At 29.1% G+C, this 144,179-nt stretch overlaps 1 protein-coding gene across 1 annotated transcript; it reads right to left on the bottom strand.

Moving 5' to 3' along the window:
- Window positions 1-30,948: 30,948 nt before the first annotated feature.
- LOC116768383 (protein O-mannosyl-transferase TMTC2) lies at window positions 30,949-92,924 on the bottom strand. The gene is made up of 11 exons (XM_032659089.2): window positions 92,599-92,924; window positions 88,350-88,472; window positions 75,213-76,023; window positions 51,798-52,764; window positions 44,550-44,664; window positions 37,013-37,098; window positions 36,507-36,769; window positions 36,036-36,176; window positions 35,852-35,936; window positions 35,454-35,632; window positions 30,949-33,569 (listed from the first exon to the last, which is right to left on the bottom strand). Exons 2-11 carry the CDS (start codon window positions 88,436-88,438, stop codon window positions 33,402-33,404), a joined length of 2,904 nt encoding a protein of 967 aa, XP_032514980.1. The 5' UTR covers window positions 88,439-88,472; window positions 92,599-92,924; the 3' UTR covers window positions 30,949-33,401.
- Window positions 92,925-144,179: the final 51,255 nt, after the last annotated feature.

Here is a 144,179-nt window from a genome sequence, read left to right as displayed (position 1 = left end):
TATTACGACTTTATTCTTTATTTTATTAATATTCCTAAATAACAATTCATATAAAATTGTGATTTATTCATATTCATATAAAATATGGCAGTCTTAAGTAGTGTTAAACCAAAAAAAATATTTTTTTAATATATTATACTTGCGAGTATTTGGACTATCGTACTGATGTTAAGACTGTAAATAATCTCCCATCTCAAAGTTCGTACGTATTATCTCATAAGAATTATGTTAAGTAACCTCGTAAAGTTGTCAATTCAACCCACAGTAAAGTTAACAAGAAGGATCTTGAAACAAATAGGGGTACGATAAGACACTCTGTTTAATTCAAGCACTTCCATTGTCACAGAACAAAGGCTACGGTGTACTGAAAATGTGTTTTGTTTGAAATGGCTAACAAAGTATTATAGTTTGAAAAGGAAAGATTTCAAAGTTATAATATTAGTAATACCACGAATAGCTTCTGTTATTTCAAGTAATAGAAACGGAATTAGTATTGCTTTGCTATTGATACTGAGATAATAAATTATTACTTTAATTTTCTCTACCATTGTTTTCTTTGAAATCGAGACTAATTTTGTGAAATTCATTTTTAACTAGCATCTGCAACTAGCTATATCTATTCGATATACATCATTAGTTGTTTTAAAATAGCTATTTTTAAACATTTTCAGAAATTCTTCGTCATCTGTAGTGAAGAAGATTGGTACTATTTTATTTAACTTTATAGACATTTTTCTAAATGAAGTTTTAAGGTTGAAATGTTTACATATCTGCAGAAAATAAAATTATACGTTATTATACTATGAAGCGGTTATTTTGTAAAAATTTTTTCTTTCTTAACCTTGACAAACTTTAACCTGTCGCAAGCAAAAAGAAAGGTAGAACAAGCGAGAGCTTTTATATGATAAGACGTTGTTTAAAGTCAAGCATTACTTTTGTTGCAGAACAATACAACTGCGCCTTGAAAATATGATTTATGTATCCGAATAACAATTTCTAGAGACAGCAAAATTATATTTTCTTTAATAACTCAGGAAAATTGTTAAAATATTCATAAAATTAATTGTAACATATTATGTTCATATACTTATAGAGAAGTATATACATATTTAATAGTATACCAGTAAAAGATTAATAATATAGCAATCGTTTAATTTTTTAAAACAATTAATACGTTACACAAAACCCGTGGAGAAACCTTTTTTACATTATACGAAATAGTATTTTGTCTTTACAAAACAATTTTAATTAAAATCCTTCCTGAGGCCTTCCTTTGCTTGAAATATTATTTGCACATAGTTCAAACTCTTTTTTAAGTACCCTTAAGCTCAAACGTAACATTTACATTACACTAGTAGAGTTGAGATTATTTAATTTCCAGATAATATTTGATCCTGATAAACCAAGTGGGTCTCTGTAAATTAGACCAACACTCAAAATATCAAATTCCGTTGAACTTCACGTTTATAAATTAAAGATAAACTACAAACAACTTTATAGAAGGCTGTCCCTATCTAAAGAATGTGAAGCGTTTTTGAGTTCAAGCAGCACTTCTGGCTCGTTTAACGTGAGAAAAGAGCGAGTTCAGTATTATATTTCATAGTCTCCTTTGATAGGATATCCTGAATGTTTTGTTTAAACTTATCGTTAAGATTATACAATTGAGTTGACTTACGAATTTCAGTAACAGCAACAAATCGTTAACGGCATCAAATCAGTAACGGAATATCTGTTTATATAAAATTTCGTATTATTTATTAAATATAAAATATCAGCTCTCGGAAATTTATACAAAAAACAGTATATTATTATTAAAAATGACATGAGGTTTTTTTTATATTTTTCTTTAATTCGTTTGTTTGATTTAATGACGCACTTTATAAAGAAGCAGTTATTTAAATTTAACATTATAGTTCCTATAACTTTGTGAACAAACCGGATTTTATGGCACGGGGCTAATTACCTAATTTTCGCAGCACTGATTAGGCATTTATCCATCGGATCGGCTTGATTGCAGATACTTAAAGCATATTCATGAGCCATTTGGAATTTCAGTTGTAGGATGGAGATAATTAACATTGAAATGCACTTACCCAGAGTTTCGATTCCTCTTTGTGAAATTTATTATATAGATTATTACAAGATGCACATAATCTTATAGTGAAAATATAATACACAAGGCGACGACTTCAAAAATACTTATTTGGTATATTAAAGTAAGTTTATTCAAGACAGAAGTCATCGTTTTCACTTTTTTTCTTTTTAATTCTTTCATATTCTTTCTAAACTTACCTCCATAAATAAGTTAGTTGCATGCAATTTTGAATTATTTTTTTTATATATTTTTATTGATTTATTTCTTTTAACTAAAGTTGTTGGGTAAACGACGTATGTCAATAAAGGTCCCTAACATTGCCTCGCAATCTATAATCTAGATAAAAAAAACCTGTTAAAACAATCGTAGGGTCTTTGTGCACAGCAAGAAATGTTTCGATAATAATTTATAATAAGCATTACAAAATCCTTTCGGAAAATTCATCTCAAAACTACTTAACCGATTTTAATGAATTTTGCAGTATTCCTGAAGTTCAATAAAACCTAGTACCAGGAAAAGGAATTACTTAAATTGGACTCGTAGTTCCGTAAATATGTGAGCACAAACATGAAAACATACAAACGTACTAACACTTAAAATTTCACATTTTGTTTTCAGAAATAGACAGCATTTACAAAAACTGGGCAGTTCTGGAAATATTACATACATACTGATTGAATTGATAGCCTCCTCTTTTTGAAATCGGTTAAAAAGGTTTTTAACTCGTGGGCGTGTGGTCGCGTTCATATAGTGTTTTTATTTGAATCTGGCTCTTCAACGAACAATATTAATTCAGAAATAAAGACAATCCAACCAATCCAATGCAATATGTGTATGTTATTTTAATATTTGAGTTCATTTTCTCATAAATTTTAATAAAATATATACAGTGGTTTTGATTGAAATTTCAATAATTGAAAATTACAACTATAAAAATTTGACTCCATTCCGACTAACTTTTCCTAATAACCTTATGAAAAAAAAATTGTTCATATTATGTATATTACAATAATAATTATTTTATTTAAACCTGTGTATATATTACGTGTATACAAGCAAGCAAATATATACATACGAGTATGTACGCTCCCACGCGCGAGCGCACAGGCTACATGCTCACAAACCCACATACACATTTGTAGGATACACTTATTTAATTATTTTCAATATAACTAAATAAATACAAATACGCTTGGAATTTTGTTTATAATTCTGGCTAAAACTGAACTTTCGACACACGAGCGTGCCGTTAGAAAGTTATCTAGCGTGACAGTGAAATATGACGGCAATTTTGAAATGACGGGCGTGCAAATTTGTTCATTCTGTTTGTCGATCACATCTAAAATAGATTCTGGATAATTAAGACATTTGGATGAACGAGATAGGCTAACATTATGTATTGTTTGATTATAGTAAATATGTACAATCATATTGAGATTTTAAAAAAGAAATGGTGTATTAGGAAACTGATCAGTCTTAGCTAATTCTGTCCTTACGTTACCAAAGGCATATTTATATTTAAATGAATTTAGGATTAAAGCACAAAATTTAAGAACAAAGTTTCATTATATTGTTTATAAGAAAACTTTTTTAATAATAATACAGCAGTGGCAGAGATAAATGTGTTATACAGTCGTAAGTAACGAGAAAAGACACAAACAAAAATTTAACTCACTATAAATCTGATGGTAGAAGCTTTAATATAGTTAAAATCGTTGTGTACGGTTGTTTCAAATTGTATTTACTGACTTGATACATAACAAAATAGTGAACTAGCATACATTTTGTTTAAATAATAAAGTCATAAGTCAGAATATAATTTTCTGTTAAGAATCAAGAGTATTCTGATTGTTTTATCACAAATGTTCTACCGATTTTGATGAGGATTCAATTAAGGAAATTTTATGGTGGGATCTCGATGTGTGAAATAATTTTGACCCATCCAAAAACTTTACAATTGACTCTTAAGTTATAGTAATTAAGTGGTCCCTGTTTTAATGTTTGTGATCTGGATAATATTAACTCATTCATCATCCTGATATTAATAATGCAAATTGTTGTAGGATCTTCGGTAGCTTCAATATCACTTACAGTGTAATTAAATTATTTGTAATTTTATTAATATTGACTATAATTTCACAGCATCAATTACGTAACAAAATTAATTTCATCCATTAGATGGGGAGAATATTTAGGGTTGAGATATTTAATTTCAGCTTTTGTTTATGCCCACCTATATTTCATGTCAGTATATTAGTCATCAGTAACGTAATATATCCTTCTATGTAAAGTATTATATTTGGCCTATGTGTATGAAGTATAATTTTTATATGTTTAAAATTTATTTTACATTTTTATATAATCTATATTTTTTTTAAAGTATTTCTTTTTTTTCTATAATTACTAGCTAAATGTTTACTGCTAAGATATCTATTTTTTAACGAAAGAAAAAAATTGTCATGGCTTCATAAATATTACTTTTTGTTTGTTTGAAGTTAAAAAGCGATAGTTCCCGATAACCTTAACCACTGCACTTTACAAAAATATTTATCATTTTATATGTGGACTTTGCCTTCACATAAACACGTAAGCCTTCTTTTTCAGATAAATGTTAACTTCATTTGAGAGATATTTTTATTTTTCCAAGACTTTTATTGCTCTACATAATATTTACTAAGATGTTTTTATTTAACAAACAATATTCTAAAACATTTTTTAATCTGTGTGAATTTGATAAATAAGCTACGTAATAGCGTGTTGTTAAGATAAAAGCTGACTTGAATATTAAAAACAACATCATACATTATTTTTAAAATATTCAAAAAAACATCTTTCAAATTGTTCTATTTCCCTGGACTTATTCAAAACTGTTCAAAACTAGATTAATATAAAAAGTTATTCATTTTGACAAACAACATTAAAAAAAGAAAACTGAAAAGTTAGATTTCCGCCTATAATTATTTCTATCCATAAGAGTATAGCGTTAGAAAGTCATCTGGTGTGACAGTGAAATATGACGGCAATTTTCAACCGACCGTCAAGCAAATTTGCAGTCAATCCTTCTGTTTGTCGATCAAATCCAAAATGGATTCGGGTAAATTGAAACTGTGTTTTGTTCATGTGGCGCTTGATGTCATTCCTCTTGGTCTCTCTATTTATAATGCAATAGAAATTTTATTATATTTTAAAAAACTCAGACGCTAAGTTGTCATTACAGTTTATATAGCACGGGTGAAACACTTTATTATTCATAATTTTAAAAGAGAGCTGTTATGCTTACTCCTGTAGACTGATAATAAGCAAAGATGGCAGAAGGCCTTCAAAACTGGCCTTGAAAACTGGCCTTCAAATTAAAAGACAGATTTGAGATAAGATGAGCCACTATGACACAGTTGTATACATACACATAGATATGGACGTCAAATTTATACACCCCTCATTTTGCGACGGGGGTTAAAAACAATCAGATTTTCCGTCAACTAACCATACGAGTAACTTCACAAAAGCTAGAACTAGTTGCTTCTATTCTATGTGACGATGATGTGATTTCTTTGCCAAACATTGACTTTTATATATCGCATGCTAGCAGGTATAGTATTTAAAATTTACATATTATTATTACAACCCTTTTATAATAGTATTTTAATTAAAGTGCCTTCCATTTTATTATTGTCCTAAGAATTATTTTTCTTACGTAACTAACATATTTTTGAGAAATATTGTTCTGAAAATATAAATATATGTAGTAAATTAAAAATAATCAGATGTTAAAAGTAAAGGTTTACTCGTGAGTTCTAAGATATACTTATAAAGTTTCCAACAAAGAACAAATTGAAAAAAAAAACATTATAAAATCAATCAATCAGTTATTTATTAAAAATTCAACAATGAAGGGTTACGAACATATTAATATTACATATATATTACATATATTTTTTTAAAGCAAACAAGCCATTGAATTCCATATCGTCATATAATAAACACCAAGACTTAAATTAAGCAAAAAAAATTATTAGATTTATTTCATGAGTTACTTTGGACATGTTTTTTTGTAACTTATAACTGTTGCTCTAAATATTTTTATGGGTATTTTCATCTATTTAAATTTTAATTTGATTATATTAGCGTTTAATAGGGCCTCTTAAATCTATACCTGGGTCGCAAGTCCCAGGCTTTGTTAAAGCTCCTTCCTCACCAGCGCGATGCGATGTGAGAGCAGCGCAGTTTCGTCTCACAATCCAAGTTTAATTGTGATAATATAAATTTGAATTAAACATGAATCTAAATTTATTAGTTATCATCAAATTTCTTCAAATATAATTTTATATTTTTTAGAAACAACATAAACTTCTCTAAATATAATTTTGACTTCACCGTGACAAATCATCCTATTACGGAACAACAACAAAAAAGTCGTTATTTAAATATGTCACCCAATTGCGAATACAAAGTTGCTATATAGCAGAAAGTGTATAAGCAAAATATGTAAACAATGTATAAGGAGTATAGACTTGAGTAATGGCTCTCGTTTATTGCTTATAAACTTTTTGTCTTACAAATTTAAATTCTACTCCTACATATTTGCAACAAAAATTATGAATCGGTATTAGTTTCAATTTGTTTATCGCTTATTAGTTAATATAAAACTTACAGAATTGAATATCCGATGTAAATAATTTACAAAAGTTTGGAACCCCTAAATATTTGAGACTAATCAATTAAATGATGTTATTTTAGTATTACAATACTGAAACTTTTTATTGTAAATGGAAAAAATAAAATCGATATACGGGTGCTAAAGTAGCATGTCTCAGCATATCCAAATGAAAGCGTAGCAACATTCAATCGAGCGACAAAAATGTTACTTGTGATAAGACAACTGACTCAGTTTTTCAATGATTGTTTTTTTTTACCATAGACGTCTATATATTTAATCTCATTACTATTGTTTGAAACTAAACGCAATTATAAATTATTCGAGTCATTCAAATCGGTGACAAATTACGTTGGATTACGTGAAACTGGCATGACTCCAAGGGGTTAATTGGTCTAATGCAATCAGTTTCGTAGTTTTGTACGTAACAGAAATTATTATTAATTGGACGGAACATATTTCATTATCTGTTTGATTTGCCAGACATAATTTGTCAGGAAAATTTGCATCTCTACTAGGCACAACATATGAGACATGTACGACAATTTTTATTGGAATTCATTGAATAACTTACAGCATTGGCGCAGTGACACATGGCTAGCGAGACGTGTCTGGATTACAACATACCCAGTAGCACTGGCTGTTGAACAGTCAATACTCATTCAAGTACTTTGCAATCATTTACTTAACAATTCCTTTTAGAAAAACAGTAATATTGTTTAATCAGCAGAATTGACATTAAATAAAAGTTAAATTTAGAACAGATAACAGTTAAATTCTATCATTTTCTATTGTTTTTGTATCTGATTTCAATTTGTTGAATAAATTTAGTGAATGAATTTATTTTTTGACCGGTGACTGTGCGGAGTTGGAATATAAATTAGGTAAACAAGTATGGGATTGTGAACTATACGAATGGAATCAAATTTAATTGATCTATTATATCTAAAATAAACCTGTATCTAGCACCTGTTGTAAGATTGCTCAGACCAAGATTAGGGTGATTTTTTTCGCATTCACATCTCTGGTTTTATAAATCATGTCTATTAATATATCATGTATTTTTATTCATTAATAAACCCTTAAATAAACTGTGGTTAAACCGGATTTATTGCAAAATTATTATAAGAAAAAAATGTGTTGTTTGCCTTCATGACGCAATAAACATGGAGTGTTTTTGCAAAAATTATATTCTATTTTTTTATGTTATTAATGTCATATATGAAAAGTCTTACAAAGAAGTATATTGCACATTTTTTGTGATATATTATAAGTAATCAGTAAGCAGATTATATACTTAAATATAATAAAATTTTCGTTGTAAGTATATTAAAGTTAATGTGTGAAAATGTGATTTTCTGGTGTGATATTGCAGTGAAGAACGACGAGAAGAGACATTATTAATGGTTCCAGACATCATGTTGCATTTATACATGAAGAAATAATGTTTTAATGTGTGGTGTACTTATTTCCGTTTATAAACAACACAGAAAATATTTCTAAATATGTACGCTATACTTTTAAAAGGTAAAGTTTAAAACATTACATTTAAACCTTATTATTATAGAACAATAAATTTCAGCATTTTATTCTCAAGCTACACTTAAACAAACAATCCCATCTGTTTATTGCGATAAAAGACATAATGATTTCAATTTATGAGTTATAATTTATATTAAAAAATACACACAAACGCAATAAGTTTTCAATGATTTAAACTATGACCTTTATGTGTATTCGTAATATATTATCATGGTAAATACAAATCATTTGTTATTATTTCCAATCACAAAACTGTTCAAAAAGCTTTTTCTTTTTTTCTTGCAAAAATATGTACTGAACCGTAGGGACATTTGTTTGTTACGTGAATATAAAATTTTTTGCGTTGTGTTTTTGAATGTGAAGTGGTCAGTGTATTGGATGTGTGTGTAAATTTACTTGAAGGTGAAAGTTCATTCATTTACATTTTAATTTCAACAATGAAAAATAATATAGAAACAGGCACTAAGTTAAGATAGAAAGTCAAAATTAGATTAAAAACATTGGAATAAACACTCTTCATCTCTTTACTGTGACTTATTGTATTTTGTAAATAACAGTAATTAACACAGATTATTACTCAATAAAAAAATATGTATGTTTTATCTAGTATTTGATCTAAATTAGTAAAAACAGACAGGGTAAAGTAACTTGAAGATTAATTAATTGTATATTGCTATTCTTAGTAACTTTGTAGTTAACCGTTTCGTTCTTACGATAACAACTCCCTTGATGAGAAATAAATATTTCTATTCAATATTGGAAGCAAACGAATTTATCGAGTTTCACAAATATATTTCTTAAATAAACTTTATTCTTAATTTGAAATAAGTTTTTGTTCCAGGATTATAATTGGAAATTATAGTAGGCACATATACTATATGTTTTATAAATGTGTCTTGTTGTTTAATGTGATATATTTTCAATTTTTACTGTAATACTAGAAAAACAGAAAGAAAAATACCTGAAGTAAATATTTGTTTTGATGCTTCATTGCAAAAAAATCGACTACGTTTTAACTAACATATTATTTATTCTATACTCACTAAATAAAAAATATATAAAAAAAGAAAATATAAAATTAAATAAAAGTCACAAGAAAATATGGCCCAAAAACAGATTCAGTTTTTTATCATACCAAAATTTGTGATAGCAAATCAATATACACGTTTTCATTCTGTGTCCACCTGGCAGTGTCTACCTGAGAACTTTTAGTAGGTAAACCGGAGCGTGTCTAAGCACCTACTCATTTGCTAAACCACCTTGTTTAGAGTGTCGGATGTGCAAGTTGCATCCACTTGGTTCAAAGATGTAATTATGCTGATTTTCGCTAGAGCACTCGCATCTAAGACGTGATATTAGAGTACCTACATTCATGTCTCATTAAACACAGATTGTAGGAGCATTCATTTGGAAAAATATTGTTCAGTAAAGATTTTGTTGTAAAGAAAAATAAAAATGTAATTTTAGTTTTACTTTTACCCTAGAATGATATAGATTCATACAGATTGTTGATTTAGAAATAGTTAATTCCATACGTCTTATTTTGTTAATATTATGTACATAGGTTAAACATCTGATGATATGATACAAGGTGTAGCATTTAAACTGTGTATGACATATTTTATTCATTTAAAAAGTAGAGAACAATTGTGAATAAAAGTGATTTATACGTGTGTCACTATCTGCCCAATGCATATGGACATACCCATGAATGTCGAAAGGGATAGAAATTGCGTATTTTTTTCTATGGAGACAATTTATCGTATAACTAGTTTAATCCTATATTTATTGATTCTTTGACATTGAAATAACTTAATTCATAATTATTTATACTCAAGTATATGTATCATATAAATAATAAACTGTTAATACTTCTAAACGGTTTACTTTCTTAAGAGGGTATCATCATAAATGATTTTGCCAGTGGAACAAATAAATGCAAAATACGATATACTAAAAACCGCTTCTATACAGCCAACCGGGGTTATACAGCATTATGGCCTCTTCCAATAAAGGAAAATTTTGAATGCAATTTTGTACCACCACCCTCTTCTTGAAAATTGGGGCCCTTCACTTATGCAACTTTACTCTTTCAACTCTATCCCGGTCGCATTCTACTATGTGGTAGTAGCCCTCTGGTTGAAACATAACTATATTATCTTTATCAACAAAAAGTTGTTTAAACAACACAAAAACTTATGTCATGATTAATAAATACACGAAACAAGTAATAAAAAGTGAAGTCTTTGTAGATCACTGTATATATTTCCAGGACCGCCCGTTCTTTTGAAGGGACCTATAAGCTGCTGAACGTACTTTATTAGAAATAAAGTCATTATGTATTTTTTAGTTAATGTCTACTTAAATTTGAAAAAACTTATAAAAAAAGATAGTGTTGTGCATGGTGGAATAATGCCAATCAATTATTTTTATGTCTACAATAGTAAATAGTATGAAATTTTTATAAGGCCACGAAAACAACAATAACATTATTATTTTGAGTTTACACAAAGGTTTGATGACAACAATGAAAAAAAAAAGAAAGGAAAGGTTAAATTCTAAATATATACAGAAAAAATAATTTCGACGCCAAGTTGAAAAATAATATACAAAATAATACTACAATCGAATACGTTTTTCATTGAATATTTTGATGATATTATTGTTAAGTAGTAAAGCTATTTCCGTTTAATTAAATAATAATAAGCACATTAGTCAAATTAACGAACAACATTCGCTTATCGCTTGAGTAATTTTGCACAAACTGAGGTGTGGGCTATAATTTGAATAGTTTCAATGGTTTATGTCTAATAGTCCGCACATCTATTCAATATATAAGGCGGGCAGGTCCCTAGGGGTGAACATTTTGACCGTAATCAGACTAATGGAGAATCTACACAAGCTTTTCATCCGACACCTTACATACTTGGGTCTTATTTACGCGTTACCCCTTTGGACCGCAAAACGCAATTATTTTTCGCGTAATAATTCAAATGGATGCATGTACCTTAAATAGGTTAGACCATTTCTTGTTAAGAATTTTAATTGCTTTAGGATCTGTTTGTTATATGAATATAATATTATTAACATATCAATGATTGAAATTATGTTAAAAACTATTTTTAGTATTGGATTTCAACTTGTGTTGAAAGTTAATTATTCCCAATAAAAATGAATCCATCACTCATACTATTGTCTGCAAAGCCCCATGCGTATTATTAATTTCGATTGCTATGTGATACCAATATCTATATGTACACAGGTATGGTACGATACAAACGAGCTGGTTGACGAGATAAGAGCGTTCCCGTAAGTGCTGCCATTGTTGTTACGAACAATAACCCAGTTGCCAGCATTATCTCTAGGTACTACTCGTACCAGGTTAATGGAAGGCTCCCGAAAATCATCCCTAATTGTTTTAATTTTCCCTGAGCACTTCCAAACCATCCCTTTAATCTTTTTGCCGTATTTTTTTAATTCATTATTGTACTGCGAATTAGCATTATACGTTTAATCAACGTTGTTCTTATTATATTTTATTCCTAGTATTAAGATATAAAGAAACAAAACAGTCGTCTAAGATTCCATTATAGACAATAAACCTCAAAGCCAGTTAATGAGCCTTTTAAAGGTTTCTTCCTTAAACGCGTTCTAATTAGCCCTTTTAAAGTATCTAAGTGAAAGGTCGCTTCCGATAAGGTATCATGTTTTTCGTTTACTTCAAAAGAAACAGGAAGGACCTCTTGAATAGCTATATATATAGCTTTAAAATGTAAAGGTATTGTTGAGGTAATCAAATTTATATAGTTATATACATTATATCTAATTTAATAACAAATCGATTATTTAAGCAGATATTTAGTAGGTAGCATTATTATTGAAATATCAGGTACAAAACATGAAATAGAATAACTGAAACTCACAAATTCACTAATTCTCAAAAAACCTTAATTTTCCTCCTGTCTCCCATTAAGTGAAAAAAATGTTATTTTTGAAATTTAATGTTTTTGATATTTATTTAATATTATGAATTAATAATTTATCAAAATTTGCTTTTTCTTGGTAATTTAAAATATGTTCCGATCATATAACTGTTTGCCGAAAAAATATATATAAATATAAATATGTATGTTAATATTTTTACAACGTCATCCAAATTATTACAAGTTGATACAAATAGTCAACGACAAAAATACTACTGATGAAGTGTTTGATGTCAAATATAAAGTTATTTTATTGAATCTTTACCAATAGCATAATAAATGTTTTTTGTATACCCACGTAAAACACTGCAAGCGTCTTTGCTTTAATAACTTTCGAATTGCACAAATTGTCAGCCTCGTTTAGTTTTGGCCACTGTCCAAAAATAATTAATGTCGCTAGATGTAGACATCCCATTTTAAACACAGTGTATTATTACTTAAATTTTATAACGGTACTAGATAGACTTCCACGCTTCTTTCTTATGTACTCGAAGTGGGGTCATGTTTGTGGACTTGAAGTGGGGTCAGTTCTGGGTTAGATCCCTGTACCTATATTTGGAAAAATATTAGAACGGGTTTCCACTGCCGAAAAAAAATTCGAAGCAGCTCTTGATTTATTGCATATATTGCAAATGTCCACATTTTATAGGGGACAGTAATTGAAAATATGAAAATGTTGGTAAATTGTGTAGTAAAAAAATATTAGAAGACAAATTATTCAAACTTTTCAATGTTTGCATTTGGCAAAGGAATGCAAGAAAACTTAACACACAATACTCAATATTCATTTCGAGCAATTTAATATTATAGCACTTACTATAAATTGTACCCACGGAGGTCGGTTAGCTACATCTACATACTCAAATTTAACGAGTCCTTGCAGACATTCACTTAATCCAATTTGCAGGCCATTATGAAAATGAAAAAGCAGCAGGTATATACGAAGCGGGCGATGTAATCCATCATATTAATTAATTTGGTTCGGGCTAGTTGCTAACGCGATGACAATGTACATACATTATATACATATATGGTGCGACACAATCATAATAACAGGATAATTATAGTCGTGCTATTAGAATTACAAGAGCTTACCATGTTGCTATTTTATATATTGACGTAACAAATTATCATTTAATACTGCGACTTACGGATGTTCCTATATTATAGAAACAGTGTTAACTTTTATACGACCATAGTGAGAATTTTCAAAAACCATGAAATCCATGAACCATGAAATTGAAAATGAAAGAAAATTATTACCATAAAACATCTCTTTGTGTACGGATGGATTATCAATAGCGTACCAACCTTTATGAAACATTTAGTTTTTGACAGGTGCTGTCGTCACTATTAACAGAACAGGCAATCCTCTTTGACTGCATATCCCCACAAAGATATTTATAGGAATAGGTCAAGTGTGAACACGTGTCAAAATACATTTATAAGAATAGTTGAATGAGTTTTGGTGTTTTAAGTATTTAATAAGCTACGCATGTAATATAAGATATACATGATATGAAATAACTGTTTTATATTTTTCTACTCCCTTTAATAAACTTCAGAATTACGCGTTTAATAATACTCGTAACATTATATTACAAAAACGTGCAATAAAATATCGCTATCTTTAAGAAGACAAATTATTGTTAAAGAAGAAAGTTACTAATTAAAACTTGTACTGTAACTTGGCGAAAAACAACTTTCCAGCTTGTTTATTGTTCATCGAACGGCACAATGTGATAAGACGATTTTACTCATTACGTTAAAAGCAGTGGATGTCATAAAGAAAACACTGAGCGAATGGGTGTATTCACATTTGTTCATTTAACTTGGTCTCAGTCTTGAGATGCCTCTTTGTTGATGTGTCTTTACTGTTCATGTTTCTTTACTAAAGTTTCAAGGTCTACAATACATTGCTTAACTAGGATTTTTTGGCTTCCGTTTTATGAGGCTTTTAGTATTTGAATTTATAGAAGTTTGGCTTTGCACCTTTTAATGGATGCTCTAGGAGACTAGCTTTTTCTTGTTAAAAAAAATACAATTATTTTGTCATAACAGTGAGTCCGCAGAAGTCACTTGTAATATTATTATTTCTTGTTTAGCAATTTAAAAAGATCCTTTATTACAAAAAAAAACACAGATTTACATTTAGTGCAATCAGAACTACTTACCATTGATGATTTATCCGAGAGATAAAATTTATTTCATTTAATATACATATTATGAACGTGGTTGATAATCAAATCTATAAATAATAATACCTTAATCATAAATACATCCATCATACATGACCGATTTTTTCACTATATCTGGTAGTTAATAACTGTGTTCAAGCATTTATAATAATGTGTCTACTTTATTTTATAGCTACAAATAAATTTTGCACACGAAGCTTATAAACTTATTCAAATTCAGAACGTATCGATATTTGGTTATATATCCCATTTTTTATATAATAATCATTTACTTAATGTTATAAATGTTGCTAGTAATAGTTTGGTAGCATGTTAAATTATAATTATTGTTACAATATCCAATATCAACATTGCCTGAATCCGTTAAGTGTACTTATAACTCTTGATATTAATTGGAGCATATAATAATATATTTGAAACACTATACTTATACAATAAATTTTTATACATTATATTTATAATTTTAATGTACATTATTAATTTCTTATCCATGGTTTCTACTTTTTTTTATATTAAATTCTACATATTTGTGTCTGATATTATTGTGATTCACTGCTTATTTTGTAACTAATAAAAAAAAATCAATTTCTAAATATTTATGTCAATTTAAATATGTGTATAATAAAGTATTTAATTATATTTATAAAATCTACGTACTTTATAAAGCAAAAATGATTTTCTATTTGACCTCATAGCTTCCACTTGCATATGAAAAAGTATAATATGCAAAACTATCCCAAATCTGATGTGAGCTTCATCCATCATTTGAGGCGACAGGGACGAAGGCTTGTCGACCCTAATCGAACCACAAATATATGTATATAATATACACAAGCATACTAAAAGAAACATTAAATTTAATCTATCAAATTTTAACGTTAATGAAGTGAAATAAATCGAAGTCTGCCGTTATAATAATTTACGGATTGTATTGCAAGGAAAGCAATTGATTGTAATAATAAATAAGCTCTTATTAAGTAAATCGAATTTGAGGCGTGATGATTATTTTTAATGTCTCAGGTCCTTTATTAATTGAATCTTGTGATGTGTTATTAAAGTCATTCTAATTTTGTAATCTTTCATATGCTAAATAATGGAAAATTTCAAAAAACCTTAACAAGTTTCATTCAGGCTAAAAGAAATAAAATGTAAAAATATTTGCTTAAAATAAAGTTCAAGTATAAAACAACTTTTACTAGGTTATATTACAAACACAATAGAATTAATATGAACGCTCTATTCAAAGTTGTAGTTGACAGGGAATGACTATGGTCAGCTAAAATGTAAAAAGATTTTGAGACGTTTTTTTATGTTATAAATGAATTTATAAAATATTAAAGTTATAAATGATCGGTAGGAGAAAAATACAGCAGCAAAAAACTTTCGCAATATAAAACTTCCATAGCCCCATTCAGAAAAGTATGAATTGCAGGATACATAGTGGTGTCAGTATTTTATATCAGGTTATGAAAGACCTTTTAATATCACGAGACATATCGCAACAGATTGTCAGATAGGAATCAATGTTAAAGTCTTTATTAAGAATCTTATACATATATATTATTCAATTAGTACTCTTTGTATACATTATTTTTATAACATCTTTTGATTGAATTGTTTACAAAATTATTTTGAGTGTAATAATGACTAAAATTATAGCGAGATTCTCGTTCCTTAATGCTCTCCACATTAAAGAAATATTATAAAATATACGATGGTTTTACGTGAGGGAAAATGCATGAAAGATTTTGCAACATCAAACATTTCTTGAAATTTGCGAAGCAGAATGATATTTGGCTAATGCTGCACGTACGGCATCGTTGAAATGTCATGTTATATTAAGAATTCACAAAATCCAATAAGTTAGGTCATTGATTTGCTTGCATTTTCAATTTTTGCCTTGAAATGATAGTAACATTTATGTATTTTCAATTTCCAATTAGGCAAAACTTCATTATAATGCGTATAACTATACTATGATTTCCTCTCGAATGTGAATGCTTTATCAAATTATTAGATCTTTATTTGTTTTAACATTGTTTAACATTTAACATTGTTTTATTTTAATTTTAGATACCATAAACAATTTTTTTTAGTTTCATAAAAATAGATATTATTCAAATTTACACGGCGAGAACTCCACGAATATGAAAATAAATCGTTAGTATCTAAATTTCTCGAAAAACTTATGCGGACTTTCGTATAATTGTCTTCAAATAATTTAGTAGTATTGCTTTTAATCTTCGATTTGAGGAATGTAACAAAAAATATATTATTTAAAATTTTTATAAAAATCCAGAATATTATGTTTATTTAAGGATTCAAGAAGAGATAGAAACATTATTATAAGAGCAGAGACAAAAATTCGTGTTTTCTATTATACAACATATTTATACACAAAGAAAATTAGACGTATACTATCCAAATAACTCAGAGGTATATCATATTAAGGCTCAATAATTTTTTTCGAACGATTGACTAAATTTTCATTCATTTCATTTCATTCACATAAATTAAAAAAAAAGATTTCTATGTTTTTTTTTGCCTGCAGATATCTCGTCCATTTCAAACAGAATTAATGGTAATAGAGAATCTGTTATTAGAGAAATATTTTTCATAGCTTTTCTTTAGGTCTCTTAAACCCTTTGGCATTTCTTTTTTGCAAGTATTAATAATTCTCCTTTTCCACCCTATTTAAACGATGGAAAGCTTTTCATAATACATACTTTCCTTGTCATGAAAAGATTGTGAAACGAGTTTTAATTTTACACAGTATTTCACCGTCAATTCAACCAGTGCCTAAGCATATTAACTAACGTGCTCAATGATCCAATTGCATAAAGGCTGTGTATTCAACGTTGTATGTCAAAGTGAATATTCTATTGAGATAACATATTGCTTCATTACCAATACGTAGATGATATTATTGACACTTTCACTTAGTTCATGTCTTATTTAATTCTACTTAAATATTATATTTATTCCTCATTGATTAAGGTTCTAAAAATAGTCTTTCGTGTGTAAAAGTTATCAAGTCCATACAATGAATCGCAGCCGATTCAAAAACAGATTTCGTTAATTAGATGGCAGGGTGAAGATAGATAGCTTACCACCAAATCGTCAGCTTGTTGCGTGACTAGCCAACGATTTATGACTTAATAGCGAAGCCCGCGTTAAGCAGGCCTTAGATAAGGTACCTCTAAGTGATTGTCGGCGCTCACAACAAACGTAATTACTCCAAACTGTTATCTTCAAATGATGCACGCGATTTCTTATTTCAATCTAACTATAATTTTTAATTATAAACTCTAAATTTAATTTTCAGTAATATTATTCATCGTATCCATTTCTCTTTCACAAGTTATTTATGCTCGCTTTACAAGTGATTGATCAAATTTAGATTGGATGTGGATTAAGTGACACACGGAATACATATAAAAATACCTACGTAAAAAAATACACGATCGCAACAGACGTTGAATTACTTGTAACCGCAAATTACGTAGTCGATTACCTGCTGACAAAATTAATTGAACCTACTAAAGTTGTTCAATTTAAACTCTTAATGACATCATAATTGACGCCCATTGTTAAAAATGCAAAAGCAATATACATACGTTTCAAAACTAATATATCTTTAATGTCAAATTAAACGAACAAATTATCTCAAAAGTAAATTTTAAACATAGTTTTGCTTATAATTTTTAACTTTTGCACTTAAAAACTTTTAAGTATTTTGTTATTTGTTATTTTTTTTTAGTTAATACAATATTATTTTTGGTAATCAAATAATGTATTATTGCCTATCTACTAAATAGCAATCAGAAGATCATAAAATTACAACTTTTTTTTTCTTGTTAGATATTTATGGGTCAATATTTGATTCGGCTTTTATAAAAATATAGCAATATGTATTTCAAAAGTTTCATTTTATTTTCTAAGATTAATAGTTTATAAATAGTTATATATGACTCTAGAACATTATATTTTATTAAGTAGGTGTTATAAAAAAAGCAACACCATTTTCTTATAAAAATTAATAAACTTTCTGATAGCTAACGGCTGTTTAACACACTCAAAAATACAGTAACAATTACTTCCACCTTCAATGGTAGGATTCACCGACGACGTTTTGACTTTTACGGGTCCAATATTTCATCCCTCTGACATTCTGAATCTAGAACTTGCTAAGTTCTGCATAATGTATTAGACGCTTTTGATTTATTGTGCCATAATATTTATTTATTCATATTGATATTCTAAATTTAAAAAAATATGTATCTAAAATTATGGTCATGAATTTAAATAAAGAATTGGAAAAAAATACATGTCTATTTTATATCCATACAAATAATTATTTAAATAATTTGACAATTTCAATCATTTTGATCTTATGGTATCTCACAATAGAACTAATATTCAATTATATCCAACTTTAGTAGAAGCTTTTATACTTTAATATATTTATTTTAAATAAAAAAATGTTTTATTTAAAATAAATTATTACTAAGCACTTCATCAATTTTTCTGTCTTGGACAGTCTGAAAGAAATTTTCGTTGGGTAAAAAGAATTTCTAAATATTTACGTATGTATGGTGTTTAATAAAATATATAAATAACGTATATGTTGTAAACTAGTACAGACTGGAGATCACTTCGCGATATATTTTTATTATTTCTGTGATTATTTTATACGACTAAACCAATATCGGTCTACAGAAAATCGTTACTTTATTATGAAGTGGAAAACCTTTATTTTTTGACTTCAGTGTTTATGTCGGGAAGATAAGAAAAATAGAATTCGATATTATAATTTAAAGATAAAATATTAATAAAAAAGTGTTTTCCTAACGAAAGCTTCGTTAAGTGTCAAATAAATTTAAGTATTTATCTATAATTAATTAATGCTAATATAGATTCCAGGAAACGTCGTGTGATCTGAAATTCATTAACTTCATTGTGACAAAGTTCAAGTAACATCTTTAAAGCTAAATATCTTTCTTTTTCTTTTTAATTTTCACGGTTATGTGTAAGGATATAATGTTTAAAAAATTTCATTAATTTATATTAACCTAATACCTTTTCTTTGAATAAAGTTATAGAAATAATAAAAAAAATAAATAAATAAAAGAGCTTTGCATAGCTGAAAGGACTGAACTTTTTACCGTGCATTTTGAATTGAAATAAATACTGTAAGAGCATTTCATTCCAAACAAACATTTCCCAAGAGTCCATTTTTTCAACACTAGACAAAAGTACCAATTTATTCCGATAAAGAAGTATAACTATTGTTTAAGATGAAAAATTTAATTGCTAATTTAGTCTAAATATTACCCACGTATTTTAATCAATTCATGTGACAATATATAAAATATAAAATTATTATTTTTAAGATCCTATATTATTTTGAACAAAGCCTTGTAGCCCGAGCCACTGGAATACAAAATCACGAGTCCAATTAGTGAGTTACATGGACTTCGGGCTACATTTTCCTTCTTATTTCTCTACTTTCACTCTGCGATGAACAATTGTGTGCAAATTAGCAGTGACAATCCGCGGCGGGGGACCGCATCAGCATCAGATACATACGGCGCTAACCATGATCAGTACATTACTTAAGATATTATACTGCTATATAACTGCGATATATATATAATTTACTCTGTATCTTTACTAATCATTGACCAATCAGTAAAAGCGATTAGTATCGTACAGTTTATTTTTTTTCCTGTGTCATAGTAACAAGTTAAATAAAATTGTGAACACTAAATCTATTATTGAATCCAATAACAACTAAATTATACTTGACTAGTTCTAACTAAATAATAATTTAATAATTAAATTAGTTATAAACCGCTTAACGGGAAAAATATAAAATTTGAACAATTGTTTCCTGTTTCATTATAGGATTAAAGTATAATATTTTTTTCTAGCTTGTATATCCGTGTGTATGACAGAATATTAATCGACCTGGCAAATAGGAGAGACCTTCATAATGAACTTCTATTCTGCTACTGCCACTCGTTCAATTAAACTTTTCTTTAATAAGTAGAAATTTTACTAAATTATTACATCGTTACTGTAGATAGATCTAATATAAGCTGATAATACATTCACCGCCCTTTGTTGATAACGAAGTCAGACATTTATTTGCCACCATATAGATGGATATTTTGTTTGCATGTAGGAATTAGACAGTTTCTGTAAATTGCTGGCTTTCTTAATTTGAGTATTTTTTTTTAATCTTATTTTTCTATCTTATTCTGTTTAAATAATTTGTTCTATTTATTTAGTCAAATCGCTTTTTATCATTTTGAATGACTTCGATACTCGAATATTGTGTGTAGTAAGAAAGAAATGCACTATAATATATATAGTATACACTTACATAACAAATCTATAAATTTGTAAGTTTGTTTTTATATACTAAAGTAAAAAAATTATAAATAAATTATAATTTCAATTTTTTTTGGAAGAAATTGTTGCTTTTCTTTATTGCATGAAGTCTAATTTAAATGCACAAATATAAAAGAATCATCGTAAGGTTTAAGGTTAGAATTTATAAAATCATTAAAGTATTTGTGAGTTATTTTTCTAAATTTTTATTGAAAACACAAAGAATTTTCCTATTTTTATAGTAATAATAACGATTTTGTGGAAAAATTATTAAGTTGTACTTTGTGCTTCAGTTTAATTTTGACGAAATCATTATTTTTTATTTTGATATTTCATGATAAAGTTTATGATTTAAATTTAATTAAAACGAAGCCTTCGTTTGTAAGAATTGTTATTCACATCTTTCTCATATTTTTTACTCATAATAAAATAATATTTCTCTTTGAGATCATTTGTTTTACTGGAACCTTTAAAAACCACAATATTATGTTCTGAAAAAAAAAAGACATGTAGCTATCGTCATAAAAATATATAAAATTATAACATCTAACTAAAATGCTATTGATAATTGATAATTATTTAATAGTTTACACGATGAACAACTTGCTAACTTGTTTGAAATTTCCCGACTTGGTCTATATCGACAGTAATAATCACATATTAGCAGAAAAGCTAATATTTGTCTATTCGGAAAGCTTCTCTCTAACTCCGTCTGCTGAAAATGTTTATAATGTTTTCCTAACAACTTTTGTATAAGCCGACTACTAAATGAGATAACTTTGGGACGCTTATATATGAAACAGTTATAATCAAAGCGTTAGGGACAAAATAATTGACATTTATTAAAAACCATATACATTTGTATCAATTAATTAAATTATTTATTAGTTTATTTAAAGAAACAAGGAAGGATAAGATTCATAAGTTACTGTCATACATACAAATTTTTATTTATAAATTAAATATTTACATTTTGAAAGCAAAGGAATATATTACAGAGCAATGATTTAGGTAATAAAGGTTTGCATAAGTTAAGGAGTAAATGAAAATTTCAATCGGAATGCCTAAATTAACATACCAATACATGGAAGTCTTGAGAAAATATCAGTTATAGTGACTAGGGTCAATGACGTTGTTTAATGTTATATTTAAGATGTAATAACAATTGTTGCAAGATTTGTAACTAAAATTACATAGTTCGATGAGAGTAATAAACCACTATCAAGATATCCGCTTTGAAGTCCATAACGTAGTGTTAAATGACCCAATTTGTAAAGAAATTCATTGTTTTTAGATAAAACAAAAGAGAGCAAACTTTGTTTCCTTAAAAAAACAGATATAAAAGATATATTCTCGTTTCTCTCCCCTCACTTCATATATCGCCTATAAGTATTACAAAGAGTAGTGAAGAGCTATCTCCACTTAAAAACAAAATTATCTTCCTGTATTAAGTAACATGATGAATTTCTAACTCAAACTATTTTAAAATAGACGGTCTCTCAAGAGACAAAAATGCGCCTAGAAAATTTCTCGATGTAGAAAAATAGAGGAGTTATTATTTTCTTATGTATAAAGCGAAAAATAAAGATACAAAGGTTCACGCTAGACGCTAGATAGAATTAGAGTCTTCACTTTACTTAGCAGTTGAAGTTAATTGGCCCTTATATAGAAAAAATACTTTATAAGACATAAAATTTGAATAAAATACCATTATATCGGAAAACGTTGAACTATAGGGTAGTTTGTCAACAGGTTAGTTTATAATTTCAGGTTGGTAGTTTTACAAGTATCCAAAAATATTCTAAAAACACAAACATTCAAATTTCTATGAAACTTCATAATCTCATAGTCTTTACATCCGAAGATGTGGTAACAGCTTTCTTCATCTTAATGGTGTCTTAAGCTAAGGCCTGCCTCTTGGTCTCCCTAGGTGAAGTCTACTTTCGGGGGGAAGGGGACGAGGATGCATTACATCTGATTTTCAAGTGTTGTTTTAATACTACACACAATCTCAAATAATATTTGAGAGCCTATAGGGCTAACTTTTAATGAACAATTCGTAAAAAAGACTATTCGTATACTTCACAGTCAGTTTTAACTGTATTCTGATTCCTATGTGTCTCGTGTTAATTAAATATTTATTTTCACTTACTTTACTTCACCAAAAGATTATGATTTTTTCTGTACATGCCTTTAATTAATTTTATTTCATCTATTCCATTCATAATAAAGTGGGAGAGCAAAGAAAATAAATTCAAATTATTATTTATTATTTATAAACATTATTTTGAAAAGCTGTAATGAGTAAATTCACGCTATACTATTTTAAAATGAGGAGGATCTAATACAATGCCGACAATTTTGTCTTCACTTTTTTTTATTAAGGTACATATGTTGAATTAGGTATATTAGGTCAAAAAAAGAAAAACAGGTTTTGAAATCGGGAAAATCCATTGTTCTGAGATAAGTTTTCAACAATCTGTGTAATAACTCGAACAAAGGGCTAACGAAATCTTTTACACATTTTTCTTCCCTTTTTGTGATTTGAAGAATTCGCCAATCATCGGGAATATGAGTGGAATTCAAACGACGTCTTTGAGAAAGGAAACTCGACAAATGAGTTGCGCAATAAACCTTGTTTATGTTTTGGGGTAAAAATAATAAAACATAAAATTTCTCTAAAAGGTAATTCAATTGTGCGCGCTAATTCCACGTACCAGTAAAAAATATATTTATATTAGTTTTTTAATAATACGTCCACAAATTTTTAAATAGCATATTACATTTATAGTCAATATTTAAATTTAAGGAACAAAATTTTTATTTAAAAAGTCTGTTGTTTTCTTTACTATAAATATTTTTAAAATTCCCGTTCAGAGATTTTCAAACAAGTAAAACGTTAGATGTATCAGAAAGATAAGGGTTCCTCGGATGAATTTCTGAAATTTAAAGTGTTTCGAGGTGTTAGTGGGTGATATACAGTTATATAAAACTTGAACAACAAAAGGATCCATTTTTTAATGGCTAAAAGAGTATAGTAAATGAATATAATCAGTTTTTTCAATGCTTTTAAAACCAGTTGCGGTAACATAAATGAGAAAAGTTCCCAGATGCGTCGCTCGAAAAGGATTTGATTGGAGTAAAATAAAATAAACATACAGAAAACTATTTTTTGATCGTGACTCCGTCTGCGTGAACATCAAATTTGGTTCAGAGTGAAATTTTCGTATAAAGTGTGTTGAAACTATACATATGGTTACCTACGTTAGCCTTTTCATTTTAACTAACCTAGATAACGACTGCAGAACCATCTGTCGGGCTGGTTTGTAAATCTAACCCATCTGGGGCGCCACCCAAATATATCAAAAAAAATCCCTCATATCAGTCCAGTCGTTTTGGAGGAGTTCAGTGACATTCACACATACCATAGAATTATATGTATAACGTTGATTGTTTAGAAAAAATATGGACATAGTACTGCTAGCACAGTCATAATATGTTGTAAATACATAAAAAAATTAATTAAATAGAATTTACCTTAAATAAATCATCAACTGTGTTGTTACTTCCCTACTCTCTCTTTTTTATCTGGTGCTTTTGTTATGCTTTGTTAATGTACATCTACGACTAGGTATGTAAGTATATGCAATATTTTTACTGATAATAATTTAATTTTCTGAAAATAAGATTGCTATATCTAAGATACGATTATAATATTAACCAACACTAACGACACTCTAAATGATACACTTATGAAGGTCTTTACCAATTCAAAAAAATATTACTTTCGTCGGTACGGGATTTCTTTGTGATTGAAATAGCTTCTTTACATAGATTAATTTTCACTTTGATACCTTCTAAAAATACAAAAAACTTTTACTTTCTTACAAGCCGGATTTGTAATAAAATAATATAAGAAGAAAATAATTACCTTAGCCGTAAAAACTGCAACGCTAACAATTTCAAATATACTTTCTACCTTTTGACTTTTAACCTTTTGACCTTTTAACTGCTTGTATTGGTACATTAATTTTAAGAATGTTTCCTTTTATATAATACGGAGTAATATAGGTTGAAAAATATATTCAACATGCATATACTCTTTGATATTTATTTGTAATATTAACAATACAAATGGCATTATCTAATTGAAATAAATGTTTTATTAAATACCTTGACTTTTCCTACAATTGGAAAATCGAATGCGCGTGGGTTGAATCCTTAAGGGATGCCACACCAGACAACTTTTTGTGTCAGCATTTAATGAGCTCTGGGCCTTAGTGCTTTGGAGCCAGAAACATAAATTAAGGTTATTACATAATGTTATTATACGCTTCACTGTACCCCTATGCTATTTCATGGATATTATAAGTTAATTAGATTAGCATTCTTAAATACTAATAGGTTTAATAAAATCGTGCATATAAAGTTGTCTAGAATTATGAATCACGAAAGTAAATGAAAAGCTAGCTTTTACACTCTAAATAAAATTAAGGTATGAAAATAAGGGTAAAGCATCAAGCTATCATTACAAATCATTCCGTTAAAAAATTACGAACTTCTGACTGAAAATACACGTAAAGTAATCAGTAAATTTACGATGCATCGTTCTCGTGCTAGCACCCCCATCATGCTCACTTACTGTCTCGGAATGTCGCTGAAATCCCGCTTTCTACAAGTAAAATTTTGCTGAGATTTGTTTAATGTATTGCATTGCATCGTGTTTGGGATCCAGGGAGTCAGTTTGAAAGGTACATCCGAATGAGACATACCAGTTAAGCGCACTGGTAACGGTAAGCCAGTTCATTTTTTTTTTCAAAGGTAAACTAGGTTTTAGAAAAAGAACTGGAGGATTTGTAAAAGATTTTTATTTATATGTTCATCTTTATTTCTATTTATATTCTTAAGAAACCAAGGAATGTAAACATAAGTTTACAAGTACTTATAGGTAATACAGAAGGCAACTTTTTTCTTTGAATACATCTCTTCTACATAAACTTGAAGGTGGGATAGAATAAATTATGGAATAGGAACTAATTGCTTTTATAAAAAACTGCTTTACTTTTCCCGGACTCCAATTCTTACAGCCACTTGCTAATTTGATGGTTTGTAAGGTTGCTCCGCAAAAGAAAAAGCTGAGCCTCAATGTTTTCCTTTTTGTGAAACGTTTGAAGATGGTTGACATAGAAAATAGTAGAAGAAAGAGATCATTGCAGTTCTTATTAATTTTTGGGCAACTGTTCATTATAATAAATGATTTGATTTATTTTAAACCCATCGCCCTACAAATCACCTGGTACTCAGCCTGTAGGTTTTGTGCCTACGTCGTCACTGATAACATTCGGCTTAGATATCAAACATGAAGATAAAATAACGAGCTTGAATATCAAACATGAAAGATATACGACACAATTTTTGAATGTGGTTATAAACCTTTGGTAACGCCTTCAATCAATTTACATATATATTATTTTTATTGTAAAAAGTCATCATTTGATATATGCTCTGTTTACTGAAAATCCCTCTTTAGCCATTGAATTGTTATTTCAAACAGGTATTTAAGCTAGTTCCACAAATAATGAGGATATAAATAGTGCAAGTCAATTATTCATGTATATTTGCTTTCATTCTACAAGTCATAAATTCATGAAATATATTTTCATATAAATCGCTTAAGTATCTGTACTTTCCACCAAAACATAGTCAATATCGCATCACAAAGCTTTTTATATTAATAATTTCAATGGGTCAGCTCATCAGTCCAATAGTAAATAATGAGTATGAATAATCATAAAAATAATTATGGTACATTATACGGTGTAATTTTATTTGAACTTTATATTTATTAGTTAATCTTTTAAATAATCATTACTACACTGTTGGAAGTGCTTATTTACAAACAAACAAAATACTCACAACATGTTATTCAATCCTCGTGGTTTTGTCCAAACATACTTGTTTATGAAAGCCCCTTCGAGCCTAATTATCTATGGACTTATGTTAACTATCAGCAAGCAGCAACGAATTTAACTTTTTATAATAAATAGTTTTTATACTTTAAATTGAAAAAGAGGACTAAATTATATATGTATGTAAAAATTTGAATTCAGTAAAAAATATTATCAATAATATGAAGACTTGTTTTGACACTTAAAGGTACCGTTTTAGAATGTTATATACCACTATGTAACTAAGTGTCTTTTTAAATAGAACTTTTACAATAACTAAGGTTTACCTTTTTTGTGTTAAGAGAATTATGTTTCTTTATAAATTTATATTAAAGTTTACTAGAGTATAAATAAATTTCACTCAGATCGCTAAAATTTAATAAAGACCATATTTGATCCGAAGGATTTGTACTAGCGCAAAGTAATTATTTAAAACGAATCTAGGAATTAACATTTTCAGAGGACGAAACGAAATTATGCATGGAGTGAGAGCAGTAGCCGCTTGTGGCTTTACCCGACGATTAATATTAATGAACGGTGTCACGCTGTTCGACCAAGCCAGTGTCAAGCTACTGTTTCTTTTTAATGTAAATCCAGACGTCTGTGTACTTGTTGCATCCTATACAATTCTGTTTGATGTGAGGTATCATTTTCACTTTTCGCGTCTATATCTACATCAGACAATTTTTGCGAACTTGAAAGGTTCCTTATTTTAAACAAATCAACAAGAACAAACGAACCCTAAATTATGTTTTATTCACTATTTTCAAATTGTTGGTATTAAAAACTAAATTTAATAAAATTTTCTAAATTAACTAACTTCAACTATTGGTAAACTATTTTAGTAGAAACTCGATAAGTAGTATTAAATATCCATCTTATTCATCGATCGCTTTTAGAAGTTAGTTAGCTACTGCATTAAAATGTTGGCTATCTGCCTATTTTAGTTTTGCAGGTGGATTGACCTACATCATGTGGTAAATGGAAAAGATTGAGATTCAATTATCTTTTAAAATATTAACCGAGAAAAGAATACTGATATTATTAGTTCGCTTCGTAAATTTGGAAAGACGATAGAAATGTAGATACTGCATGTTTAGAAGAACAGATTATTATATCGTTCCATAAAAAAATTATAATTTAATTTTCATTACATTTTTCTCATCGGTTAACCATTGATTAGTTTTATTAAAGACATTAGGGTAAAATATTTCTTTTTTGTGTATTTTTAGCAAATTTTAAAATAACATGTTAAGATCTTAGTAAACTAATTTATACTTTAAAAGTTTCAAGATTAACCTATAATTTATATTTGAAAGGATTGTATGTTTGATAGCAATAAAAATCTTACCACAGTTAGAAATGAAAGATAAAGCTAATGGCATAGGGGTGAGTGCGAACCATGGAAAATAATGCCTTGAAGGAATAATACTATGAGGCATCAATGATCCTTCTGTAAAGAAACCTTGTGAATGTGTGGACTAAGTGCCTTTTTCCAACTTGTTTCACGCATCTTTTTCTTCGTGTACGAAACGATCACAAAAAATTCCTCAAACCGAAGGCAGTCTGGCGTTAATGTCCGTAATCGGTAAAGAAATCTAAGGAAACGTAATATAAAATGAGATTTTAGGTCCATAAAAAATATATACAGATTTTTGGTAGTCCTCATTTTAATAACATATCTTTTTATTATTATTTTAAATACTATAATATTTACGAGAACATATGTCACTTTATTTATTTGTTTTTGTATATAAATTAATAATAAATATAAATTTATTATATCATAGGCATATATCATGAAATAAAAAATTGTTAAAAAACATAGATTTCAGTTTAATCAATGTGACATCCGGTTGTATTATAAAAGACTATTGGTGATGTTACCTTTATTCTTCCTATAATAATAAGAAATTATAATTTGTTAAAAGACTATAATCAGGTTAAGATTAATCAGAAGCCTGAAATTAGACAAATCTTCTTTATTTATAGTAGTCAGAGATACAAGTACATCAAAATGAACAGGTAACTTCTATAATAAAAAATCCGAGTGCTTCTATATTTAATATTATAAGAATGCATCTTGCAGGTAAAGGTAATACTTTATACTTAAACCTACTTTTTATAAAGTTTCTTTCAACATTTAAATCGCATTATAAGATATTCATTGCAATCCAATGAAATGACTTGAATAGTGCACTTGATCATTCTTACATCCCGGGAGGATAATTTATAAAAATGGTAGTATCTCTTTAGAAAATTTTAGAACATTAAAGTTTTCATCAGATGTCATTCTTTAGTTTTAAAAAGAAGTGGCCTTCTGTGGAGACAATAGATGGAGACAAGTTTGATTTAACCACAGAACATACTCCCATTTTTGACAAAATTTTTAAGGAAAATATAAAAAAAATTAACAATCTTCAACCGTTTCATTATGTCATTGTATTATGAAAAGAGTGAAGACTATTGTAGTTTGTAGAGAAATTTACGTGGGCTAAGACTTCAAATAATTTGTATTCTATGATTATTATGTCAGAATAATTTAATTCAGAAAAGCGTGGGGTGCATTTGATTACATTTCATATCTGTCCTCTCATAGATAGTTGCCACTAGAATTATTGTAATATTTAATATGAAGCACCCCAAGCTTTTTACTCTGAATTAATTTATTCTGTTAACAACTTAAATTTTATTTTGAGGTGATAAACTATTAATGATCGTTTGACCTTCTACTACTGTAATATAATTTCTTTGTAATTGAAAAAAAAATTCTATTTTCTTGTTTGGTTAGCTATAAAAGCGTGTTTTTTGCTTATATGTAGAATTATATACTGTTTGGCTATCTAATGGATCTCTTTTAATTTATTATTTGGTTAAACATTATAAAAAATGTATAAAAGGTAAATTTTTAATACTATAACTTAATTAATAATAAGCCTTGGTATTTTTAAGTGTATTCTTGATGTGACGACTTTCCTGGGTATCTTTTTTGTTTTTTTTTCATTAATATCAAAAGCTTTTATAATTTTGTCATTTATATTCATTGTATAAAAAAATAAAACACAAAAATTGTTTAGTACCAAATTACTAAAATTTTTCATGACTAATCTTGGAAGTACACTCAGCTTTTGATCTTAGACAAACATTAGTTAGATCTAATGAATTAGTCACGTTTCTGAAGCGTCTTTACTATTTGTATTTAGGTATTTCTTGGTAGACTTAAGATATCAACCTTCATTGAAATTTAGCTACCATAAAATAAATAAATTAGAAATATTGCAATTATATCAAACAATATATCCGTTTTGGATAGGACGATTGATCCTTTTAAACTTTAAGAGTTCGTATAATCAACAGAAGTACAACTATATAACAATTTCGTTAATGTTTAAACTCAGTATATATTATAAATATGTGTCAAGATGTTAACACAAGTTATTTCTACGAAACACAATTAATCTTATTAATATAAATTTATATTTAACTCAATGAAATAAGGATGAAAATACTCTGACTCGTTCTAAATATAGAATTATAAATCCCTTATATAATATATTGGCTGCTGAGATATATATACATATATATGTGTGTATACATATATCTCAGCAGCCAATATATTAGCTGGCTAAGCTATCATTAACCTATAGCTTGACGTTTAAAACACTAGTAGGATGTTACGTACATTGTAACATCAACTTAGTAATTTACGTTGCGTTTAATTGTGTTTTTTATTGAAATTAATTATTTACATTTATGAGAATAACAGTCATATAACTCTATTGTTGATTAAAAAACATGGCTAATATGTTTTTACACCGACTTGAAACCTTGAATTGAGCGCGTTTAGTTAAAAGATGTAAATTCGTACTAAGCGTACAGACACTTCATTACGTGAAGTTAAATTTTTTATCAAGATTTTCTGTTCCGCATTCATTACGACATTCAAATATTAGCAGGAAACTTTAAGGTGTTTAGAAAAGATTCATTACTCAGTAAAATATTTCACGTATCTTTTTTATTGATTACGCAGTTGCATGGTGTAAGCTATAATCTCCTGATCGGATTAACGCCATTTTAAATAAAACAAAGAATGTAAAATATTGAAGCTTTTATTTACAAAATTATCAACGTATAATATCACTTTGGGAATTTGCAGTTTTACTTGCATAACACCATGAATATACATAACTAGTATAAAAACAATAATGATTACAATTCCTCAATCTTAAAATATAATGTGAGCCTACATTAAATGGTAGATTATCATTAAATAAACAGATTTAGCTGGAAGTATGGTATTATTATAATAGTTATAAATAAGATTAAATGTTTATATAAAATAGGAGAGTCATTAAAGTATTAAGACAATAGTAATAAAGTTTACGAGAAACGATAACTTTTTTTTTTTCATAATCAAATAACGTTTATATTTTTAAGTGTCATTCGTGCTAGAAATGATACAAAGTTCAAAAAGACTGTATGGGTTTTTTTTTTTGAAGAATATCACCTGTAATTTCTAGAAGTTACATTTAATGTGCACATAAAATATAATTTAAATTTTAACGGTTTTCAATACACTGATAAAAACTAAATCAATAAAGCGAAATACGGAACAATCATAATACACGTTTTAATTGAATTTAGTTATGTCACTGTGAATATTCTTATAACCGTTCCAATATATAAATTTGATGGTAAAGACCACTTTGGCGATGTTATTCCGACAGCGTGGTAACATTCCTTATTGAAGTTCGATTGTTTCAGATGGCTTTGCAAGATATATTCTTGAATGTCTGTGTTATTAAAACTTTCTGTACGATCCAAACGTATCATCATAATGACACCAACATTTTCGATGTGACATTAACATAACTGTCGTTTAAGACGTTTGAAAATAAAATTGATCTTAATTTATGTTTATTACGTAAAAATCAATATTATCATATTAGTTGTATTTAATTGTTTAATTTCAAATGCAATAATGTTAAAAACAGAAATGCATTCATAAATGACAACGAAAATAAACAGGCAGGTTTTTTTGGCATTTTTCTATTATTAAAAGCGTAATATATATTTATTGTCACAGGTGTAAGAAGAAAATGACAAAAATAGTACATCAGAGATTCAAATACTATGAACTATGTATGACATTAACGTCATTGTCGTATTATTTACAAATTTAATTTACAATTTAACACGAATTAACAATCATTGTTTCATTTATCTAAACTTTGAAATAGATATGTTTCAGACTTTATTTCAAATAAAATAACATATCAAATAACTTAGTGACTCACTTGATAACACGAATTTTAATTAGTATAAAACTTATATATTGTATAAATAAGAAAAAGTATGTACAATTTCGAAAGTTTGAAAGGTCGTTAACTAATAAGTAGGAAGTTAGGCTTAAAATGGAGTAGCAATTTTAGTTGCACAATAACGGTAAGTCGTTTCAAATTTCTAGCTTGAAATTATTCTTGGTAACAAAACTTTTGTTCAGAAGCTATTACCTTATTTAACAACTGAAATTGCCTCAATTTTCTGTGCTTAATTGTATAAGAAAATTATACGCCAGCCTTTATATCAACACTCAATAAATGAACCATACAAAACTATAATGGAAGACGAAACAAAGTAACAACAAGCACTTTCCCGTATTTGAGATTATAGGGAAAATATCTTTAAAATACAATTTTTGTATTTGTATAAAATTGTCACTTTAAAATATCTATATACAATACTAGCTACATCTACAGCGTTGTTCATCGACCCTTCCTGGAGTTGAATTAGTACCACAAGTTAAAGACAAAATGTATGCGTCAAATATAAATTCCTTTGTGCATTAAAAATTTTAGTTACCGGGGATTATTGAATTTGAACATTACATCTAAATATTTCGTTAAACATCTTTGAACATATATTTAAAGGGTAAATATATTTTGCGTACAGAACCGAGCTTCAAAAGCATGTTATTTAAGGTACAATTTATTTGGCAAGTATCTTCAATTTGATGTCATGCAACATTTCCAACTTATTTATGACTAATGAGTTGTTAATAAGTTGTTTTATAAATATAATCAAAAATATACATCAACATATCCTAAGAGCTTGTAATGCAAAAAATTTTAAACTATAAAATTAATTAAATGAATCAATATACGAAAAGTAGATTTCTTTAGTTACATAGCACCCCGCAAAATGTTATTTCAATATAAACAATTATTTTAAATGGAAAAAGAACATGAATATAGAATATATTTAAATTATGATTTCCAAAATTTTTTGGTTCATATTTCAAGAGATTCGACGTGTTTTTTTTTTTTAAATAATTTTAATAGATGGGTCAAACAAGTTACATAACTTCACGAGGCGCTCAAATATAAGTTCGACGATTATTTCTCCAACGAAAAAAAATTTAACGTCTCTGTTTGCGTAATATAAGTAAAAAATAATTCGATAATTGTCAATTAAATGTGGCTACACTTAATACGTAAAAAAATCAACAATCTGGATCTAAATCTAGATTTTGGCAATTGACAATATCAGGTTATGTTGTGCAAAAACGCCATAACTACGTTTAATTTATTTTTTCTTTTGGTTGGTAATTAGTTTTCTGACTCTCTTTAGGTTCGTGATTGTAATTTGATCATTAGGTTGCAATTGTAACGCCCGGCGATATGAGGAGGCAGCTGCCACATATTTTCCATTCAAATGCAAGATTGCGCCGAGATTGGAATGATGCTCTGCATCCTGCAACAAACAATTTGTATTAACGAACTTGTCATATAGCCGTCTGTTATTCCGGATTACGACTCAATGAAATTTGACGACTCCTATTTATTTCAGAAGCGTATCATTTTTTATTTTTATAGTGCAACTTTTATACAATGTATATTTTGTTAATTATTATTAATGAAACAGAGCATTCGGGATCTTTTAAGGCATTACTGAAGCTTTTGAAATTTTGTACTTTCGAATTTGATTAATTTTCGAATTGATAAAATAATTTTATTTTTTTTATTATTTATGTATCAAACTGACCAAGAAAATAAACATTCTTGGTTTCTTGATTATATTATTTCTATTATTAAACTATTTACTATGTAAAGCCTATACAGTATGATAGGATAATAAAATGACTTATAAATTTCACAGGTTTCGAATTGTATAAATATTCAATAATTCCACTTTTCTTTAGTATTTAACCAAAAGCTAGATGCAAATGAATAACTATATTAAAGCAAAGTTCACTTAAGTATAATCCTTTTTCTTAACATGATTACATAAACAAAACTTTCAGACATATCAATAAATATAATTTAAGTTTCATGAAAACATAATAAAAATTTAATAATTTGCTGATAATGTGGAAATTTTGATGCAAAAAAAACATAAATTGAGTTTATGGTACCCCCGAGAGTCATGGACGCACGTACTAAAAATTATATGACGACACGGCATTCTAGATTAAAGCGTAAAAGAGAATATAAATAAATATAAGTCATACAAATTTTTCTTCATAAAATAAATTTTATAGAACACTGGATGTCTCAAGTTTCAGAATAAAGGAGGTTTAATTAACGTATTTTTGCGTATACACGTTTTATATATTTTATATGAAAGGATGAAAAACAAAAGAATATACCTTAAATATGTATCGAGCTCAAAAGTAAAAATGATTTTTTAAAGCTTTGAAAAAATACTTCCTATGAAATAATATATGATATTGATTTTATTTTTATCCTGTCACATACAATACTTTTGGATAGCTTTTTGATATTTTATTTATGTACATATATCCAATACTTTCACGGTGTATTTTTACATTATTTACGCATGAAGTAAAATTAAAAAATTATGACGTCTATTGCTAATGTTAAGCAATACCGAGAAAATCTGAATAATACCCATTAACATGACATCTTTATGAGAAAACTAAATACAAACGTGAGTCCTTTGAAAGTCACATGTGTTTGAACGTGTGTTCGAACTAATATTAGATTTTGTACTATGAACAGAACATTGATTATTATTGATTTTATAATTCATAACAGTCTGTGTGTCTTATTTTATTTGTCTTTGAATACCTTAAATTATATTTGATGATGATTACTAATAAATGGTATCAGAGTCATTAAGTTCACATAATTACACATATATTCTACACTTACTAAAGAACGTAGGTGATGGTAAAATAAATTTGTCTCGAGTGCTATAAATAACAGAATCAAATATATTTTATTAATTTAACAGGTAAATTATCGTTTTAGTCAACCAGAAAGCAGTCGCTTTGTAAATTGGCTGTCTAGAGCACAATGCTTCAAATCTCTGTTTATACATCTGTGGTCACACGACCCAACTGCCCGCACATCAAAGCTGACACTAAGGTTGTTAGCATAGCAAACTCGGACTATTTTCTCTTCAAAATTTACTATTTATTTCAGACATTTTAATGCACATCTATAACAATAATATGTATTTATTGAGTCTCGATCAAACTCAAAGTTGTATGATGTTATTCAGAGACAGTATAATTTTAGCAGGTGTAAATAATTCTCACAATCTAAAAATTTTGTTCCATAGAGCCAGTTGTACAAATGTTATAAGTATTATTCTGTGTCTTAAAACACTCACCTCAGGGTTCAATTCCACTGCTCTCGCATACCATCTTTCGGCTGATCGACATCGCCTTGCGTCTCTTAAGGCACGAGCCGCCGTTGTAGCACGAGCACTGTTAGTTGGAGAGAGCCGAGCGGCTTTTACCAACTGCTCAGCAGATTCGAGTAAACGGCGCTGCGATCTCAGGAACATACCTTTAAAAACTTGTTCTTATATTGTTGTTTTATCAAACAATATTACGAGATAACGCTTTTCGTAATAAAACACACAAAAATTCAGACGTTTAAGCAATAAATAAGAACTTTTTAGGGAGCACGGGATTATTTATCGTTTTATAACTAAAAAATGTTTCTTTTTTTTTTCGTTGATATATGATAATTTGGAATAAATTAGATATATTTTTTTTTTTTTACCAAACTGATCTCTAACTGTAGGATCATCCGGAGCAAGTGTTACTGCCTTTTTATACCAGACCTCGGCTTCCATACTTCTGCTTACCTTAACAATAAAATAATCATTAGTCAAGGACACCTCCTACATGAAGTGATTTGATGGGATTTGATTAAGTTATTTTCAAATTTCACTAATTTCACTTACATTTCTAGAAACAATTTGCGCTAGAGCAAGGTGAGTAGCGACATGATTCGGGGCGAGCGACAACGCTGAGAGGATGCTGTGTTCAGCTTGAGTCCATTGATGTAACTGCATATGCACTTTACTTGCCATCGATAATACATTCTAAGAAAAATATTTTCACATATTTAGATATTAATTGTTTATATCTAAACGATAAGGTATAGAAATAGTGGCTATAAAGTTGTTGTAATTATATTATCCAGTATAAGTTTAAACTATATTTTATTATTAAATTTAACAAAGATTGAAATTTTACACAACATAAAACTGTATAAAAATAAAAAGACTTTATAAAATAAGAGTGTGAGTTTATTACAGACCGTTAAATATATAAAGCTATAAAACAAAGTTGTTGTGCATATATAATGGACGCTAAAGTTTTTGGAGATTTGCCAAGAGGATTTCATAAGATGTACAACTTGGAGTACATACATGTCGAGTCCAGCCTACAATGGGGGCGTTTGAGTCAGGCAATATTTGCAAGGCATCCTTATACGCTGAGAGAGCTTTATGCCAGTGTCCTCGTTGTGAATGTAGCGAGGCAAGCTGTACTAGTGCGGACACTCGGGCTGCATCATGTTCTCGTCGATCTCGAACACGCAGGCCATCAGCTCGTGCACCCGCCCGCAATGCACTCGCAGCCTCAGCCAACCTCCCATCCGCCATAAGTGATGTCCCCAAATTAACGTATGCCACTACAAAATTACATGACGTAATAATGATTTTTAGATACTGATATCATGATACTAATATCATATAAAATGAAAAAGATAAGATTATCGGGGTGTTATAAAAATATAATAGAAATAGATCTCGTCAAAAAATGAGGAAAACAGGTTTGTATAATCTACATAGTTCTGGTGAACTTTTCTGATTGTCCATAACGTCTAAATATTTGACGTAAACAAAAAATCCAATAACATTCACAATATACTCACGGGCCATGGAAGGCCGAAAGTAAATTGCCCTCTCGAAACTTTTGATAGCTTCTCCGTATCGTCTTTGGTTTTGATGTAAAATTCCCCTGAAACAACGAAATAAGTAAATTGCTGTTTTGTATTTACATCTTAGCGAGTTACATAACAAAAACCCTCAATTTCATTGATCCTTAAAAGTCTTGATTCCATTTGCCGTAATGAAGATATCAAAACTAAAAATCATTATTTTTCTTATTTTTTTTTATCTTTCAATAAACTAGTTATTTATTCCCTTTGGATTGTTTAATCCACTTATATTGCAACAAATAAAAAAAAATTGTGTCACAGTATCTTTAGCAATTTCTATCCATTAAACTGATATAAATAGTAGGGAGTATAAAAGAACTGACATTAATTACTCTACTAGAATGAGATGACCAAAGTTAGAGACATAAAGCTCTCAATAATGTACTTAAGTGGGAATATTGACATAGTTCTACCCTTCCCATTATATTACTTATGAGTGTCTTCTGATACGCATTGTGCTTATTATTTAATAGATGGAATCATAATAGTTAGTGTAGGTTAAGGTACTTTACTAATTGAAATAAACAATAATGCACGTCATTGTTTTTTATCTTTTATTTGTTTCCTTATATTTTAGGAGTATAATAAATATTATTCTTTATATTTCATTATCTCTATGTTCTTTATTTATTGAGAAATAATATCAGCGTTTATAAGTGCCTGATATTCCTATTAATCTGAATTAGTCGTCTGAAGTACGCCCTCAGAGACGTATCGGATTGTTATGATAAATAATAACGCTCATCAATATTTAATCAATACGATCATATTAATTACTGATTATCGACATGCAATTACATAGAAAATTTGTAACTGTAGCTCCAGTTACTGCTAAAATTATAATTATTTAAATTATGTATTCAACGTATTAGAGAAATCTGATAGCATTTTAATTCAAAAGCTAATCGAACCAGACATGTTATGAATATGTGAAAAACCTTTGACAGATTTGATGAGCGTTTTCATCACGACAGCTTGTCATTTGTGTTGTATGATAAAAACTACCTCAATAATACATAGTTGCGGCGGTGCAATATTGTCCGCATGAATAATGCAAGTTCCACGGGGTCGGGCTCAACGTGGGCTCAACGTACAGTAATGAGAATCGTCCCTCCCCAGCTATTGTGCCTCGTCTACGTCAGCAATAATTTGTTACTAATTCCCCTCTAATTATAACAATGTACTTCCTATTTATTATATCCTATTCTATGCAATGATTTTATATATAATACTGAATATACGAATAGCCGCAGATAATATTTCACTCTATGATAATCGTGCAATAATAGGCCGTACGTCATTAAATGTTACTAAAAGCATTTTGGTGTTAGGCATTGTCTTTTGAGGCTATTAAGTTAATAACAGGTAGCAATATATTTAAAAGCATAGTTTGTTGCTAGAAAGAGGGTTGCTAGTGAAAATTAAAAATTTGTCATAAAACGAAACTTTTATAAATTTATGGAAGCGGAAATTTAAAGTAATGAATGAACTTCAGATTTAATTGGGTTATTTTGTATTTTGTCACTGGCCATCGAATAGAAACAAAGTTTCCACAAAATCATTAGGCTGTTTGTTTTGTTTTGAATTAATAACTTTGTGCCAATAAATAATTTTACTATAGCTATAATATCTGAGTGAAATTGCGAGGCTGGATATAATGACGCATAACAACAGACTTCATTAAAACAGTAACGATTTCTTAATGTTAACGATGCATAAATATTAATGGCGCTGACAAATTATTTGTTTCACGAGGTACCTTTGACAAACGCGCGAATGAATTGAAAGTAATTTATGCGGCAAAGCTCACGAAGGAGTAGGGATGCTTCCGTTAACAGAGTCACGCGATGTGCGGTGCCTACATTCCACCAAAAAAGTTAACAAACTGGCAAATTAAATTTATACTTACCTGTTATTTAAACACGTTTTGAAATTTATTATATTTCTCGTTATAACTTCGCGTTAGATAGTTTAACAAATTAAACTTTAATTTAGGATTCGTGTTGATGTTTGATTAGTTTTGAGGGCGGTGCTTTTGTTTACTCCTCTCAGTTAATTAATGCAGGATGTTATGTAATTTATGATTTATTGATATTGTTTTAATTATGATCTGCTATGTTGTTGAAATAAGTTTGTTTGCTCAGTCCAATATGAATCTAGTGTTTACGAGTAGTGGTACCAAATTTATATACTATACTAGACAAGCTTATCAGCAATATTTAATTCTGCAATATTTTGTGCTATATAGAATAATAAAGTTTTAAACATCCTTATATTTTTTACTCTCAAAGTTGTAGGTTTCGTTTTTAATTAAGTGCAGCTCAGTGTAGTATATTTTATTTAAACGTACAAAAGATTAAACACTTGTTTATTTACAACAAATCTATTCATTTAATCATTTATTTCAAGCACAAATCATTCCTCTGAGAGAACGGATGTTTATTTTTTACTGATTTCTTTTTTTACAATATATCCCAATAATTCTTTTTATGACGTGAAAAACAGAAATGGAGAATATGTTGGGTTCTATTTTAGGTTTGTGAATTTATTCACATCAAAGTTTTTTCGTTATTCCTATCAAAACTTAAATTTCCATCAGTTATATCAAAACAACCTTTCTCACAGAAATTTTGCAAACTGAACTAGTTTTCCTTTTTCTAATCGATTCGTTTTACTGCTATATTCGACTGCAATTTTGCAAACGCCAACTGTTTTAGACTACGAAAGTTTAGTAGCATTGTTGAACATTGATAGGTAATACTACAGTAAATTTCCTACCTAAGCCGGATATAGTTCGAGCCTTCAAGGTTCTTACTGACATTAGCTGTAAAGAAACTTCAATTCTTAGGCACTTTGTATATATAAAATTTTTAGGAGGTTAGCAGAGAAGTCTATTAAATCTTTATTACTCATCAACAAACAAATTTTAGTACGTCTTTAAATTGTGTAATGAAAGACTTCTTAAACCCAAAAGTTTCAAGGCTTCTGAGAGTTAACATGTTACTGAAAAATTATTATATTAAGTGAGTTACACTCAAAGTATTACTATAAACTATTATAAATTCTGGGCTATTGTAAAAACCTCACTTAAACTTACGTTATGAAATTGTACAAAATAATTCGGCTATATCAAAGTAATGTAGCAGCCAAACTGATGGTGGGAAAATTAATAAAATAGAGTAATATCTTTAAACACTTCTGCAACGATATCCACCTAGCTAGCAAATACGTTCAAACCAAATTGTTTCGCAAACAAGCGATATGCAAAATACCTAGCAAGTGTTGTCGCGTCTGGTGAGAATGTTAAATATGTGTGTGTGAGCAAACATGAGTTTAATCTACGCCTTATCGCCGCTGGGACACGCTAGCGTCCCGACTGCACTCGCATCGCCTACATACCCGTACAGTGTATGTACAGATATACGCGACTGTACTCAATTCGGCGTACGTTGCTTCCATTTTCTCGTAATGGAAACGGTGTCAAGTGAATCTGGATTTGCACAGCCAGTAATGGAATTTAACTATCGAGAACCAAGCTTTATACTCGTTGTTAGCGATGTAAAATAGCTTCAAATCGCACCTCAGGTATATCATAAGCCTTGATTGATAATGGATAAAGTAATTTCAGGATTAAAAATATATCTGGTAACTTAAAATATTTATTTACAGCTGCAATTTTTAATTAACTCTAAAGAAAAGTTCGAGAAAAGTAACTAAAAAAAAGGTTAATTTGATCTTTAAACATTAAATTCAATAAAGCTTACTGTCTGCAGTGTGTTTACAAAATTTTATCCTTGTAAATTATGCTATTTTCGTCCATACTTGTTAGCAGCGTGACCTCACCCTTCCGTGCATAAATTCTCTAGAGACATGTACGTGCTCAAGTGATTTCTTACCGCCAAAATTGGAATAATCTAATCTTTGTATAGAATCTTCACCTAATACTATATTCCTTTTAATTTTCGGGAGTCTCATAATTTAAAGCTATGTCAACACATTTACAGATGTTGCATTTAAATGGATGTAAATAATTGCCTCATAAAAATATCTTATAAAATTTATTTTATGATTCATATAAAAAATTCGGGAAATTTATAAACATCATTTTTTAAACCATTGAGAGTTGATCAAACTTCATTTAACGTCCGTGTAAATACTTAATAGATAATTGTAAATCATTACGTAATTAATGCTTATAATATGATAATTAGTATAAAAATCTTTCCAACATGTACATGGGTAACAATAACCGAGAAACGAGTCACAGCCAAATTACCGCTGCCAAAAACATACTTCATAACTTTTTAAAGCAAAAAAGGGTTCCATAAAACGCAATATGAGTCTCATATTTTTTTCCCTGACGCAAAAGTTTATACAGCGTGGGTAATAAGTAACTGATTTCCGAGTTATATATACATATATCCCTTCAATGGAAAACATGTTATACAAATAATGGAAAATTATTATGTAAGTATTAAAGAATTACATTCATTTCGTCGTTTTTATGTCCTGAAAAAAGTATAACAAAAATATAATTTTATGATATTTGAGCTTTCGATAACTGAAAATAAACGTAAGACGAGAAGGCTAATAATTATCTTATGCTCTCCGATTAACTGTCAATTTGCTAATATATTAATTAAAACTAACTTTTTTAATGAAATAGTGTTAATGAACTGTAATTATATTAACTATGGAAAACTAATTATAATTCTACGTCACTGCTAATGAGGTTTTTGGATTAATTAATTCCGTACCCAAATTAGTCGTGGATGTAGATGATATCTCCATACTGTAACATGCCAGATATGATTATATTATGTCTAAGTCTATGTATTCTATTATAATGTACTTAAATATGCTAGATAAAATGACGTGAAGTAAACTTTTGGGTATAAATTGCTATAATCATGTTTTAACTACATTACAATATCATATTTTGATACTCCTTACTATGTATCGACGATCTTTAGGAGGATCTATGATACCTTACTGTTTAGATAAACCCATTTTTTATTTTTTGTACAGATACGTAGGGATAACATAAAAATAATAAAAGAATAAAGTATCCTGGTAGTAATAGAAGTGCAGTAGTGATTTTGTCTTCTCATAACTATTTGTTCAAGTCTTTTCAAATACACATATATAAAGGATACGAAAATGTTCGTTATATCTAGCTCAAAGTTACTTTAATTAAAATAAATTCAATATTTTATTTACAGCTTTTTAATTTAATTCGTTCGACTGGAAAAGGATGTAGAAATTTACATAATTTGAAATGATACGATCTAGTAAATACACAACACTATATTTTGTAAGGCTGTCAGGTTATATTTTTTACTACTTGATGGACACATAAAACGATATGATACGAGGACTATTATAATAGCTGTAAAGTCATTATTTGAATAACGCGACGTGGAAAGTCTGTAGAGCGATGAAATGGACTAAAAGCTACTTACATACAATATTACACTTAAAGTGGATGATTATTCCATAAAAATTACATTAATATATAAAATTTTACGTGTTATAAATATAAAAAGTCTTTCATTATTTTTGTAAAAGTATAAGAAAGGAATATACTTAGAATATAATGAGGAATTTAATTAACCGACTGACGTCAGATATAGTTGCTTTTAGCATAATACCTATGATGTCCTTTGTAGCAGAGAATAATATAATAGTTCATAAATAAATCTTTATTTCGCATATCGTTGGGTATTATGGAAACTGTCGTTTTACAACAACGCCGCCATTATAAATATTAAAAGCAAATGGATATCGGAAATAACTGTTCACATCAAAATTAAACAACGGTTATTATTTACGGGTTGTATTGAAAACAATATCAGAAAATATTGATTGTTATACAATATATTGTCTCACTGCATGAATAATGTAAATTTTCTTTAAGAAACTATGGTTCAGTTATTTTTAAGTATGTATGAAGTATGTTCCGATATATGAAACTGTGTTCAGTTAAGTTAATTTTATATCCGGTTTCCGGTTATCATAAAAGTAACTCCATAATCATAACAGCAATATCAAATACTTATATATCATATTTTTATAACATTATCGTTTTAAAGAATTAATTGGAGTTTTTATCAAGAGAATGAAGATTTAATGGAAAAACGTTAAGGATAAGTCATTAAGCATAAGGCAAAATGTTATTTAATTTGGCGCAACACGTAGCCAACATCTATCGCCCATTTTCTTATGGCAACTCATCCTCCAAACACGTCGTTTATATATAATATATATATAAGAAAATTACACATCCAAGGCTTTATACTGTCTAACGTTCCACCTTTACTGATAATAACATCATGTAATTTACGACATAGACTGCCTATAATCAAAATTCCTATTTGTAATAAGTCGACAAAAACTAGTTTACTATAAAAATAGAATGATAATATTTTTTGTAAAATAATGAAAACAAAGTAGAAAATTCATCGTTCCATTCATATATTTCAAAAACATGAGAATTAAAAAGTGGTTATATTAGTTGAAATTTCTCTCTATTTATTTAAATGAGGCAAGTTGGACGAGAAAGGGATAAATTGTTGTAGAGAAAAGTTGAAGCGCTGTCGTTTCCAGTAATTATATTGTGTAATCGTATGGCTTGACGTTAATTTGTGAAACTGTACGGAAACCCGATGCTTAGGAGGAGTACACCCGATTAATTCAAGAACTGGAAGCCTAGTGAATTAATGACACAGCCACCGCGTGACTATTGATCGTGTCGTATATAAAATATTAGGCTTGCGATTACTGCAACGTATTACACTAACTTAACAATAGATCTCAATGACGAGTTACACACCGTTTTATTTAATAATGTCCGAATATCATTTCACTTGTATTATATTATTGAAAAATTAGATTGTTTTCTGGCTACGTTACAAGTCTTATAACAAAAACTCGTCAATCAATAACTGTCAAAATTATAACAAACGTTGGACTTTTAATGATATTTGAATTTGATTCCTTATATTTTTCTTTTCCGTTTCCTGATAAGAGACTAAACCTTTTGCCTTTTTGTCCCCTCGAGGACGTCTACGGAGTCTGTGTTTCCCATTTCTATACAAGAAATAACGTAATATATTATTGCATTACTTAAATTTTAATTTAGTCATCAATCTATTTATTTGTAAAATTCAATATAAATGAGAAGTATTTTAAAACAAATTGATTAACAATTTAGAATTTCCTATTTATGATTATAAAATAATTTATGTCAAAGTATGTTTCCGTATCCGTAATATCAAATACATAATTTTTATTGTTTTGGTAATGGGACGCGTTTTCCGCCAATTTTCATAGCCCGCTATGCCCATAACTCGAGCATACGTAGCGTGAAATCGAAATTTATGCGATGAATATAAATATGAACGAAAAGCACACGTTGGATATCTACTATTTTCACGTAATAACTTTTTGTTTATCAATATTCTATACTTACAGATTATAATGAACATCCGCCATGTTGGGTCGGTAATTAAGTGCTTTCTCAAATGCAACTTCAGCTTCTGCCAGCCTGCCTTGTGTGATCAATACGCTGCCCAAGTTTCCATATGCTGAAAAAACAAATAATTTAATGACCCCATATTATAACATATTTTACTTGGACATTAAATTTTTTATATTGTTATTTCTTATTTACTTTTTTTTTTCACACGATAAATAAGTAGTCAGTAAGTCATAATTACTGCATTAATATTATATTATTGTCAGAATCATAATTCAATATGAAAATCATAATTATTATGGTTATAAAGTTTATATAATTAAGAACATATTAGGTATGCGATAGTATAGTATATTGAAAGTGTTAATCATTTTATAAATGTAATTTATACAACTATCAACCCGTTTGAAAATTGTAGAAAAAACAAGGATTTCTTTCTCTTTTTGTAAAAAGTAAAAGTGATGATATAAAATTTTTAGAAAACGTATATTTCTCCCTTGGGCACGAAATGGAAACGTCATGGGAGCGATTAGGTGGTCGACCGGAATACACACTCCGTTAATCAACTTCAATATGAGTTGACTTCAGGTTAATATTAAAGGGATGATGGGAATTTTAATGGTTGGGCGACGAAGCAAAACGTTTTGGTATTTACGTCTTCATAATATTGGCGTCTCAAATCCAAAAAAAGATATGCCATAATTATTCTTACTAACAAAATACATTTAGTACTATAATATTCAAGTAAACAACACTTTATGACAGAAAACAGTGTGCTGGCTGTTAGTATAAAAGCCGATGGAAATACCTAACACCGCGTCCGGTGTAGGAAGCTCGAGGTAATCTATATTAGATATCAAATGAAAGTGAACCACTAAACATTTACTGAGCTATTTAATATGAATGTGAGTTTTCCTTTGAAAATAATAGGTTTGTTCATTTGCATCAGATTTTTATGTAGCACTAATAGCACCATAGACGATATTATGCAAGGTTGTATAAAAGATTTTCACTTCTTCTCTCTTAAATTGCTAAAACGATTTTGATTATTATGATAATTATGATCATGGTGGAACTACGAAGCAGCAAAACAAACGAAAATGAAAAAATAATTATTTCGTTACCTTCCTTATATCTACTAGTTAATCTATTTAAAAATAGTAGTTTAAAAATGTACTAATATTATAACTACTAAAAGTTTGTTTGTATGAATATATGGATGTATGTATGATATTCGTTGTTTTATCCTGCATAAACCACAAAACAAATTTGATCAAACTTTACAGTAATGTAGCTTAGACATTACACTAAGCCAGGTTATAATTTAACACAGAATTCAATGTAGGTACTGCAGTTATAATGTGTACGAAGTTATGTGACACAGAATACGAACGTTGATGTCTGTTGGTAAACATATGTGCTGTGTTAACACACTTTATACACTTCTCTCTACGCCGTATTTCTAAGTCTATGCGGAACAAGTGACAGGCAAAACCTAGTATAGCAATAATTCAAATAAACATAACAAAAAAGAATATTAAAATTTACAAAAATTCATTTTCATTTATACGTAGTTTAACGCGTGAAGATGAGGTAAACAACTGATAATAATGAGACCTTAATTAAAATCTGCACTTACGAGGACGTTAATCTCGTTATTTGTGTAAATCTGGTGTATTGATGATATAAATTTAAAATAAATTTCTCTTTTGTCTTTAGACATTTAAAAAGAAATAGGTATTTGCTTGAAAATTCAATACTGTTTCTTTAAGGTATATTAAATGAACCACCAGAGGTTGGCTCAATAAACAATATGTCAATGGATTGCTTCATAGAGTACCTGAGTAATTTGACATTAATTAATATCGGTATATAATTGACTCGAGAGAGTTATTAACTAGATTTGATATATTTATTTGTTTAGCGTATCTTAGTTATTTCAACCATTTTAATTACCTTATCGGAACATATTTTCAGCCAAATTAAAAATTCCACAATTTATTTTTTATGTTAACAACATCGCTTTGTATGTGTATTATGGCATTTTTTATTACGAATAAAAAAATAAAAGACCCCACTCGCAACAATTGTTTTTGTTTGTTCTAAATAGTATTAATTTCGTTATTTATTGGAATAAATTGAATACATTTTTTCTGTCTGGTAACAAAACGTTATTCAATCAAAAAATAATATCTTTTCCTAATATATGTTACGCATGAAACTAATTAAATAGCGTAAGTCGATGTATATTAAATTGTCCATAGTTAGGTACAGTTGTTCGACCAAGCGCGAGTACGTCAATAGCCTTTATGTTTCAATGGGACGTGACATGTATAGAGGCGCTATTGGCGTGAACTAGATTCACCTTAATCGGACCTAGCATTGACTAACTTATGACCTCGATCTACCGCAAAATGATTGATAGAACTTTGACTTGCAATGTGCACGCATAAGTTTGCTCTTTCTGCTATGTTCAGTGAATTATGTATACAATATTTTTGTTATCAAGTAAAGTAGGTACGTAGAATATTATCAATTTATTAAAACACCCGAAGCACTTTTGCAGAAATGCTCATATTTCTACCCGTATATATTTTATATTATTCATTCCAGCTACTCCATCATATCAGAGAAGGGTTCAGTTTTCTAAGCCCGTCCACGCTTTCTTTGTTAATCTTTTACGATGCAAGTTAACCTCTTTTGGCTCGTTTCACTGAGAAAAATGGAGGGTTTTCCACCCTTATCCGTTAGGTGTGCCTCTTTTGCAGCAACAATAAAAGTTTAGGTTTTATTTGACGTAACTTCTTTCTTATAATAAACATAGACAACATATCTTCATCCTAAAATATATACACAAAAGTCTATTGTTTTTCATATTAAAAATACTAACAGAAAAGCTATATAAATATATTATTAAGTAATAGGTACTTAGTATTAATTATTTAAAAAAATGGGCATATAACAAAAAAAAAATATCACATCTATTCTATCTGCAAAGTAAATATCATTCAGATTATTTCTACTGGTAAAGAGTTTAACCGAAAAAATGCTTTGTCGGTAATATCAAAAGAAAAATATATCTACAATTATAAACATACAAAGCTTAAACACACTTTTTAAAAGTATCAAAAACATCTCATATTTTTTACTGTACTCAAACACAAAGTTAGGGAACATTGACTGCCCAAGGCTTTGCGAAATAACAAACTGGGATTTTGTTCACAGCTTTAATTATAATTAATTTATGCATTCAAAAGACATATTTCTGTTTTTCATAAAAATTAACTGTTTTTAGAAATATTGCAATGCGGAATATGTATATGAAATATATGAAATTAAGGAGAAATACGAGTATAGTTATGTTAACCAAACACAAAGCTGTAATATAAGTTATTATTATATTTGAATAAAAAAATTATTAATGATTATGTAGTATTAATGAAATAAAATGATCAATTATTATTGGTTAATATTAAATTAATGCCATTGAGGGCACCGAATATAGTGAAATATTGGTTAAAAAACCTATAAAGTTAGACTTTCTGAAAATCTTTTGTGAGTATTAAGAATTAAGAGTGTTTGATAACGGTATAGAAAATAATTTCTAGCCAATGTAGGTATATGTGAATGTACTAATTTTCATCTCTATATTTAAAAAATCAATAGGGAATGTGACATATTTAATATTTTTCCAATTTCTTTCTTTAACAAAAACTAGAAGGATTACGATAAGCCAGAAAACAATAGAAAAGAGGAATTATAGAAATGCAGAAATATATATCAAACACACGAGTAAAACATAATCCTTTCATTTCAGTGAAGCAAATAATTAATATTTTCTATGTGGTTGAATTTTAACACCGCAGATTAATATTATAATTTATCATTTGTGGTAGCGACCTATTTAATCGAAATTATTAATTTTATTATACGGCATTCAAGGTATTTCTATATATGAATGTATAAAGTCAAATTAATGAGATTCTGAAAATGTTTTGAGGACGAGCTTAAAAACCAATAGCGGTCTTTCACGAGATTAATATTAATGAGAATTTCTGGACAGAGTAAGATATACTCGATAATGTAACGACGACGTCTAACTCCTCTATAATAACTAAACTAATAGTTAAATCCTAAGCGGATCCACATGTGGCTGTATGCATGTGTATGAATCAAAATTCCATGTTCTACCCATCTCTCAATAGAGTTTACCATAGCAAACTGTGTTCAACAAATTGAGACTCAGGATTTCAATTACAAATCTACTCTGACACTAATCTACATCTAGTTCGATAGAACAGTTATCACTGCAAAAGGTGTATTCGATGAAGCTTTAAGCTTAACTGATTAGATCGCCAGGTCTTTCCGAGCGAATCGTAATAGGGGACCGCCAGTGATTGCCTTGTTTCGAATACACGCCGAGACAAATTGGATTGAGTCAGCCCTCAGCGAAGGTAAAAGAATTTTCTGTCGAGTTATTTAAGCAACAAAAGAGTTTTGAGCGCTTAGTGGAGTGTGTTAATTTTATTTGAATGTTAATTGAATTGTTATAAAATTGAATCCGAAGTGTTGTCACTTAAAATCCAATATTCTTTACCAAATAATCATTTGCTTCCTAATAAATTCAAATTGAAATATGATATCATTTTAAAGGCGTAAATTATTGTGCGCCTCTGTAATTTATATAAATTACCTTATCATATCTTCTTTGATAATGATAAACAATTATAATACTTTAACTATTATGAAAGAAGTTAAGTGATTGTAGAAGGTATTCCATCTAAATAAATAAAATATGAACATAATGTCGTAGTTGCGGTGTACCCAATAATATCAAAATAATCCAATTTCCACCGACGTCAAAGAAAATGGTAAATGGATACCGCAACTCGAAGCTAAAATACATTGGAGTGGCTTTTAGCATCTCATATAAGGAGAATCTAATAATATTTTGAGCAGTATTTTCACGTTACATCTGTTTGAAATTTATCTTTATTACTACTAAACTTATTTGACTAAATGAATAGTCTTAAAATAATATCTTTACATAAACTCTTGAAGATAGTATACAATTGATGTTTTACAAAAATAGAAATATCTTCAGTACCTACTCTTTTTCTACAATGTGTATGTGATATGGAGCAAATATTAATGTAACGTAAGTTTCAAACACATTAATCTTATGCAGCTCGCAAAGATTCTACGAATAAAGCAGTAAGACAATTTTGAAGTCAATATTTGAAATCCGTTGTTAAATCGGAAAGAAAAGAGTTTCTATAAAAAGGTTTTATCTGGTAAATTCCATAGAAAGCTTTTATCCGTTTAAAGTAGAAAGTATATGAAATAAAATTGAAAATTTGTATCCTTCAGTTACACCTTTATATAACTATAATTATTTAAAATATTATTGGAATGTATGGCATTTATTAATATCTCTACAGTCTGGCTTTTTATTTATTTTTTTAATTTATTTTAATTTTTAATTAAATTATTAAACGATATAAAATTAAATGACATCATCAAACTAGTAAACTTATTATTTTAATTCTGAGCAAAAATAAGAATAAAATTGAGTTTAAATTAGTAATGTACAAAATAATACAAGAAATATGAGAATTAAAGAATAATAGTCTAAAATAAAATTTAATCGGATTATTTCAACAGATGATGAATTTGCTGAGAGGATAAAATAACAAAACTAAGAAATAAAACAAAAAAAAATATTTATGAAACTCGAACAAGAAAAATACAATCAGAATAGAAGTTTCATGAGGCGATTTACTTAGCTTTATTTTATCTCACAATCGGAATGGAGTTAGATAGTTTAACATCGAACCCTTCGATAAAGTGTCATAATTTACTTGAAATATTGTTTTTCTGACTAGAGCATATTTCGTTATCTCTCTTATTTGTCGTTTGTGAAATATAGCTTTATCAACAGATTTAGTATACGAACATGTTCACTTGTTGATACATGCAAAATTTGTGAAGAAACAAAGTTAGTAAGTAAACGATATCATACTTAGAAATTATCATTATTATTATTAATTTATTTAAAAGAACAAAAGAGAATTTATATAAACCTTTAAAAAAATTAATTTATTAAATTTTTAATTAACAACCTTATTTTGTTTTGGCGTTGCCGTTATTCTAGGTAATAAAAAGCTCTTAGTAATTTCCTACTCTTATAAGTATGTTGTGTTAAGCTTTCTTTTGCTAATTAATTTAACCATTTGAAGTTATTATTTATGTTTTTCTAATATTACAAAATAATAAAACACATACGTGACCTTTGATAAAACGTATTTATAAAAGTATATTACTTTATGAATAAAATAGGAAAAAACCATGAACAAAACAATAGCAAGTCATTTTAATCAAGATTTTATGTTACCTTACGACAACGAAACTGGAAAAACAACGTAAAAGAAGGCGAAAGGGTTAATCAAAATTGTATATTCTACCAGATGGGGCCTCATCCAATTTTCATATGAAGCAATTTCAATACACAGGTAATTCAATACACGATCTAAGGGAAACATTTTACGAATTGAAAGAGTTGGAATTAGAAACAGAGTTTGAAAGTTCTTTCTTACGTATTTTGATACAAACGGAAAACCGGTGATCCTTTGGGACAGTAAATATGCATGTTTCATAGCGTCGTAGCGGGGTCAAGAGTCCGACTACGAGAAGAGGCAGAATACATTAAAAGCTCTCAAGTGATCCTACTCAGTAGGTAGCCCGTGACAGCCTCTTTTGCAACTTTGTAGAACTAACGCACCGTAGACAGGTACTTTGTAGCTGTCTCTCAAACAAATTAATTGTGTCTTAGTTTTGAGTGACGAGAAAGTAACTCAAACAAAGTTTAGGGGTGGAGACGCAATGCTTGCTCGCAACACTGAACTCGGAAATTTGAAATGAACTTGCAAATCACTGGTGACGCTAAACAGTTGTGAATTGTTTATGTGACATGACAGCTTGTGAATATACGAAGGAATTACTACAATAAAGTCGCAAGGTTCAAAATAGGAGCAAAGTCTGACTATTCCATTTAAACCCGCAATCAGGATGTACAGGTCTTTTAGCAGTAACGAGAAATGTTAATTGAGAAACATGTAAGCTATATTTTTAAATAGTTTAAAATATTACATTATTTCTTCAATATATATGTAAAGTTTAATATTTTTTTTGTCCAATTTACATTTATAGTGATCCAATAAAAAGTAAAAATAGTTTGCTTACCTTTTGGTGGATTGATGTGTATGGCACTCCTGAATAGACTTTCCTCGTCACGCCAATCTAGATTTCTGCGCATGGTCGCACTACTCATTGCTAATAACGTTATCAATAGAGCCGACATAAACATACGACTGCGCATTTCATATCGGCGCCAATTTTTCGTCAATGTGCCTGCCCCTAATCCAAGTAAGAAGCAAAAACCAACGCTGGGTATATACAGAACTCGTTCCGCAACAACGAAACCGACGTAAAAGAGAATATTACTGGCTGGCACGAATGGTAGGCTCATAAACGCTGTGAATAATAGCATTGCGACTTGAGGACTACGGTACACGTTCTTTTGAGAATTATCTTTCTTAGATCTACCCACAGTTGTTGGACAAACACAAGTAGATTGATGCATTACCGTATTATTATTGTTAATAGCTCTACATACATTGGTATGTTCCTCTGTAAGTGTATGCTTACATCCATTACATGGACATATTGTTCTTTTGAAAGATGCATTTTCTTTATGGGGTATAATAGTTTTTCTTTCGCAATCTTGTCTTCTGTTGTATTGCTTAGAGTTGTAATTCCATTTATGTTTTATTTTATTGTTTTGCTTCTTAAAATATTTTTCTTTTCTTTCCTGTTGTTTTATCATTTCATTGGATAACGCTATCCAAGTCACTTTTGATATTACCGCATAGAAAATGAGCGAGTAAATATTTCTTATATCAAAGAGTGTTGTTATTCTTGGGATAGAATCCATGGACCAATCAAAACTGAGTTGAAAAGGATATATTAGGAGTAAGAAGTTGAATACTGGTAGATATGAAAAAGTATAAAATCTTGTCAATATAGATGGATCACGAGACGCTGGGTTGTCAGCTGCTGCGAACGCGGAAGGCGCACCCGCTAATCTCAGGCGCCAGTATAGAAGAACGAAACCTCCAGTGCTGAGCGCACATATGCTCCTCCATCGACACTGCAAAAGAAAATTTCTAATTTTATTTACCTTTTCTCATTTATAAATAACTTAATATATTTAATAAAAGAATACATTATTATTATTATTTTGTTTTCACAATGTATAAAGACGAAAATGAAAAAGCAATCTACCTAATGGTCTTATTAAAAGGAACTGTCTACAAGAGATCTTAGATGAGATCCGGTATTTGAATAAATGAATAATAGCTCTATCAGTATTGCCTGTAACCCCACTAACCTCAATAACCCTTGACTATCAATGTTTCAAGTTCTACTGAATAATCTATCGAAAACCTTTAAAAAGTAAAGAAATAATGATGAATTGTAGATTTCATTCAAATTAAGTATACGCTTAGCATAGAATTTATCATTAATTAGATGAAATACATATAGTACCGGTTAAAGAGTTTACTTAATAATCTGTTTAACAAATGTTAATCATCAGAATTTCATAAATTAGAAAAACAAATCGTTTGTCGGGAAACAGAATAGTTAAATGTATGTAATATTATACTATTTAAATCCTTATTTATCATTATGCCGATGTATTATTTATTGTGAGATAAGAGTCTCTCTAAAAGCACATGGTTTCTAACTTTTATTTTTAAATATTGGAACCTTAATGCAAAAACTTCCCAACTTTGATTGATCACCACTCAGTAAGAATTCGTTAATATCTGTCAAAATTTGCCTCAACTTATCTAAAAATAGCATTTTTCCACAATATTATAAATTACAGGAAAAACTTCATCTCGTTGGTCATTTAAACAAGACACTAGTCGTAACAATAGATTACATGATGAAAGAACAATTGCAATAAAAATAATGACAATGACAATTTTTCATATTCTATACAGACTAGATGTAAGTATATAAATTATATTTAGGTAAGAGTTAAAAGACAATAATAGAGCGCTGTTATCCTCCTAATAGCTTTCGATAAACATCCTGTAACCCTAATCGAGAACGCCATTGTTTTAACTATCCTTTCTTGTAAAACTAAAGGGGAAGTGTTTCTTGTTTTAAAACGTACTATCACATATTTCAGGTTTCTTCCAGTGTGGAAACTAAATCTACTGAAAAATAAATCCCACGGTTGAATTCTTCACACTTTTAATATTTATTTCAGTAAAGAAATACGAAATTCATAAAATATGTACGTCAGACTCACATATTTTTTATGTAACAGATGACTAAGATGTCACTAATATAAATATAATTTCAAAAATATCCATAAATCTTAATTTACTAAACTTTTTATTACATTGTTCCATAAAATGTTGTACGGACTCTCTCTATTATTAACTTAAAGAATCAAATGACCAAACACTGTTAGAACTACTATTACCGCTTTGTGTTGTGACCAGTTATGTAGATTATTCTATAGAATTATTATTGCTCAATAAGTATTAAAATTTCGTGATATAACAATTTTAAGAATGGGAATGGAGAATTTCGTAAAACGTAAATTAACATTTTTAGAACCGCCAGACATACAAGGTATGAGAATAGTACCAAATTGAAAATTATTTCCATTACACTGTTATTTTTTCTAAATAAACAAAAGGAAAACACAAAGGAAGAGAATTCTCTCTAAATAGGAAACGGAAAATTTAATTTAAAAATTGTTTCTTCGACTGCTTTAAGACCGTATATAGATCTTGAGAGGTAGTTATGAAAGTTTTCGCTGTTATTTACTGGCACAGGGTTCGACAAGAGCTTGGCTTGTTAGTTGTGGGAAGCCCGAAGAAAAGATTTATGAAGGTAACTACAACGACCCTCCCCAGCCCATAGGGACCCTGTGGAACAAATGACGCCGTGTAAGATTTCCAGCGCCATTTACGCGAGATACATACAGGTAAGGAAATCCCAGAGAAATTAATGTTAGCAATAAATTAATCATGAGGTGTTTAGATATTGCGTTAGCTCATAATATATTTGAACCATTTCCCATGTCAGCGAAGAAATTAATACTCAAATAACAGTTATTCTATATGCATCATATATATAAGATTGTACTCTGTTTAGTCAATAATAAAAAGTTTTTTATTGAATATTTTGCTATAGATGTAATTTCTGTCTAATAAAATGAATCAAAAATAATGTTCTGATATAACCTTTTGTATAGAGTTTCCATTTAAAAGAATTCTATTGTTCGATATGTTTTATTTTTGGTTATTTTGTAAAGATCATTGTGAACGATTCAACTATATAGAATATTTTTGAAATATCGATAAACATTATAGCTTTAATGTAAGCGTTGCCGAAAGTAACAGGTCAAAAAAATACAATTTAACGCTTTGAGTAAGCAGGATCAGCATTTTCTATTAGGTGAATTTATTTACTCTTTTTATTGTTCACGTACGGAATAAAATATTTGTGTCAAGTTTTCGCTTAGTAGTTTTTTATAGTTAATACTTTAATAGGATTAAACATATATATTAGCAATTCATTATTGACGACGAAATTAGTATTATAAAAAAATAATTTTCGATTTAATATATATATAAAAAAGATAACAGACAGTTATACAAACATATTTTTTATAAATTAAAAGATCCACGATGATTGATATTAAAATAAACGAATCACCATTAATTTATAATATTAATTTGGGAGTAGTTTATTAAGTAAAGTTGAATTTAAATCAAACTAATGAAACAAGCAAGTACTGCCTAGACGTCAGAGGGGAGCTTATCTGTTAAAATTTACTGACTGGCTGACATTACCATCCTCGCCTCGCAAACGTTGGCTCATTTGCCAGTCCGTTTGAAAAACCAATAGCATTAATTATTAACGAACGTACATTTGGAACATCCACTATCAGTATCCGATTTGGACATCTGATCGCAGATATCGTGATTTTAATGTTAATAACTTTTAGTAGACTTATAATATAAAATATTATTAATTCAAAATGAATTTATTTTGGTACAATTTTGTCTACTGCCATCGTAACTTAATGATAAAATCTCGGAAACAGGAAAAAAAAAATTTATTCCAGTCTACAGTATAACACAGGTTATTATTTTTATTTTTCCTTGTAAACATGAAAAATAAACAATGCCTATTACTTATAATATTCATCGATAGATAAAAGATATTACGTTATGAAATAATTTAAGTCAACAATGTGGGCTTTCTTTAAAATGTATAATACGCTGAGCCAAAAATGTCAGAAAATCCGGGATACGTCAGTGTGATTAAAAGCCTGCCAAATACGACCGCTTGTAATATGCTAAGGATTAAGTGAAAACGCCCATGCCTTAGAATATTGGATATTAAATTTAAGATAACTGCGATGTCGTGCGTCTCTGTATTCTTTTAAGAATTATATAATTAATACGTGTTTAATACTGAATGTACCATATAATACATGTCTATAAAAATATTTATTTGAAAATGAATTTGAAATTGTCTACTGGCAATATAGTGTGATTTATAACTATATATTAATATATTTCATTGGTGATTTTAATTTACAAAGTAATTCAAATGTGGAATGCTGTGAAAGTATTATTTATAATTAAAAACATTTGTTTCATGTTGTAATTTAAATAGAAGCTAATAAGGTATAATTTTGTTTCGCAACAAAGGCGAGTGTCAAAGAAAAGGTAAATACACAAAATTTAACGCATTGTACGAAGTTGTAACCGACGTTTTAAATTCGAATCACGTCCCGAAATGCAAATAACATTATGATGGAGTCGCCTCTTGTATATCTGAGCTTTCTAGTATTATATGTATTAAACAAATCAGTTTGGCGTTTTTTTAGAGTGTTATCTAAGAAACCCGGCATAGGAGTCAAATAATTTCAATTTCGAAATTGTTTCTTTACTATACATGCGATTCGACAAATATATCTGTTGCTATAAATTTTAAATATCTAAATATATATCAAATTAATTTGTTTCTAGAAGACATTCTATTTTATTTAATATTGAACATGGATTAAGATTGATAGACGACAGTCAAACTGTTCAGTTAGAGCAGCAGCATTCTGTCATCATTCCGACTTTTTCTCGTTTCCGTTACTCTCAAAGACTGCTAATCCAATTATGATGAATAAAAATGAATATTTTAATGATTCAGCTTCCAGAATTTTTGGAAATAAAATATAATCTACGGACATTTAAGCATCTCTCATAGCTGATATTATATATATTTACAATCTCACCATTGTAATGTTTTTAAAAGTAAGCATATTCTGGTAAATTTGTCTTTATATTTTAATACTATTGAAGTAAAATGTTTTCTGTTGATAAAGTGAGAGGACAAACGAGAGACTAGGCATATCTTGAAATACGACTTTCATTATAACAATTCGAATTCAGAATTACTAAGAGAGTAATGTAATTTACATTACGTCACAATCACCCCAACCCCTTAGCATTGCCTCAATGTCCTTAGAGTAACTCTCATGACGGTGGGGGATTACCTTTGTTTGTTCTTAGAGTCGGTACAAAGCGAACAGTCTATTGACATTGACTGTCACGGTAAATACTCGGTTTACCTTTATTTACAAAATGGACGTATTACGTTCTCATAAAGCATTTATATCAAGTAAATGGAACATCCCATTCCAAATTTCGCAAAGGCTTATGAGCTAAGACTTGACGAGATAAGTATACTGTCGCGTATTTATATTGTAATACAAGTATTCTTCCTGCTCCCTGAAGTTTTAATACATTTTTTAATATGCTCTTCCATTTATTTATTTGTTTTCTTTATAATATCTGACGTTTATGTCACACAGAGTTTTTTTTTGTCAATCCCAGACCAATCTCGATAGATATCAGCTATAATAGAGACTTTATTTTCATAATTTTATTTTTATAATCTTACATTTTTACTACATTACGGATAAGCTCGTCACATTGGTAATGTACTAAATTCAATAACAAACGAAATTTCGTCCATAAATAAGTCTGATTTACTGTATATTGTATACAATAGAAAATTGAATTTAGACGCTATTTATTAAGCCTAGTTATTATACTTAAAGTCTAGTTATAAAAAGAAAGTACGCTTTAGCAATAGATTGATTTTTTAAAAGTGATTTTATAAGGAAAGGGTGACTGTAGAGTGAGGAGTTATTTTTGTGAAAAATGTGGTGGTCCACTTCTAATACTACTTATAATACTAATACTTGGTTAAATAAAATTGGCTTGGAAAAGATTTTATCATACACTTACACTTGGTAATTAATTTATGAATGTATAAGAAATTACCAAAAACAAGATTGGAAAAACAGAAGAAAAGGAGCCAAAGAGTATTCAAAAGCCTCCAGTTTTTATCTTCAAAGTTATACATATCTTTGCAAAAGAAGAATAAGTTGAGATACTTTGTATTTTTTGTAAATGTGTGATTAAAAGCTATTCAGAAATAATTGCAGTGAAATCGCTGTGATATATATTTTTAAAGAATTTACAATGAAAAATACAGCATAAGATCAAATCTAATTGTAAAAATAAGGGCGTCTAGATGTAAACAAGTTTTTCTAGTGTCTGTCGAAAGCGAGGACAACATGCCGTCTCGATAACTTATTTTCAGAAAACAACTCCTATTTCAAAATAAAATCCACATATTATCAAATCATATTGGTGATTCACAATTATAGTTGATCATTTAGTTCATGTGATTTCCTTACTGTTACACAAATTTACATCAGAGCCGAAGTCAATTTTAAACACAAAATATATTTTCAAATTCTACATTTGCATTCCAGCTCATTCTAGTATTGTGAATGATTGAGCTTCCTTATATTCTAATCAATAAACCATTTAACTTAGAGTTTTTTGTCTCAGCCCAAGTTCCGTCATGCCTAGTACCAACCTGTAATTAGCTTCATGCAACAAACATACTATAATAAATATACATCTAGTTAATTAAACTGTGATATATTTGGATGGGTACTCATTAATCGATTGGATGGCATTAATCAGTAGGACAATCATATAAAGCACATTAAGGGATTATCTTGTAATGACGTAATTGACTTTCCGGTTCGCAACACTGACAATCGTTGTCTCAACATAACGTCTATAATGCGATTTCAAAGCTGAGAATAGTAAGTATGGAAACATAATCACAGTAATGGCTCTTGTATAGTTGCGCAAAATATATAGGTCAAGTACAGAACATAATAATGTGAGAGCATAGGTGCACTTAAAATAATTTGAATGGATTCAGTGCTGCGCTACATTATGATATAGAAATTCAGTATCGGTACAAAAAGGTTATAGAGTGAACTTTTAAAACGTTAATGAATCAGCTGTGTAATAAGAATTAAAGATAAATTCGAGATTAGCTAGAAATATAAATATTTCATGAATTTTACCACTCTCTACGTCTTTAAAAGTTTTTTTCGGTTACTACGCCTAAATAGAATTCGAAAAATCTATCACAATTCAATAACTTTTTGTTAAAAAAAAAAATCAACTGTTGGGAGTAGCAACTGCTGCAAGACAGGGTTAGTGCAATCTTACATTAACGAAAAATTACTTATGAGTAGATTCAGTCATCACGTCATTCCCTGATCATTATTATCGGAAAATAATCTATATATGGGATTTAGTAAAAAATGTTAACCAAATTATTGGAGACAATTACCCCATTATTTCTTATGTATTATAGTATTCTTGAAAAATATAATACAACAATACAATTGCAAAATGATAATTACAGCAATTATTTCATAGCATTTCATAAAACGTAATATTGTGTTTGATCTTGTTTAAAAAATACTAATGCTGTATGAGTAGTAGTAATAATAATAAAAATATTTAATATTTAAACAGATAATTACTACCACTTAGCTACATCGGATTATTAAATTGGCTTAATATTTAGTACATAGTCACTGTTCCTGACAAAAAGCAAATAGATAAGTAAGGAAAGTGAATGTATGAATAAGAAAATAGGATTTACCGACTGAATAATCACTATGTCGAGGAAAGATTTATGCAAAAAAGTGTTGTTAAGTTTTATGAGAAGATAAAATGGTATAAAAAATTAAATAATAATTTAGTTGACAGTATAAACAGAAAGTAAAAACTTTTATCAAACACTAATCTTCTTCATTATTGAGAGTTCCAATTTAGATAGAAATTTTTCGTTTTACAAAACGAATAAATGATATACAAATGAAAGGAATATGAGACTATAATTTATTGTAAGAAGTCAAAGTTTAACTCAGCTGTAACCTAAGTAAGATTAAATAAATATAAAGATTGTTTTTATGTACATCAGATCCCAAGTGTAGAGGAAAATAAACGATTGTTTAAAAATCACAACAAAATCGAAAAGTAAATTTAGCGCAAACGGCTTTTTTCTAAAGAAAATTATTTTTCAATTATATTACTTTACAGTTATACCGTCTGATTATTATTATTTAAATTTGAAAACATTCAGCCAAGAACGTTCTTTAATCATAAATATGTGACGAAGATCAATAATGGAGCAAAAGTTTCGTGCTAAAAGACTGTTAACATGTTCGTTTATATCTCGATAAAAAATCTGTCGTTTTATTTCCAGTCCTAAGATTTGTGTGTTTATTTTCTTTGGTTATAAATTCTATTATATTATAAATAAAAATGGCCATTATTTTGAGCGACATGACTCCTGTGGCTATATTTTTGGTTGGGACGCAGTACACGCAGTCACGTAGATTGCGTTCACTTTTTGTTTCGCTCCTGAAATACTCCGAGTATTTTCGACCTCATGGGAATCGTGATGGCATCTGTAAGTAATTAACTGACCCCACTCTAATGTTTTATTTTGATGATTTATTCTATTACTAGTAGTGTACTAATGACGGAAATTCTTTAATAGAAACCTACAATACATAATTTTTTAATACATAATTCTTCACACGCTCAGTGGGTTTGTTAAAATATATATGTATATATTATATGAAATAAAATTTAATACAATATTTTATATAAATAAACTTAATCTTTATAAAATGAATATTATTATGCAAACTTTTGTTTATCGGCTTATTTTTATTTAAAACTTTGTATCGCCATTTTATTATTTTTTGAGTTTATTATAAATAATGATAAATAGAACGATTTCTTGTATTGTAAAATCACAATAACCACTAACAGAAAAATAGAAGTTTTATTTCACTTTAGATTGTATTTTTCTAAAGTAATTCGAAGCTACGAAACCGAATTGACAAAATATGTTATTGCGGTCTTAAAAAGAACCTTGACACTTTCCTTTTAACTTTCATTCATGTAATATGACTTTATCGAAACACATTATTAAAAACAAAAATATTTCATATATTTAGCTACAATAACAATTCAAATAACAGTTTAAACTGATTGCCCAATAATACAATAGTAAAAAACGTAACATAATAAGACATAACGTGGTAAAATAGTGTTTATTTAAATATTAAATATATGTTATCACAAGCAAAGCAACTTTTGAATGTTGAATGCTTTATTACGACTTAACAACTTAAATTTCGTGTAAAAAGCCCATAAAATTATGGCGTAGTTACGTAAATGGTGTTATTTTTAGCTTCAGCATTGAAATAAGTAACCTTACAAGTGATTATTAGCCAGACTGTTGCTTATAAAGCATTAATCGCGCCATTGTATACAATATTTTTACCATAGATTAAAACAAATAAACCCATTGTAAACAAGATCTTTAACAAATTTGGGAAGTATGTTGCCTTAAAAGGGCAAAGTTAATTGAATTACAAAAAGTATTTAAAAGATATAAGGTTAATTTCGTTAATTTTTTTTTTACAGTAAACCATTAGCTACGCAAAACTTTGATCATATATTGAAAACGTATCAGAATTACATTGTCACTAAAATTAGAGGGCACATTTGGATTTCATACCACAGCTACGAATAACCGGCATATTCTATTTTAATCTGTATACTTTTGTCATAAGTAGATTCTAATTGTTTCTTTGTCCTCGCGTTTGATAAGAAACAACACTATTTCTATACAACAAAAATAGAATAATGTTTTTGGGAACTAAACTCAGAAAGTAACAAAGTGAGGACAAGACAATTTCTTTTATATTGGGCCATTAAAACACCATTAGATCCAATTTTATTTTATATTATAATAAAGTATATATCATATTTAACGATAATTGAAATAATTTGGTCATCAAATAGGTATGCAAAATGAGTATCGTATAAGCTCTATAGGTTTATCTTTGATTCCATTCAAATATTAATAGTAAGTTTTTGGCAAAATTAATAGATAAATCCATACTATTATTAGGTATGTCTGCATTTACATTACACACATAAGTTTACCTTCATACGTTTAGTAATTATGTGGTGACAGAACTGAATGATTGTAATACGTTTTTATGGTGTTATTTATGTATTACTAAGAGTTTGTGTTTTCACTTAAACATTTGATTCTGTTTACTAAAACTACATAAAACTACTTACATAAAATGTTAAATATGTTATTTGTGACGGAACCCAATTCTCAGAAATAGTTTTCGTAGAATAAAAGTTTGAATTTTTAAATGTTGGTGTTAGGTTAGTTTCAAGTTTGATCCAAAACTTCCAAAGATTTATAAAATATGGCCAATCAATGATTTAATTTTCAGCTAAAGACTTTTTAATACTTTTTAAAATTATTAAGAATTCATTGAATCGAATATAATCAATTTGAGAGAAATACGCTCAAATCTCTTTCAACAGATTTTTTTTAAACTTAAAGAAATACCTTTCCGATACTTGATTGAAAATTATGAAATTGAATTTCCCTTATCAGAGCGGAGCTACGAGACGATACAAAGAGGCAAAATTCAAAGTATTTGTGGAAGCATTGTACGCAGCAGCCTTCTCGAATATTTCTACAAATTGAAGGGATTTAATGAAATTTCAAGTATTGCGACATTATTTGTAGGATATTCATAGATGTAACATTGTACACAATGTTTATACTTTGTATACATGTGTGTTGTAAATTGTCCAGAAATATGTGATTATTTAAAGAAATAATTTTAATCAAACATAACATTGTTTTATCTGTTTCGTTTTTGTTTATTAATACATTTTATAAAAAATATATGTAGAAAAGTATTCTTTATATTATAAACATGCATTTAATATAATCATTTCGCTTAAAAAAAGGGAAGACACGACCGCGTAAAACGGAGTTAGCACGAATAGTAATATTCTATATAGGGTAATAGCACTTTAATACGTGCCGAAAATGAAATTCCAACAAAGGAATTATTTTCGGGGGAACGTAAAAAGCACAGAACTTTGGATTTTCCGGAAAATGCGTAAACGAACTTAAGTCCTTATTACTTCTTATTATACACAAAATAAGATCGTTCAAGCCGGCACGTAATAAAAGCAAATGGCGTTGCTATGTTAATCCCAGTGGAAATAGCGTAATGGAAACAAATATCAATAAAAGCAGACATCTTACTATATCCACTTACTATACAACTATGTTGAAGTGTGTACTAAAGTTGGTCTAGTGCCTTTGTTGTGTAACGACACACTTGTAAGAGATTCAATTATTATGGTTGCATTACTAATATTAATCGAGAAATAATATGTACAAAGAATAATATCGAATTATGTGTATTTTGTTATTCTTATTCAGTTGTGGAGAGCTAAAAAGAAGGCTTTACATGTTTTTAGCAATTCACGATTATACGCATATACAGTGTGTATATACATTTATGCTTCTTTGGACAATAATGCTTCTATTAAGTTTTATGACGTATACAAAACAAATATATGTGTGCAAAAATGTACAAAAATATTTACGTTGGAAAACTTATTAATTAAATTTATTTATTTTTTGTCATTTCAAAAAAGCCAAGGAAATTCACAGTAATTTTTTTGTCTCATATATACTTGTAACATAAAATGTAATCAAAGGGGTGTTCTTGTAATAAGATTTTGATATATTCTGAATTCAAATCAAAGTTATATATTTGTATAATTAATTCGATAAACCTTATTGTTATTTGTGTTCACAACTTCTCTCGATTTATAAAATGATAAACTAGCTATTAGCTATGACACATGAGGAAAGCATAATGCCGCAAGCAAAACTCGATTACCTTAAAAGCCTGTCGTAAGTATTTTATTAAGGTGAAATAGCTTTTAACAATATTGATAACGGTTTTGATAATTTATTTTATATTTTGTTTATCTTTAAGAAGCTTAAATGCCGGAAAACTCATACCTGTATATATATAAAGATACCTTGATTCCTTAAAACAAAATAGGCGTTGGCCTTCTTATAAGCAGTTTAAAGATTTAATGTTATATATATATTGTTAATAATATTGTAAAATAAAATATCATTTTGTTTTATCGTTGACACAAATTATTAAATAGTCTTAGCAATAAAATTACCCTTTACTTGTAATGTAAACTTAATAAATGTGCGTTAGTTAATAAACTTTAATGCGGTAATTCAACAATATATTTCTAGGGAAAAATAAAATAATACAAGTCCCATGTTTCTAAAGCAAAAATGTTAAATCTAAAAATATGCAAGTTTTAAAACCAAATATCAAAGTTATAAAGCAGGGAAGAGTTTAATATATCGTGTGTTGAGTTCCGGTTTATCTCCGTTTTTAAAGTACTTTGGAGTTGAACTATTTTATTAGTCCAAGGAATTATTTTATTATTATGAGAAATAAACGAAAGTTGGTTAATAAATATTCCCAGATTAGCTTTTTGGCAGACAATAATACTATGCACTAGTTCAAAGTTCACTAAGTTAGATTCAGGTACGTTGATGCCAAATATTATTTGGTTTTCCATAAGTGGTTCTGTTTGCTGAGAATTTAGACTTAATGGATTAAGTCTTGATAGTCTGAATTTATATAATAAATTCGCAGTATATTATTGAGTTCAATATAGAATACTAGACAAATAAACACTAGAATATTCCTGTGACATAGTGAAAACGGTAATAAACTGAAGACAAAAACTACTTTTGTTGAGATTTAATAGGAGTGTCAAACATTTTAAATAATATTATATGAAAAAAATTATAATAAAGTATTTAGCAATACAACAATTTTTATTTACATAAAAGAACACAATTATTAAACCACTTTATTATTTATTATTTGCTTCATATAAAAACAATATGTTAATATAAATTGATACATAAAAGCTATGATACCATTTACTAGTATGATTGGGAAAACAAGACCTAAGCTACTCCATGTTTTCTCTGTTCGATGTTTGAGCAATTCCAACTGAAATACGAGGTCATTGTTGGTGGCAGTGACGGCGTTGGAGTCTGAGGGGTGGGGATTGGGCGGCACCAGTATGGTCTAGGAGAGAGCAGCACAGAAAAGATATTACGGTAAGCAAGAAAGGAATAGAAAGCTCATGTCGAGTATTGTTAAAGTAATTGTCTTCCATCTATTATTTTCTATTTCAAACTTGAATAAAAATCATTGATAAAATTCACAATAATTTTTAACTGCAGATGTTACTGTTATACGTAATGAAAATATACTATTTAATTTCAAAATAACAAAAAAAGTGTTCCCTATGTATCACAACGATATATCATTTGTGAATCTACATATCTTGTATTACATCTTGACATTTAATATCAGTTTTCTTGCACAGACATGTAATATTGTATACCTTTCTATGTTCTAAGCTGATATAAAGAAGTTATTACGTGACGGATCGCTTTTTTTATATTTCGCGTGATAAAATGGCCTACTAACTCTCTTTAACCCCCTCACCGGCTTTACAGAGGCAAACTAGCCGAAATCACATTCAGACGTTACATATTATTACATCGTTTTACCTTTTCAATTTGATGTAATTATATTATTTGCAACAGTTTTTGAACGAAATCTTAGAAATTCTAAAAGTAATAACTAGCACTTATTGATTTATTTAATGAAAGATGTTTAACTTTACCAGACATTTTAAGTCTCTACAAGATGAAATGCATTTAAAGACATTGAATTTTCTCGGAATATATGTATAGCAGAAGTTATAGCAACCAAATTAAAATAACGCTTTTGTAGTGCTTTACATATATTTTACCTTTGGCTTTTTTGTTTAATAATCAATAGGTGTGGTGTTATAACAACAGAAAAAAAAATTGATTAGAAGAGAGACAAGCACGAAGAGTTTTACTTTTTCATATTTGCTAACTGTAACTCAGCTTTTAATTTATTTGACTAAGGAAGGTTATTTAGTTCTGAATACTATTTGATTGAAGTTATTTCTACTATTCAATGGTTATATTTACAATATATTGAAAAAATATAATATTTCATGTACATGTTTATGTCTGTCAAACTTTTGTATAAACATGATAACAGGAAATAGAAAGAAACTGGAACGTGAAATTCCGGAAGTACCGATTTAGATCCTGCTTGTGTCGATGACTTCCATTCTATATTTCCTTTTTGATTGTAATTTAAGTATTATATTTAGCACGTGGATTTAACGTTAAGAGTATAAATAAAATAACATAAAGATCTCTAGGTTCAATGGAAATGAATATATTGCTGCTTTGTCAGACTTCTTCAGTTCTTCCTGTTACTTAATTCTATTCCTAACGAAATTCTTTTAAGATGACGAAACAGGACAGCTTCAACTCTTTGAACGTTAAAATAAAAAAGGAATATAGGATCATACAATGCCAAAGACCGTGCAAAGTGGAGGAGTTTGAGGAGGAAGGCAGACCCTGGCTAATGCTGGGATAAATTTCCAGGAAGAAGAAGATGAATCCAAATACGAAATTTAATATTTTATCTCATTATATAGACTTAAATTTTAATTGCTATTCAAAATATAAAATACCAATTTACACAAATTGTTCACATATAATTGTATAGAAATGCTTTTCATCGTTATTGCAAATATGGCAAGGAATTGTACGGCAACACCGGAAAATTAGGTCGGCCTGTTACCAATTGCCACCGGTACCGACAACCAACTATTTCAAAATAAGGAACATAATAACCTATATTTTTTATTAAAACTATTGTACGTTTTTTGTTCAGGTCCATAATTATAATAGATATATTTTAGTGAACATCAATCAACTCCGTGTCTCAAAGAGGACGCGCACTATAATTATTAACTTTTTATGTTGAAAAATTATAGCCTGGAAAACAAAAACAATCAAGGACATTTCCCGATAATTACTTTTTAAATCGATTTCAATGATAACCATCAGTTACAACTCAATATAGATATTAAGAAAGCGGGTAGTATTTCTACAATTATTTTGATTTGAAATAATTTGTAGAAATTGTCACTTTGACGTTAAAATGTCATTAATTTGCTACTTCGTTTATCTTAAAATATAAAATAAACTTTTTTATTAGTTTGGCTTTGTTAAGGAAAAATATTATTCTTATTTCTCAGTATATAGACAAGTCAGTCCTCCGATCAATTATGTTTTGAATACTTTGATACAATTATTATGACGAGGTTAATACCAATATATATAATACGATATATTTATTGCTTATTCGCTTATATATAAGTCAGGAAATATATAAGCATTGTGAAACCTTCACATTTCGTAGCAAAATTTATTTGATTCATAAAAATATTATAAATTAACAAATTTGATTGATTTATTGTCAGGAATGTTCAGTTGTAATTTTTCATAAAATATTCAAAAACTTCCAGTCAAAAACATTGTGATAGACAAAACAAAAAGATGAGAACAAAATCACAGTTGGGATAACATTTTTTGTAACCAAAAATAAAACAAATGGAATAATCCGCGATACATATTTTTACAAAATAACAAATTTCAAAATCCGTTTTATTCCAGCTTCAAGTCTCTGTATAAGTTATAATGTTATAAGTCTTCCAATGTTTTACATGACCAATTAAATATTAACTAAATCAAAGTAAACTAACGGTGAAGTACACTTCGGTGCTGCCTCTAAGCTTTTATAGTTGGTCCAAACGAAATAAAATATATTTTAAAAATATATTTATTGTTATATAAAAATATGGGTCATATATTATTACTGACAATAAACTGATTTTTTGTAAAAAAAATTTTATTTGAAATTTATACTTATTTGATTTAAAGTAAAATTTTACTAGGAATCAAAAAGTGAAAAGGGTGGATTCATAAATTGATATAAAAGGACTATAAATCTTTGTTTCAGTCAAAGGCAATGGCTCGCATTCAAAAGGGATGATATTTGTTTTAGCAGTATAAATGAATGAAATTGAAAAGAATTAATTCCAGGCACAAAAAAGGCTTTTATGTAAAAAAAAAAACAACTAAAATGAAAACAAAACGCTTGTTCAGATACAACACCCGACATCTAGTCCCTTAAAAATCACGTATTTGATAAGAATTAATAATAAATAGGTACATTCTCCATTGATTCATAAATTTTTGTCTTGTTTTTTTTTATATATGTACATTTATATACTATACAGAGTCATCCTAAACGACTTATTAAGTTTTTGTTTTCAATCAAAATGTTGATGGTAACCACTAACCAGATGAATATAAAATTTGTCACCGATTATTTATTTTTATTTATACAAAATAACTTCTTTCTAAACAAACGAAAAAATGGAAAATACCATGGATATAAATAATATTGATTACATCCTATCATTAGAGACCAAAAATCAATAAGGCCACTATTTGGTTTATTATAGTAATCGACTTCTTTTATGTTATTTACAGTTGTATAGGATTGATTTTTAGAATTTTATTTCATAAATGAAATTATTTGAAAATAGAGATTTTAGATTAAAAAGAAATGGAAGGCATTTTACAAAAACGATGAATGTTGAAAGTGATACCGGCAGTGTTTTTAGATACTTTATCTAAAACTCTTAAAGACTTCTATAAATTATGGCGGAAACGTTCAGCTTTATCTTATTTGATGTTGGGTCTGGAACTACTAGCATTATCAACCAACCGTATCGTAACACAGGTGTTGAACGAAAGGAGCGACTTTCTTCCATTCCAAACTTAAGGTACTATTCACAAGTTGGCTCGACGTCGTTTCTATCGATTTTAGATTAAGGAACTTCGAACGCCTGTAAAAACATTCCATAATAAATTTTGTCGCCTTCGTTTATGTAGGACAAATTTTTATTATTATGAAAAAATTACCGTATATCCCGTTGAATTTTAAATCCTGATACGTCAAGTTATATTGAAAATAAAATTGCTTTCCACTTTTGTTTTAGATTCAATATTCACAAATCCGGGTTATCCAATACAGCTTTTATGCGAATGCCATCGACAATTCAACTTAACTATTCATTTTTTATTTTGTAGTTGGCTTCGGCACAACAATTGTTCAGACTTGTCGATGAAGCATACGAGCTTCACTTGTGCATATTTGATAGTGCTCACAGCGCGTACATCCAATTAGTTGGTACCACTGGCGGAACAATACGCGTATGTCAAGAAAATTTCTGATAATATTTGAAAAGTTTTAATACCATTGATTAGAGACGGGTATTTTAATTAATAATAAGTTAGAATCCATATAACGAAGTCATAAATATAAATTAAAAATAAAATTACGTTCATGACAGAAGATAAAGTTATAAAATATATTTATTCAATCACAGGATGAAAAACCCTGTCAAGCTACCTGATACATTTTTGTTTTTATATAATGAAGTTCCGAACGTATCAAAGTAAGAGATAAAATATGACTACACCATTACAGAATCTAGTAGTACCTTGTTATGCTTTTTACAATATTATGTTAACAAGCAACATTGTTTTTATGTTAACAAACAAGTATGGAATAGTCTGTACATATATGTCATACTATTATTCCATTATTATATTGTATATAAAAAATTATACATTCATATCACTATTTTTGTTTACAATGAAAGTAGTACTCCTAGTGGTCCCCTACTATATGTTTGTTTTTTCAGTTATAAGACCCGTTAATTTATTTTGCTATGTTGAATAATTTAATAATATTTATGGTATTGTTAACTAGTCTAATATAAAATGATTTTAACATCGTTTCATAAATTCTGTTCAAAAACTTTTAATTTTCATACAGTTACAAAATGTCTTAATATTTGATATAAGTAATATTTAATAACTCTCTGGAGGAAGCCAGTAACCCAAATGTAGGTCACACTCTTTCAAACCTGTGCACAGACAAACTAAATATGACATGACAAATCCCGCTCTACGCTTCAATAATTCACTCGTAGAAACAGTCATATCCATAACTTGTCACGACTTCGCGTGTCAGAAAGAAGCTAAAATGTGTTACGCAAGTGACACGAAACTTGATTTTTGAATGAAACGAAAATGTCTCTTTGAGAACTCAATGGCGTACATCGTGGAAGGACGTTTATTAACGGCTGTGTTTCTGCGCGGCTCGTTTCCTCTCTTTTGTGATTGCTCACGCCAGTTACCCAGCCCTGTGAATAGGCATACGTGAGTGAACAACTTTTCAAAGTATTAAGGCGTTTTGTGGCACTCGGATATGGCAAAGCTGCTGCTTAGTTTAAAAATTGTTGACGTTTCACCAGAGCTAATAGCATCCGCTTGGTCTTTGATGATGTTATAGAAATACTGAATAGAAAAGGAGTACCAGAATCTTTAAAATAAACGCTCGTTGTTATATAAAACCAGAAATGAATCGTGTTTTTGTATTGACTCTGGATAACTTATTGATTTAATCTCTATTGTAGTCTACACATTATCAAATAATCCTAAGACGGGTCTACCAATATCTTTTTTATATGACTTAATTTTAATTGATTAGTAGCAAACACATGAAGTACATTGTTACGAGACATGCAATTATCTAAAATTTCTATTTAAACGACACAAAAACAAAATAGTTTCATTTAAAATTTAACGTACTTGTATTTATTTAGTTCAAAAACCTAGTGACACACTAAACATTTATGATATTGCTCTCATATATATGAATACACATGTATCTTGGGTAAGAATATAACATTTTTGAATAAAAAAAAATAAATCATTATCGCATTACTCCATGGTTAATATTCAAATTAACTGATAGAAACATAAAGATGAAAATATGTCCAGAAAGTCTATAAATTACATCTATAGCCATTAAATGACATTGTGGGGCGCGAAAATATGGAAGGAGGAGAGTTCCAGGGTTTCTGATTTAAGACATCTTTGCATAACAAAACTGGAAGAGAAACTGTTTGGAGTAACCATTTCCTTATAATTTATAACAACAATCAAAATAATTAATATAGAAATATATGACAATATTTTAAACAGCTTTAAAGTTATTCCGAAATTTGTATTATATATAAAGTAGAATTATTATTTATAAACTTCAGCTTTCAATGCGATTCATGGATCGAACGCTATCAAATAAAGTATGTAAATGTTTATTTTTCGTCGAGGACACTAAGTACTTCTTTCCTGTGCTCAAAGTGCCCTCGAAACGTGACAAGACGTGAAGGGGACATAAATTGTGGACGTTTCCAGCCACACTTAACTTTAGATCTCGGCCGGACGCGACTTCGAAACGAAGCAGCTGGCAACTGTCCGAGCGGACGTAAGTATACATAGACCAGCCTAACGAAATAGAAAATACCATTATTCTTTCCTAGAGACAGGGAGGCGTTCAAGCACTATTATTTACAACCAGATTTGTTTGTCTCCTTGCTGTAAAATAGTGTGGTGCTCTGAATTGAAATCTGCAGTATAACAAACGAAATTGGATGTATTTATTTTCAGTTTGTTGTTGTTGTTACATACGAGTTTGATTAAAATTGTGTTTGCAATAAAAATGATGAATAATATTAATCAAAAAGTATTAATTTGCTTTATATATTATTTTTTTTTTTAAATTTGATATTATCGGATACAATAAAAAATAAAATTAAATGTGACCCAACCATTAAACATTAGACCAGAATGTGTCTATAAAATTTAAACATACAAAATATTCCTATTTTACTTAACAGGAATAATAATATCATAAATTGGAATACGTTGATTGAACCGTAGGAACCGATCACATATTTGTTACTGATTATTATGGCGAACGCCCGCAAATTTCATTCAAATTTAAGAAATCAATTTACTTCAAGATGTCCCATTTAACGTTGATAAAAAGAAGCAATATACGCCGGATCAATTTATCGTTTAAAGGAAAATGAAAAAATTCTATAAGTGAGATATTCTGAATCAAGATGCCTTTGAGTTGCTCCGCAATGATCTTGGGACATTCAAATTGATGGTAAGGGTACGTTTCACCATTAGAGGGGGTCTTATTAATTCCCCTTTCGACAGGCCGGCCGAAAAGGCCATAAATTCACCTCAACCAAAGGGATGACCAATTTCAGAACATTTACGGGCCACAAATTACGCGACCACTGAAATATACTCGAACGAGGCTAGGGCAAGTGAGAGCCGAAAAAGTCCAATGTTAATTTAATGTTCAAAGCTATACAAAATTGCTTCGGTCCTCAAGATAGGAGAAATATCGGCTGCCATCCGCGAAAAGGTCCTGATACTAATTTTATGCAGGGTAAATGAGCCGAGGGTAAAGCGACGGTAAATCGATATTCATTTAGCTAAGCGTACATTTATTTTGGTTGGAAACGATATCATGGAAATTAGGGACTTTTAAGAATTTACACCATTTAATTTAGGCTTGACGTGATAAATTTTATTAAGCCAACGAAAGATATAAATAAAAAGTACAAGATTCTATTTAGATTTCACAGAAAGAATATATTCTAAAGTTTATTCGTATACTTCAATATATCTGAGGCTGTTTGGTAACGGCGAAGCTAACTGTTTTATCACTTTATTGCATGAGATCGCATAAACTTGTGGCGACAATAGCAATAAAATGTTACATGAGAAATAATTTCAAGTTGCAAAGGTCAAACTTGTAAGCGACGCTGCTAATAAAAACATTACAATAACATAATAAAATCGCAGATTTCTTTTATAAACATATAACTTACATCATAACAAAATAACTGTATATAAATATAGCTTTAAACAGTTTTGTTTCATTCTCATTCACGATTATAAAAATGCCATACAAGCCTATCATCTCGTAGGAAGCAAACTTCTGTTCAAGCTTCATTCGTTCTAAGAGACGTCAAGTTCTTTCTCAAGAACTGATTGCACGACCCCGTTTAGAAATTACAGTTTCAGTTTATCCTTCATTATTAATTAAAACTGAACTTAATTTAGAAAATAATTAAAGAGTTTGTTCAATTACATAAATACTTTATGATTGTTTACTTTCACCATTAATAACATAGAGCTTAGATTTATAAATTATTCATAAATTTCAAAGAAACGTTTCAATATAATTTCAAATTCATTATGAATCTGTTGCCTTTTTAATAAGGGCTTAGTTTATTTACCTAAAAATACATCGCGTGAATTTTTATCCTGAATCTGTTATTAAATTCATGGAGTTCATCCAAAACATCCTTTATTATATGTATTATATTTATACCCTTAAAGAATCAATCCTAACATTTTATCTCACATACTTATTTAGAATCGAATGAAATCAAGCATCTATATCGTAATACCATCTCCTCATAAGAAAATCTCTTCCATCGTAAGTTATTTCTCCACTCAATAAATAGACGATTTATCGAGCCATAAGAAACGCTATCTCGTTTAAAGCGCTCAGAATTACATTCCGTCGTAAGACTCAAATGTTATGGTTTTTTAAAACACTGATTCGAATAAGTAAAAGTCTAAGGTAAAGTCAAAGCTTTTTAGTTCCATTTATATAAAGAAAATTGTGATATTTGTTCGACATAAATGAGTTTTGGTGTTTCATTTGTTAAAATAATAATTAAAAAGACTTCTTTATATTAAATATTGTATAAGGGACTAAAATTTGTACTTCCTGTATAATCGTATCATTGTGGAGTTTTTTGGATTTCTTAAAGATACCCAAAAATAGCTACTGATAAATGTGGTATGAAGAGTCAAAGTGTAATTAAACTCCTTTTGAAATCTGTATCTGCCTACTTCAGTAAGTAGACATTCAGCATTCATGTTGCTATAACACTTAGACACAATGTTGTAATCTCTTAATTCAAAACAAAATGAAGGAATTATTTTTGTTACCTTTTAATTTATATAAAATAAAAAAAATATTACAATATCTACAATATCCTTTACTATTCTTCCCTAACATAGATAAAATTTATTATGTCGAACCCAGAAGCTCGAAACCCAAACTACTAAATCTGCAGTAACTTTTTTTTCTAGCTAGAAACAAATCTGACGCCTGGAAAATATATTTGCTTAAATAATATATTTGGATCAATAACATTTAAAAACGAATATGTTTAAACTATAAAAAAGAAAAACAATGGAAACCTTAAAATTATTTTGCCAAAAAAAAACAGTTTTTCCAGCCGAAAGGCCATTTCAATGCTGCCAACTGCCAGTTAGACCCACAATATCTCTGTCATGGCTACCCGCGTCCGAAAATTAGATTTAATTAGCCAGACGTATAAAACAGGCCCTTTGCCTGCGTTTTGTTTAATGTTTCTTTTATTATACTTGTTTTTACTTGCATTTGTTATGTCAACGTGGTCGCTGTTACTAATTACTTTTTGTTTTAGCAACATTTTGGTGACAAAAAATATGAGTATAATTCGGGGTGGGATGTCGTATAAATTAATTTCATAATAACATCATTACCTTTGTTTTGTTCTTCATATATAAATAACATTAGAGCCACAATAAAAAAAAAAACCTCTACATACATTCTGGCTAAAAATACGTAATTATCACTTTTGACAATAAAATTATAAAATTAATTCTTAAATATAACTAAACAAAACAAAATTCAATTTATTGGTTAATATTTCAATTTATATATTTCAGAAAAACTGTCATCATAGCTTTGCGTACTCTAAGTATCCTTATTTTATATGAGAATAATTAATAAAATATTATAGTTGTACATAAGGGACGAAAACCAAAAGTGTCACCAGTAATAGCTCGAAAATTTTGTTTCATCTAAACAAGCGGGGCAAGGGCTTAAATTGGGTCCGTTTTATATTGTGTAGCTCTCATTTAGAATTGAAAGTTATAATTAATTATTTTATAAATTAATCCTATAAATACAATGGACAGTAAATATTATTATACATTTTTCACATGTTGTTATTATGGCGTATGAACTATAGAACACATAAGGCCTTTAATTTTCTAATATTATTGAAAATACTTCTCAATTTACGTATGAAATAAATAGTACTCAAATTAATATCATTCATAAAATATAACTTTGAGTTATAATAATGTAAAGTATGATATGGTTTGAAAACATCTTATAAGCTCTGGCTTTTCAGAGTTTCCCCGTATTAGTAACTTCATAATGTAAATGAAGAAAAAAAAAAGTTTTAATCCTATGAATAAATAAAAAAATAATAATAAATTTAAACTAATAAAAATACATTATCTCACCTTTGAGTAAGGCTCTCCCTGTCGAGTGTCTTTTAAGAAGTCGTAAAATATGCAGAGTGGTACTACCATAATAGCCGGTTCTTTAGATAGAGTGGCAGCAGTAGCAAATAGAAATGTCCCAGCTAATGTGCACCACTGCAATAGTTCACCTGAATCGTCACTTACACTATTGTCGCACTGACACTTATTAAGTTTCACTGTTCCGTTACCTACTTCACAAGCATTCAACATTTTTAAAGGGCCTGCTCTCCCTACTTTCAAGAGTCTCCGTACATTCATCATAATATGTTGAACCAGTCCATGACAACTAAGTCGAAAATTTTGGTCGTTCGACATTAGTTGATAGCGTATTATATTATTTTTGATGACATGCCGACATTGCTTTTTCTGTCTTTCAAGTCTTAGACGTACGTGTTCAATATATAGCAGGAAACTTAGGAGAAAAAAATTACACGCGACTAAATCAGCCCTTCCAACAACACTGGCCACAGCTTCTGTATGTATGGGGTGGGCAGCGAAGCTTAGGCCCGCGACCGCAGTACCAACTCTTATACAATGCTGTGGCATCAATCGTTTTGCGGTGGTCACTACTAGAGCCGTTGCTATGGAGTGGAGTACAATATTAAAAAAGTGATAACTCCATGGCTTAAATCCGCTGAAGGCGTAATTGAGGCGGAATGTTGCAACACAAAGGGGTCTATATGACCCGTGTGAGCCAGAGTCACTGAGCGGCGTCCCCCAGAAATCATTCTCAAACAATGCTCGTATTGTTGTATGTCCGATGACATCGGGGTTTGAGAGGATCGCCCGCCTGTAAAACAAAAAGTAATTTAATATATCAAATTTTTTATATATAACATTACAGAAATTATATTGGAATTAAAAATATATAATTGTAATTATTGATCGCAACTGCTTCATTTCGTCCTCCTACTTTTTCCACGACTTCCATTATATTTCCCTATACATAAAACTTATTGTCAAATTTTAATTATAATATATATATTAAAACTAATTTATCTAGAACATATTTTTCATTCCAGCAAACTATTGAGTTTTTGTGGTCTGAAAATCGCATATATTGTTTCATTAATGCTACTAAAATAACGAACTAAATTGTTATCAAAGTAAATAGAAACATACTTATTTAAACTGAAATTTGAATGCAAAGCATTTTATTAAGAGGGGTGGCGCAGTAGAAATTATTTTCAACTCTGATTACGATTCCGACGAAATGTAATCATGACAATCGTTTGAAATGCCGACGACGCTATGAAATATTTTATAGTTTGACTCTATACCGTCTTCGTACTTATTCATATATACTTTGATAATTACTTATATTTTACATTATTGTAGAATAGAATTTTTACAAGAAAACTATATCTGTAAATATTAATGATACAAAACAAATATCATCAAAAGACATTAGACTAAATAAATTTAAATTAATTTCATTCATCAACGTTACAGACGAAATAAACTCCAATGACGAGCAAATGTAATATAGTGAAGTTCGCTGCTGAAAACATATTTTTCATTAACGTTGATTAAAAAGTTCCTTTGAGATTTAGCTTCGGAACTTTTTTGTGAATCGATCGACATTTTTAAACCTTCGTTGCATGCAAAGTTTATTATAATTTTTAATGGATTACTTGAAATTAATTTGAGTAATTTTTTAAATGATAACTATTTGATTCACTTTTTTATAATTTCCCAAATGGTTAGTATTGAAGTCATTTCTTGATTATAGTATTAACTAAATGTGACTTTGCTCAATATGTGAAGTGGACATACGGTCATATACTTTTAAATATCTATCTATCTACTATTAAATATCTACCAATGCAAACATACTTGTAAGATGACTTTGTAGTGTACGAGACGAGACCCATTCAGTTAATAATCTATATTTTTATAAATGAAACCAGGAACTTTTGTATAATTTAATGAAATATTTTTATCTTGAAAATTCACAAACACACCCTGTTTCGTTTGGCGAAGAAATTTTAAATGCAGAGCCAACGGATCTCCATTATGAAACAAATTATAACATTCTGCTTTATTTTCAACGGAACTTTAACACCGAACTAATTCCGTTCTTTAAGTACGGAAGGTTCTATGGAACCAAGCAGCTATTTTAATTAAAGCGTGTATATTTTAAAACTTTATTATATTCGACACTGATGGTTTGTATTGTCTTGGAATGGAATATGATTCTTTCTAAATGAATCCTAGAGTATCATAAATGTACCTAAAACTTTTATTTTAAAGCAAAGGACAAGCGACATTTAGTAATCAGGTTCAGATACATCGAAATGTTTTCCCACGATCTGCGATTCCTGCCCTCAATCGGTTCCCTCGCCGACTACAATGCCATCTAAATAATGGAAAACGTTTACCATCGTTCTTTCAAGATTGATTTCCTGAAGCGTGTATTTGACGCTTATTGGATTTTGTATTTCAACATTCTTAAGATGGTCCTTATTAGACTAAGCTACAGTTGAAAGTCCTATAAATGTTTTCCTGATAAACAACTTACCTGTTCTTGGCAATGACAATAATCGTGGTGTCTTTATTGCGATAATTGTGACTTAAATTGCCGTTTTAATTTTAAATATCTCTTATTCCATTTATAAATCTTTTCTTATGTATGAGTCAGCCGAAATACTTAAAAAATAAAGGTTTTATGTAATATAACAATACTATTGAACATAAAAGTCATATACCATAGCTAACGTATAAAATGGGTAACTTATTCAACCTAATCATAAATTAAAATCTCCCAGAATATTGTATTTTTAGTATAATGTGGAATAAATTGAATTGTACCATCAATTGGCGTTTTACCAGCCTACATTCTAATGCCCACCCCATCTATCCATCGATCCCTCATACATTTTACCTCGCGTCTAGGATTTGAGTGGAAAGCCGGTAAAATAAGCGATTGAATAATATATTTTTATAGTACCGAAGCCGTGCTTACTATGCGAGAAAGGAAAAATCATCTCTAACATTCGGCCATTGTATTGCAAATTATGAGTAAGACGCTTTTCCTTTCACTTATTTACATAAGAACTTTTCGGAGTATTTTGTTCTGTAAATGACTTTTATTTTGTTCAAGGGACCTATATTATCCGGCAAATAGATTTGATTCTGCGGTTCCCCAGAACAGTTCGTTCATTAGAAACATTTAAGGACAATTTACGATAAACGACGTCAGCCTCACTTAAGTAAAAAGAAAGTGGACTTCTACAGAATTAATATTTAGTGATAAAAGTTAATTATAAAGAATTAATACAATAAGTGGGTATAATAAAACGTACAATAGTACTGCTTATCATTATTAAGATTAGTTTCTTATTTCAATTAAAGTTATAAACTTTTGAAATCTATAATAATAACAAAACATACCTTTCCAACTCATTATTGAAAAGTAAAAAGTGTAAAATATATAAACTTTAATTAAAAATTCCGACAAGCAAGTCCTTGAACTATGTACAGATTTCCTTTTATATTTATGCATTTATATAAAGATATATAATAAATCAAAATTAACATAAAATTTTAGACTTAGGTACTTGGTAGGTTTTGTATATCAAGAAAGAGTTTGGAGTAATGTTAAAGGTACTTAAAGAGTTTGAAAACAATAATCACATTTGGTTTTGAACTTAAGTACGTTAAAATATGTTGTATTATTCCAGATAAACGAGAAATATAAAATGAATTGCCAATGTGGCAGTTCTCGCTAAGTCAAAGTTTGCTGACTTTAACCTAAAGGGTAAAATAATAAATAACTCGTTGCTGCCAAAAAAAAATAACAAAGAAAATAGTCGGCTATTACAGAACCCCATTAGAAGTAAGCTACAGCAACAGTATCTAATTACACAGCCCCGAAGTTCTCTTTACTAATCTATTCTAGTCAAGAATTGTAACCATGTGAAACATATTTTGTAATAACAAAAATATTGTACAGACATAAGGTAAGATTAAGAAGAGAATTTGAATTAATAGTGGGATCTAATTCAGAAGTAGTATAAATGCAATATGATCTATAAACGGCCCGGCCAATACTCTTTATGTAGTCAGTCATTTTCTTGTTATTTATAGTCAGACAATTTCTTGTTATTTTCCTTGATAAATATAAAAACGAGGAATTATTATTCTAAAAAACATATCTTTTCTTTTTCTTCATTCGGTTCTTATCCCTGAGACTTGTATTTGAAATACCAGCCAGTGCGACCTGGTTGAAATAACAAATGCGGAAATTGACTCAAATGCGTTTATCAATGTTTATGGAAGAAATTAATACGATTAAGTTTTACAAGTTTTTTTTTTCCTAAACTTGCAATGTTTATTAATGTTGTTTAATATGTTCGGATGAAATATTACAACTTGATTTTAAAGGAGATGTCTTTAACTGATTACTTACAGACGACTATACTTTCTCACTTAGAATAACTTGGAATATTATATACAAGTTCAATATGGATGACAATGCAAAGTTAAATTTTAACGTGGTTCTTTATCCAATATGGCGTCATATCCAAGATGGCGAACTAGCTATTTTTATTGCTTTTCTACATTATAGCTGTCAAATAAAATACCTTGCTAAGTATAACCCAAATAAATCGAAAGTAAAAACCTTTTTTAAAACTAAGCTTTTGCATACGTGGATTATATTTTATAACATAAAATCATTTTTACTGTGCCTTACATCATTAAAGAATACATGTCATAAAAGGTTCTAGCTTGTTCACATTATTTTAGTTTGAAAATTTTTGTTGTCAAAATCAGGCACTTTACATTTACTTACTTTTGCTATACAAGTAAATCTCAGAAATAGCTTTTAATTGATATAAATTATGTAATGACATTATAAGGAAATAGAGAAATTTAGAGTTAAAAAAAATTTCCTTTTAGGTCTTTGAAATAAAGCTTGTTTTTTCATATATTTTTTTTTACTTTTAATTTATTATTTCTTTAATCAGAGTCAGTACTATTTTAAATATTAAAAATATAATATTAGCTTTTTAGTTTGATTTGTTTATTTTTAAATCGTTTTTAAATACCCATGTACATTAAAAAAATTAACAGCTTGGAATTAAAAAAAGTAAAATAAACACACAACAACATTTCGGACGCCTTGAATGGAAATATTAAAAACGAAACATCGCTTCACATCGCTTATATTTTATATTTTTAGCCTCACGGCCAAATGCCCTAAACTGGTATATTCTTTACTATGAATTTTGACCCTTTTTCCATAATTCAAATAATTTATTTATTTACGACAGATTACTAAGAAAATCTTATTGTGATTTTTTAGTATCTAAGAGTAATTTAAACATTATTAACTATAATTTTCAATATGTGTTTAAAAATACAAAGTCTTAGTCAACACTTAAGAAACCCCTTGGTAATACTTTATAAATTGAAAATAATCTTAAAACAATTTTTAATGTTGTTTTAAAAATACTTGAAAGACAACATATCAATATTTTTTCGTTGAAAAATTTGTTTTAAGACTAAGGTTTCACTTTGCCGCACTCTTTTTTTTTGTTTTAATTATGTATAAAACCTAGTATGCAATACTTTTTAGATTTCAGATTTTAATCCAGATCATATCATAAAAACTGACATATTAAAAAAATATTGTGCAAAAATGTTCTATTTCTTATTATTAATCTTTACATATATATGTATATATCTTTATATACACATAAATCCACTGAAAGCGTTTATGTCACTGAACTCCATCTAGATGGCTGGTGCGATTTGAATGATTATTTTCTTTTATGAATTTGGATAACGCACTAGAGGTTTAGGTTCAATAATCAGGTCTTAAGATGGCGTTGCAGCTGATATCTAAGTTTTTTTAAATGAACAGACTGACATGTGGATTACTATAGTTATTGTTTTAACGCAGTATACATAACGGAATGGAGCGGATATACATAACGAAGTTGAACGGAGTCGCGGGCGAAAACTAATTAATAGTACAGATAGAAATAAACGGAATAAGGAAAGCTGCAATGTGATATTAGAAATTTCAGTTTAAAATCATTTTTTTATATAGTGCATCTACATGTAGAAAATATATGTAGAGGTACATATGTTAAATAAAATAATTCCAACTTTTGATTCAAAAAAGTGTATCGTAGCAGGTTTTATGATTGTGAAAAGTTTCAATAAAAACTATTTCCAATAGCCCTGCCAAAACTTAGATTGAGATAAAGTTGAGGATAGTGGAACTCTTTGCAGTGAAAGTTAGGGGCAGCTGCGGCTTGGAGTCGTCACGTAAGCCCTCAATTACGAAACACTGAAGTGGTTTGCAGCGATCCAGAACAAAGTTCATCGATTCTATCATCATTATCGCTCGTAACATTGCGAAAAGAAATTTATTATTGGGAGAATATGCTTCGGATTTATTGCGTCACGTCTACTGAATACGAATCGCACCTACGTAATTTGACGTCATATTTTCTTGTTACATTAAAGCTATTTTATTTCTGCCTGTCATAAAAAAGATCAATAAGTAGTTTTACTATTTATTTTATGATATGAGAATGTTTAAAACTAAATGTTCATTATTCGTTAAATTTATAAATATTAGTTATACAATTAGTATCGAGAATTTACCGTACGGCTCGAATACAATTTTGGAATTTGGTACTTCAAAACAACAAGGAGTCTCTCGAAACGGTTCTTTAATAACATTCAATCATGAGTGAATCAAACACTTTAGTGGAACTGATGAGTATATTAAGAGGAGCAACTGTTGATTTTCTTGCCGCCTTTTCTTATGAGCGCTGCGTTCCGAAACGGTAGTAGGACACACTAACGTTTAAATTTTGATAAAAAAAAGTCCTTATAAATGCCTTGTAAGAAGACGTGTATAGTATATTCAAATTAAAACTTACTTTCACATCATAGATCTGTTAGATATCAATATGAAAATATATATTTATTGCAATAAACTTCAAGTCTATTCGGTGATAATTTTAATTGTTTTGAATGTTTTTATTAAACGAATTTAAATTATTTAAACGACAGTCGCTTTGAAATAATTTTTCTAATTTTTCTGAATATACTACTACGTTCGTAATTAAAAACGAAACTCAATTTTTCGTTCACTTGATATTTAAATTAAGATAAACAATTATCACAGTTAAGCTCAGTGGAATTGTAGGACGTAATTGCTTACTAAGTAATTAATTTTAAATTGTATCTATCCAAGCTAGAATAAGAATGGAATCTCTGTTTCAACATATTATGAAATTATTATTTGAGGAACATAATTATTTATTTATAATTTCACCTCCCTCGCTTGTACTTGTACCTATCCAGGTCAAGTTTACCTCCAGACGAGACCTTTATTATCATAAATCGACGGAATCATGTCAATTGAATAAAATTGCTAATGGAATTATATTATAATAAAAAATCGATATTGGAGTTGAATAATTGATCACTAATAAATGATTACTTGTTTAATGAATCAATCGTTTAATAACACGACTTGACATATAATCAGAATCACAAATTATTTGTTACAAAAATACTTATACAACAATATATAATTAATCGTCATAGCTTTTTGGAAAGGTAAGTAAAGAAAAATATTAAGTTATTACTTTTCTATTTCCTCTTGCATGAATATTAGCATGAAAAGATAAGAAAATGAAACCAACGTTCGTTTCATACGGAAAAATCCGTCTTTCTTTTAATATATCAAACATTTTAACACCATCGATATGGGAAACTTCCTACTTAGAGCCGGAAAAGATAAACAACTGGATGTGGCTTATTTAAATTGGTATGTTTGACATATTATTTATAATTAACGAAGACATTAGAAAATTCCCACACAAATATCAGGAGATATTGAATGATACTTTTTTTATTTTTACATTTTCTTAACGTTTCTCTTTTTGATAAGAATCAATATGAACCATTGCAATAATTAATATTTCTTGCAATCATTTTTAATTAATTTACTAAAGAGACTTTCATGTAAACGAAATGTTCAAAGTCCCAAATAAATCACAATAATCCTGAAATTCCTTGCTTTATTACGCTGCAAAAGCCTTACAAACATAATACATAATTTACGTTTCTTCAAAGCTTAATAAGAGAAAATATTTTTATCACAAAAGTAGCGAAGCGCTCCGCTTATGGCGATGTTGAATTAAACACTAATTCCAGCACTCGCAAGTAAAGCGGATTATGAGAAACAGCGACACAGTGCGGTAAACCTCTCGGAGATTCGCATATCAACCAGCCAGATGGAGCCTTACCTGCACTATATATAGAGCTGGTGTTTTTATAAATCAAGACAAAGATTTTAAGTTCTTTAATTTTAAGATTTTTTGGGATATTTAATGTCACATAGATATACGACTATTTTTTTTACAAAATTTGAATACAAAAACACTCTAGAATTCGAATGTTAATTTACTTAATAGTGTGAAATTTTTATTACTTTTTAATATCAATCTAATAGCGATACAAATATTATGTATTTTAATTTGGCTTAAAGTATCAAATGTCAATTTAAGAAAAAAATATATAATAAAAAAAAATTACAAAATATATATATTACTGAGGTAAAACGTACGCCTTAAAATGTCGGCTACGTAAAACGAATGGGCATAAATATATGTACATATGCATATTCATTATTAACAATTAGTTAATGACAAAATTTTATTTAAAATATGGTAAATAAATGAAAGCGAAGATTTTAAAAGTAACATTATTAACAAAATGTTACTAGTACATAAAAAAAGGCCTAAAAGGTTGCAAAAATGTTCAAAGCGCTTTTTTAATGCATTAACAAAAATTACACGAAGGTAATCGGATGACCTTCTATTTAAATGTTATAGAAAACAATAAAGATATTTTACTTATTAAGTTATAAAAAAAACGACAGTCCTAAAAGAAAGGTTTTTTGCCAAGAAAAATCTTTTGATATTGTAATTTTGATATTGTCATAAAATAAGTGGTTTCTCCTTTATTCGAATCCTTACAATACTCTAAATATAAAAGTCAGTTTATCTCTTTACTTCTGCAACTGACTGTTTCAACTTTTGGTATCCATAAAGTCAAGAAAAAACATTCCGTAAGAAACAATTAACGACATGCTTAAAGCGTAATATCTTATATTTTCCAGTTTCAGCATTTTTGACAATAAAACTGTTGTACCCTGACTACTCTTTGCATTAAGCTTCTATACAACTAATGAATGGTCACTGCATGATAACTAGAAGCTACTAGTAGATACAAGTTAGCTAATAAAAAAATCTTTATAACAAAGAGCGTCATTTGAAGGTTGTAGTTTCAATCCAGCTTGTATTGATAATTTTTATATTCTATATTTCCTATCCTAATTTTGAATACAAGGTTCTTGAAATCATACGTGAAGCGGTTAGTCTTTCGGTAGCCAGAGAGCTAAAAGAAATAACCTCAAACCAGCGATAAATAGATTTTGTGAAAGAAGGCACTAGAGCTATAAAATCAAATGTCAAGCCTTACTCCACCCCTAAAGCGGATCCGAATAGAACTATTGTGATGGATACGTATGAGAAACAATACAAAATCCCAGAGGATACTTATGCATCGGCGTCAAGACCGAATTCTATATTCGCGAATTTTAAAGCGGGTTGTGTTAATGGAGCTTACGGTTCCTTGGGAAATCAACGTCACCAAAGACCATGCCATCAATAAGTATTACCAACTCACTAGGAACAGGTTCGTCGAAAATTTGTGCAAGGAAGAAGTGAGAGTAAAAGGTATAATAACTAAATGTATCTAGAACCTACTGAAAGACTTGGGCTTGTCCAGAACCAACACCCATTCACTATAGAACGTATTTCAATGGCAGCCCTAGTAGGTTCGTTTCAAATTTTGTTAGGTAAGGAGAAGAACTTGGACGGTTGAGATTAGCATTTGATAGGCGCTCTTTAGATAGGGGCCCCTTAAACCTAAACCTGGGTCGCAAGTCCCAGGGACAGTTATAGCTCTTCTCCCTGCAACGCGATAGACCCGGCACCGGCACGGTGAAACCATGGAATGCTGAGAAGTTTCGTCTCGACATTGTTTCAATTTTTAAAAAATAGTCTTGAATTTTCAAAAGAGCCATTGATTTAATTCTGTTATCGTGGTATATTTTTTTTATAGAAACAAAATATTTTATGTATTAGTTTAGTTATTTCACTCCAATAAATCTTCACTTACTTTGCCAAATGCGACGATTCTATAAATAAAATGCTATACAAGGTTTTGATTTCCCATCAAAGATCGCGAAGTCATAGAAATGCGGGGGTAGATTTTATTTGTGATTTAATATTCCATACATATCGTGAAGGGTATCGGTAGAAGGACAGTACACATAGGGCGAGACGTACTTCAAAGAAGTCCACAAAATTACTCTGATAGATTTAAATTTAGGTTATTTATGTATATATATTAGAACAGATATGATGAGCAATTAAGATTTATAAGATTTAAAGTCCATTTAGTATTTTTAGTATTATAATTTTATATGAATCTAAGCTTGGTGTTAATTAAAAATCTCGATCTATGACCGCCTTTATAACTTCCTGGAATTTATAGATAGAAGTACTAAATTTATTTACGTATGAATTATAATTTAAGGTACCAACAGCAAATTTATTTTGTTTTTTTTTTTCAGTGAAATGGTGAGTGTAATGTAATTTAAAAAATTACATTAAAAACTGACTTTCCCCTAAATATATATTATAATAGAACAGTTATTTTTTTATAAGTTTTATTGTAAATGGTTCAACTAATTTATGTAGTTTATTGATTTTTATGTCTATGTATATTAATATAATTTTTTACGTTTACTCAGGTAACTCATCAACTTAGTAACTGATTTCACCATGTTATTAAAAAAGACTGTTCACATATCAATTACAGGTTTTGTTCAGCAACCATCATTTACACTATCGATATATATTTTTTCACAAAATTTTAATATTTTCCTGTTGTTCTGATTTTTCAGTCAGATTTTCTGTTTGAAATATTAAGCCGAAGGTTTTATTCATACAACATTGTGTAGAAATAAAAAGGTTCCAATTAAATAAATAAAATATATTTGTGAGTTCTTTTGTATTTCAATGAGCAATTTCCACGTTATTGAAGGTATTTAAATTGGTTTTTCAGAATTTCAGCCAAAATATTTTAAGAACTGTTCGGGATCTAAAAGTTAATGCTTTTGAGTTGATATCGAATTGCCCTCTGGCGGCTATTAATTAAAGTCTGTGATGTTTCAGCCTTTCTTAGGATTCGTGGTAATAAATTTTTAGAATAATTTTATCAGACCGTGTCTTATATTATATACAAACACTATGCACAAATCACGTCCATGATCAGATATAGTTTAATTAATAATATTCATTGTTACAAAGTTCAAATGCCGTTTAATAAAGTCAAAATTCAAAACTTTAATATAACATATCTTTTACTAGAACGATGTTTCTATATTAAACAATTCACAAGTGACCATTTAAAACAATAATAAACAAAAAAACTTGCAAACAGGAATAAAAATTGAAAGAACTCCAACAAATAATCAGAATCATAGTTCATTTTTCGTTATTTTATCACGTCCCCAGTGCTCTTTGTTCCAATCAATAGCATTGTTAACTAAAGTAATTAACGCTAGGTACCAGAGGTCGTCCAAACATTTAGATTCATTGTCATCCACTTAGATCAACTTTACCGTAACGATGTTCGTCATTATAAATTTCAGAGTCCTCCGGTGTTATCGAAATTGGATTTTGTTTTATACAAAGTTTCTTATTAATTTCGTTTTTTACTGTCTGCGACGAAGCAAGGAACCATTGTATGTATGTCTGTGTACGGATGCAACAATCACATATAATTTTATTATGAAACCGAAAGGATATAAAACAAGTGGCTTATGATTTGTTATCAAAAACAATAATACTTTGGTGTTTAAAAATAGGTTGCAATTTAAAAAGCTATAAATAAAAATATAATGAATAAATAAAAATATAATGAATAAAGGATTAAAATGAAAAAACAGTTTGAGTCCTAGGTTCACGGCAATAAAGAAAGCAAAACATACCTCAGACAGGTTCGTATATTTAATCTTCCTTCATTGTTTTCGCGTTGCTATAAGCAATCACGTTTAAATTTTTAAATATTTCTGTATGTTCAATATAAAAATTTTAATAATTTTGTAACCTAACTTTTTAACCCAACTTATATAGATACAGTTTCATGAAGTTCCTCTATTATGTCTACCATTTACAATCATTGTTGATTAGTCAATTGTTGATTAGTCAATTTTTATGGCTTATTGTTTTATACGCTCCGTCTTAAATATTATGATTTTGCAGTATTCGAAGACTTAAATGATAAATAAGATAATAATTTACATAGATTTTTTTTACGTAAGAAAAAGTTAACAAGACGAAATATTACATTTGAGTCATTACTATTGCTGGTAGTTATTTTCAAATATTTCCATTCATAATCACATCTATTTATTATTAATTTTTGTTATGGCCTATAGTATGAAAATTTATAATAAAATAACGCAATTACTTTAATGAATTTTATACAGTAATTAATAGTGTTTACACACAAAAAAAAAGGTACAACATTACATGTACATTACGTAGAAATGAAAATTTATTTTAATTTTTATGGGAATTATTATTTTATTGACAAAGTTTGAAAGAAAATCAGGCATTTTGCTATAAAAAAAATTTGCCAATAAATCTTTTGGGTTAAAATTATCAAAATTTATAGTCAGTCGTTTATTTTTTCACCAGTTTACTATTTTATATCTCTTTTTTAAACCATTTAAATCATAGACTCGAATATAAAAACTACTACAACGCATTATTCCGGAAGTTTTAAAAACCCTGCTGATGTAGATTTTTTTTTCATATTTAAATTGAAGCGCAACATTGCTTTAATGTTAAAACTTAATGAAAGATAAGTTTCTATTATGTTCTAAATTTTGTCATTCATCTGTGGGACGACGTGTACAATACATTCGACCACTTTCACGCTAGTTATAAGATTATTCTGGCAATATGTTGATTGTCTTTTTTAAAATGTTTTACCATAGCTTACCTGTCATCGTACACGAATCCGGCATCTAAAGTGCTGTAGTACAGTAGGAGAGCCAACAGCGAGCTCGCCGCCGTCACCCATTGATCCATTGTGACAACGCTACATCGATGTTTCGACTCCTCCCTGTAATAAACTAAACCTTAATATTTTTTACTCCGGACACTTCCCATTACAAAAGTTCAGAAAACGGACATGTCTTTCTACTTCTTGGAAATTCAACTTCGATGTTTTAATACGTATGATATTTTTAATTAATTAAACATAATATATAAAACCATTAGGCAATCTACGAGTAACATTTACATGTTTCTCAATACGAATATATCATAGAGATTTAATGTATACTTTAATGACATCTTTAAAATAAACCGAAGATTTAACATGTAAAAAATATTTACTTTCCATTGAACCGTTCAAAGTATAAGCCTTAATCTTCATCCTTCAAAGCTGAAGCTTATTATTTTCTACAAAAAATAAATAACGGATCAACTTAAGAGCAATCCAAGACGATGTTTATTTTATTGGGTCAGATTATTGCAATGTACACAATCTATGAAATGCTGGAATAATACAAATGGAATAAGGAAAGTGTTTTATTGGAAATGAAATTGTAAATAATGTTCTAGGAAATATTTTTTAACATTTTAATAACAAGTACGTTAAGGGACTTAAAAATATAAAACTGACATTATTATTAGAAAACCATAATAAGACTAACTTGTTATACCACACTCAAAATCGACGGAGACAAATATCAATTAATATTTTATGAAACAATTTGCGAAAGGACGAAAGAAAATATAAAATTTATTTCCTTTCATTCTTCGTAAATAAGTGATTCTAAAGAACGCATTTCGAACATTTTTCACGTCGTCACATTAAGCAGATTTACGTTCAAAGTCGACTTCATTACTTTAAAGGTTTTTTCAATTTTTCAGATTGTATTAAATAATGAATGCGGTTTAAAGCTAGCTATGGGATCTTATTTGAACATTTTTCACGATGTCATGTCTGTCTTCCGTCTCCGGTCTCTCCGTAGTGGAACAAAAGTTATCACGTTAACAAGATTTATGTTCCGACTGCATCCTGTTTGGTTCTGCGTCGATCACTTTAAATATATAATGCATTTGACTTAAAACGGCCGTCGCTAGTTTTAAAGAATCGACTAAGCATTCTTTATATACCATTTATAATTTCACTATTATAAGAGCAACTTTATATAATTTAAGTAAGAAATAGGTCTTGTGCAAATTCTTAGAATACTATAAACTATGATGAAATGGTAATAAAAGAAACATTTCTGTCATTCAAGCAAATTAAAACTCTGTCTTTCTTTCAAATTTAACTTATTTTAATTAAGATCTGTATATTTCCAAACGTTTCTTATCTCCAATTTGATCTTGTCTGTTCTCAATTATGTTATCATCAGATGTACAGATAAAACTTATATCATACGATGACACATATTATTGTAAAAATAAATCACCGACGATATTGTTTCGCGAGGAAGCTAATCTGAACTAACGAGTAATATCTTCCTTACATTTGTTATGGCAGAATAAACCAATCGACCAGAGCAAATAAAGCGAAGTTTCTGAAGCGAAAATAGACAAAGAATCAGATACAGGTAAATAATCCCGCATGAGTTGGGCAGAGGAAGCATTTTCACGATTATATCCAAGGTTGGCTACGAGCGAGCGAGTCGAGCCAAAACTGACATGTTTACTCAAAGCGGAGCACAAGTATGGAGTGCCTTAATAATATTAAAAGGAAACTTACGTTTTAGTCGAGAGACGATAAACGTCACATTCATTGCTGTTATTGCACTTTGAGTGTCTATTTCTATAATTGATTTATAGTTTTAATTTTATATGGAAATAACCCAAATTTAGCGTTAAAAGGAGGGACTAACGGTTGATATTCAAACAGCAATTAAGATGTTTAATACTTCTACTGTTTTTAAGAAATGTTAGTGAATATGACAAATATAGTTAGATAGAAATATAGAAGAGTTAGTTATTGGTTTTCTAACTCCATAGATAAATATATAGAGTTAGAAAACCAATAACTGATTAAGGAGTTCATGAACTAAATTTATTATTTAAATTAAAAGATTGGAGTCACATCAAAATATTCTCTTTTAAATAAAATTAAAACCGTATTTTTAAAAACTTTAATATAAGTATTAAATACTTTAATTTTCATTAAATCTTATTTCACTCTTAATTTGTAAGAAAATACTTATCATATTTCTTACATAGAGAAGTGGCGCGTAAAATCACATATCACAAATACTTTTATGCCGCGACTCTTTCACACAAGATTAACGCTCAATTCTTAGGTAAACGGCATTTCGAAGGCCATAAATTTCTATGGCTCGTTACTCCCGCGAGAACGCAGAAATTTATCGGAAATTAGTTCGAGAAACTCAAACCGAGTGCGAGATAAGGATTAGATGCGGTCAGGAGCATGCATTCTCTCCACAATTCACTTGGCTATATACTTCATTTCTTTATTATTTTCTAAATATATTTGAAATAGTGGCAAGAGATTTAAAGAGAAGAGCTGTTCCAGCTCAAAGGCGTGCCGTGCAAATTATAATGTATAAACGTAATGTTGTCTAAATTAAAAACATTTCAATGCTCTCACGTTATCAAAGTGGTTATGAAACATTACTTTATTATATATTAAAAAAAAAAACGATATTAAAGTCTCACTAGTAAGTGAAGTATATTCTATTAAGGTTCTCTTATATTTTAATAAAAAGGTTATGAATAACAAATCACTTTGACGGAAACCTATCATTTTATAACAAAATAACAAAGGGATAAAAGTCCTTACACTAGTTTTCTAATAACATTGTAAACCTTCACCCATTACTTACTATTAATTGAGAATATTATTCCTAAAAATATGTGAGTTCCATTTAATTAGAATAATTGTATAATAATTAAGAAATAACGATTAATACTAATAATTAAGACGTAATATTTATATAATTCAATTTCCATAATTTCGTACACAACGAAATTATTGACAGTATTAAATTCATACTCATAATAAATTCTTTAAGCTTTATATAATTTCTATTCGATGTTCTGTAACGTACATTTATGCAGATTATTTCAATCCTCCATCAAACACATTGAATCACACGCCAAAAACGCCAACGTGCAAATGAGAGCTTATACCAATATTGGCTATTAGCACTACTATACGAACGAAATTGAAATATGAAATAATTTATGAATGCTGTGACGAATTTTGCAAAATTTTATGCTATTTTAATGGATTTTTTTTTTATAAAAATAGATTTTTAAAGACCAGTACTTCAACAACTGACATATAATGTTTTTATAACGGAATTTCGTGTTCATTTTAAGTTTTGAAAGGAACTCTTTTAAAACCTTCATCGTAATATTTTTGCGCAAAAATTTACAACCCCCGTAAAAATCTTATCAGACGCCGATAAAAGGCTACAGAGGTCCGACGTTTTATTTCTCGATATTACCATTCGATTTTGCAATCACACTTATACAGAATAAAAATGTAACAAATTTGTTTACAGTAAAAAGAATCTGTAATAACGTCATTAGTATGCCATCTATCCACACGCTATTCCACGTGCCGGTCGTTAAATAAAACGTTCAATATCATTGGAGCCGTAAACTGGGGATGAGATCGCAGATGGGGTGACAACAGTTCTTATATTTTCCAACATTGTTCAGAACCACATATCTGCCTTTTAATAAGTTGTATCCAGGTAAACTTTAAGTTACAATATGCTAAGACTGCTACGAGTGCTACGTGTGCTACGAAACGTTAGACATAAATTTCACCGACGTGATTTTATTTGTCTACGAATTTCCGTTCAAATAAATAGGCAAGAAAGTTTATTGTTTGCTAATACAACCTCCATAAATATCTTATTAAAAAGAATAATAATTTCTAACATTTATTAGATCCGTTCTAAATTCATTCTCTCATAGTTTTATTATTTAATTTTAACATTGAACAATATTTGTAAGATGTGGAAAGAAAGCATTGCTATTTTTTTGTAATAAAGGAAACTGTTTAATAGTAATCAGGATTTATGCGTTAGGGATTGTGGGCTGACGGGTCCAAAACATTACGTTTTATATTACATCCGCTCCAAATATACTACGACCCCAGAGACCCTAACTGTCAACAATTTACCGGGCAAGCAAAATAAATGTATCGTTATCTGAATAAAATCTTAGATGATTACCTTCCAGCCTTATTATCCACCCTTTGTTCACTCCATTTGAGAATTTATTTTATTTCTACACTTTATTAGTGTCCCAAAATCTAAATCTTGATAAATTTCAAAACTGTCCGTAAAAGTCAGTGCGTTCATCTAATAATTATTTTCGAACGGATATAAGTAACATTCACATTCGCACGTGTCATTTAATCGGGCTTAATGATACGATCACTACAATGGTAAACGCGAACTAGGTGACGTGTGTCACGCGAGCCCATATTCAAGTGGTCTCGGCGGTGGCTGTTCACCGACTGACGTTGGTGTACACGACACATCTGCATTTAAGAAGCCGCTATCGTTATGCGACTAATCGATTGGTCGGAGCGAGTACAACTGTCTCCTATCCCGCTCCCCTCCTTCTTCCTCCTAGCTGGCGCATGCGCAGTAAATAAAATTTTCTTTTCAAAGTGCCAGGAAGTAAATAAACTCGAATGAATTGTTTGGAAAAGGATAGCGAGTTGTTTTTAAATGTAATTAATCTATTATACGTTCATGTCACTCTTTAAACTTGACAATGATTGAGTGCTGCAAACTGTGGTATTTTTTTTAGCAAAAAATGTTGTCTTAGATAATGTGGAGGGCCGATGAAACGTCACTTGTTGCGCGGCGACTTTGTTCAAACGATGAAAAGCCACGCACGTCGCTACACGCCATTACCATTTGTTATTTAGATGATAACAATTATCAATGTTTTTTTTTGTATTTATTAATTTGATCTCTATCACTTAAATAAATATATTTGTTCGTTGTTATTTAAATGACAGCTAGATCTAGGAGATTTATAAATTAATGTAAAATTTCGGACCTCGCTCTAAAATTTATCAAATGCAGAAAGCATTGATATTCAATTTACTTACAAAAAGGTGAAAGGCATAAAGGAAGATGCCAAGCTAGAAAGAAGCTTGAATATTTTCAGTTGAGTGCTTACAAATATTCTTATAACTTGAAAGCCGCTCGACTTAAAATCACCTGACCTAAGGAAAATCTTCACCTTGGTCTTTTAAACACGATTCTAAAGTTTTTTGAAATATATAAAAATGTAATTGTCTTTTATTTAAATAGGTAGATAAAGGCCAAATTATTTAACCATGATAAAAAAATATATGGAGACTATATGTTTTCCTAGGAATCAATCTGGCTTCCTTTTTTAATTATTCTTTAAAAAACGTTGAAAATATTAAAAAAAAAAACGTAGTATATATTCTTGTTATAAGAATAAAATCCATCGAACTGATAACGAGGGTCATTGGAAAATGGTTTCTGTATTTTATAATATGCCTCGGGATACAAATGAAAATGTACCTTACTCTTATAGGAATTGATATCCTCTGGCTCTACGAGGAACTTTTAATTACTGAGAATATTAATAGCGACAAGAAAAGAAAATAACCCGAAGATATAATGCGAAGATACAATACCGCTTTTTTTTATTTTTCCTCGACGATGAAAGCTTTTATTTGATTTTATAATGTTCTGTAGTCAACTAATTGCGGAATGCGAAGAAATATATACATTAGTGGAGTAACACAAATTACTATCGAAATTAACCTGTTCTTTTGATTCTTTTATAAAAATTAAATATATACATATATATATATATATTTAATTTTTATTTTTATAAAATTAAATATATACATATATATATATATATATATATATATATATATATTTAATTTTTATTAAAATAGAAAAGCAATGAATTTTATTTTTTCTTAAGAATAATTAAACCTTTGTTAAAGGGATTTAAAGTAGATCTCACGTACTTAAGGCCTGAATATACCAAAAATTTATTGTAAAACAAAATAATATTTCTTTCTATAGTCTAGACGACAGGTGCATGTAGTTCCAAACAAACTCCCCGCAGTGTTTCGATAAAGTTTTATTAAAAAGTAGTTAAGAGAGGCAGAATTCATAACTTTAACTTTTTCATTACAGTTACAAAATGTTTTGCGTAATATTCATTGGCAAGTTTCATATTTTGCATCTTTATTGCTACTATTTAATACAAACACAAAATTAACATTTTCCTTTACGATTTTAATAATCTCATCGCTATCTTGAAAATTTGTTTTATTATAAAATTTGAATTCTTTCAAATGTACGATAACTTTTTGACTGTGCGTTATGCTCTTTACTATTAAAAATGTCAAAATCCCTCACTATTTACTGGTCACGCACTTGAAAGTATTAAAAATTATAAACTCTGAGGACGAATTCAACCTGGTTATTAATTTTATCGATAAAGCGACATCTAGTTTTTTGAAAACACATTGTATATGTACATGCGTATATTATGTACAATTTCCTGTATTTACATGTATCTATACTGTTATATTATCTTCTTAAACTTATAACATATCTCCTTTATCGAATGTCAATGCTCTTCACAGATATGACTACTATTAGTGTTTTACAATGCCAAAAAGTACAAACACTGAAATAAACATACAATCTCACGTATCCAAAGTCTGAGATATAATTATAAATAATTACGAGGTTAGATTTTTTTATTCCAGTTATTCACCTTTTAAAATATATAAATTTATTGTTAAATTTCAATTAAAAGATAGTGTTCTAAGTCAAAAGATAATTTCAAAACAAACAAAATTCCAATATTTAAAAACAAAATTAAGCCGTGAATTTAGATTTAAGTGAAGCTCATCTTTTGCTTTTTAAATTTTATGCCATTTGTACATAAAATTAAAAATAAACAATTGTACTATAGAGATCTAAAAACTATTATTGGACAATACTATATACGCGCTTTCTACGAATTCATTCTGAATAGTCTATGTTATTCTCATGTTTGAGTTAAATCGATAAAAGTTGCACAAAAATCTGCTCATTAATGATATTACATCCGAAAAACTAACATCACTCCATCCATCCATCAACATTAAGTTTTACTTTCATAATTTAGAGCTGTGTTCTTAGTGTTAAGTAAATGAAAGAACTTATTTAATTGTTACAACATTTATTCTTTAAAATAATACATATTACTTTTACATTCATATCTTTTTATAAACAAACAAAATCTCGACACAATGAAGTTGTTTATGGAATTCATTATGATATTCTATGGAATCCTAAAAACTATCTCCAACGTCTGGGTTCAACAATACAGAAGCATTTAATTAATAGAAACGGAACTATTGCTCCATGTATTTGATTGGGACATACGAACATGATAACAATATGTCTCTTTATATATTTCTGGTTAGTATGTACATTGCAATTTAGTTTAACAAAATTTTGGTCTCAACTTATTTTTGTGTAATATTTGATACATTTATGAAAGCAGTTCTTTAAAAAATGTTATAAAAACAGGTTTCTTGGTATTTACTTATTTTCATATACGTCAAATTTGCAAATAAAACTTACGTTATAATATTCTGTACACATTTACACTTAGACTAGTGAAGAGGTTAGTATTCGGATTTAAAAATATGAGTTCGTCGTAGCAGACAAAAATTTCTATGAAATTGACCGCCGAGCACTCCAGTTGTTTGAATGAAGCTTGAAACTTGACGTTTGCAATTCGGTTGAGCTGTGTGTCCCAACAGAGGGGTGCTTCTGGCGAGCTCTTAACATTTAGCTGGGAGCTGTATCAAACGACGCGGAAATTCCCACTTACTCTCTGATTGCCACACTACGGGGTTAATGACATTGTTGATACGGTAGGCCGAATACATTTTATTTTGTGCGCTAACGGTTCACCACTTAAACTCGAGAGGAATATATTTCAGCTTTTCATATAATTATATTAAGTCTATAAACGTTATAAGTATTACTTCAACAATTTCAAATATTTTAAATGACTAATAAAATTTACTGGCCACTTAAAAATATTAGTTTATAAAAATTCTGAGCATTTGTACTTATTGTTTCTATTTTTATAGTATATGAGAAATATTTATTTTTATTTCATATTTCGTGATCGTTTGTTGACCCAAATCCAAATAAAAAAATCAATGAGCCGAAGACGCTAGCGAGCGTCATTTAGTATTTCTTTAATCAGAGGCTGTATTATTTTTTGGATCTAATATTTGGTTTAAATATTTACAATATGTTAATTTGTACTGTTATCTTAAGCATATTTTTAATCTTCTACATATAATTGACATATTTGAGACAATATACAAAAATATAGAAACAAATAGGTTACAAAGGCGGCATTATAACTGAAAGTGATCTCTTACAGGCAAACCTTAAGATTAGAGAAAAACGTATTTATTGTAAAATAAGAAAAGTATTGACTAGATTAACATTATTTATTAAAATATAATAATATATACATTTTAAAACATAATATTTATGACGACGACAGATGATTTTTGAAGCCAGCTTTGCATATCCCATTTATTTGAGTCTTTATTAATGGTTTGACCAGATAGATGGTAAAAGAATAACTGTAGTATCTAGGGCAATTTAACGGTACTTCGAAGAAATTATAATTTTTAGAACCAAGGTTCAAAGTTAGGACGTAATTAGAACCAAAAATATAAAAGCGTTCTTTTTGATAGTCATGAGTGTTGTCTTAAAAAAGAACTTTATAAATAAAGGTAATGGCATAAAAATTTTGGAATTGTATATCGTAAACCTTCCTAAATGTGGCCTGAATTCTGTAATATAGTTAAACTTCCAACTTACTTACTACTAAGTCTATTCTTAACCATACGCACACATTTTACAATCGTTCAAGATTGCATAGCATCTGTTGTGATAGGTGCAAACAAGTGTCTGCATAATAAAGGATTGAGAAGAGTAAAGAGTTCATAAGTCTTATTTTATTTTTTACCGATAACAATTATTTGCACTTCCTTAACCTTCCGTGTTAAACACCTTCCACTTCAGTTAATTTATTTGGGTTTCCCAGTCGAGGATACTTTTCATCCTGATATAAATATTATTGACATAACCACAAAATTTTAAGAATATATCAAAAAGAAGTTAAGAGTAGTTTGTTTTTAATATTTAGGATGGATTGGTAAAGATTTTTTATTGTGACTTGTATGTGTCTGTATAAAGTCCACATGATTTAGAACAATCACTTATGACTTACTGAAATAAAATGAAATTGAAACGCTCAATTATCATTGGAGTGACATTGTGCTTAAACACACTTAAAATTTATGGGCATATGTAAAGTAAGGTACTGTTCTCTACCTTAAGTAAAACATTTATCAAACGTAGAGTATAGTATTGAATCCTAGCCTAAGAAATATCAGCATTTAGATTAGAGCTTGTGGAATTTTTGTCTTCATCTTGTATGCGTTATTCTTAATGTTGTAAATATGAACCCAACTAGTCAGTGGTATCGGAATAAATATTTAAAAACTTCAAACCAGCTTAAAGAATGTCTATGTCGAATAATTTATAAAGAGGACAAGATCTTATTCTTGGTAATGATCTAAATAAATTGTTTATGAACAATACTTTAAAGGACCTGTGAAAGAAAAGGACAAATAGATATAGGTTAATATTATGCTGCAGATGTGAGGTAAGAAATTTTAGGTAAAGGAATTATTAAAACTGGACGCTATATTTTATTAAAAGTATATATGGAACAGGAAATTGTGAGAAAGTATGGGAAAACCAGTATGTCTTACTGGTATGAGTATGTTATGGTTGACGAAGCCAGCCTCAAGTGTATCAGATTTGAAAGGAAGTATGTATCTCGTTTTTTATATTCTTTGTGAAGATAGGAATAACATTTTTTTAATGGAAAACGGCATAAGTCGACTAACAACTATTTTAGATTAGGCTTTTTCCGTTTCAATTTTACAGGGCTTTTAAAAAATTTCCAAATATTTGTATTATTTTTGAATCAATGATATAGATGCAGTCAATTTATTCTGCTTTTTAACGAAATCCACCGATTTGATATCAAGCCCACATAATGTAGAAATTCATCCATTGAGTGACATTGTGTGACATTCAAATCCCTTTTGTACCAATTGATCCTTTCTAAATCCTTACAGCTTGACAACAAACCTGCAGCTACAAGAACAGGTGTTCACGGCCAGCAGTGGTCACTTGTCATACAATGGTTAATCGGCTCCAAACATGATTAATGTGACACAAAAAAAAAAATTCAGCTAGTACTCTGATAAACATATTCTATAAAAGTCTCCTATTTTCCTTCAAATAATTCCTTTTCCTATTAATTAAATGTTATATATTTTCTTTCATTGAATTAAATACAAATTATAATATTTCATTTGTAGCATTCTATTAAATAACCTATTCTAAATTAATATCATAAATGTTCATGGATTAAAATGTAAATAGTAATAACAATAACATAAAGGGCATTTATACAAATATCAAATCTCGATCAAATTAGCAGCTTTCTATTATTCATGAAATTTTGCATAAATTTCTTGGATCCACCGCTCTAACCAAACAAACAGTTAAACAATAAAGGTATTCAAACACGACAAGCCATCCACAAAATTATTGTTTACTATAAGAGTCTGCGCACACTTTAGACAAGCTTGTCACTGCGTCTTTAGATCCAAAAAATAAATGTAAAACTAATAATAGTATATCATATACATATTTTAGAACTCACATTTAGGTTTGTGATTTAAAAAAATACATTTTCCTTAAAATATTGTATATTATTTTATTTGTTAATGTTTAATCATCATTATATTTTAATAAGAAAATTTTTTTATTGTTCAATATTCATCATGTAAGTCTTTCACTAATGTCTCAAAGGTGTACGTCCTCAATTCATAAGTCGTAAACTAAACACTACTTAAGCTGACAGTTGGTTGTCAACCAGATGCTTTAACTTGATTAATAGGCGATTTGGGAGCGGCTCATTAATACACAAGCCGATTCAAATTCCATAATGCGTTCATCATAATCAAAGAGTTTGACTATGACGTAATTGATTTAAACGTACTAATTATATTAGCGTTAACATTTGTTCATACAACAATTTTTGAAATTACCACATGGAAATGTGGTATACTATTAAATCCGAGATAATAAACTATCGTAATGACCGTGCGCGGTAATATTATGTGCTTTGTTTTTTTTTAGAATTGCCACTGACACATAAGTATTCATAGTTTTTGGGTTGGAGCAACGAATAATTATAGCATTGCAACCGTTAAGCTGTACGATTAACTTAAGTAGGATAAACTTAAGTTTTATGTAGGTTTTACACTACATTATAAATATGAAAGTGTGCATAGGATGGTATAATTGCACTTTTCTTTCTATGCAAAAAATACAGAACATGTTTTTATTAAATTTTAGGCTCTACTAATTCCTTTATATTAGACATATTATGTTGCATACAAAGTTATCAGCATGTGAACGCCTATCTGTTAATTATTAAGAAACATATTTATTACTTAAGTCACCGATTATCCCATGCATAAAATATATTTGTGTATGATAATTTTAACCATGATTAATATTATATGAGCTAATATGGTGATAAGAATGTCAATCAATATATATCTTAATGTATTTAATTTAAAGCGCTAAAGATTAATTCCGAATGACATAGATGCCAATGAATAGGAATGTCAAATGTCAAATTATCAATTTATAACTTAAACGGACGGAATTTTATTGGGTTTCTTACTATTACAATAACAGGAAAGTTTATTTATTTAGAGCTAAAAATTTTGTATTATGCCAAACAAGGACTAACTATATTATCGTCAACTAATTTATATATTCGTATATTTCAATACTAAATAAAAAAAAGTCGATAGTAAATTAATTAAAGTACGTAAAGGCAATAAACAGTAGAACAATATTGGAGAGAGGACGACACTAATGAAATGTAGCGAGCGGGCTTTTCTGACTAAATGTAGCGAAACAAACGCACACAGTAACAATTCGGAACAAAACATTGACACAGAAAACAAAGATTTCGGAATAAGATTTTTAAATAAGAATAAAACTTTTCATATGTTTTCTACCATTATAACAAATAAATTGTGTTACCAAAACGCATGCCCTCATCCGTTAGAATTGGACTTAATTGTTCTTAACATTGCATTTATTCGTCAGGAATTTTACTCCTAGCATAACTTTATATAAGAGTCACTTGATGGCTTGGACGTATTTTGCCAACGAGGAATTGTGCACACTCGGTGCTACACTCAAAGTTTTCATTGTTACATCTTAACTTATGCAATATAGCGTCTGCTTCTTTAATACTTTCCACAACGCTCGATTACGTTTAACGACGCGACTCAGATGAATTTTCTTATTTACTGTAAGCTGGCAGAAAATCGGCTCCAGCGAAATTCTTAGTCGCAGCGATTTCACGCAAGACATGCTTGATTGAACACATTTGAACCTTTATTAGATTCGTTACTTGATATGTTTTATTTTATTGCACAATATGTTAGATTATTTCCAACAAACAATTTGGCGCCACTCATAATGTATATTAAATTATCATAGCAGTGTAGTCAAAAAAGTTATACGACTCTTATTACTTATACTTAATTTAATGTGGGTGGCTGACTCTACCATACATTTTAATTAGCTAAATAAAGCACATTTATTTTACAAGAAAAAGCTTTCTCCAGTCTAGTTTAACGCGATTTTATCTATGAGTTACAAATAAATTCTTATGGTCGTTGGAAAAATATAAACCATCGTAAGAGATTTCAACGGAAAATTTAAAAATAATTTGTGTGTTTTAAATAATAACAACACCGTAAACGATGTGAACAAGATTTTATTAATTTAATATAATATGTAAGGACTATAGTCGAAAAAAAGGTATTTATGCAAATATATATTATTGATTAAAAGCGTGGACATACTTTTGGTGATCAAAATCTATTTCATTGTTTTGAAAGGGAGCACTAAAAAATAACAAAAAATCCATAACAATCAACAGATACTATACTATACTTAAAGTAACTTCCAGATGAATTATTCAATGGGCAAAAACCATTGCTTTTATACTTTTTTAATATGATTTTATCTCCCGAAAAATGAAAAAAGAATGAATATAAATAGACCCAGCGCTATATTTGAAAATTTAAAGCCGGACTCTTTCACAATATACATTCTTGACACGATACAATAAAGCCTTTTGTTCGCTATCGCCCAACATTTAATAACATGATATTGATGACGCAGTATCGACGCTCCCATATCAATAACCCATCGACAAAAAGACCACGCCATCATGCTGTAATTTAATTTCAGCCTAAACTAGGAGTGGTCATTACAGGGAGTCTATTACGTGTTGATATGACAGTTCGATTATAATAAATATAAACTATTTTAATACTTCATTTCATTATATTCATAAAATATTTTAATAATGTTTTTGAGATATGTGATTTTTATAAGATAAAATTATAAAATTATGACTTTATTTTTACTATTTAAAGATAATGAAATAATACAATTAATTTAATTTTCAACTTTAATCAAATTGTGAGCAACTACTATAAATTTTATATGTGACATGGATTTCAAATTTGATTCGTAGATAGGTCAACCACTCACAATATATTGGCTGTGGCACACTGTCTAGTAACAATTATTATTATTATTAATGATAGAGCAGTCTCACAAACTAGGTTATGGGGGCTTGACTAATTTCGTTTATTGTAAGGCTAAACCTAAATATCTTTAATATACGTCTCAAATATATTATGACAATTATAGATATATTAATTAAAAAGAGAAAAGATTTTAAAGTGTTACCTAACAAAAATAAAAAATGTTGTGTATATATACTTATGTACGAAAACATTACGAAAGCCCAGTAGGCCTGTATATTAAATGGATCAAATTGAACAGATGAGGGATCGTTACACAAATGACGTTATTCCAGATGAGAGGAAATATGAAATGACAAAAAGTAATGCTCCAGGCACCATGGTCGGGCAATATGCGGCGCCATATTGTGACGCTGAAATAACAAAAATTTGCTTTTTGTCAAGACGTCAAACGTACTGAGGGACACTTGCAGTACGCGGGAAAAGACCAATCAATGTCAATGTACTTTAATCATTTATCGCCACTTCAACTATGTAATTCGGTACTGGTTATTACAGTAAAAAGATTGTTAACTATTCAATATAATACGATAAATATTTCAACAAAGTATATGATGAAACAATTTTATAATAACGTTATATTATGCACAAAGATAGAAATTTTAATATTTCAACACGCTTAAACTGCTCAACGTTAATCTGGTATGCTTAGAAGCGTTCCCAAATAAGTCGATATTGTACCTTCAACAGAATACCGCAAATTCCCTAAATTAAACAGATAATTAATTTGGACTTTGTAAATATAATCGGATTATTAAGGTGTAAAAGATTAATCTCGTGTGGTAGTGAGATCTAATTAGTACCCGCTTAATTTTGTTACTAAATCTATTACAGGGGAGAATGAGATGACTTGGATGAAAATTTATCGAAATGTATGATTGGCAATAGCTCACCAACGTTTTGGTAGTCATTGGGAAATATTTCCAAAGAACAAAAATATACTTAACACCGATAAGAAGAACTTCCTCATATTTACCACCAAACCACGAACGAGTGCTGGTATGAATATAAACATTTTTATTGGCGTTGGTTGCAAATATCCGTAGTTCGCACTAACCCTTGAAAAAGATATGAGCAGTTTGGTGTAAATCCAACTTCCGGGCTTTCTGCCAACTCTATTCGCATTGCAGAAAGATGAGGGATCTATAAAAATTGTATTACATCGCTTTCAGAACGAGGTGTAGTAAATGCGTTCTATATTTTTATAATATTATGTTAAAATTGTTACCACAGAATGGATTTGTCTATATCAGTTCGTAATTATGTCGTGATATTTATCTGTAGTCTGAAATGTAATATAATAAATAAATAGACATCTTTATTATATTATTGTAAACTTTGTTAAAATTTGTTTTTGTAAGTCGCCTGTGCTGTGCTGTTGTTATCCTTGCTTTTTGAAAATACTTATAACGACCTCGCAATTTACTTTAAAAAATTACTGCTGTCAAATTGTTAAACTAAAAATTTAAAAAAGAACGAATTTTATACCATAATTATTTTAAAGTATAATATTTTTATAAACATACATGAAATAACATTTTATAAACAGAAGAGGGCATCAAAAAAATTCAATTTTTTTTTAAGCAACCGTTTAATCAATAAAAAATTACGAAGCAAATATTATGAACTTGTATAAAAGATTTTAATACTTAGAAATCCAAATAGAAACTAAGGAATTATGAATCCGTTTGAGGTTCATTATGTTACATACGTAAAATATGATAATGTATGTCTTCTATTACAAAACCTAAGAATAATTAAATTCTTTCTCGTAAAAAAAAATATTAATAAATTAAACGGTTAGTTATACCGGGTTGCTCATATTTCCTATTTATTTGTACGTGTAAAGCCTTTAAATGTATAAAATCTTCAGCACGAAGTTATAGTTTATTTCGAAGTTCTTCTAGACGAACCTCCTGTATTCAGTATCCCGCTACGAGTCTTAACTCAAATAACTGTGTTTCCCACAAAAGTTGTTCAACGCCTCGATGTGAACATAACATGATTTATGAATTTAAAATTTTTGCTTTGAAGTTGTCTAACTATAAAGTAATAAAATAGGTCCCAACAACCCAGAGGAATCGAAGTATAGTTATTCTAAATCGTGTTAGCCTTAATATGCTTTTTCTACAATATAATTTTGTCCAAAACACCTTAATGTCTTATATGTATCTATGCTGCCTACAAAAAAGTAATAAAATTGAATCATTATATAACGGTACTATATTAAAAAGGAGCTAATAACGTAAATTACATAATTTTTCAACGTTGCCTTAAATTAATATTAGAGACAGGTGTGCCAACGCGGTACGAGTATTTCATAATTATACCAGTCTCTAGGGGATAACTAAAGTGATGGGTATTACAAAGAACAATTTGCACGTCCAAGGGAGTCTTTAAAAATAAAAGATGACTTTACTCTTTTCCAACATTATGGACTTGTTATTGAATATACATCGAGAATTTATATTATTTAGCAATAAATAAAAACAGTTATTGACTGTAAAAAAGCCGAACTCTTATTCTTTTGATATTAGTCATTATTAGTTGCCAAGATTTATGTGATTTTGATATTTTCAATATAAATCATTTTTAATAAATTTCATGCATTCTTCTGAAAGTAAATTAAAAGAACGAATTGAATACAAATTGCACTACCGAATTCAAAATTTGTTTTACACTTACAAGATTTTTTTTATATACATTATGTCTTTTTTGGTAATTATTATTTTATTGATTGAAGTAAAATATAAAAGGATGCCAATGGTATTAATTTTTAGAGCTTACATCTCTAAAATGTTATGTTAAATGTTTTGGCAGTAATGTTAGTCTATGCAACTAATGCCGACAGTTACAATCTCGTTAACAATGTTCTTAAATTTAATTAAGACAACAATTTTGCAGAAATATGATATTCCTTCATAATAGTCTTTCAAAGTGAATATTGTTCAAATAATTGGATAACTCGCGAAAGTGTCATCTCATTAGAATAAATATAAATATAGATCTGTTCAGTAACTTATAATTTACGTCTATTAGTCCTTACAGAAATTTATTATAATAACATCAAAAAAATATAGAAGTAAATGAACATTTACTATTTAGATTGCATCACAAAATTAATGACTTTAAAACGTAAGTAAAATGTTGCAGACATTATATATTTACTAACACTAACTTTCGAGAACGTTATAGATAACTAAGGTCAATTTAAATAACAGCCTACATTTTATTTAAAAAAAAAATTAATATAGGATAAAATATTTTTATTCATTTTGAAGATTTTAGCTTTGGTAAATAAATGGTATATAATATAATAAAAGGTAGGAATGATCTAGACTTAGTGCAATACATATGTCAATAGGCAAGTGGTATTTTAATTTCTTTCTTAAATGTTAATGTTCATAATGTATTTAAGGTTCTGTTTGAAATATAAGGGAAATGATTTAAAGTAAAGTATTTAATATAAATACATGTTGAAGACTGCAAATACCTTAATTTATTTACAAAATTTCCTAGAAAATGTGATTAAATTTAGTATACGTTGAAGATTTAGAACACGCCTCCACATAGTTAATACAAATAGTCGTATAAACTTTTACTAAATGGATGATTAATGTTTATCTGGAATCTTTGAAGTATTTTAGCTATCTAGCTGTTATCTTCGTTGTTTATTTTGGAAGTGTTTATTTGTTTGTTACATTAAAGGTGCTTTTGATTTTCCTTTTCAAATTCTATATTAATTTAAAATAAAAGGTCACAACAAAGAAAAAGCTTGAACGGTAACATCGCTGGTAAAACCATAAATATTAAAATTCTATAGAAATATAATAGAAAAGATAGCATAGAAAGTCTTAAGGTTTCTTTTAAAATAAATATATTGAAACTCATTTTATAGAACTTGACTTGCTTCGCTATTGAAAGAATTTTATAAAAAAATATATTTTATATTTTAAAGACATTACCATTATGCAATTATCTATTCTCATAGCTAATATATAAAACATGATTGTTGATTATCTCATTCATTAAACGGCTTTTGATTCCGCAAACAGAATAAATTTTATGAATTTTCGTACATTATCTTAAAATAATAGAGACATTAAAAACTCATGTTTAAAAACATATTTGCAGTTCCATTTTAAAAATATTCAACATTAAAATGCTTTTTGCAAACAAAAGATAACAGATGTCGTCTATAGAAAAAATTGCATCAAATCCAGCTAGTTGTTCTCATTATATCGACTAGATGTCGCCACTTGGAGTGCGCATAGAATCTACTAATAATTCTAAAATATATTATATTATTAACAATGAATCTAAGTTTAACAAAATTATGTTTTACTTTAAACTGCCTTCATTATAAAATTTGAAATTTATTAAATGCTATTTAAATAATCGTCGAAGACTATTTTAGTTACTTTTTTATGTTACAATTGATGAGAAGGATATATTCTAAGCCCTCACATCAACATTTCCTTAACCTGCTTTAAGACAATGACATACAGGTCTTTGAAAGTAACGAGTACTCGACTAGCTAACCTAGCTAACAAATTATGTGTCCCAGCCAAGATCAGGCTGTCAACAATACGTAAATAATAGTCACTCTCTAAGACAAGTACTATCTGAGTAGGGATCTTTGTCCGATTTAAAAACTTTCATAATTATAATCTGATTAGTTCACGGCACACGAAAGTAATAGTGACTGAATTGAAAAAAATTGTGTTACATATGGACTGACATTTTTTTTTTGCAAAGGTTTTTTATTTACGAGTGTAATTCATGGACAAATAATATTGCACTTACACTTAAAAGTACTATGAAAAACTTCAAATAAAATGGAATTAATGCAGGATATGCTACATTACATTAAAACATCTTCACACACAAAGAACATGTACTACTTTTAAGTTACAAAATTTACCTCACTATTTCACTTTTAAATGTTTTTGTATTTCATAGATATATATATATCAAAAAACACTTTAAGGATACATACAAATTTTAAGCATTATTATAAATTATATCATAATATATTTCAGGTGTATTTTGTTTGCTTAAAACTTATTAGAGCCTTAAAAAGGAAATATCCTGAAAAAGCTGTGGGCTAAATTTATAAATTACCATGTCTTGTAGAATAATGATGTGGATTAATAATTTGTATAAAAATCAAAAAGAAATAGCCAAAATATCGTAAAAGTTAGTTTAAATAAATTTTGAAGTTCATAACTTAAAGAAAACAATCTTGCATATCAAAATGCACTAAGTACTAGGTCTTAGAATCGTCACTCAATATACGGAACAATGTAAGTTTTCATTCGCATGATAGTATCGACGTAGATTTATGAATAAAAAACTAGTAACTTTGCGTATATAGTATCACGGTGATAACCTATGGTAAGGACGCAGAGTGAAATTAGTAACTGTGCGGCGTCTCTTTGAGGAAACTTGGTTAAAAGTTTTAAAAGTTAAATTTAAGCATATATTTCATAAGGAAAACTTAAATTCATTAAAGTACCTAAACATATGTTTTTTATAACATAAAAGAATTCAACAAAAAGTCATCATAGACATATGTTTATTTTTATGTATAAATAGAAAAGATTTTATATAGGCATATATGAACAGCTGATAAAACGATGAAGACAACGGAATTACAAATGTTTATTGTTTTCACACACAATATAAAAAAGCATATATAAAAATTATTCTTTAAATACTATTAAGAACATTTTTTTTAAGTTTTCAGAGCTACTTAATACCCCTATGAATATACGTTCCTCTTATAGTCATTTTAATATTCAAATCAATTTTCTATTTGAAAACTTACGATAAGTTGCAGAGGAAATGTGCTGAGTGTTAAAACTATAAAAATACTGGAAAAGCAATCATGCCATAAAACACAAGCATTAAATAGTTTCGCTGAAGTATATGCAAAATTTTAAAAGAATTAACGGGCCATTTGGCTCTCTTGCGTAATATTCAACTGCCAAGTGAAGCTGTAAATATGCCTACATGCCAGATTATTTTCTGCTTAATTTTTTTTTTATATGTTGAAAAGTCATTATAGAGCAATTACTTAGTTGAAATTTCTATTATTTTTTTTATATAAATTAAAATTGTAAATATGACTTTATATTTAAAAAATCGTGTTCCTATTGCGTTGTAATGTTATTCTTGATAGTAGAGCCAAGTTATATTTGTTATCATTGTACATAATAGTATAACAATTACTTTAAAAAAAATTATATAAAGATATATTTTTAAAATAAGTAGATTTTATAAACCAATAAAAACAATACAACACCTTAAAATAATAGATACAAAATTACTGTTTAATTGGAGGTTATTAAAATTAAACAAAATGGTTATGTTCTTAACCAATGAAGGGCTTACCTTCTGTTTAAATAATATTATAAAAGACATTTAATAGAAAAGGTGTCTTACATGTTTAATCAGATAACGAGCCGTCGACGCAGCTTACAAACTTCACTTGATTGCTTCAGTAAATTGGTTTTGGAACAAAATTACACGCATGCTACACAAGTTTTAATCACAAATATAAAGAATATTTTACACTGTATAACTATTTATATGAATTTTATTATTGGATTTAGGTCAGGAAGGTTTTGAAATTCACTTTTAATATTTTTCTTAAATCCACACTTAATATAAAACTAATTAAAAATATTGTTTTGGATTTACGAATTGTTTCTTAAGTACCATTTTAGTATCTCTATAATTTTTTGAAAAATCCAAGTTTTACGTTTCATGTTTTTGCTTAGATTTTTCAAAGAATCTTACATTTATATTTCAAAAATATTCTGCTTTTTAATTGAACAAAATAAATAGATATTTTATAAATTATTTGATATTCAACCATAGTAATTAGTGTTACACCTTCTTCTGTTTTTGGTTTTAATATTTTGAACAGGTAGTGTATAAAGTGACGTAAAATAACGAAGTTACCAACTACAGATATCAATGCAATAAACTTGAGAGAAACAGTCTTAACCTTACCCGTTATGATATAATTCTCATGATCCTAATATGAAGGGCCTTGCTGATGGACTGCTAATAGAAGCGAGAAATATTTTATAATCCTAGAGGAACGGCCGGCACTTAAATGTCGCCTTCCATCATGAAATTTGTTTCATAATTACGCTTTTTCTAGTAGAATTTTATGAAGTTTTGTTTTCTAATTCCTATACTTATATGCAAAATTAGATTGGCAATTTAATTTGCTTTGATACAAAGAACAAAAGTATGTAATAACATTTCGTGGTATATCGAAAAATATATTTTTTTAACACGTGGCGATTTAAATCACTAATTAAAATTATATTAACAATTAAATATAGTTTTTTAATCCATCCATGTCCATGATAATAACCACTTTTATACTGAATATTTTGAAGGTGGGAAAAGCAATAGGCTATGGAAAAACGTTAATTTAAGCAAAAAAACATATATCATAAATACTAAAATACTTTTTATAAAAAAAAAAATCTGCGGTAAAATATTACAATCGATGTAATTAATTTGTGGTTATCATTAATAAAATTTTAATGATACTTCAGTTATACACAAGATTGCTCTACCGCTGTCTCGAGAATAAATGAGTCAAAATTAGCTTTATCTCTTGACGGTATGATGAAAATTATCCACATACGAATGACAGACATTAAGGGTTGCCCATATAGTATATAATTTTATATATTTCAACTTAATATGATTCAAATTTTTTTTTACTTAATTTAAAATGATACCAAATTTTATTAAACTAAAATTTGTAGAAAAAACTTTATAACGAATAATACCAAAATATAGAAAATTGAGTTCTTCTTTTTATAGACTCTTAACAAAACTCTCAGCTTAACTATTTTTTAAGTTTCTCATAGTTATCACTCCTTAGATGTGAACTTATATTCCGTATATGCCATAAAATTGAGAGAATAAGCGTATTAAAATCAGTTAATTTAAATACCTGTATCCTTTATTGGCCTCATAAGTAACAAACTACTGATAACAATCAACCTATCCCTTGATCGTCACTAACAAAGCATTGAACCCAGAAGCAACTTGGAGAGTGAAATCCTTTCGAACTAATAAAAGTTAAATCAACCAAAGGCAAAATACTTATTAATTTAATTGAGCATACATCACAGAAGGATGCTAGCGGATATTAAACATCACCGGGATACCGCCAGGTAACGAAAACGATGGCACCTTAGGGCTGGTCCTCTTCAGAGTCACTCAGCAAATCTATGACGCAAGATGTGGTCGGATTTCGTTATGTTGACGTCATAGTTTTATAAACAATGAAGTGTCACTATATGTATGTCTTTTACCCGTTATATTTTTAAATATTATCTGAATCGTCTAAATCAGAAACATATGGTTAATCTCTTTAGAAAAAATAGATTGCATTGACATATACAATTCATTGATCATTAGTTGTTAAAGGCTTAAAATATTTCAATTATTTTCAATCTAAGATATAAATAACTATATTCAGATCAGAATATAGTTACAAATTATCTTCTTCATTATATTAACGCGAGAACACAAGTTTTCCTTCGCTTATTACCAACCATGAAAATTACTTGAGACTCTCAATCTAAATTTTAATGAAATTAATTGTATAAGATTGATTAAGGATGGGTTTCAGAACCAGAATTTTGTTACTTATTAATAAGAAAATGCCTTAATCTTCGCCAGTTAATAGGTTATTTATTTTGAAGAAACGAGTTTGTTCGATTTAGTTATTTAAATTAAATTAGTCTTGTTCCTATATTTTTAGAACACATTTATTCTGGAAGTAAAGAATAAACAAAGAATAAAAGATTTTGAAATATTAAAACAGAACAAAATACCATGGAACTTATTTGTATATATATACATGGGTATGTAATATAAATATTAACGTATATATAATATTATATAAAGATATTTATATCAAATAGAATAGCTAAACTGACTTTTTAAACCCATGTACTTATATTTATTTAGGTTTCAAAAATAACAAATTTTTAAGTAACATGTCCGACAAACCTCTTAACCAACAGCGCTCTATCATTGTGAATATGAATGCTACACTCCAGGAGTGAAGTAACAAGCAATTAGTGCGAAATAATATCCTCAACGATGTGCAAAACTTAAAAATATTATAAACAGTTGAAGGCACGACAAAAAGAAACTGTTCATAAAATAAGTAAAAGTATAAATGTTGACAGATTTTGTGTTAAGAAATATTAAGCACATACTTATAAATAATATTGATCAAATTCTGTGTCATTTAAATTTAAAATAACGAAAAATTTTTCAAAAAAAATTAATAAATATAAACCTTTTCACTTTACTTGTAATTTATACATTTTATACATGGAGTATATTTTATCCGTCAATATGTAAATTCATATGCTATGAAAACAATTTAAATAAGTAAAAAAATATATAATTGAAATTTATTCCCAAAGTAAAGATAATATTTATACGTGAAAACCAATTGGTTTTCACGTAATTGAATACGATTATTAATAGAAAAAATTAAGTTTTACATAAACAACTTATTAACTAACAGCTACTTAGTTATAAAACATTGTTTATTTACTCATAAAATTATATGTGTAAAAATTTTAATCAAAGTATAAAAATCAAAATTATTATTATTATTATAATTGATGGGTTCATAAAAAAATGCGTGTAAAGGTAATACAAATTTATAATGTAAAGGACTGTTTCTACCTTTGTAAAAAAAGATGTTATTAAGGAATCCCCGAAAATTTACTGACTTGACATTTACATTAAATAATCATAGTGCCTGGAGGCTACCAAAGGGATGATTTTGTTGGCAATTTGGGAGTCTCACGAAGATCACTCAAAGGTATATATATTATTTCTTTAAGTCTATAGTAAAAAAAAAACCTAAATAAGAACACTAAGAAAGTTTGAAGTTACACAAGCAAGCTTCTCGAAAATGGTAATTATTTAACAAAAGACTAACAAACTTGGTAATTATTTAACTAAAAACGGTGAAATTTTAAAAACAAAACCAATTTGTTTTAAAGATAAAATGAATATATTGATTAAAATGAATACTTTACAGTCTTTATCAAATATTTGCGTTAGGTTAGGTGAATGATTTAAATCTTACTAGAATCTGCCTTCATGATTGTTGAGATGACTCAGTTATTTACAATTCCGTTTGTAATAACAAAAAAAATACAACATATATTCTTTAACGAAACTCTCTAAAGATAATTTCAATGTCAGCTATATATGTATATCCACTTAATAGTCAATTTTCTATTTTCTACTAAAGTAGATATAAAATGAATTAAACAAAAAAAAAAGAAAACCATCTTCAAAACTGAACAAAATAAAACAAAAAAGTTTCAAAGTCTGCCAGAAATATGTATGGTGCCCTATTTAATATTAAGATCCATAAAGGTATTAAACTTGACCCCGGAAGAAATCCCTACTCTCACAAGCACTCTAAAGACCAATCTGTATTATATCGTCATTGAATTCTACCACTGAATCTAGGGTTGCTCCTTTCATGCCACAATTATTATCTCATCTTTATTTCATGTTAAAGACAATTACCACATTACAATATTCAATTTATATTAATAATACAGTACAAATAGTTAGCAGTACATAATTAATATTAACTATAATTTATTTTTAAAATTATCTGCAATCGTACAAACCTTTGATAATTTATATTAAGTCCGGTAATAATAAATCACATTCAATTAACTCGTTCACTTTGTTTAATTTATTTAAATTAATTAATTAATTAATTTAAATATATATCGTTTATTTAACATCTTTTGTGTCACAATTTCGACATATATTCATAAAAATATAGCAACGATGATTGATCTTAATCGAAAATCTGTCGTTTCAATTAAATATTACAATATAATATATACTTTAGTTTATAATTTCGTTACTATCACGAGTATCATTCTGTATCAATGTTTACAATGCTTTTAGTATTAATTGATATTAATTCTCCTTCTGAGTAGACAGATGACACATAATTCTTCTCTGCATATAGTCAATAAAAATAAGGCCATGAAATCTTTATTCGCATACGCATAAAAATAGTGATTTTTTAAATAATTAATTTCAAATGTTATAATCATCATCATCATCAGCTTATATTGGTCCACTGCTGATCATAGGCCTCTCCAATTGCACGTCACTGAGATCTATTTTCGGCTACTCGCATCCAGCTCCTGCCAGCCATTTTGCGCAAATCATCACTCCACCTTGCCTGAGGACGTCCTACACTACGTTTGCCGAGACGCGTTCTCCACTCAAGAACTCGTTTACCCCAACGGTTGTCGGTTCTGCGGCTAATATGGCCAGCCCACTGCCACTTCAGCTTGCTAATTTCAAATGTTTAAAAAAGCATAAAAATAATTAGCGCTAAGCAGAAAATTTTAAGCTTAAGTATACACAACGAATGATGATCACTTCCCATCCAGGATACGATAGAAAATTAAAAAAAAGATTGTCGTTATTATTTAAATAGGAAGTCCTTGATTGAAAAATAGAAAAAGAAAGACTTCCTAAGCACGTTCATGTGAACTGAATCAGAAACTGTCAAGACTAGAAGGAGGAGGAGTAAACTATAACAGACAATATAAGCATTCAGAAGTGATATTACCCATTAAAAGACTTTTCTATGTGTAAAGATGATCCGATTAAAGATTTTGGAAAGGTTTAGAGTTCACTGCTTAGTCAAATTGTCTAAGTATAAAGAGGAAGAAGTAGTAAGATACAATAAGGTGCATGTAAGGTATACAAATAGTGTTGTTCTCAGAGTAAGCTGTAGGATAAATTTATAAAAAAATGGTGTATTAAAAATGTTCCGGCTAACACTATTGTGAACATATGTAATCTGGAATAAGGTCTGGTCCGAGGAGCTATCACTATATATATTGCTTACCTGTGAATATTAATAGGGCAGGAAGGAAATTTTGACCACATTTCCAATACTGACGTGAGTTGACCATCTTGGCGCTATCTTCAAGATTCAATACAACCAGCCACGAAATATTTCTAACCTAATTATTAGGAAAAATAGAAGTAGGAATGAAACCGGTTCAAAATAGGGGTAAGTTTTGCGTTCAATATGGTTATGTTGCGATAAAAAAGTAAATTTAAAGTAACCATTGTATTGTGTAACTTGTTCAGCAATAAGTTGTTATTTCTATCGGTTGTCCTGTGTTTAGAGTGGTTTGGAAAAGCATAAACATTATTTAAGTTGGATAATTAGAGAAAAGTTCTATTTTTTTTTCTAAATAACTTGACTAGATGAAAACTTCTAGTATTTCTTGCAATTTTACTTAACATTTGGTACACATTGTTATTCATGCCTTAGTAGACGCTGCTACGATACATAAGTTAAAACTTATCTATAAAGATGTTTTCTGTTATGAAAGAAAAATTGGATAATAAAATGAAACTATTTAGTAACTGTCCCCTCGGTCTGTAGAATAATTATAGCTATTTTACGTTTATCCTTTAAAAATATTATGAAATCTTACGAACATCGTTAAATTACGTATATTAACGATATAATAGTGCTTTCCAATATTCACGTAAAAAGAACCAAGCGTTACGTTAGAATTTCTAAAAGCGTAAAAGTTAAAAGAACATTATTTGCAATGAAACAGGTTTCTGGTAATAATTAAAGTACTCGACAACTAACGAGTGCCGCCGCAGTGTTTTCACAGCCTTCCAAATTATTTTTAGTAATTATGTTATATTGTTTGCTGTGGTATGTTGTGCTCTAATTATACCTTTTTGTTATCTTAATATCAACCTCCAGTATAATCACAGTGAGTTGCATTCCTTACAGAAGTTCATAGTTTTAATATTGAGAAATATGGAAATTGATATAAAATAAAAATAAAAATATGGAATACGAATCTCATCATCCACCATCCCAAAACAAATATTATATCTGTGTGCCCAATATACTATGGTATATAAAAGCTAATCACAAAAACAAAGAAAAGAAATTTTATTAGAAACAACATATTCATTGTGACCATGGTAAAAAAACTTTTAAAAACAAATTTAGAACTTGTGAAATAAATCAAGCCAACTTCTTAGATATAAAATGTTATGGGACATATATTTCAACATCAAGTGTCCACTAGTTTGTACTACACCGACTTGAGAAAAGGGATAGGAACCTAAAACGGTTTCAACGCCTTCTAGGGGAAGGTTGCACACTTGAACATTGCAGCTCCAAAACAATTTTCTGTGGGACTCTCGTTAATACACCTTTTCTCTAACCAAGCTCACAAAAAGTAAAAGTGGTGGTTATGCAACCTTCAGGTAAAAAGTCTAACAGACAGATAATTTTATTGCCGTTCCATCGGACATTTAGGTAGTAGGATGCTCTGATTACAAAAGACTTTCAAGAACATGATCACCTCACTTAAGAAGTTGGCACCTTAAAAAAATACTATAATCAATTACAACGAAGCGTCATGTCTAACGAACTCATCTGTAATTCTGCAGAATACAGAAATTAATAATCTATTAAAATAAAAAAATAAAAAACAATTTAAAATTCTAATAACATTTAACTATAATGAAAGTGTCACTTTATTTTCAAATTCAACATCAACAAGTTATATCCAGTACAAAATTGTTTTCTAACTGCATTGCAATGCTAGCAGCTATAGTCTAGTAGCTAGGAAGGTGACACCGGGAATTGTCATACAGAGAACTCCCAAAAGACAACTACGTGCTATACGTTTGACAATGACAGATTTAACAACTACAACTGCATGCCAATAGAATCAAATTTCAAATATTCACCAATGACGTTATCTAACCACAGTCTTCACATATAAGAATCAATATTGAATTGTATTTTAATTGAAAAGAAAACCAATAATTAAATAAAAATGAAACATTCTTGTATATAAATAGCCTTTGAGTACTGTTATGTTATCTAGTGATTGTTTATTTGAAATTACTTACTTTCTATCATTCTTATCTATTGTTTTGGCCATAATGTTAAAGAATCATAAAATATGTCATAGTTTGTTTTATAATGAAGGCAATTTTGGAAGTATTACACTGACAAAACTAAATGTCACCTAACATTATTTAATCAAAACATATGAAGTTGATAAAACTTTTATATATTAACTATTTGTGAACACAATTCCAGTATTTCTTGAGAATCATCAATAAATTCCATCAGGTGAAAGATCAAAATAAGGGGAGTGATACTAATGTTTCCAGATTTCTTGATTCGTAAATAATAAATGGGTAAACTGTGACTGAGCCTCAACGTCAACCTGTTTGTGTAAGAGTTCCATACTTTTACAATCTTTGAGATATATTTTTTCATAAGTAATCTACGGGGCATAATTATTAATATAACGAAAATGGAGACACTATTTTTATTTGATACAATAGTACAAAGCAAAATAATACACTTAAATGTATTTAACATTATGACATCCAAGTAACCTAAGATCCATTATTTTTAAATGGTATTGATTTTTCTTCAATCCTACTTATCGCATTATTAAAGGACTCTTGTAAGAAGTTTTTGACGTACTCACTTATATATGTATAATTGAATGAAAATGGATTTTTCTTCATAACAAACAAATAAAGCAAAATTTTGTTGAAGAGTGAAAAACATTGTCAATTGCTCGTAAAAGGAATAACTTACTATTCTATCAGATTGAAATAAAGAAAACAAAAACTTAATAAAACAGGGAAAAGCTTTTTAACAGTTATCCATATTGTCGTTGAGTCAATTTTATTGTTTATTATCTGGATTATGGTGGCCGACAGAAATTTCTGTTTGATATACTAACGAAAAGAAACCAAAAAGGTTGTGATAATATTTTAAATCCTGCCCGAATTGATTTCATTCTTAAAGAAGTCTTATCCTTTCTCAACTTAAGAGATGGTACGTATCCGTTGAAATACATAGAAGATTTTCATAGACAAATAAATTTTCATTTTATATAGATATGGAAAAATTATTCTACTGTTTATACCGATCAGACACTTGAAGGATATGAAATTAAGAATTTATTTCATTTAACACTTATATATTCGCGTAAAGATACGTAAACTAAGTGATATTAAAACCATTATTTGTATGACGGTAAAATTAAAAACGGGATCTCATTTCTGTTTCGTCCATTTGCTTAATGGACTTATATGGCACGAGGGACTTTGCACACCAAGTTTCATCACACTAAAAGCAACGAACGGAAAACGCTGTAGATTAATGCATTTTATATTTCTCTTCTTCCTTGATATGTGCTTTAATGTTCATAATATTAATATTAACCAGTGCATCGTATAGCATTATTTTCACATCATTCATTTTGTTGTGAGTGAAAAATTTTTACGGTCTTAAAATAATTGCCACCACGTAATGGATGTATATTTCTTGCAAGTATATCATTAAAGTTAATCAGTGATTATTATATTCAAAATATAATTTTCATTTGTCGTTTACTTAAGAAAGTTATTTTCCATCTATTTTCATTCCAGTTATTCAGGAACAATAATAAATTAGAATTTCGCAAGCAATATCAATTCACTAATAGTCACGTATATAGTACAAACAATTCTAACACAGAGATCCTATATACTCAATCAATAAAGAAGTAAAATACTAGTAAGAAATTGTGTAGTTTTCCATATTTTCATAATGGATAAATAACTAATTAGCAATGTATAGATTTTTAGAACTAATGAGTTTAAACCTTTACCCTTTTACTACACTGGTAACACCTCTTGACATTTATTTATACGTAAAAATACAGCTTATATTATGGTAAGGTAAGTTTAATTTAGTAACATTAAAAGAATTTGCCACAAGAGATTCCACTGTTATTTTAATTTTGAGTCATAATATATGGTTTTAAGAAATAATCTCTTATAAAGGAAAAAAAGGAACAAAAATTGACAATATATATAGTTTATGCGAAACAATAACAAAAACTACACCAAAATTTTATTCTACTAATATTATTTTAAGGATTCTTCTTTCAATTACAAATACTAGTAAAGATATTTGAATTAAAAATTCGATGTCATTATGTAAATGTAAATAATAATTATTTCGAGATCTGACAAGAAAACGGCTTTTGATATAATTAGTTCTTAACAAAATAGAAAATAAAGTCTTTTTAAGATGTGATCTGATGAAGATTGTGAATTTTGTTCAATAAACATTCTGAATCAATAAAATAGTTTAAAATATTATATAAAAATATGATGTTCCTATTTTCTACAAAAAATTGTAGCGGAGAATTTTAACATTATCTATTCCAAACTTGTGTAATAACTTTTCTGAGTGTTTGTTTATATATAAACTAAAGCTTTTGGTAAATGTGGACTTGAGAGACTTCCTTTAAGAAGATATGTAATATACTAAGTTTTTTAGTTGTCGATGATTATGACAAATTAAGAATTTTCCTGCAACAAAAATCAGAATAACTTACAAGAACAATATGAAAATTTGTATCACTTAACCTCTTAAACACCATCTACCCTCTCCACCCCTTTGTTCTTAAACAGTTTTATTACAGTTTAAAATGAAACACAGTTTCAGTTTTATGTCATATAAATATTTTGAAGTTTAGTCGTGGGTCATGTTTTTGTTGGAAAGTTATAAAAATAGAATTACAAGGAACAAAATTTCGTGAAAAGTACTTCATATTTACTCCAATAATCGAATATCAAATTGAACAATTCCCAACAAAAATAACATTGCCAGAAGCGGACGTCGCCTATTTTCTCATCAATAAATTATTTTTAAAGTAGGTAACATAGAGGAAATGTATTAATTATATTATATCTTATTTATAAACTTTTACAATATTTTGACTAAATACGCTAACGTTTAATAATATTTTTAACGAATTAATTTTGAATTTTGTTATACACTAAAATGTGTCTGTCTTTAGTCTCCGTTCTGAACTAGATAGCACTCGGATACTCCGGATCACTTTTTGTTTTGAGAAGTGTATTTCAAATATCGATGGCTTATGTTGCTGCCGCCAATTAAGCTGTACGGAATATCATAGATAGGTTTGTACTATGTGTACATAGTTCAGATCTTCGACATGTAGCGTTTTTTTTTTAAATTTTGGACCGAATAGTGCTTGTCTGTAATTCTACCCAATCATATGTGAAAATGACAGGGAGGTGGTGTACGCACTATCTCAGTAACAGCCTTTGCATTCTTGTCTTGAAGACACCCCAATTATAATATTAGAAGCAATCATATACGCAGGCAAACTGTTCCTATACATTACGAACCCAAAGTGCATGAGGAAGGGGCAACATATCAGATAAAGTTATCCGACGGTAAAAAAGTTTCACAGGAATTAAAGCGTGCAGTTTCTGCGCATACTCTCCAGAGTATGTTCAGCAGAATAACAATACGTATCAACTGTAATCTAGGCTGAATAGATTAAAACAAATTGTAATCACAAATAACCTTCTAGCACGTCTCTCCAACATATCCAAAGCAGTGAGGTGACATTTGGCAGTATCTGCCCAGAAGTGACAGCAGTATTCAAGTGCGTATCAGTGTTTGGTATAGACAAAGAAACTGCTATTACGTAAACATAATAAACCTGTAAAATGTTTCGAAGTCCACGCGGAACAAGTTTAAATATATTAAAACAAAAAAAAAATATACCAAAACTAGTAAATTAAAAAGAAATTATTATTTGCTTTTTTGCGGCGTTCTCGTTAAAACACTTTATTAATTAATATGCCTAGAATAAATACATATTCCTTAAATTACATTATGTCATCGACGCTACTTGATACTTAAATTTTATAACGTTTGTTTTTTTTATTTCAAATCTATTTTCTAACTAACACAATTTTATTAGATCTTGTGTAATTTATTTCATTAAAGTTGAAATGAGTTACAAAGTTATTTTCAAGCTTGTTAACGAATTAACATGTTTGAACAAATAAGTTTCATAAAATTTAAATAAACTAAGCTGATAAAGATTTTTAATGGAGTATAAATAATATTTTTAATTAAATAATTTTATCTTTAAGTTAAATATTATAAATTCAAATACTAGCTCTAACCGAGACTTCATCCGCGCTTAATGTTATTTCTTATTATTTAAGTGGATAAAAATAAATGTCGGAAAAAGTAGCTTTTTTATCATAAAATAACATGTATGGGTATAAAAGTCCGATCAAAATCGGTCTAGTTCCAGAGTTTAACCGGACCAAACAGACTGGCAAAAAGACTTTGATATGCGTTTAGTAAAAATCTGTTATTTCAAATAACAAACAGAAGCTTTATCTCATTTATTTTTAAATAATATAAAATTATCAAATAAGTTATACTTAAATAAATTTTTGAAATTCGATTTGATTACTTCAAAAAAAGTATATTTTCTTTTATCACTTGACTGAAGTCCTAAGAAGTTAAATTTTTATTACTTTTATTCATGTCTGATGACAAAAGTATTAAATATTGATAACGCTGATTTAATTTACTTCTTATTTTTTTAATAAATTATTATAACATTTTATATATACATTTGAAAACCCTAGAAGTATTATAGAAAAATAAAAAAAAATGTATGATAGGAAAAAAAATTATTTTAATTATATTTTAATTTTTTCAAGACTTTTTTTTTTAATTTCATAATCGCGTTTATATATATTTATGTAAGCTAATATTATTTTTTCATTAATAAATATATTTCCAGGTTAAATAAATACAAAAAGGCCATCATTCTCTTCAACTAACAGTCTTAACTATTTCGAACGACCTTTATTTGGAAATTCAAGGATTGTGCATACATTCAGTAAGCCATCGTAAGTTGAGAACACAATATTGAAACAGCTTTCATCGTTTTTAACCGAACGTTCTAGAGACTTTTGAAGTTTCCAACTAAATTCAATAGCATTTGGAGAGTAAACTTATTCAATTTCAATTTTATTTATTAATTCTTATTATTGACAACCAGAATGAAAGAGATTATTTTTAAAATGAAATCCGTCTCTGATATATAACTTAAAGACAATACCAAATAGCAAACACCCTTCAAAACATCATACACTATGATAGCATTAAAATTGCAAGTTTAATTCTAATCGGGCTTACAGCAATTTTGCCCAAAACAAACATTATTAGAGCATCCACTGTATGCCTTCATTAAAACCGCTTAATTTAGAACCGAATACGAAATGAACAATACCATAGCTGCTTATTAACCGCAGTTGATTGCAGGACTGAATTTAGACTTGTTGCAAAACCATATAATATAAACGACAGATAATGTTTTAACATAGAAATTTGTATTGTAATTATTGTATAGACACCTCATTGCATTCTATTTTATGAAATAGTTAATGCTAAACTATTCGAAACGTCGGATAAAAATGTAAGGTAATAAAAGGTAAAATAAAAAACGAAAATACTGTCTATTTAAATATTTATTTTTGAAGTATTATAACATAATATACTATTGACTCTACTGCCTGTAATTTTTCAACGACAATCCTGATGGCAAGACCTCTACTCATTAATAGCCTCAATTGTGTAACCAGATTTATTTGTCGCTCGTTACTCCAAGAAATTATGAGATAGGAAACAACAGTTTAAAATATTCCTATGATCATGGATGCTGAATAGTAATCGAAATGTCGGGTAAAAATTATTAAAATGAAATATAAAATAGAATTCATTTATTTTAATATTTTATTTTATTTATTTCAATGGAAAAATTAAATAAAAACTTAGTATTTGACTTTATTATAGATACATTCTTCCAGAAAGAAGTATTCAATTAGGAAAAAAGGCTGTAATTTTTTTTATGATATAAACAATGAAGTTGTAATAATCAACAAATACTTCTAATATTATAGTATATATATAAATAAAATAACACTCTAAAAAATATCGACACAAAAACTTCTCATTCCATCGATTCAAAGTACGGGGGAAGCTCCGTCGCGTATCCATTATTATACGTCGTTATATGAAAAAGTAGTCTTAGAAAAATAAAATCCTAAGTACTTATTTGTTCAGATGAGACTGGTAAGCTATTGGTTGATATTTAATTCTATAATTAAATGTGATCTATAATATATAGGTATAAAATTATAAGGAATTAAAATACTAAAACCTCTAAATACCTCTATTCAGCGAATCCTTCAAATCAAATATTACTTACCGGATTAGAGGGATAGAATGTCATTATATTTTTGAATTACAACAGAAACGTTTGATTTATTTATGTCAGTATACTTTGATCTACCTTGCATAATCCTTACTAATGGAGTATAATAATTATCGCATCGCTTATACTGTGCTGACTCTTACCCCGTAGGTACACCTTAGCATATAATGACATTCTTAGACATATTTAATTGAGAAATCAATTTTTTCAGGGTCAAATAAATCGATCTTATTAATGTTAGGTCTTATTACAAAATGAGCCACATGCCAACATAATATTATATGTCAAATACTTTTCACGATTACGTTTTTAATGAGTACTGAGAAATTTAGTTGATTTTTTTTCTTCTTATTTATATCTGTATCTTGTCACAATAAATAGTTTTACGTAAATATATATCTCATCTGTCTTCTGTCAATAAACATTTAACATTCCTTCAATAATTATAAATTTAGTTTCCTCACGGGACGTGAGGATTCCAAGCGCAATTCTATCCTTTAAGGTCGCGTATGAAATCTGTAGAGCTTTTATTTTGATAATAATATTATATCTAACTGTCAAATGCACCGCTTTCATTACACGGTAATAGATGTTCTAATTGGTTTCGGACCACGCCCGCGTTTCTGTCACTTCGTTTCCAAATTAATGACAAATAGAACCCGCCTCGTCCCCAAACAGCGCTATTCAGTGTTTTCGAAGGTAATTGATGTCAGCCCTTTGTTAGCAATGGTGGAATGAGCTACTAAAGTATACATTGCCCATTAAAACTCATTTCGTTCGATTACCTCTACGTTCACAAGAATTAAATCAATTAAATAATGTAGCTAATTAAAACAAAGCTGTCTTTCATTTATTTTGTACACTTAAATTGAATTTGTATTTCTAATATTTTATGAATTTATTTTACGTATGAGATATCAGCGTTCAGGAGCTTTATCAGATAAAAAAGCTTTTAGTTTCCGAGTATATTATACCTCCTGGCCTTAATACTTGTATTACGGCTTAGTGACTAACCAAAAATTAATATTAGTTATGAGTTTTCCAGATAATTAAATACGGTCAGCAGTCTTTGCGTCCATAAATCCATTCATTCTTATAATCTAACGCATTTATAATTCTAATAGTCTTATCATGGACCCAGTGAATATTAATTTATTGTCGGAAAATATCATGATGATTGCAATGATACCCAAATAGCGGTTTTGAATCTGTTTAGACTTACCATAATAAACGATTTATATATGTATATACACAACGCATTATTGATTAACGTTAATTTTGTTAAAATAATAAAATTAAAATTTATTTATAATTACATTACGTTTACAAAGATTCTTTTTGTTGTTGAGTAAAAACAAAAACTCCGATATTTTATGCGTACACACGATGCAAAATAAACGAATACATGTGGTTTTATTACGTATTCAGTTGCTTATCACAATTATAACTAAACAGTGTAATAATTTTTTTATCATCTCCTCATCTAATATATAATGCTTGAACAAAATTAGAATGGAGACTTGCCAAGCGATCAAGTCTGTGTCGTTCGTAAGGCGGACGATAACATTAATGGAATGTTATTTTATATTCACCGGTCTTTGGGGGATTTATCAAAATTAATTGACTCCCATATACGTAGAATGTAGAACGGTAAGAGATTGCCAAAATATTTAATTCTAATAATAGTATAGTAAACTAGTTCACATTATAATGTGATACGGTTTTTAATTTAAAAAACGTTGCAGAAATTTCATTTTAATCACCTGAATACACGATTGCGGTTGGTTTTCAAATTGTCCTATTTAAAGAAGAATGGCACTTGTGGCCCATCGCTCACTGCTAACTGGTAACATTGATCAGTATCTGATACAGATAGATCGTGTCACATAAACCCAACTCGTATAGGTGTAAGCATTATAGTTGCGCAGTGGCGAAATACTGCTGACATATCTCGTCATTAAGAATATTTATTACCCTTAGAAAATACTGAGAATATATAAACAAGCTATTTTTATTTCTTAAAATAAAAGCATTTTGTCATTTACATTCATTAGCTCTTAGACAACGTCAATGATTTATTCTGATTTGATAAACAAAATACGAGGTGTCGCATATAATTTTTCAATCGTTATTATCTATTACATTTAAAAACTACGATAAATTTTAACCGATTTCCCATCTCGTTATAATCATATTATTATATTTCTATAAAAAAAATATTTCTTTTTATAAAATTTAATTAAATTTATCTTAAATATTTAATTTCACATCACCAACAGTGACATTGTTACCATTGCCGCCGCTCTCAAGCTTTTTGCAATAAAAGGAACTATTTTATATAAATCTAGAATTTACAAAGTATCTCTTTGTGAACGCTGCGAGTTCACATTTAACATATTTCAATCGAGTTTTAATGGTACTATATTTAAAGAAATAGTATAAGAAGTGTTGGAATACTTTAAGAAGATTTTTTTTATAATATTCTTATACAAAGTTTAAAGCTGAATTATAAGTATATTCAATTCCTTGGGCTTTGAATTCTTCAAATGATACTAGCAAGATGGATTTTAAAACAAGTTAGTTGTGCAAAATAAGTGGCTCGAATTTATTGTTATTGAATTTATTAAAATTTTGTGTCTTATCTTATTACAAACGATTATTATGAGGATGTGATTAGTTTGATTAATCATAAATTATAATATTAAGACAGATGTATCTGGCTGTCAATATTGAAACTACTTGTAGATTTGAATTGATTGGCGTTACGTGAAGTGTAACTAACTTACAAAGATGCTTTTCTCATCTTGTTACGATTGTTTAAAAATCTTTGAAACATCCAAACAATATCAACATTTCATGGTATGTACGTAAAAAGCTTCTAATATTATTTTTATATAAACTTAAATTAAAATGAAAGAGCTCGGAAGAACATGACATTTTTATTTCTTTCTACACTAATATAAAATATCAGTTAGTGAAGGTATTGAGAAAAAATAAACAAAAAATAATAACCTTGTTTTCCAATTTAAATTTATTAATAGTAATGATTATGTTATATTTTAATGCTCCCTAAGATAAAAGTTAAAACAAAGAAAACTCTGAAAAGTTCCTCCGGATTTTATTAAAAGCCATTATCTTTTGACCTGACAAATAATTGGATATTTCGTTGTTTTCTTACAAGAGGTGATTTAATTTAAAAGTTGCTTTTGAATACCATTTTATCTCTAAGTTATCAACAAACTCAAGTGGGATATAACAAATTTATTTTCTTTTTCTATTTTATTATTCTGTATAAATAATAGTATCATACTTTTAACATAATATTTCGCTAATTTTTACATATCTTATCTTTCAGTTTCAATATTCTACGTATTAAAGACTTATCAAACATTAAAATGAAAATATTTTAATCAATTTATAATAATTATGATTAAAAAGTCACCAAATTAATAAAAAAATATAATCGCCTATGTACACATTAAAAATATTCGTTTTATAAGTGTATGATTTATATATGTATACTGATATATCTATCTTACATGATATTTCGCAGTCTTTCCAAATAATAAGAAACCTACAATTTTAAATATAAATCTTGTATAGGGAGAAAAAAGTATCAAAATCTAGTGGCATTAACAACTAAGATTATTAAAAAGTTTTATTAATTAATTATGAAATAGTTATCTATGATAGATAGACAAGTTCAGAAAAAAATTGCAGATTAATGTGCATTTCTATTTAAAAATTTATGAGCTAAATGACATGATGAATTGTATCACGAATGACAGAGGTTGTTTGAAGCGATATAATTAATAAAATAAATGTACATCACATGAGTTTACCACAAATAAATTTCTATGTTCAATCACACATTTTAATATATACCCATGTGAACATATACATGTAGGTACCTATAAAATTAATATAAATTGAAATCCTTTACATTTGAATAACATAATTAAAGAATAATGAAATAAAATTTTACATGCAATTAATAACATATGTACCATTCAATTGTTAGTTTTATTATACTAAATATTAAAGATTCCATGTTAGCTTTGAATTGCTATTCAAACAAACGATCTGATTAATATGTATCATTAGCATTGGTCCATATAATATTAGTCATACAATCAATAAGATTATGTTAAACAAGGATTGGTCCCTAATTGGACTCTGTTTAAATAGTTAATACGATATTTGAAATAATCTATACTATATATGATATATTATAATATACTTCTTATTATATTAAAGTATCAGGCTTAACTTTAAACGAACTTGAACAATTTGTCAAGACAAATAATATTACAGTATACTCGCACCCTGCCTTCATCAAAGGCGTTTAGTTTAGTCTCGAATTCGAAATTGACATAACAATAGCTGCTTATCGACCACAGTAAATTGCAACACTTAATTTATAGCAATTACCACAAATATACTCTTTGAATGCCCTTCAATCTTCAAGGACTTTACCAAATTATATAGATATTATTTAAATCCAAACCAAAGTTCATATAAATAAGTATAAAGTTATAATATTAAATGACTATAAGCATTATATAACTTATTTTTTATATAAAATTATTCATAAAATATTGAGGTATGAAGTAAAAATAATTTATGGCAAATATAACAATATATCAAACTATATAAAAATAGTGCAAACTTCTACAACCGACTTCAAAAAAGGAGGTGGTCCTCAAATGGTCTGTATTTTTTTTTATGTTTGTTACCTCGTAACTTTCGACTACTCGACACGAAAAATGTCGTGGTGGCCTGGAGGTTAAAAGGCCCGCCTTTCATACGTGAGGGCGCGGGTTCGAAACCTAGCAAGTACCAATGTGATCTTTTCCGAGTCATATGTACTTTCTAACAGTATTTAGACACCACTGACAAACGGTGAAGGAAAACATCGTGAGGAAACCTGGTCTTATAATTTCTAATTATAAGATTGAAATCGCCAACCCGTCTTGAGCAAGCGTGGCGATTAATGCTCTAATCTTCTCCATGTGAGAAGAGGCCTTTGCTCAGCAGTGGGCTTCGATAGACTGATGATGATGATAATGATGATGAACTTTCGACTGGGCAGAGCAATTTCCATAAATATGTATTTTTTTTTATTTCAAATCTGGTGCTTTACTTTTTGTCCCATTTTGGTTTGGTTCAGTTCTGACCATGAAACCATGAGAAACCCGTGTAAGTCTAAAATTTGCTTCAAGTATACACATACTTAAAGCAAATCAACGAGTAATTTCAACGCAAACCGTTTTCGAGTTATTTATTTATAAGCGTAAACTCCTTAGATAGTCCCATGATGATTACAACGAGACCTAATTATGAGTCCCTAGAAAATTGCTGAAAATCATTAAAATATGTAGGCATACATCAGAATAATTGTATTACTTAAGGTGTATTATATACGAGATTTATGACGGAAGATAGATTGTATAATCTTGTTATTAACCGACTTCAAAAGAGGAGGAAGTTCTCAGTTCCTCGGAATCTTTTTTTTAATGATTGTTTCCCGATTTCTCTAATACTCCTGGACCGATTTAATAAATTCTTTGTTTTATCTGAAAGGTTGCATTACCAGGTGGTCTTATGGTCACCAAGTCAGATTTTTACAATGGAATCCTCTAAAAATTGAGGAAAATCAATTCTTTTTTCGTAACGTTTTTCGGGTGACTCTCGAAGACGTCGTTCTGTATTTCTTTCTCTATTACAATTTAGGTGCTCGTTTTTTTGTTAATTGCAGATCCCTGAAATCGTCTCTTTCTTTAACGAGATGCACGAAAGGAAGGACTCTATTTATAAAAATTATAAAATTACTTTTAGGTTAAAAAAAAAGATTTCAAAGATACAAAATAGGTCACAGGAACTAAAAATAAAAAATAAGGAACATTACTTTTATTTACTTCTCAATAATATAATTTTATACTTAACTAAATATATACATTTTTTTTTATATCTAATCACCTATTTAGGTAGGTGCCTTCTACAGATTAAGTAACAGTAAACACTAATGTATAAGAGTAGAATACTAAATTAGAATGACCTAAAAGTAATCTAAACCTAAATTAATCTACACTTATTCTCATATAATTTTTAGATGGTAGATACTAGGTAGAACCTAGCTGTAATTATGTAATTAGAGATCGAACATGGGCTGGCTTGAGCGGGGAAGTACCACCCTCTCACAGAAGATCGGCGTGAAGTAACCTTTAATGGCTGCGTTTCGTCCTATGAGTGAGAGAGCCGGTTGCCCTTTCCCTATTCCCACCTTTTCCTGCTATTTCCTTCCCTATTCCTAAAAAACCGAGGTTGGCAACGCATCCGCAATAGAGATGTTGTGGATGTCCATGGGCGACGGTAGGAACTACCCACAAATTAGGCTGTCTGCTCGTGTGCCACCTTTAAAATTAAATATATATATATATATATATATAACTAAATAAATTCAATAAATAACAAGTAATCGTTATGAAACGAAATTTCGTTTATTCTTGACATTAGTAAGACTACAAGAAAAAGAAAAATATTCTAAATTTCTGAATAACATATTTTTTTCTGAATACTTATTTTTGAAAAAATTCAGTTGTTGATAGCAAAGATACATCAGACGTTATGAAAAACTCTTAAAGATTAATAATATTTTCGTCATGTTTCAGTGATTTAATAGATTAGACCTAAGCTTATTTCACGCTACTTCGCGTTTGTAGCGCACACTGTTCGCATATGTGGAATTCTCTAAGAATTAGTTGCCTGAATCTCAGCATATATATAAATAATTCTTAAATAGGATTTCTGGTGTTAAAATTAACATTTTAATTTTACCAATATAGTTAATCAAAGGTTGTTACATCAAAAGTACTATGTAAAAGGTTCCTAAACAAAATTTGCTACAGATGTCAATTATTTTATCGCCGGTGCCTTAAGTTTACAGCTATACCGATAATATTTCCTAGCAAATATAATAATTACAAGTTAATATTACTGTTAGGTACCTAAATATTGCTGCCTGTATTATGAAATGCGTTAGCGTAGTTATTTGGTTTTAACTTGAGTGCAGTCCCTACCTTCATATGACGATTTTCTATTGTGATTCATTACAAAAAATAAATAATTTCCCAACGTCAGTAATATGCTGTTCCATACTGAGCGCCGTGCACTTTCTCCCGAAATTATTTTTACCGGTTTAGTTATTGTTACCGGTAAAAAATACTATTTATAGAGCCCATGATTCAGTACCAAATAAGGTAAGCCGTAGTACTCTGGAGTTATCAGTCTGCGAATAGCGAGCAAGGATAGCTTGTCGCCCGATTAGTAACAGACCCGTACGGCGCGTAGCGTAGCGCCTCAAAGAGCCATCAGACCTCCACAGTTGGGGCCCTAGAGCCGATGCCAAGCTGGGTTACAGGTGCAAGCGCAATAACGTACCGTGTCCTGGCTCGGAGCAGCAGAACGTACGGGGCGTTTTTGGTCAGTAGGAGTATGACACTCCCTCTTGCCCACCCAGGACAAGAGGGGATGTAGATTATGGATATATATATTTTTATAAAGGTCCATAAGTGCCAAAATTGAACTCACCTACAAATAGAAAAAAAAAACTTATACCGTATTAATTATGTATGCAAAATAAATTCTTTTTCTTTTGTGTTTGACCAATGTAATAGATTAACAGCAATTTCATCACAATTCATTCTATAAAAATTTATTAAAGAAATGCATTCTAATTCCTTCATATAACTACAATGTTTTTACTCTTTAATAAAAGTGTAATATACTTTTTTGAGATTGTAGAAGGTAAGTTAAAGGATAACAATATGCCTATAGAATATGCCGAGCTTTATTAAATCATTGCCTAACATCTGGCTACTTCATGTGGAAGGATGAATTCTACATACAAGTAGATGGAGTTGCAATGGGTTCACCGGTTTCACAATATTAAATAGAAATAAAAGATCTGCTTTTCTGAACCACCTTAATTCTAATAATAGCAAGATTCAGTTTACTATAGAATTAGAGGCAAATAATTCTTTAGCTTTCCTTGACATTAGGAATTCTGACAATAGTTTGGGACATACTGTTTATAGGAAACCACACATACGGATAGGTATCTCAATGGTACCTCACACTACCACCCTATCCAGTTAGCTACCGTTGGCAAATCTTAGTTACAGAGAGCCTAATACCTTTGTGATGCTGACCATCTAGAGGCCGAGCTGCAACATGTAAAACGTGCTTTTACCACCAACAACCTGCCCATGCCTCGCCTAGCATCGCAAAACCCTTTTGAAGCCACCCACAGTTGAGCGACGACCTGCGATATTACCGTTTCTAAAGGGAGATACTGACAGAATAGGCAACATCTTGAAGAAGGTTTCGATCGAAACTATATACAAACCACACAAGAAAGTGAGCCAATTCTTGAGACCTATCAAGAGTATCATTCCTTTACAACAAGCGGGTGTACACAAACTCGATTGTGACTGTGGCTTGTCAAAAATAAGACCATCGGTACAAGGGTGAAAGAACATATTTCAGACATGAAAAATAGGAGCGCGTCGAAGTCATCAGTGTGTGAACACACAATAGACAAATCAGGCCACTACATAGTGCATTCGGTTTGATAAACCACAAATCCTCGCACGTGAAGACACATACATACTAAGGTTAATTCGCGATTCTATTGAAATTAAAAAACATCTTATTTAAATAGAGAAGATCGCTGGAATCTATCCAACACCTGGGACCCCCTCCTTAAAAATATCAAATCCCTTGTCTGTAACCACATCGTAGGACCTCCGTAAGCGCATTCTGTCGGCATCCAGAGCGGTACGCCAGAAAATTAAGAAATCGTTGACGGTGTATGATAAATAACAGGACCAACTGACAAACATTCACATCTCATCTGCCCGTGGTCACGGTTGCTGAAAAGTAACCGAACGTCAGGATTATGTAATTTTTTAAAATAACAAAATACGAGTAGTGATTCCGAAAAATAATACATTTATTTAATTTTATTTATTATAATATACTTTTTCATTCAAAATATTAAATTGATAATACAAAAAATTATAATGTTTTGAAATAATTCATTATGTTATTTTTTATACAGATCGTATAAATATAGTCAGTTTGTCTTTTATATTATTCTTCAGTTTGTATGCTCTTTACTTAAAAAAATTACAAAAACGAAAGAAACGAGTAGGACCCTAAAACAAAATAACAAAATTGTTTGTAATTCTCCAATTGCTAATGGTCAAATATAGAAAGTAAAGAAAATGTTAATACACTTAAATAGGTAAAATCAATAAATATAAGAAGTAGTCATCAAAAGACAGTCGTTTATAGTGATTTTAAAACAAAATTGCGATGTATTGAATTAATAGACAGATTTTTTATGAAATCAAAATTTTAATAGTAAAAATATTAACATTTACTTGTACGTAGAAATTAAGAACATTGGAATGAAAAAGGAAAACAGCAGCGAGACTTTAAAAAACTAATATGAAGGGACTTTAAACGAGAAAAGTTGGTTTGTATTTCGTTTTGAATTATAAAACATAAATAACTTAGAGAAAAGGCAACGCAATTTAAAAGTTACCATCGTATGGTTTTACGTTTGTGTAATTTTATATCAGTCATATTTTGATGTTATCTTTGTGATATTTTCATATATTTATAAATATATTTTAAAAGTATACCCAAGATATACGTTATGTATAATAATAATTAGATAATTTTTGTAATATAAATATTAAATAAAAAGCTCGGATATTTTAAGATAAAAGTAATTTGAAATTTTCGATATACACCCTTAATAATTTAATGAAAAATGGAAATTATTAAATAATCGAAGCAATATCATGGTTTCTTTTTGAACATGTTCCACTAAGTTTAAAAATTGCTTGGACTGAGCACTACCGTGTTCTGAGGGAATCTATACACGGCAGCAACCTCTCGCGCCCGGCCTTAGTTCAGCCCTAGCTGCGCACTGAGAGTTACTGGCCGTCTCCTCCTTCTGCGAAACAGTCATGCTAGCTAAGGAGGATGCTTGTAAAGAAACGATCCTCCTCACGCCCCAGCCGTCGCAGTAGACGCTCCAGGTGTTGGGAATCGCGAGACCGGAACCTAACTTGAACGTACGGCGCGTAGCCTATCACGCGCGCCTCGATGAGCCATCAGACCACTATAGATGGGGCCCTAGAGCCGATGCCAAGCCGATTTACGGGTGCAAGCGTAATAATTTACCGCGACCTGGCTCGGAGCAGGTGAAGGTAAGGGGGGTTTTGGTCAGTAGGAATCTGAAACTTCGGAGTCATTTGATGATTTCCCCCCCTCAAAAGAAAAGGGGTGTAATAAAGACGGCGTCTTGGGCCAAAATGTCTACTGCTCCTCAATCAACTCATGAAGCAATGGCGAAAAGGACAATATTTGCCTTTTATATTTATTAAAGACGTAAATCTCTTTCAAAAGGTTCTCTCTTTATATTTAGTATGTATAACATTTAACTGCGAAATTAAAATACAATACCGAGAGATAATGGCAAAGAAAAAATTCCCTATTTTATATGACATTGATGTTTTTTTTCATAATATGTGACACTTTTTTAAGAATATTTTTCTATTTCCATTTTTTTTTCATTTCTCAAACGTCGGCTCAATTATTTTTATTTTCAAAAGTCACATTATAGATAGCCATGTATGCGTTTGGCGGATCCAGCAACGTCACTCGTATATGATATCTTATCCATACAGAGATGTTGACCCAGCGATATTCGTTTAATTTGAAATATGTTGCGTGAACATAACATTCTCTTAAATGTTTTTATTATATCTTTTTCCAATCAGACAGTATTTGTTCACCATTTATGCGACATCGTGACAAATATCAAAAACTAAATCAATTCAAGTAAAGTTAACTAAGTAAGGTAAGTAAAGTTACGTAAACTTTAACGATTGAGTTATTGCGGTCACTGCAAATCATTTAATATAAACTTGCTGTGGGTGAACTTAAATTGTTTCCTTTGTAAATCCAGAATTTAGGTGAAACAGAGGAACATGGATAACGGCCTAAGTGACAACTTCGCTACCAGCAGGATTTAACGGCACAAATATGATTTTACCCTTATAGAAATCTAATATTCTGCCATTCCCAAGAAGAATCAAAACACAGATTTATTTTATAACAAACTTATCACGATTTTGTCCTTCCTAGCAAAAGTGGTGTAAGGTATGAACTGATTATTATTAGTAATAGATAACGTGGATAGAACATTTGTGATATCTTAGTGTATCGACTCATCGTTAAACAAAATGAAATAAAGCTAAGGAATTTAAATAAGAATAATTGAATATTAGCAACGAAATAAAACTCAAAATTTTATGAACTGTTACTGTAATTGATTTGACTAATAGAAGGCCGTACAGGACTTATCGCACTCAACACAGTTTTGATTGGAGTTGAAGTTTTTCTCGTACTTTTATGGACTTTAAAATACGTCGAAGGGATTGAAACATTTTAATAATTTGAATTCAACATGTTTTTATTTGTTTAAAAATGAAACGTAACACAGTAATATGGCAATAAAAATTTTGAAATAGAAACAAAAACCAAAAGTTTTTAATTTATTTTTTCATTATTTTATTTATATATTTCTAAAGTTGCTGAAAGCGGATATTAAATAAGAATTTTTGACGTGATATATATTTACATGACAATTTTCTTAATTTGTAGGAAAAAAATGACATGAATCTCTATTTATAGCATGATGGGTTATAACAAAACGTGTACTGCATATAAAATGAAAAACTTATGAAAATATGACTCTCATAACATACACATAAGCCATACGATATTAATTTTTAAAGTTAAATCACAAACGATACAAAACTTTGGTAGTTTACAGTCTCCACATGTTAGTTTGTGAAGTCTCACCGCTGCTCTTTTTAACCTGCGAAGCAAAAAGGAGGGTGTTATAAGTTTGAAGTCAATGTCTGTGTATGTGTGTAGCTGTCTGTGACAACATACCCCCACAACGAAGCGTCCGAATTGATGCAGTATTTTAATTTAAAAGCCTTGGATTGATAGTAAATGTTAACTATGTTTGTTTAACAGCCGTCCATTAAAAGTGTCATTTTCACAAATGATGTAAGACATTTTTGGCCTATGATTGCGTGTCCGTGCCCGTGTCAGTATAATTATGAAATGTTTTGAATCGCGTAGTTATTAATTTTTTTATGAAATTTTCTGTTAGCACAAGCTTCTTTTATTATTTGGTAACGTATATATATTGTTATCGTTATTTTATGAATTATGGGTATAATGTGGGTAACCTTAGAAATATTAATAATGAGAGACTTTATAAATGACGGTTTGCAGTGGGTAGTTTTGAAAATATTCCCGGCCAGCCGCCACTGCGTTGGCGCCACCAGACAGTAATAAAAAGGTGGTCCCACTGGCATTCGATATATTCGCATCCAATCGTTGGGAGAAGTGATCAGTGCTTGTACAGTGAAAGATACGTATAATTACCCGAGTATTGTGTCGGTAAAGTGATTTAAGGAAACAAGAAAGTCTCAAAGGATGGAAATATAGGGTTTTCCATTAAGGGCGCTTGATCTTTGAAATGCAAAAAAAAAATACATGTAGGAAAGATATTTGCGAATTTTTTTTTTTATTTGGAAGGTCTATCGACCCCATTATGTATGGAATATGACATCATTCAAATGACCGCCACGGCTTCGGTTGGTGGCGCGCACACGAAAGGTCCAATTTTCGATGACTCTGGCGCACAAATCGGGCTGTATTTGATCGATGGCGTGGCGTATGTTGACTTTGAGGGCATCGGTGGTTTGCGGCTTGTTGGCATAGACCTGCGACTTAAGAAAACCCCACAAGAAAAAGTCCAGCGGGGTCAAATCGCACGATCTCGGTGGCCAGTTCACGTCGCCTCCGCGCGAGATGACCATGTCCAGAAATTGCTCGTGCAGAACTTCCATCGTAGCGTGTGCTGTGTGGCACGTAGCGCCGTCCTGTTGAAACCACATGTTGTCCAGATCCATATTCTCGATTTCAGGCCAAAAGAAGTTGGTTATCATCGACCGGTATCGCTCACCATTGACGGTGACGGCCACACCATTATCGTTTTCGAAAAATACGGACCAATCACGCCTCCGGCCCAAAATCCGCACCAAACAGTCACTTTCTGCGGGTGCATTGCCACTTGGTGAACCTCGTGTGGATTGGTCTCGTCCCAAATACGGCAATTTTGCTTGTTGACATAGCCATTCATCCAAAAATGCGCCTCGTCGCTGAAGATGATTTTTTTGCCAAAATCGGCGTCAACTTCCAACTGCTCTAATGCCCAGTCAGCGAACACACGGCGCTGTCTATGGTCATTAACCTTGAGCTCTTGGGTCAGCTGGATCTTGTACGGGTGCAGGCTCAAGTCACAACGCAAAATTCGCCAAGTTGTCGTCTGCGAAAGGCCGAGTTCCTGTGCGCGACGCGGAATTGACTGCCGCGGGTTTTCGAGGACACTGTCGCGCACAGCGGCGATATTCTCGGCAGATCTCGCGTTACGTTGACGCACGGGAACCGGCTGATTGTTAACTGACCCGGTTGACTCGAATTTGTCCACCAATCGACGGATAGTCGACTCGGCAGGACGATCATCGCGACCGTAAAACGGGCGAAGTGCGCGGAACGTTGCTCGAACTGAAGACCCATTTTCATAAAACAATTTTATGATTTGCACGTGCTGCTCGACACTGTAACCTGCCATGGTGGTTTGGGAGGACGGAATGAATATAACACACTGCATTTGACAGCTGTCACTCAAACAACATGGCCGCAATCAGCTGTGAAAGTTCAAGCGTCCCTATTGGAAAACTCCATATATACATCGAAACTATCTAAGGTTTGGATTCTTAACCTTTGTTTAACAATATCTTGTGCCAAGTGTAAGCTTGGAACTCAAATTTGAACCATACGTGCAACTGATTGAGCAGGAATTTTGTAAAGAAATTCAGTTCTGATGAAAATGGATGTTCATTAATAATATTAACTCTGTAATGTTATTCTTAATCCGACATGGCAACATATATACAAAATGGGGAACTAATTATTTTGAATTCACTTCTACAATATGAATATAGTTAATAGGACTTGCTTAGAATAAACCGCAAAAAATGTATGGTCTAAATACTTAAAACTCAAAATTATACGTAATGTAATAACTAAAACGTATTACCCCATTTTATACATTAACCAATGTATAGATCGGCAATTTAGATTTTCCTAAAAATTTTGTAATCTTAAATATGTTTAAAGTAAATCGAATCTTATAAGGATAATGTAATTATTGATCCATAAAAAAAAAGTTGACATTGGCAAAATGTTAACCAATTCCAGAGTAAAAAAGGAATAATGAAAAGTATATATCTTATAGAATACCTTTCATAAACTCAATTACACAAGAAATTGTATTTGTATTTCTATAATTTAGTTGACTGCTATTTGATATTACTAGTATACCCGACGCTAGTTATAGTAAATAGTTAAACTGTAAACATTTACTGAGAATACACAACTGGAGAGGACTGATGAATAACTAGGGTTTAAGTGTGAGTACTAACAATTTCTCACATAACATACTTCGGTGTAACAACAATTTCTATTACTGTAATTGCTATTTTCACTCAAATTTCTAAGTCTGTAATGTAAATTTTATTATAAGTCCAAACTATATTTGGAATATACAAAGATTGTGTTTAAATACAAAGTAATCATCAATTACTAAAACTACTAACCATTGTTAGATATATATAAAAAGATCAATGAAATCATTAACCTATATTAAATGTGAACGTCCACATTCTTGTGTATCTTCTGAAAATTATAAAAAAATAAAACACAAATTTGAGAAAATAAAGAACAGGAATATTAATAAATAACAATATATAAAAGCTTTGGTGAAAAAGACTTCAGCAAATGTTTACTTAAATATACCCTAATTAAAATATTTTTTTGGCAATAATCTTTTTTAATTAATCAAGTAAGATATAAAATATGTTTACTTATAATATCTTTAGTAACTTTTAACTTATATAATTCCGCAATATTAAATTAAGGACATCGAATGCGTTTTATTACGCTTTTTGTATCATTAAATGGCAAATTTATTCACCTGAAGGTTGTTCACTGTTACAATATTTTTTTACACCTCGACAATGGTACGGTTTGTTTGAACTATGTAAGAACTACCATGATTATAGGCCACCTTGTTGATACCTAGCGACTGTAGGGCTAAAATATTTTTTGGTCAGCCCACAGTAGTTTGTTACATCGAGTCCAATTGTCTAATGCAAATTAAAAACTTTTCAAAGTGGATCTGATCATGTCATTTATTCGTTTAACATATGGCAAAATAACGGGTTTTTCGGCCACATCCGGAAGTTTGATACCCTTTTCAACAGCTTCAGTTAATCCACCTAATATGTTTTTGCGGAGTACCTTCTGAAAATGATCTTATTTGTGCTTGACACGTTCAGGGTTACCAAGATCTCAAAATCTACTCTTTAATGATGTGGTCACGGACTGTAGGTCACGAGAATAACGATGAAACTTAGCCTACAAGTATCTATTTGTGTGTATGTAGACTTCTTGACTACACAGTCAGATGAAGGGTTAGTATCTAGTTCCATTACCTTGACATCAAGAAATAGCAATGATCCATATCCAATGATTCATCAACCTTCATTTCATATGGTAATTTCATCTTCGGATGAATTGACTCATATGAGCCATATCCTCCACCTGTTGGGCGCTTTTGACGACACTAAATCATTTAAGAGGAATATATTTTGAAGATACCTCTTCCGTTTTGTGGGGCCCAAAGCTAGTGCTTTTATTAAAAAATATTATATCCAGACAATTGCAATTACAGGACTCCTCGTTGTAAGGTCATCTATTTGAAGATAATGTTGGCCTTGAAGGGGGAGGTAATCATCATTTAAACAGAGTTGCAGCCGAGCTATAAAATCAAACTGTAGCTCTTTATTACTCAATCTTTATTTCATTATATTAAGCCACTCCTTAATTGGAACGTGCTGAATATCGAGTCAATTTCAAAACTCGTCATTATGTCTCTCAATTCCAATTTGACGCTTTTCTGTGATCTACATGAAGTGGCATGAGTCTTTCATTAAATAATATGGTGTTTTTTTTTCACAAGTGGCTGCAAAGTGATTTGCCAAGTCGTGAATAGGAGAGGCAATTTGTTTAATGATGGTAGAAGAGGCAAGTTGGGCTTTTTTTATTTTAGAAAGCCGTATAGCTTGGGTGATTTATATGATTTCAATATTTCTAAGGTCTTCTTTAAAGAGGTTCTGGTGTTTTTGGATCAGAGATTGTAACTACAAAAATTAGGTACTCTGGCCGTTAGGTATTTGATACCGATTATTAAATCATGTTTGATAACACAACTGATCATTTGGATTCATAATAAGTTAGATTCGTCACTATCCGACTGTTTTTTAGTTCTTGACGTTCTTATTTGTTGCTTTTTCTGACAGAAATTACTACTGCTGTTATACAACTGCTACGCTCCTCAAGGTACTGAAATCACTGAACAATATTTTTTAATGGTCCTCTCAACACTGCTAATGGTTTTATCAGGGATTTGATTAGGAATTGGTGCGAAAGTCAAACCTTTAACAGCCTTAACCTCATTGAAACTCACATGAAATAAATTTATCAAGGTATCGTTAGGTTGTTCTAATATTGTCGCATACCGTCGACTGTACTCTTTAATTTTTATTTTTTGTCATGACTATCACTGCATGATTCGAAAATATCTTCAGTTTATCTATGTAAATGGTTATCAATAAGAATGAGAATATTACTTGACTAATAAAAATGACGATCAGTAATCGTAAAAAAATTACTTCAAACAACCAATTACTTGATGCTTCTTCTTTTCCCAACAAAACTCTGAGAACCTTTACTAAATCTACGAAATGAACATTTTTGAAGGTATTTATTTTTTATCATCTACAAACATTGATATAAATAAAATATACGATAATACTCGGTTAATTTTCAAAGTATAATAGTGGAAAGGTGGATAGAAATAGAAGATATTCAATAGTAAGAGATAAGGATATCATTCAAATAGATACTGCAAATAGCAATGTAAAATATCAGTTGATCCATATGAAATGGTTTGTATGATTCGAATTAAATAAATTGGTATGTACGTTGGTTACTATTATATTTCAAAATAAATTTTGATTTTTATCCTTACTATAAAATTCTCGATGCGTTTTCGTTAGAAAATCATTCTTCGTGTATAATTTGTGTAGCGACTGATTGTAATTAGAAACCGGAATAGTATATCTTAATGTCAAACACATGGTTATCGGAAATTGTTGTTCTAATTAGTCGCCGACCTCGCCCGCATTTCTGTCACCTCTTTCCCAAATTAATGACAAATAGCACCCAATAGGTCCCCAAACAAATCTCAAAGTTAAAGTTACGGACGACTAATGGAGTTCAGCCCTTTATTTAATTTTTAAACAAGCCATAGAGTATAATTAAAATAGAAAACTAGAATGTAGATTAGTAATCAACTTTTTTGAGCTTCCGATTTAAAAAAAATTAAAGTTCTTATGTGTTTTAACCTTATTTAACTGTTACAGGGAATTTTTGTGACAATTTTATTGCTAACATGAACACTAAAATTCATCTGTTTTTTTTATAATTATCTTGTATTCTGTTTTTGAATAACATAACATTATGTCAAACATTATGTTATGATAAAGAGCTTGTTTGTCGGCATTCATAAGCAGACATCAATACTGTTGTATTTCAAGGATATTGTATCAGTAAAATAAAGTACTTATTATGTTTCAGCATTACATAGTTTTCATACAACCCATATTAACATTTTGCTTTCAGTATTTTTTTAGTATTTCAATTTGTATGTTTCTTTTAATACTCAAATGAGGACTAAAACTTATTGATTTTATTTTTTACCTACAATAACGAAATTTGGGAAGAACCAATATCGTGTAGCAAAAAAAAACAAACTTAAAACAGTATAAATTAATAACAATACAAAATAATTACTTATTTAGCGATCATAAACTTATTTTTAGTTGAGAAACTAACCAGTAACTAAGACCTCACATTTAGAGAGACAAAAGTTTTCCAAGGGCAAAGTGAAGTTTGCCCGACAGTACAATTTATCTTTAAGTTAGGGGAATGTTCAGTACTTTCATTAATTATCTAACAATTTATTAACAGCATATCTGCAAATTAACGGCCAACCGCTTAATGGTATTTTTCGGTCCAGAGCCTTTCTTTCAGAGAGGTTTCTTTTCAGACTTGCCTTTTTCTTTTCCCATATATAATTCCAGATTCCAAAGAAACATTGATATAACTAAAAAGACTATTACTACTATATTTAAAAGCATATCAACTTCAGGTTTTTGAACCAAAGTGCAAAATAAAGGTCAAATTCTACTCCTTCATGTGTTTTCTTAATTTCTAACCGACCTCTTGAATCCTTCCTCTACTTTGTACAATATATAGTGTGTTATCAACATTTTTTTACAATATTGAACAATTTTAAGCATAACGAAATACATAAATGTAAAAAAAAAACACGAAGAGGATAAATACACTTGTGTGCGTTTTTTAAACTCATAAAAAGGGAGTAATATGATGTCAGGGGTTTGGTTGAAGAATCCCGCTAAAAGTCAGAAACCACTCGGAGGTAACTTTTAAATTGGGTTTCCTATTGCCCTTTTTGTTTACGTTTATAAGTTGAAATGAAATATAAATCCGCTCGTACCTTACAAAAATTATTCTAATCTCTATCCTAGTTTCAAAGATGTACTTCTTGATTGGACCCTTTTCTAATTTCCAAAAAAAAAAAACTTAAATCAATCATACTTTAAGATTGCGGGAACAATAGCTAATTTTGAAGGAGTGATTAATATCAAATAATAGTGAAAACTAAACAACACCACGGAGAATTCGTTTAATCAAGAAATCGGTGTTCCTGTGACAAGGTTGATATACCATATGATTTGAGTTAAAATTTATTTTGAATAATGTCAAAACATTTTTTAATCTTACTGCCACGTTTAAATGAAACAAATATTGCAAGCGCATTAAGTAAATATTTACTTATATTACCGCTTATTTATGAGTATCAGAATTTTATTATTATATTATTTTTTATCAGAATTTTATAATTACAGACTTTTAAAACATGTAAATTTGTACTAAATGATTAAGCTTTTTTAAGTTCTAAACAGTTATAATTTGTAAAGATCTTTCTTTTTTAATAATATAACTTTAATAAGCAGTTATTGCAAAGTTCATTTTGTATTTGGTTTTTAATTAAGAGTCTTTGATTGAAGCTGTGCAAACCGTAATAATATTAGTTTTGGGGACACATTTTAAGCTTCAAAGATTTTCTTTAAAAAAAAACTTATTGAGATCTAAGACTTAAAAAAAAACTTATATTTTTATTGAAATATTACATTTCATTTTTAGGAATTCAAAATGGTTCCCTTTTTGACGATGACGAAAGAATAATTTTCTTAAAAATTTGTAACTAAACTCAGGCAAACATTATCCATGAAATTAAAAATACAAAGAACAAAGCTAATGAGTATAATGAGATCTAAGATTTTCGCGAGTTTTATTCATTTAAATGAAACTAGTATTATTCGGATATACTACGCGGATATTATATAGTAGTACTCCGCGTAGTATATCCGAATAATACTAGTTTCATTTAAACTAATGAGCATATTTTCCCATAATAGCATTTGTTGCAACATATGAAAAGAATGAAAGGGCCATTAGCATTCAACCGAGGTCGACATTCCCTGATATATTTCAAACAATGTTTTAAGACACATAATATTAGATCTAAAATTTTGTGATTTAAAATTTTAATAAAAAAATTTATCGATACGAGTTAGAATTGAATCGAAAACCGTTGGAATGTCGCGTTTCAATTGGTTTAACAATTTAGCACCCGTACTCTGACTTTTATGATGTTAGCTTGATTATAAGCTAAAAATTTTAAGTCAAATTCAATTTATGTTCAGAAGTCATTTCAAATGCTAATAAGTTATGAAGTAAAGCAAACATTTTTTTGTGCATGTAAAAAACGCACAGCTGCGTATAAAAACTACGGTGAAGAAACATAAATCTGGAATTCAGACTGGTGTAATTTCAAATCCTGGTAGAAGCATTAAATTATCGAAGATATTTGCTTCAGTTATAAGATGTTAAGTAGTAAATATTTTTGTTTTCAGAATATGTAGAACCCAGACATATTAACGATATTGAACATTATTTGCACGACTGACGCAAGATCTGTCAGTATAAATTGAAACTAAAAAGATCTTTTTAAACAACCTTATTTCCTTAGCATATTTTCACAGCGACATCGATGAGTGACTGACTTTGTCTATTTTAAACTTTTTCGTTTTAAAACTCTTTTCCTTATAAGAATTTTTCTTTTGTGCCCTTTTTTATCGTTAAATTTGGCTTCCAAATTTTATTCATAGTTTAAAAAAAAAAACTCATTTAAAAAATCAGGAATAAACACTCCTTTTCCTTTTAGGCGCTTGTCAGCATAAACGCGCTTTATGCAGTATGTGTGCAAAAATGTACTTGTTGTACCATACGCAATACTTTTTTTTCTCCACTTATTATTTTCTCTGCAGCAAATGGCGTTAAAATACTGTTTAAATGTTCAAAATATTATAATTATTTTGAACAGTAAAACAGTAATTCTAAACAAAAAAAAACATTGATGTAATTTCAATGTGAATGTATAAATTTCATTTATTATACATAAAGACCCGTTAACTCATGTTAGTTCACTACAAATTTGGGTTTCTTCATATCAATTATATGGCTAAAATAACAAAATGTCGTAGTGCTAATATCCAATTTCTTAAAACCCATATAAAGTTCTAATCTTTAAACTATGAATCCTGCTCATACAAACAAAAAATACTTAAATCAAATATTCAATATGTAAGACTTATCTTCTTTACAATCTATGTAAAATAAGGATTTAAATAAAACAATTTTAACAAATGGAACCTTTATCCCCCCGAGTAAAATCGTTAATGGAAAACAAATTATTTATCATGTATCTAAAAGGTTTCTACCCACCAAATATTGCGAAAACATAATAAATAATTAATGAAAATAAAAGAGATTCAAATACTGCAAGGGTCATTATGCCGGATGGAGGAAAAAGTATCGAATTCTATGTGTTAACTCTTAATAAATAAATATCACTTACATTCAGAATTTTTATATTAAGTAATTATTTATCCGCGAGATTATTAAACCAAAGTAGCAGAACTAATTTGAAAACATTTAAATATATTTAATATATTATTAGTTTAATAATAAATAAATTGATAATAAATTTAATGAATCGTAGAAGTATGCATAGGTACCGTTTAAAGAGGAATTAAGTCTTAAGCAATCATATCGAGTCAATTTAGTAATTATTTCCTATACTATACTACTCCACGATACTGTACGAGTATATTCAACAAAAAAATGTATACGACTAAAATTTTTTTTTTGTTAAGTATAATAATTTTTATGAAACAAAGTATAAACAAAGTTATAAAATTTCAAATTAACTTTTTATAATTCCATTAATTCTTATTTTGCGCAACTT

This window comes from Danaus plexippus, chromosome 4 (assembly GCF_018135715.1).
Source record: "Danaus plexippus chromosome 4, MEX_DaPlex, whole genome shotgun sequence".
Classification (NCBI taxonomy): domain Eukaryota; kingdom Metazoa; phylum Arthropoda; class Insecta; order Lepidoptera; family Nymphalidae; genus Danaus; species Danaus plexippus.
This window is presented reverse-complemented; position numbering and strand designations above follow the sequence as displayed.

Excerpts from the sequence above, each read along its gene's own strand:
- LOC116768383 (XM_032659089.2), bottom strand. The coding sequence starts at position 88,438 with ATGGATCAATGGGTGACGGCGGCGAGCTCGCTGTTGGCTCTCCTACTG. Across the intron at positions 44,665-51,797 it reads ACACATCAATCCACCAAAAG|CATATGGAAACTTGGGCAGC; the intron begins GTAAGCAAACTA and ends TTGTTTTTTCAG. Across the intron at positions 33,570-35,453 it reads CAGTGGAATTGAACCCTGAG|GATGCAGAGCATCATTCCAA; the intron begins GTGAGTGTTTTA and ends TGTTTGTTGCAG.